The sequence below is a fragment of the Dipodomys spectabilis genome, unplaced genomic scaffold (assembly GCF_019054845.1).
Source record: "Dipodomys spectabilis isolate Male_0828 unplaced genomic scaffold, ASM1905484v1 ptg000043l, whole genome shotgun sequence".
Lineage (NCBI taxonomy): Eukaryota > Metazoa > Chordata > Mammalia > Rodentia > Heteromyidae > Dipodomys > Dipodomys spectabilis.
Genome location: NW_024870720.1, coordinates 23,732,983 through 23,877,161, shown reverse-complemented (window position 1 = coordinate 23,877,161; position 144,179 = coordinate 23,732,983).

Sequence of the window (144,179 nt, the reverse complement as noted above, 5' to 3'; positions counted from 1 at the left end):
AAGTTTAGTTGAATTGTCCTTATTGATCATTGGAAGGAAGTGCTATTGATATGACAAACTGTGGTTAAGCTGCTTTCATTTCTTAGGCCATTGAATTTTGATCCTTTCTAGATTGAACCAGCAGAGTTGTGGCTTAACTAGACCTCCCAAGGACCAGCTGACTGCAAAGAAATACAGTTTTGATCAACTCACAAATTGCAAGCTATTCCTTTAAGCTCAGTTCTTTCTAATCTTGTTTATGCCTCCTAATAAATGTCCTTTCTGCTTTACCTTTGAGATATCTGGTTGTCAAAGTATTCTCCCTATGGCAATACTTCTTTTCCTCTACTGCAATAATATCTTTAAAACTTATAATAATCTCTTTAAATAAATGCTTTTCTTACCCAAATCTGGGTTTATTATTATTTGATATGTCCAATAAGTGTAGCACAAACCACATAAAAATTTGTTTCTAAAAATTGTAAGAAAAAATTTAGATGGAAACTGAAATTAATTTAATATTCTATTTTATCACACTATATTAAATATTATCACTTTATTATGTCCTTAATATAAATTTTATTAATGGATTATTTTATGTCTTTTACATAGAAACTCACTGTGCAGTTCTATATTTACCAAGCAACTCAGTTTGAACTGGCTACGTTTCAAGAGCTCACAAATTGGTTCCTGGACTGGACCACACAGTAATATTAGTATAGGTTTCTTTTGTCTAGCTCTCAGCAGAGTCTCTTGACATATATTGGACTCATCTTAGCTCCTGTTTCTAATCATTTTTCCTCTTTCTATTTTATTCTCACTTTTTTACCTATAAGTTCACACTTCTACTTTCCAGATTTCACTCCATGAGACACATTTTCCCTACCTCTGACTTACATAAATATCAGCATTCTCTGTCTATAGAAAAGGAAGAGTGAAACTCAACATATATAATTATTTCTAACTTTAGATTCTTTCATTTCAGCTGAATGAAAAGACGTTCTTTGCTTACCTAAAGTCTTCAGCTACTTAGAGCATATGCACAGAAATTATGAGTCTAAGAACTCTAAAATATCTCATAAATGAACTCACTATTTGGATTGAGTTGATTGGATATTCAGAATTGAATCTGGGGTGGCCAGCTCTGAGGAGCTGGAGTTGTATTTGCTCAAAAAGTGTTGCTGTCTGTCTTCTCTGAAGTTTTAATGTCCTGGTTTTCTTTTTATGGAAAATAAATTAAAAATCATAAAACCAACACTTTATGCTTCAATATTCACATTTAAATTGCAGATTGTATGTACAAGTGGAACAATAGCTTGAAGTTCCTCCTGCTGTCTGAGCACTTCTCTGGAGATTACTTTCAAATATCACTTCATACTCAACAGTTGAGAAAGTGAAATTTACTTAAGATGAATTGATGCTTCAGTGATTCATTGTACTCAACGACTTACCTCCATCCCCATCCCCTGCCATCACTAATGTGGTCTGGTTCACCAGCTAAACACATGGGAAAGAGCTCTTGGCTTGGATCACCAACAATAGAGAACAGAGCGGGATCCAGACATATTCTCTAAAATTTTCTTTGGGAATCGCATCCTTGTATGGCTTCTCTTTCATTTCCTTCACTGTTTCTCTTCTGTTTCAGCTTTCATAATTTGGGAAATAACTTCCCAGTACTTAAACAAATATTTATCTAATTTCACCAAAACTTGTTTAGAAACTAGTGTGTAACAGATATTATGGTTTGTACTGGATATGAACAACTGATTGAAAAACTTGAGAATCTGATATTATAAAAGAGATATAGAAGAATAAATAAAAATGTAATCAGTGCCGGGCGCTGGTGGCTCACGCCTGTAATCTTAGCTACTCAGGAGGCTGAGATCTGAGGATCGCGGTTCAAAGCCAGCCCGGGCAGGAGACACCGTGAGACTCCTATCTCCAATAAACAGCCAGAAAACCGGAAGTGGCGCTGTAGCTCAAGTGGTAGAGCGCTCGCCTTGAGCTGAGGAGCTGAGGGACAGCACCCAGGCCCAGAGTTCAAGCCCCACGACTGACAAAAAAAAAAAATGTAATCAGTGCTACAATATAGTTGTTTAAATAACATGGATATAGCAATTAGTTTCATTAGGTTATGAGAGGGTAGGGAAAAGCCATATCATAGTAGGTACAATTGATGTAATATTTGAAGGAAATCATGCAGACCAGAAAGGAATGGGCTTCCGAAACCTAAGAAGAGGAACTTACATTAGCAAGGGGCATGATGTTAGTGAAGGTAATTAACCATTAGAGTGGAATATAGGAAAGAAGAGTAGATGAAGTTGCAGTGTGAATAAGTTGTGAATCTGCTAAAAAATAAAACAAAAACGTGTAACGAAAAGTATAAAAATAAAACAAAAACGTGTAACGAAAAGTATATTTTTTTGTGTTTGCTAGTCCTGGGGCTTTAACTTAGGGGCTGGGTGTGGTTTTTGAGATTTTTTTGTTCAAGGCTTAGTGCTCTAACAGTTGAGCCACAGCTCCACTTCTGGTTTTTTGGTGGTAATTGAAAATAAGTCTCATGAACTTTCCCTCCCAGCTGTTTTTGAAAAGCAATGCTCAGATCTGAACCTCCTGAGCAGTTAGGATTACAAGTGTGAGCACAAGCACTCTATTAGTTCACTTTTAAAAAATATTCAATTGTGTACAAGAAGAGATTGTGTTTCAATATGATTATGATATGATATAGGATACGATATGCTATGATGTGATCTGATTTGTATGGTTTTGGATAGTACTATGTTTTTAAAGGGAATCTGACATAATAGGGAAGAGATAGTTTTATAAATGTGCCTTTTGATTCCACTTTTTCTGATACATAAGCTGTTTTAATTTTGCAGGTTTTTTCTCAAGTGCTTTTGTACTTATTAATGGGTAGAAGAGTTTGGTTCAGTTGTATCCAACTGTTCATAGTGGTAGGAATCTATAGGAAAAGTGTGGTGCTATTGTTATTGGTGGTGTTTTTTTTTTTTGTGTGCTATTATTGTTGGTGGTGTTTTTTGTTTGTTTGTTGTTGGTTTTGGTCTGAATACTCTGAGGGATGTTTTACCTTAGGTAGCCAACCAACATTATTGAAAGAAAAAAAAAGAACCAAAGCGACAATGTATACATTTTACTACGTAAGTTTCTAATGTAGAGCTTAACTGTGTACGTGTGTATGCATTTTTAGATATATAATCACATCAAAAATCAAAACTAAAGAGCATAGCTGGTATTTAGCTAATAGGAATACAGTGAGAAACCACAAATACAAATATAAATTAAGACATACACATTCAAGATATCTAGATATCTAGGAAAAGAGAGAGAGAAAGATGATCAGATTCTTACACACAGAAATACAAAGAACCTAGTCCAGTATATATTTAAAAATGGAAAAAGAATAATGTTTTGATACATGAAACAGCCTAGACTTACCTGAAAAATGATAATGCTAAGTGAAAGAAAGCTGGTATAAAATACCATTTACTGTTTGATTCTGTGTGTATAAAATGTCCAGAAAAAAGAAAATCCACAGACACATAAGGATTAGTGATCCCAGGGGTTAGAAAGAGAGAAATAAGAAGCGACTGCTTAAATAGAGTGATAAAAATGTTCTGGACTTGCTAGTGATACACTGTACAACACTGTGAACTTGCTAAAAGCCACTGAGTCACACACTTTAATATGGTTAATGTGGTGAAGTTTATGGTACATGAATTTTATGTCAATCATAAAAAGGAGACAAAATGAATTGTATACTCACATATACCAAAGAAAAGCATACAGCAGATACATAGAATACACAGAAGAAAATACACACACACACACACACACATATACAGAGAGAGAGAGAGAGAGAGAGAGCAAGCGAGAGAGAGAGAGAGAGAGAGTCACAAAGAATGAGAGCCAAACCCATACATAGAAACACAGAGGGAATAAAGAGATGGAGAATGCAGGTGCACCAGAGATGAGGTGGGGGTTCAAAAGACTGCATTGAAAGATAATGCCATCAGTGTTACTAAGAGTCCCCTGTTTAAAAAAATGCTAATTAGGTTATCATATCCAAAAAACAGATTCAGGCTAAAATGATGAATTAAAAAATTGATTATTAGATTGTAGCACTGAACACAATATGAAATATGGTATTTTTATTTCTTAATTCAATTAATTACAGAATAAGAATTCAAGTGAATAGGAACGATCTTTAATGTCTATGTCATTGACTTACAAGTAAATAATCAGTATGAGCTGTAAAAGAATGACATATTTCAGGAATAAATTTAACTCGTTTCCTGACTAGGATATTTGATTTTTCTTTTTTTCTACATTAGACAATAGTTTCATTATTTCAGTTGATAACATTTTTCTCTATAAAGGGATGTTACAATATTGTTATGCCTTGTAGGGCTGCTATTAATTTTAATGAGAATTTAATAACTGTGAAACCTTTTGGGGATCTGCCAATGAAAGTTACCAGATGTTTTGTGTAAGGATGATGCAGTTGAGGTATAATTGAAGGCTGTCACACTATTCTCACCTTTTGCAAAGGAGCTGAGTATCCTGTGAACAGAAACCCAGTTCACGACCCTCATTCCTATATGGTTTTTCTCATTTTCAATTCAGATTGGAGGCCTTTTTTCAAATGATTGAAACCCTGCATTGGTCAAGAACACATGTGGTCACATCACCATTGAGTATTGTTAAGAAAGAAACTTTAAGTCTTATGCACTGGGGTTGGAAGAAAATAGCTGTTCTCTATAGCAGTTTGACTTCACCTTATCTTACCAAGGTTATGCACTTTAGTGCATTCTTGAAAGAAGGCTTCCAGCAAAGTGTCTCCTTATTATGAATGAGGTCCTCTTATTGTTCACAGGAGTGCTGGAAGCCACCTTTTTTCAGCTTCACTTCTTTTATTATCCTCTTTTATCTTGCTCACTTTCATCTCATGCTTTCTCTCTGGCGTAGAAAATGAGTAAGCTGCAAGGAAGGAGGGGTAAAGGCCATGACTCAGACAGTGGCCAATGGAAGCTTCTATAAAGTCTAAATCTTTTTGATAAAGGTTGCAAAGTAAAAACATGAAGATGTTGCCATTTCTATGAAAGAGATGAAAGAATGTTTGAAGGATAATAATGATATGTCCAATTAAAAATATTAAAATTAATACTTGAGAATTTAAAATGTTGGATGAGTTGCCAGATGAATAAATGGATAAAGGAAAATAGGCTTAGACCCAGTGGATCCTGTATATTTAGGACCAAGGACTTTCAATGATAAAGAAAAATGGCTTTGTTGGGAAGAACATCTATTTTAATTCGAGAGGCAATCTTACCTATGAAATTACAGGGTCATGGGAATGTATATTGAATAAATGGAAATAAAATTGGCATCTAATGAAGATCAATTCCTACTAAATGGTGGAATGTGTAAAGTAGTTGCATGACAGCTATCAGATTATCAGCTGTCAGATGCTATCTTTCAACCTCTTTGTTTTTCCTTAGGGATGACAGCGTGAATGAATCACTTTTCCGTTCTTCAGAACGTCACTCTTCTAAGTATCCTCCTAACTTTCTAACTATGTTTTCTGGTTTCTTTAGGCTACTCCTCCTCTATTTGATTTTTTTGGATTTTTTTTGAGTAATTGTACGAAGGACTGGCCATTTAACAAAGCAGTTTATGAATACAGTGACTCTTAGTCAAGGTTACCCTTTTCAACGTTCTCACCCATCGCTCCCAAACTTTCTCTTTCTTGATTTTAGGTTACATATTGAAATTTTTTTTAATTTAACAAAGAAATTTATGTGCAGATATGTACATGTTAACATCCTTGCCCCCTCCCCATTTGACCTATTCCTTCCGTTATATTTCTCAATTCCTTGGTTTATCCTAGACTCTGTGGAATTTGGACCTTGTCTTACAACTATTTTTGTGTTTCCTATATTTCTAAGGCAATATGATCTTCATGCATCTATTAAACTTAGTGTCTTCATTTTCACTAAACCACTAACATGTGGTGGTTTTTTTTTTTTTTTTGTTGTTGTTGTTGTTGCTAGTCCAGGGTTTTATACTAAAAGCGTGAACAATGTCCTTGAGCTTTTTTGCTCAAGTCTAGAGCTTTACCACTTGAACCACAGTTCTGCTTCCAGCTTTGGGGAGGTTAATTGGAGATGAAAGTCTTATACACTTTCATGCCTGGGCTGGTTTTGAACCCAAATCATCAGACCTGTAATCCTAGCCTCCTGAGTCGCTAAAATTACAATTGTGAGCCACTTGTACCCAGATTACATGTGTTTTTAGTAAGCATGCACATACTGATGATATCCAAATTTACATTTAACAACACAGATTTCTTCTCAGTGGTCTCATACGTCACTGAATATTCCATGGATGATCCACAACTTTCTTAAAATTTTTGAAATCTTAAGGATTTGGTACTTGCATTACATATAGTATGTTCAGAATGGAAAAGCACATTCTTGTTTTAGTTTTATTGTTAAGATGTTGTACAGAAAGGTTCAGTTACATGAATAAGGCAATGAGTACATTACTTGTCCCTCATTGTTACCCCTTCCCTTCCTTGTTGTCCCACTATCCCTTCCCTTCTCCACCTCCCACACTCCTACTTCCCCCACCCCTTGTTGCCTAAAATTGTCAAATTTGTTTCCAATATACTGTCCTGTGGGTATCCTTGTTGCAATGGGTCATCCTGTGTCCTTCAGTGATTTTAAATTCCTCCTTCCCTCTCCAGATTAGACATATGTATATACAAGATTCAGGGTATCAAAATAGCATACAGTAACAACAGGAGATATGGAAAGAACATACAAAGGCAACAACAGCAACAAAACAAAATCAAATGTTACATTTAAAACAATAACAATAAAGACAGATGTTTTCTGTCCATATCTTAGGGTTCATTTCACTTAGCATCACCTTATATGGTCATTTGTACATGGTTTTTGAGCTTTTCAGCACATCTGATAAGATTATCCTATATATATAATATATACTCTATACTGTATATATACTATATATATTATATAATATATACTATATAGTATATATTATAGTATATAGTATATACATATACATATAGTATAAACATATACATATAGTATATAAATATACATATATAGTATATAGATATATATACTATATAGTATACATATATATTATACTATATATAGTATATATAGTATGTATATATTATACTACATATAGTATATATAGTGTATATAATATATAATATGTTACAGCTATTACATATATTATATATAATATATTATCTATAATGTATATAATATATGTAATAATATAATAATATATATAGTATATAGTATACATACTATGTACTATAGTATACATACTATATACTATATATATGCTATATATAGTGTATATATTATATACACTATATATACACTATATGTATATATACTATATAGTATATATATATTAATTATTGCAGATAAAGGAAATCATGGGACCTAAATTTCTCTGGGACTGGGTAACTTCACTGGGTAATTTCTTTCCATTTCCTAACAAATGGGGAGTTGTAGTTCTTTCTGATGGAAGCATAGAATTCCATTGTATATATGTACCAGATTTTCTTTTTTGGTACATTATTATTGTAAAAATATTGTACAGAGGAGTTACAGTTACATGAGCAAGGTCATGTGTACATTTTCTATCAAACATTGTTGCCTTCCCCAACAATGTACCACATTTTCTTGATCTACTCATCTACTGAGAGGCATCTGGGTTGGTTCCATATCTTAGCTATGGTGAACAATGCTGCGGTAAACATAGATGTGCTGGAAGCTTTAGTATGACCTTGTTTGTGATCGTTTGGGTAAATGTCTAAAAGTGGGATTGCTGGATCATAGGGGAGCTCTATGTGTAGTCTTTTGAGGAACCTCCATATTGCCTTCCTGAGTGGCTGAACAAGTTTACACTCCTACAAAGAGTGCAGTAAGGTTCCCTTTTGCCCACATCCCCTCCAGCATCTCTTGTTATTAGAGTTCTTGAGTGTAGACATTCTAACTGGAGTGAGGTGGAATTGCATTTCTTTTATGGCCAGAGAAGTTGAGCATTTCTTCATGTGTCTACTGGCCATTCCTGTTTCCTCTTCAGAGAAGTCTCTCTTTAAGTTTTTAGCCCACTTATTAATGGGGCGGTAGCACACTCATTTTTGTCTCTAGTTCTGATCAATGAATACAACTAATCAGGAATCAAAAACTAATAAGAAATTTACCTATATTTTACATGTACAGTTATTTATTTTCTGTTCCTCATTCCCTAAACAATATAATATGAGACATATCTAACAAAGCACTGTGAAACACATAAAATACTGTTCTAGAGAGAAGAGATGTATTGTAATGTAATAGAGAACTTATTCAAAGTATACACTATGTAATGTGTGGAATTATCATAATGAAACTTCATTGTGCTATTAATGTAGGCTAATATGAAAATATTAAACCACAAAAGTAAAATAAGTAAGGGAGGAGTGGATCAAAAGGGAGTAAGAGTGTTGAAGGCAGTGACTCTGATCAAGATGCATTGTACTCACAAACTGTTTTGTAGTATGGCACTTCCTTTGTAGTACTACTTAAAGATAATAAGAAAATAAAAATAAAAATTAAAAATAAATAAGAAAGCCTCTATGTGTCCATTATTTACACCGTATTAGACAATATATGTAATTTGTAGATGGTTTCATGAAAGTGGGAAGGTATGAATGGGATACGTGTATATACTCAGCTATTTTATATAAGAGTTTGGCATCTGTGAGGGTTCTAGAGCCAGTCCTCTGAGAATACCAGAGTTACCACTTACATCATGATTTTCAAGTTATTATTCTGCTGTATTTCAATTTTGTTAACCCAGAAATCTGTGGAATCAGCATAAGTCACTTATTTTCCCTTTATTTCTTACCTCCATACTGCTTGTTTTCATGGACAAGTTCTCAAAAATAAATTCATGGAAATACAATTTTCTTAATTTGCTGACTATTCCTTCATAATCCACCTATCCAGCATAATATTTTTGTGTATGTGTGCTGGTTTCTGAGCTTTTACATAGTGCCTGAGCACTCTTCCTGAGCTTATTTTGCTCACGGTTGGCATTCTACTCAGCCACATGTCTACATCTACTTCTGGCTTTTGGGTGATTAATTGGACGTAAAAGTCTCATGGACTTTCCTTCACAGACTGGCTTCAAACCACTATACTCAGACCACAGTGAGCCGCTGGCACTCAGGTTCCAGAATAATTTGGAAAAATTGCTAAATTGACTGTAGTATTCTCAAGTTTAAAATATTCCAATGGTTTTATATAACTTGAAGATTAAAATGGAACTCCTCTGCGTAGCACAAAAAATCACAATTTTATGATATCTATTTATTTATTTATTCCATGTTTTCTTTATTTTTTTACCTTTAATCTGGAGGCCAGCTTAATAAATGTTTCACTGTTTCTGTTTTTTCTCGTATGCTTATTCTGATGCACCTGATATTTCTCTTTTGATATTCTTCAGGGGCTTCTATTAATTCACTTTTTGAAACCTAGGTTAAGCGATATCCTTTTATAAGATCTTTCCTGCCTCTTCTTCCTTCATAAACCATCTTTTTCTTTCTTTTACTACTACAGTGATTTTTTTTCTGGCATTAGGAATTTTTTGACTCAAGGCCTTTTGCTTACTCAGCTTGCTTGCTTGGAAAGCTTGCTTGCTGGCACTCTACAACATTTGAGCACACTTTTATCCTGGTTGTTTTTATACTGGTTGTTTTGGAAATGCAGTCTCCTGGGCTTTTCTGCCTGGGTTGGCTTCATGTCTTAATCCTATGGATTTTAACCTCTTGAGTAGCTAGGATTATAGGAATTAACCACTGGTGCCCAGCAAGAGTGATTTTTAATTTATTTAATTTTACTTTTCAGATATAGTATCAGCTTTTTGCTCAGAGCTGGCCTTGGACTGAATCCTTATGCCTGCCATATGCAGAGCTGAAATCACAGTCAGGAGACACTGCTCTTGGTTTGTTAAGATTGAGATGGGGCCTGTTTACTTTTTATCTTGTCTTTCTTCAATCTATAATTCTGATTTTTCCCTTCCAAGTAGCTGTGAGTATAGACCTGAGCTTCTGTATCTAGCTTGACCACATTTTTAAATAAAATCTCACCATCCATCCATTATCTATAGATCCATTTATTCTAAGGTTGTACCTACAAAACAGTATGTGAACTCTGAATACAGAATGGGGAAAAAAGTAAAAAGCAAGAAATAAATGAGAGAACTGCTAACTAACCTAAGAACACATGAATATTTATGAATGCTCCTGAATCATCAGAGACATTTGAAGCAAAAGATGACATGAGTGGAAGTCATAAGAACCCCTTAATCTGTTGGGAGAGTTAACTGGCATGTTTTTAGAAGTTTGTTCAGAAAAATCAAGAAGGCTTAGTATTTCATATCTTAGGATGTAGCTCTTCTCTGAAGCTTTATTGGGAGTTACTTTAAAACAATTGGTGAATGAAAGAAGCTGGAAGAAGTTTGTTTGACATGATTACAAATGGTAGAGTGGATTTGAGTAACATCTGATATTCATTGGCGCTATGAGAACATGCATGCATAATGACATTTTTCAAAAGGTTAATGCATGTATTATGTAAGCATGGCTTGCTTTAAAGCTGTGCACATTTTCTTCAAGAAACATAAAAGAAAGCTTCCATTCTATCAACACTGTGTCTAAAAATTCTAATATAAAACAGTTGAAGTAGAAATAAAATGTATTCAACTATTTTTAAATATGAAGGATAAAGTTCTACTTAAACATGATCAGTTACTGAGTTTATTCTTCTCAATTTAAAATAATTATAAATAAGCAATATGTTCAAATGATTATAAATTCAACTATACAAGGTATGGGGGGGATGTCTATTTCATTCACCTCCACATGGTCTGCTTTTCTTCCCAGCAGGCAACCAACATTATTAGTTATGATAATGTGTTGTAACTGGGCATCACTGTTTTATATTTCTAATTCTAGCTATTTGGTAAACTAAGACCTGAGTGAGGATTATAGTTCAAAGTCAGCCCTGGCAGGAAAGTCTATGAAACTCTTATCTCCGGTTAACCACCAAAAGTCCAGAAGTATAACTATGACTCAGGTGGTAGAGCTGTAGCCTTGAGTACAAAATCTCAGGAACAGTGCTCAGCCTCTGAGATCAAGCCACAGAACTGGCACAAATAATGGGTTGTAGATTACTGCTAGAAGTTATTTACTCTGTGGCTTCCATGTACGAAGTGTTGTGTTAGATATTGTGGCATCAGCCTTTAAAGAATGTGAAAACAATTTAAATATGTTTAAAAAAATGACTGAATTCTATTTTGGCATTGCCCAGAAAGAGAGAGCTGTATCATTTAAACACTGGAGGGGTTCTGAAGTTAGTAATAAAAGGCAATCTCCCCACTGAGAAGACTTGTGACCTCCAAATTAGAAATAACCAGAAGTAGGGCTGTCTATCATTTCCTAGTAAGTGATTATTGATTAGATCACACAGGTCAGGAACATAGCAAAAACATAATTAGAATATTGGTGGCAAAGTGCTAAGTGGCAAAAAATATGTTGATAGATCTGAGTAGACACAGAGGGATATGCTGATTATGTCTCCTGTGCATGTTTATTTCAGCAGGCGAGGAACTTAGTATTAATAGGGGCAGGATGGTCAATTTGAATTCTAGCCATTCTTGTCCTTGTCAAATGGGTTCACTAATTGTCCAAGGTAGTATAGGCACTGTAAATAAACTTCTAATCATAGGGAATAAATATCCATGGCCACTGATAAAGGCCCATCATATTGATCCTAATAGTCAGCACTAAACATGGCACTGACCAACAGCAACTGTGGCTGATTAGAAATGATCAAATCATTTCCCTCTTGGAAAAGGTCAGGAATCTCATGGGAATAGAAATTACTGTCCATATTAATTTCCTTGCCCTTTCTCAATTGCTATTTCAAAATCAACATATTCCTTCAAAAGGTTCCTCAAAACACCGAACATCCAACATAGTGTCTCGTGAGTTTCACTGTTGAATTAGTTTACCCTTTTTCCTTATATTTTGTTTCCCTGTTTTCCCTTTTTCTTCCCCTCCCCAAATCAGATAAACTTATATACAAGACAAAGCGTTCAAAAGAAAAAAAAAAAAAACAGAACAGGGACAAAAGGGAATAAACCAAAGAAAAAGAAAGAAAAGAAATAAAGAACCACAAATAGTATAATAAAAAACCCTCTTGTTTCCATTTCTTGGAGGTCATTTTGATAACATCATTTTATAAGATCATATACACATAGCTATTGAATTATATACACACATAGCTATTCTTAGGAGAATATCCTAAGAATATTCTCATTTGTTCTCACTGTGTGAATGTTTAGATTGCTATTGAATTAATCATGTCTAAGTGTAATTATTTGTCCTTTACTATCTAATGGCTTTATTTGTAGATTTATAGGCACATTTTAATTATTACAAATGAGGGAAACCATGCAGCCTATGTTTCTTTGGGTCTGGATTATTTTACTTAGTATAACTTTTTCCAGGTCTTTCCATTTCTTTATGGGGAATGTAATTCTTCTTATGGAAACAGAGAATTTCATTGTGTTTATATGCCACATTTTCTTGATCTATTCATCCACTGAAGGGCAACTGGGTTAATTCTATGTCTTAACTATGGTAAACAATGGTGTAATGAACATGGTTGTACTGGTGGCTTTAATTTGGCCTGGTTTGTGGTAATTTGGATAATTGCCCAGGAGTGAGTTTGCTGGGTCATAGGGAAGCTCTATCTTTAGATACTGTGTTGAACTATAAAACTTGGTTGAGGGGAGGGAAGTTGTGAGGGGAAATAGTGGGAGAGAATGAGTGAAGGAGTTACACTGTTCAAAAAGAAATGTACTCATTACTTGACTTATGTAACTGCAACCTCTCTGTACTCACCTTTACAATAAAACTTTTAAAAAATTAGAAAGAAACATTACAATTATAGAAATCCTATTCAATGTGTTCAACTAATAGGGTTATAAAATGAAAGAAAACTGAATGGAAGTTCTCAATTGAAAAAAATACTAAAAGCAGATTTTCCCTATAAACCAACCATCTTGAACATCTACTCAGAACATTACAAGTCAAGATACAGTAAAGACTCCTGCATATCTATGTTAATTGATGTACTATTCACAATGGCAAAGTTATAGAAACAGCCAGATGCCCTTCTATAGATTAGTGGATCAATAAAATATGGTACATATACACAATGGAATTTTACTCATTCATTAGAAAGATAATATGTCATCTGCAGGGAAATGGATGGACTTACAACAAAATATGTGAAGTGAGGTAAGCCAGGCTCAGAGAGACACATGGCATATGTTTTCTCTCACATATTGAATCTAGATCTAAAATACAACTTGCAGTGATAACTTATACAGGCTCTAGGCATTTACACATAAACAATCAGATGAAGGGAGGATGCTCTTTAGGGGAGGAACCCAAAGATATACCTCATCTGAACATCTCAAAATATATAAAAATGAATTCCAGGGAATGAAAACATGTTTTTCTTGTTGTTGTCATTGCTGGTTTTATTGTTTGTTTGTTTTGTATTTTTAAAGGGCAGAAAAGGGGGCACAGAAATGGAGAGAGAAAGGGTGAACAAATAATCATGGTATTCAATATACACTATGTAAAAATGAACTATGAAATTTGTGGGCAGAGATAAAATGGGGAAACTGGGAGAAAGCAAAGGAAATAATGACATTGTCAAAGAATTGTACTCATTGCCTGATTTTTGGAATTGTAAACCCTCTGTAAAACACCTTAATAGCGATAAACTTTATTTTTAAAGTCAACACACTTGAACCTAGAGATGAAAGTCTCTAATGGCATTCACCACAGCATTTCTTCTCAGAGATAGCTTCATTTCATAGCAAGTGTCTTGTTTGATATTCTGTGGCATTTGGATAACTCAGTTTTGGTGATCATTTGGTAAACATACTGCAAGTTGGAGTAATGACCATATGGATGTGGTATATATTCAGACCAGCCATTGCTATTGGATGATGTTTTTCCTAAAGTCAGCATTCACAGATCTGGGAATCAGAGTGACTTGTGTCATTGTTGTTACTATTATAACCTCTTAATACAGTAAATTGATTACAACAAAGTCAACAACAAAAAGACTTCTTATTTCCATATCTTGGAGTTCATTTCTATTAGCAACACTTTATATGGTCATATGTATATAGCTATTGAGCTATTGTGATGCTATACATACACTATTACAAATGAGGGAAATCATGGAGCCTACATTACTTTGGGTCTGGCTTACTTCACTTAATATTATATTTTCCAAGTCTTTCATTTTCCTTATAAATGGGACGATGCCATTTTTTTCTGATGGAAGCATAAAATTCCATTATGTATATATACTACATTTCCTTGATCCATTCATCTATTAAAGGACATCTGGGTTGGTTCCATATCTTAGCTATGGTAAATAATGCTGCAATAAACACAGCTGTGCTTTGCTTGCGATCATTTGGGTGGGAGAATTTCTGGATCATAGGGGAGCTCTGTGTTTAGTCTTTGGAGGAAACCTCCATACTGCTTTCCAGAGTGGTTGAACCAGCTTACATTCACATGGGAAATGCTATTACAGAACTTTCATCTCTAGGTTCAGGTGTGTTGATTTTTTAAAAAATGTAAGTTTATCATTATTAAGGTGTTATATAGAGGGTTTACAATTCCAAAAAACAGGTAATTGTACAATTCTTCTTGGATACTGTCACTCCTTTCTTTGTTTTCTCCCATTTTCTCAATTCTATCTCTGGGAATGTAAGGCTACTAAGTGTAATAACCTTTGGCCACATCACCACCAGCATCTGTTGTTGTTGTTATTATTATTATTATTTATAATAGCCATTCTAACTGGGGTGAGGTGAAATCTTAATGTGGTTTTGATTTGCATTTCTTTTACTGTCAGTGATGTTGCACATTTTTTCATGTGTCTATTGACCATTCTTATTTCCTCTTCAAGCAAAGTTTGATTTTCTATCTGTACTCTTAGATTGTGTTGGTCTAGAGGTCTTAGTTTCCAGGAGATAAATGCTTCCATTTGACTGGAATTTTAAGTTTTCCCCCCACCCTCTCCCACAAGAGTCCATAAACCTACTGATCAACAGTCAAATAAGTCTACTTTATTGGCTATGTGTCTGTTACCACAGGAAAAATGGTTTTCAATGTCATAATAGGTATAGAGGAGTCTGGACATGTAGGAGATCCTCTGAGATACTCGTTAGTATTTTCAAAGTTTGTTATTAGAGTCAATGGAAAAATGCCTCAGTTTCATACAGTCAGAATGACTTACGTTCCAACCCTTCAGGATGACAATTCAGTCACCCAACCCACCAATGTCCCTTCTGAAGGCAAACTATATTTGAAGGTGAGAGTAAAAATAAACAGCTGTTATAGTGTACCAATTTTCATAAGATCTACAGCAATTATGGCTTTATTCATGATTTTGATATAGATTTGTTTATGTTTTAATCATGTTTCTTTTTTCCTTTTGGTCTCATGTGAATGATGTCCAAGTTATTCAGAGGTATTTTTGATGGTTTTGTTTTGTATGAATTTAGCTGATCTAAAGATACGTTTCCAAAATTACCTTTTCTGTGTTATCTGGGTCAGGGTTGACCACAAGAGAAATTTCCTTTAGATAAGGAATGTGAAAGAGGAGCAACAGCCATAGTTACACTCACTCGGGACATGGGTGTCATACTGGATACAGTTGTTGCCACATATTCATAGTTGTAAATCTACAGGATCACCACCAAGTTTTGCTGGATCTACTCTTTTAGCTTCTTTAAATCCCAAGAAATAGTCACAGCAGCATATCTGAAGGCAAATTACATCACTGAAGAGAGAGCTACAAGTTTGGGGAAGATGTGAGACCAAGGCTATTTCTGTTGAAAGACAGGTTCAAGGTGATTTATCTTTGCTGACTCAATTTCATCTCAAGAATTCCATTTTGTCCTAGCTCTCCCTCTATTCAGATATATCTTCTCTACTTGACCGCTAGTCTAGTTTGTTTTAGAGCCAACTCTATGAACAGAGATAATAGATGATCTTGAAGTAAATCAATTTTGAAATAAACCCACATATTACCACCTAAACTTTACTACTCTGATAGAACATAACTGATATGTACTCTTGTTAGAAATTCACATATGCAATATAAAGTATTGTACATATTATATAATTTATTATAAAGTATATTGGTAAAATTTACTTTAAGAAAATATATACACAGATATAACATATTCTTTTATTCTACCATATTGTGAGAGGAGGGAGGGAAACAGAAGGGAGAGAGAGATACAGAGAGCGGCAGATAGAGAGACAGAGATAAAAAGTTTAAGGAAACCTTCATGTCGTTTAACATAATCTAATCTTATATGGTCATATGTACAAAGCTTTTGACCTTTCCTGCTTGTTTTACACATGTACTAGTTATTGCAAATAAGGGAAACCATGTACCATGTGATTTTTTTGTTTCTTTGTATGTTACTCCCCTATGTATAACCCCTGTTTTCACTGTATTTGATGTGGGGCTCTGCATCTTGTATATACACTTCTCTAATTTGGGGAGGGGAAAGGAAAAAACGAAATGCTTAAATAGGGATAAAGGTTAACCCATTGTAACAATGAGATGCACAAGATACTATGTTCAAAACAAACTTTACAACTTTGGTGGGGGTGGGAGGGCTGGGGGTGAAGAGGTGGGGGGTAGTTGTGGAAGTGGGAGGGAAGGGATGATAGGGGAAAAACAAAGGAGGAGGCAAACAATGCTCAATAAGAAATGCACTCATTACCTTGTTCATGTAACTGTAACCCCTCTGTACAGTATTTTTACAATAAAAAACGTACCAAAAAAAGAGAAAAAACTTCATGAAGAATAGTGGAATTTCATTCTGTGGATCTTGAAGAATTAGTAGAATGTCTGTAATGATAAAGAAATATAAAGTAGAGATGAAGAAGTTAGTGTCCATTAACTAGTCAATGATTGCCACTGCTAGGTATTAGTACAATGAGAAACTTACTTCTCATGAGAGACTTTCTTTTCTCATTGTAATAATTCCTTAATTCACAATTCTGTTCTGGAATTCTGTGTCTCACAGGGTTGATTGATATTACTAATATAATGCATTCTATGTAGCAAAGGAGTTGAAGTGTGTGCAGCATATGTTCCGCTGAACACAAGTAAATGACCCTTGGATGACTAGCCTAAATCTCGAATACTTTTGTATTTTACAATATGGATATCTTTTACAAGATATTGTTAATAGGATATAAGGGGAGGTCTATGGGCTCTTTGTTCCCATTCTCACTCCCTCTACCAGCTGCTCTCTGCCATCTGTCTTCACTCTTCTACTGAAACAGCTGTGGTATAGGCCACCAGTGCTCTAATTGCCAAATCTTATAGATACATATCAGTCCCTATGCTATTTGACATCACTTTGCCATTTTATGTTGTGGTCATTTCCTTTGTCAGTTTCCCCCAGCCTCTGATATTACTCTCTCCTGGCTTTAATTTATTTCCCTGCTGTTTCTTAATCTGTTTTATATGCAATAGTTGGTTAATACCACCTGAAAGTACATAAAATGACAAAGTAAATTAATTATCCATTTTACCTGTCATTGTACAAACGATAGGTGATTGGGTCCTCTGCTAATAAGTATTTGATTCCTCTGTGATTTGTCCTTTCTTACTTGTTTGACTGTCCCTATCTATATTAACCCTATATATCTTATTATTTGGGCATTTTGAGGCTCTTCTTTGTTATCTACCCCCTCCATTTTTATCTTCCTTTAATCTATCTATGGCCATCAGATACATAGTTCTACAATGCAAATGTAATTATGCTCTCCTTACTCTTCAGAGATCTGATGATAAGGACAAAATTTCTCAAGATTAAAAAAATGCCCAGCATTATTTGGCAGCTGATTGCCTCTCAAGATTTAAGTTCTAATTATTATTTTTTTGTTTTGACTGTGTCTTGAACTCAGGGCCTCTCTTTCTTGGCTTTTCTGCTTAATGATGGCACTCTATTGACTTAAGACATACATATACTTCTAGCTTAGCTGCTGATACTGGAGATAAGAGTGTCTCAGACTGTTCTGAAGGGGTTGCTTCAAACCTCAGCCCTTAGATCTCAGTCTCCTAAGTAGCTAGGATTATAGATATATACCATCAGAGACAGGAAAGATTTAAATTCTAATGCCTCTCTAGACATGACAAATAATCAAATAATCCATTTCTGTCTCTTCATCTATTCACACTGTGATCTTTCTCCTTCTCTAACTAGTTTCTCTCTCTCTTTCTCTCTCTCTCTGTTTTGGCTTGGTTTCCATTTCCATTGTTTCTAATGATATATTGATATGTAATTCAGTACACTGGAATTTGGTTTGAGTTCTCTTCTCTGTAATTAACAACATGTGCATTTATGTTCAACTCCAATTAACTGACAATTTTCTTATTTGACTCATATTGTAAGCTTCTTGGCAGTACAAATGTTATCTTTGTATTTTGAATGTGTGATCACATTCACTTACATAATTCCTATTACTTTGTCGTTAATATATTTTTTGGATGGAGATGATTTCAAATCAGAAGACTTGAGGAATGAATTGATCTTCCTAAGTCACATCCACAAAACCAAAATAAAAGAAATAAAAAAATCATTAAAATAACTATTTCATAAGCTTTTGTGAGAATTTTGATAAGGTAATCTAGGAAAATATTTTATAAATGTCAAAATGTTATTGTTTGTTCACTTTAATAGTAAGGAGTAGAATTGTCCAGGTAACTTTAAATAATGACTTTATGCAGTAGGCACGACTGCATTTCTGCTCTGGGGCTAAGTGTTTTTCATCAGTCTGTCTCTTCATAGCCTTTCTCTGTTTCATCTTAGTTTTCCTAGTGCTGCCACTGCCAATCACCTTTCAGGCTTTGTTTGTGGACTTTGTTGATGTTACCAAGGAAACTCTAGTTTGTCTATCTGGTGGACCAGTGAGTAAGGAGGAGAATTATGACAGAGTCCAAGCAGTATGATTACCTCAAATTCTCCTGTTTTACACCTTTGCTCTTTTACTGTGTATCTCCAGTATATTTTGCAAGCTTGTTTTATTTTTATGATATATACAATTTGATTGTTGTATGGGTAAGCTTTGGGTATATTTTTCATCCTTGTATCATCTGCTAGTTCGTTATTGCTTCTTAAATAGATTTACTTTTTGCATGAACTTTTTAAGACCCTGAGTTCAATCCTATTACAGCAATTCCATCTTCCAGTTTATTATTTTTTGAAGAGGTAGTACTGAAATTTGAACCTCAATTCTGTGGGTTTTTGTTTTATAAAGAGGGTCTCAATTCTTACCCAGTCATGTGATCTGCCTTTGTTAGTCTTCTTGTATAACCAGAATGACAGGATTGTACTACTGTGTCTAGCTGTTTGTTGAGGAGTACTTAAAACTTTCCCAGCTGGGCTGGCCATGAGATCTTCCTCTTCATAGTTTCCAAGTAGCTAGAATTACAAGGGTGAAACATTTCCATTAATAAGTAATAAATAACATCTGAGCTCTTTTTCTCTCTGAGAAATGAATATAAAATGTAATGTATGTTTGCATTATGGACTAGAATAAAAATGATCTCTATTATTTGCTCTTCTTTCTTTTTCTCCAAAAATATAATTTTTATTTTGTTCTAAAGGTGCTGTACAAAGGGGTTACAGTGAATAAGTAAGGTAATGAGTACATTTGTTGTTGAACATTGTTACCTACTCCTTTGTTTTTCTCCCACTATCCCTCCCCTGCTACTCCTTTCTACTGCCCAACCTCCTGAACTTGTAAAGTTCATTTCCAACATATTATCTTGTGAGAATCATTGTTGCATTGGGTCAACCTTTGTCCTTGTGTCACCATTTTGTTATTCCCCCTCCTTTCTCCAAATCAGATAAAAGTACATATAAGATGCAGGGTACCAGAATAAAAAAACAGTGACTACTTGGGATAAACTGAAGGGAAAAATAAAAATACAATAAAATAAAGTAAAAGGAAATAACTTGATATAGTACATTGTTGACAAAGGCAACAACAACAAAAAAGACCTCTTATTTCCATATCTTGGAGCTCATTTTAATTAGCATCATTTTCTATGGTCATATGCACATAGCTATTGAGCTATTTTGATCCTCTGCTATGACTGTCCTAGACATATAGTAATTATTACAAATGAGGGAAACCATGGAGCCTGTGTTTCTTTGGGTCTGGCCTACTTCATTTAGTATGATTTTTCCCCCACATATTTCCATTTCCTTGCGAATGGGACGATGTCAATCTTTCTGGCTGAAGCATAAAATTCCATTGTGTATATATATATATATATCACATTTTCATGATCCATTCATCTATTGAGGGGCATCTGGGTTGGTTGAATATTTTAGCCACAGTTCTTAAAGTTACCTTTGCTATTTTACCTCAAAATATGCAGGGTATTTTATTTGTATTTCCTCTGATTTTTCTGATTAAGCCTATCATTCAGGAACCAAAAAGAGAAGAAATGAGGTGCCTTATATTGAGTTATTACCGTATGTCCAGTAAATCTTATATCTTTAAATATATTATCATAGCTTCCTATTTTACAGAGTAGGGACCAATACAAGTAGTTAGAATATTTGTCCAAGATCACACAATTAATTATGCAGCAGGGATTTGACCACAGTTCATTACAATTCCAGAGCATATTTCCTTAACCACTTACCTACAATGGCTCTCTGACTAACCTTACTTGATTAAGATAGCTTTCCCTATTTTTCCTTTCACTAAAACTAAATATTAATCTGACCCTTACATAAATTACTTAGTTATATTCTAATTGCCTTTCATAATTTGGGCTTGTGTTCTTAACCAGATGGGATATTCAAGGCAAAAGCCATATTTTATTCTCTTTTCATATTTTTCTTTAATCTAACTGAGCTAGGACAACAGTGATATTTGCCATTTCTAATGATTATCTTTAAGGAAACTATAAGAAACAATAAAAATTTAAGACATGGATATATCCCTAATTTTTGCATTATCTAGGCCTGATATTGCTAGAGTTCCTTTGAACTGTAAGTATAACATCCTGAGGGGCTTAAGTATATTCCTGTGATTTCATATTCATTAAAAGCCCCAAATGTTCAATTCTTTATATTATATAGCAACATGAAATCAGTACTGCTTATCTTACTTGGTAAGATATTCCTTCATCAAATCCCAGTCAGTTTCTACTTTCTATTTTTTTCTTTCAGATACTCTGCGTAAGTCCAAATGAAGCACTGACTAGTTCCTGAGTGCTCTGAGTCCCTTTCTTCATGCTTTTGCTTATACTGGCTTCTCAGTCTGAACCAGTCTTGAAAATGACCTCTAAGTAGAAATCCTATGTATCTTTGGATCCTTTTATCTAGCACTTTGAATTATAATGTTAACTTCTAGTAATATTTTTCTTTTCTGAATTCTGGTACCACTCATCTGCTTTATACCAGTGTATATATTTGTGAATTATATGTAAGATGAATATTGTATATTTACACTGCATAAACCTTATATAAGGGGCTGGGAAGGTGGCTCAGTGGTAGAGCGCTTGCTTGCATGCATGAGGCCCTGGGTTGGATTCCTCAGCACCACATAAGCAGAAAGAAAAATGCTGGAAGTGGCTCTGTGGCTCAAGTGGTAGAGCACTAGCCTTGAGCTGAAGAGCTGAGCAACAGCGCACAGGCCCAGAGTTCAGGCCCATGACCGGACCCCCTACCCCCCCCCCCCCAAAAAAAAAAACCCTTATGTAGCACATCTTCAGATTTTTTCACATTTCATGACTAAAACTACGCAGTCATTGAACAAAATTATCAATTCTCCCTCCATTCAGTCCCTGGCAACCTTCCCTCTATTTTCTGCTCTTATGTGTTTGACTAGTTTAGATATCTTATTTAAATGGAATCATAAAATAGTTGTCCTTTTTTAAATCAAATACTTCAGACAGCTTTTTAAAAATTATTTCAATGCAAGGCCTTTCCCTATAAAATAAAATGTCTTTTTAATTTACTTAAAAATATTATTTTTCAAAACTTCAATTATAGCTTTTAGAAGGTATTAGGGATTCAAATCTAATTTTCACTATTTTTTTTCATTCTACAGATCCTCTTTTTTATGCTTGTTTTATTGTCAAGGTGATGTATAGAGGGGTTACAGTTACATAAGTAATGAGTATATTTCTTCTCAAACTTGTTACCCCTTCCCTCATTTTTCTCCTACTTTCCATCCTCCCTGAAGTTGTACAGATTATTTCCAGCATATTGTCTTATGTATGAAAGGGAACAACAGAATGGTATTTGTCCTTCTGTCTGGATTTTTCCATGATCTTAATGTCTTCAAGGTTTACCTTTGTAGTCCCTGACAGGATTCCATTCATTTTTAAGCTTGAACATATTCCACTGGGGTTATGTGCTTTAATTTTTAATCCACTCTTTTACTGTTGCATCATGCTGCACTGAATATGGGAGTTTGAGTGTCTCTTCCCAATTCCTGATCTCTTTGTTCAAATAAGCTGGATCCATGGGTGTCCTATTTTTAGTTTATTCATGTATAAATTAAATGGATTTTCCTGTCTCCATTATTGTGAACATTTGTCTTTCTCATTGCCCTCCTTCTCCTTTTCCTACGTATCTTCCTTTTTTCTTATTCGTCTTCTTTATTTTCCTGTATTTTCCTCTGCTTCTGTCTCCTCCTTGACCCTCTACCTCCTTTGTTCCTCTTTCTCCTTGTTATTAGTTTGTTTTGGTTAATGGGCTTTCTAACAGATGCAAACTAAGAAACTATTTGATTTTGTTTTATTTTCCCTGATGGTTAGTATGGTTGAGCATATTTTCATAGGTCTTCTGGCCATGTGTATGTCTACTTTGGAGAAATGTTTTTTTTTTTTAAGTTTTGGACTCAGATTTAGACTATTTTTTAAAATTTGTACTAGGATGTAAAAATTCGACATATTTAGGATATTAACTCCTTATTAACTTCTTTTTTTGTTGTAACTATTTTTTTTATTGTGAAAATACTGTACAGAGGGGTTACAATTACATGGGCAAGGTAATGAGTACATTTCTTATCAAGCATTGTAGCCTCCTCCTTTGTTTCCCCTTCCCATCCCTTCCCATTCCCCCCCCCCCCCCCTCGCCAAGGGTCTCATATCCTTATTAACTTCTCATTGGAGGTACACTGTGAACTTTTTTTTTTAACCATTCTGTACTTTGCCTTTTTACTCTATTTTTGAAAATACATTTTTTATTGTAAAACTAGAGTACAAAGGGGTTGCAGTTACATGAGTAAAGTAATGAGTACATTTCCTATCGAGCATTGTTACCTCCTCCTTTGTTTTTCCCCTTCACTCTATTTTTGAAATGAATTTTTAGACTGACAAAGTTCCACTTGTCTTCGTTTGTTTGTATGGTCTTTTGTTTTAGGAATTATGTCCAATTAATTATTTCAATGTAAATTTTATTGAAGTTTTCTCCTATGTTTTCATTTAGTAATTTTGTTGTTTAAGGTCTCATAATTAAGTCTTCAATCCATCTTAAGTTGGTCATTATTATATACTATTTGAGACATTCATTCAATTTATTTATTTCATGCATAGATATCCATTTTTTTAATTTTAGTAGCTGTCCAATTTTAATGAAACATTTATTGAAGATAACCTCAATTCCTCTTTGAAGAATTATTTGATTTTGGATTTCTATTTTGTTCAATTGGTCTAAATACCTGCCCTTAAAATCTTATGTTACAATTATTATATAAAAGAGTTAGAGAAGGGAAGGGAAATAACAAAATGCTGAAATAAGGATACAGGATAACCCATTATAACAATGAGATGTACAAGACACTATGTTGAAAACGAACTTTACAACTTTGTGGTGGGGGGGGGGGGGAGGAGTTGAAGAGGTGGGGAGGAAAGGGATGGTAGGGAAAAAACGAAGGAGGGGGTAACAATGCTCAATAAGAAATGGACTTATTACCTTGCTCATGTCACTGTAACCCTTCTATATAGTATCTTTACAATAAAAAATAATGTTTTTTTAAAAAAGAGTTAGAAATCCCTATTATTTTCCCCAAGAGCTATAAGTTTTTCATATGGCTCTGCTGGTACTTCTTATAACCTTAAGTGATCAACAGATTCTTAAGTAAACAAATTTTATATTTGTTCAGTTTTATTAAATTTGATGTTTCTTTAATATTATAAAATTACATATTTTTAAAAAGATACAAAATGGTATTGTTCTGTTTCCCTAGTAGCCTTTTCCTCAATAGATAGATTCATGGTCATACTCTGGGTTATTTTGTTTCTTGCTTTGCTTAATAAAAGTACTTTTAATAATAATTTCTTATTCATCTAAGTGTCACAATAATCAACAATTTAAAAAGTATGTAGGAAATATTGTCCAGTAATTATTGTCCAAATTATGTGCTTTTGTTATGAGAAAATGACTGCAAAAGAAAACTCAGAAACTGGACATTAAACCAAAAAGTAAAAGTGCTACATTTATTACTATTGGAACTCAATTAGAGGTCCTAGATTTGCCTCTGTTTAGACAGAGAAGTATCTTAGATTCAGCTTTGGAAAATAAATGTTAGTTTTTATTAAAACTATGAACAAAATTTACAACTGGTGTGGGAGGGGAGTTAGGGTAAAGTGGGAGAAATGAGGGAGGGGTAACACTCTTTCAAAAGAAATGCACTTATGGGGCTGGGAAGGTAGCTCAGTGGTAGATCGCTTGCCTTGCATGCCTGAGGCCCTGGGTTCGATTCCTCAGCACCACATAAGCAAAAAGAAAAAAGCCGGAAGTGGCGCTGTGGCTCAAGTGGTAGAGCGCTAGCCTTGAGTTGAAGAGCTGAGGGACAGTGCCCAGGCCCAGAGTTCAGGCCCTGCAACCAGACCCCAAAAAAAAAGGAATGCACTTGTTACCTCTCTTATGTAACTGTAACCCCTCTGTATTTCACCTTTACAATAAAATTTAAATTTAAGAAAACTGAATTTTACTTTACTTTTTTCTTTTTGTTTCTCTTCTTAGTGTTTAAAATATATTAGTTTTGCTGCTTGAACGACCCTTTCATTTCAGTTGGTTTCAAGGATTAAAAACCTCTAGAAAAGAGTTAAATTTTTGTCTCATGAGATTCTTGGAAAACTGGACAGGATTATAAGGGAGTCTTAGAAAAAAAGAGGAAAAGCCAGCTGCCCGTGGCTCACGCCTGTAATCCTACCTATTCAGGAAGCTGAGATCTGAGGATCACGGTTCAAAGCCAGCCGGAAGTCCGTGAACCTCTTAACTCCAAAACACCACTAGAAAACCGGAAGTGGCGCTGTGGCTCAAGCAGTAGGGCGCTCGAACCCTACCACCAACATAAAAAAAAAGAAAAAAGAGGAAGAGCAAGGGGATTTTGGGGACAAGCCTTCCTGGAAAATCACACTTGCCCTGCATTTATTTGTCTGGCCCAGCTGCTAGTATCACTTCCTTAAGTCAGATACTCTCTCATCCAGGCTTTTGTGGACAAGAAGGCTAATTCCCACCAATTAAACTGGAGAAACATGAAGAGTGGCCTCCAATAATTATCTGCATTTTTTCTGTATACTTAAGTCCTAACATGGTGCTTCTCTGATCTCTTATGCATCTCTTTACCATTGATAACTTACTTGGGTTTCTACAATTTCAGCACTAATTTGTGCCACAATATTTTCTTTTTTTTGTCGGTCATGAGGCTTGAACTCAGGGCCTTGGCTCTATTCCTCAGCTTTTTTGCTCAAGGCTAATGGTCTACCACTTTGAGCCACAGCTCTTGCCACAACATTTTGAATAACTGCTTTATTTTCTGATTATGTCGAATTTTTTTCATAGTAAAAGCGTATTTTATCAATCTTGTCTTTCCTAGTTTCTGTCAAAGTGATTGGTACATAGTATTTGAAAAGAGAAATATATAGAAAAATGAGTAAATACTTATACCCAGTAATCTAGACTTAAACTACATGCATATTCTATTAGAGCTGTGAATAGTATATGTGACTGTTAATTTGGGGTTGTTAACTTGACTGGATTGAGAGACATGTAGAATAGTGGAAAAGTTCAATTCTGGGTATATTCATAATATTATTTCCATAGACAATTGCTTGTGGTCATCAAACTAAGACCAAAAAAAAAAAAAACCCCACCTTGAATGCACATGGATCCATCAAACAGGTTGGGGGTGGGGAGTCTGGATGGAAAATTCAAAAGGGGAAGCTTACATGCTCATGCATGCTGGGCTCTTTTTCAATAGGTTCATTCTTCTACTCCTGCATCAACCTATGCACACCAGACCTCTCAGGATTGTTTTAATATGTTAAGTTACAAATGTATTATCTTCAAGGAGTTGTACAATTCATTTCAACATATCAATTTAGGAGTAGAAAGCATTTTATTTTTGGTGGTTGTTTGTGGGGCTTGAAATCTGAGCCTGGGCATTGTCCCTAAGCTCTTTAGCTCAAGGCAAATGCTCTACCACTTGAACCACAATGCCACTTCCAGTTTTCTGATGGTCATTGGAAATGAGTATCATGGACTTTTCTTCCAGGGCTGGCTTTGAACCACAATCCTTAGATTTCAGTCTCCTGAGTAGCTAGGACTATCAGCCACCAGTGTCCAGCCATAGCATCCTGATTAATGTCTCCACTTCCATCTGTCCCAACTCCACCAACCCCTCAACTTACCTGGCTCCATTTTCTCATATGTACATTGAATGTTATTAAGTTTATCTACTCACACTTGCTCTTTCCAGCATTTGTCTTTCCCTGCCTTCTAACCTACTCTCCCAATAACATACATTTTTTTAGCTTTCTGGTATTCATTGTGTTTAACTATGAGTTAGTTGCTCAAAGTAGTTCCAGCATTCCAAACTTCCACTGCATTTACTATGCTTTGATAATATGTCTGTGTATATGCACAGATGACCTTGTATATGTTCACATATATGTTTTTAATTTAGATCTAATTTCTACATAGGTGAGAAAACCACACTTCATCTCTCTGAGCCTTTAAGTGAAGTAAGTCAGGATCAGAGGGACTTCTCAGACTTTGAGAACTTGCTTCAACTATTCTATGGGGAGCTTTCAGACCTTCTACTGAAAACCAATATTAAGCCATTGTTCTTCTTGTTCTGAGGATTCCAGTTTCTTAAACTGAGAGCAGCTATTGATTTTGTATCTCTCCAGCTTGTAGATGGCCATTATGGAACTATTTAGCTTCTGGTCATGCCAGAAAAATCTAAGAAATTCCAACTGATTATTATGTTCACAATGCATTGACTCTGTTCCTCTGGAGAATTATGACAAACACATTATACATAGATACAAATTTGTAAAAGGAAAACTGAGGGCACTTGAGGCAAACTAATTTTACAGCTACCTCTATAACCATGTCCCACACAGCCCATGTTGATGTTAATCCTTGGCCTCCTGGCAGGTAATTACTCTTTTATTTCTGGCACAGAATTTAAGAAGGACCCTATCTTCACTATCAGATCTAATTTTTACTCAGAACAAGATTACTTTTCTTCTCCTTACCAAGAATTGATTTAATTTTCTTTGCTTTTTTGTAGCCAGCAACTTTCAAACCAAAGAAATACAGTTTATATCTAGGTTAAGGCATAGATATCTCAATCCTAATGGAAACATTAAAGAATCAACATTATACTATCCAACAGATACCATTAAGGAAAGCCATATTTTTGACTAAAGTTAATAGTAGGCTTGGTAGCAAGCTACATATGTATCTGTATGTAAGATAAAAATATAAAATATATCTATATATTTGTAATATATATTGAAGGTTTATACATGTGTATTTATATCCTAAAAAGAGAAATTCAAAGCTAATTATTATTTAAGAGTAGATTTTCTTAGATCTGAGTGTCTATATATTTGATATATTGCTACAAACTACTTAATGATAAATGCACATTCTAAGAAATGAACTTCATGTGAATATCTAAGTGAGCTACAACATCAGGAGGTGATGTGTTTTTAAACATACACACACATATCATGGTTTATCAAAATACTGCTATAAGCACATAACTGTGCAGTAGCATATTTTGTATTTTCAGAACAAGTTACAAGTTCAGGACAATTTCTTGTAAAGACTTTGCAAACTAATTTGAAATCTAAAATATCTGACTGATACTCATTAAACTTTTGAACATTTATTGAAATGGAATGAATCAAGTGGTGTAATGTTAAAATGACCAGTTATGGAAGGAACGTCAACATAGTAGATGTGGTGATGATATTGGTTTCTGATTAATTTGAATGATGATAGAAAGAGGAAGTAATACTAGGTTTACACTTAAGCAGATATTATTAATATGCAAAGCTGTGGCAGCTTTTTTTTCAATTTTTTTATTGTGATTATGGTTACATAATTTCCCAAATTTCACAGTATTATGGGGTAGTGATGCTCAGTTAAAGTCACAAATACATTCTAACTTTGTTGGATGTGGCAGCTTTTAAAAACAAAAATTTGGATGGAAGGGAGAAGTGTGGAAAAATGCAGACATTGTATTCAATGTATATTATGTAGAAATTGTACTACGTAACTTGAGTGTAGGGATGGGAGAAGGAAAAGTAAAAGGGATGATGGAAAGGGGTGACATTGATCAAGAAGCATTGTATTCATATTTGCAATCTCTTTGTAAAACTAATTAATAATTGAAAAATAAAAAATAAAAATAAAAATGAAAGAAAAAAACCAAGAATTTGATTTTAGAGACTGTAGGTAGTGAGAATTTTAAAAATCAGCAAATGATTTTGTTCATATAAAGAACTGGTAATACCTGAAATTCTATCACTGTGAGAGTTCATTATTCACTCAAAAGCATCTTTGACTTTCATGCTTATCCAATATTGAAGCACACTGTTGGATGTGATCTAGTTTTTTGGTAGCTTCTCTTGGTGCCTGTGTGTAAGGATACACCTATGTAGTCTTACAGAGTGATAACTACTGTTCCATCACACATTAACCCTTCATTCCTACAGCACGATTTTGATCATTCTCATTTTACAAGTGAGGGATCTGAAGTATCTGGGATAAGTTCAATGAATGAGCTGATGATCAGTTAGAAAACAGCAGAGTAAGGATTTGAAAGTGTGGTATGGCTCACAAGACTTGAACTCTTAATCCCTTGCCCTGTTGCACCTAGGACATAGTATTGCAGTATGTCCCATAGACCCTTTCTCAGAACATTGTATAATGAGAATATTATATTGTATAATGATCTGTATCCAAATTAGTTTTGCAAATATTTTATATTACATCGTACTAGTTGCTAACAGATCTTCATAAATTACTGTATTAAACAACACATGTTTATTTTAATTCTTAAGTTTCCATCACAATTGATGTGAACAAGGATATTATCTTCCTGCTACAGGGGAGAATTTATCTCCTCTCCTCTCCTCTCCTCTCCTTTCCCCTCTCCTTCCTTCCCCTCTCCCTCCCTCCCTTCCTCTCCTCTCCTTTCTTCTCTTGTCTCCTCTCTTCTCTCCCTCATTCTATTTCTTCTCATCTTTATTTCTGTCACCTTTATCAGCTTCTAGACACCTCCTTCATGACTCCTAGTCGTAGCCACTATTCTCAAAGCAAGTAATTCAATAGCTGGGGTTATTCTGATAGTATAGAATAAACTTTAAATTTTGAATTGCCTAATTTAATCATCTCTTTGGAGTTATTTTGGCCATATACAGGAACAAAAGCATAAATTACAGATTGAAACATGACCATGATTGTGGGCCATTGCTCTGTCAAATATGTTTCTGTGCAATCATAATGTATTGAAAGATATGGGAATTCCTTTAGTAATGGAGTTATTCCTTCTTTTAAATTTATAGAAAGAGGATGGTAAGTAAATAAGTTAGAATAGTCAATATACACGCATGAAATAAAACTCAGCAAGTTGAGATGAATGAGTATGGGATAGATAAGAGTTGAAGTAAGACTGATGAAAGGAGTAAATCTATTCAAGACAGTCTGCACATGAAATGGACATGTTAAACTGAAACCTACTTGAAGATGCCTATAAAAAGTAAGGAAAGGAAAGAAACAACAGATTCTGCTCAGTCTGTACTTTCTATGAAGATAAAAATACTTCCTCTTGATGCTGTTTTCCATTTACACTGAGCTTTGGAAAGAACATATATAATATAGTGTCCTCTTCACCAACTTCAAACCTGCCTGAGGAAGCAGTATTGACTAAGTTGAGCAAATATAGCATCCTAAATATAACATCATCTGCCATATTTTCAAATAAAAATACATGGAATTGGGAATTTTCTAATAAGAAGCATTTGCACTTTTCTAAAATTAGGATATCTATGATATATTTTAAGAAAGCTAAATATTAGAATCAATGAGTTAATGCATAAGAATGTGAATGACTATGACAATTCAAATTTCCTTTAACAAAATAAGAGCTAATAAATAGCTCATTACAAGAGTTAATAGTTTCTAAACATTTGGTCCAAAAATTAATTGTTGTTTGATTGTCATGATTAATCTTATATAGGCCCTATAGTGTGTTTAATCAAAGTTAGGCATACTATACAGTCTTTATTACCAACAATCATTGTTCTAGTGCCACTGCTTTCCCATTGTAGAGATTCATATAAATGCTACATTTTATTCAGTAGCAGTGACAATGTTTTTGACATTGATGGTAATGGTTAACATTTATAAATACTCTGTGCATTTACCAGTCTTTATTTCAGATCTGTATAAGAATTATTTCATTTGGAAACCGTAGGTCTCCTTGGCACAGGCCAAAATTTTCTTAATAGAGATCCAGAAACACAACAAATCAAAGAAAGGTTGGACAAATGGGATTGCATGAAATTTCAGAGCTTCTGTATGGCAAAGGACATAGCTAGCAAGATCAATAGAAAGCCCACGGATTGGGAGAAGATCTTCACTAGCCATACAATGGACAAGGGTCTCATAATGAAAATACTCCTGGAACTCAAAAAATTAAATCCTCCAACAAAGAAACAACTGCCCAATAAATAAGTGGGCTAAAGACTTAAAGAGAAACTTCTCAGAAGAGGAAAGAAGGATGGCCAATAGACACATGAAGAAATGCTCAACCTCCCTAAGCCATAAAAGAAATGCAAATAAAAACAACATTGAGATACCACCTCACCCCAGTTAGAATGGTTAGAATCAAGAACTCTAATAACAACAGATGCTGGAGGGGATGTGGACAGAAGGGAACCCTACTGCATTGTTGGTGGGAGTGTAAACTTGTTCAACCACTTTGGAAAGCAGTATGGAGGTTCCTCAAAAGACTCCACATAGAGCTCCCCTAGGACCCAGCAATCCCACTTTTGGGCATTTACCCAAATGTTTACAAACAAGACCACACTAAAGCTACGAGCACAACTATGTTTATTGCAGCATTATTTACCATAGTTAAGATATGGAACCAACCCAAATGCCCCTCAGTAGATGAATGGATCAAGAAAATGTGGTATGTATACACAATGTAATTCTATGCCTCCATCAGAAAGAATGACATTGCCCCATTTGTTAGGAAATGGAAAAACTTGGAAAAAATTTATATTAAGTGAAGTAAGCCAGGCCCAAAGAAACATAGGTCCCATGCTTTCCCTTATTTGCAATTACTAGTATATGTCTAAGACAAGCAGAAATGGTCAGATAAGTTGATGTTAGGCAAAATGAACCCCAAGATAAGGACTTAAACGTTTTTTTTCTTTCTTGCTATTGTTTCTAACATATTTATAAGATATTTCTTTGTTGCTTTGTATGTCCCTACCCCAGGGTATAAGCCCTGCTTTCACTGTATTTGATGCTGGTATAATTTATGGAGGGGATGGCATGGGGTGGGGGTGGGAGGGAGTGGGAGGAAGGAGGGGTGGAAGATGGGAAGGGATGGGAAGGGGAAACAAAGGAGGAGGCAACAATTCTTGATAAGAAATGTACTCATTACCTTGCTCATGTAATTGTAACCCCTCTGTAGGGTATTTTCACAATAAAAAATAACAGAAAACTAAACAAAAAAAGAATTATTTCATTTAACTATCCTTAAATCTGATAAAAAAAAACCCCCACAAAATTAATATTCAGTTTTTCAGGAAAAGGAAAGAGAGGCACAGACCAAGTAGGTGTAACTCTTCAGTCAGAACTCAAAATGAAGTGATTCTGTTCCAGAGTTTGAACCCCTTACCCACACAGCTTGCTATATTACTGAAGAGTGGATTTTGAACATCCTAAGAATTCAAATGTCATAATTCAGAACTCAAATTGCATCTCTTTGCCTTACTTGCTATGTAAACTCTGGGCAGATGACATAATCATTCTAAACACAATAATTGTCTTCCTTCTGTAAAATGGATATGAATAAATGTACTTAACTTCTATTAAGCTTATTTTTTTTTCTCCTATGAGTCTGAAATTTCATCTCACAAGCAGCTGGTGATGATAAGAGATTTCAAACTCTGTCTTCCAGTAAACGTGGCACTTGTAATTCAATTGTTTAGATAGCCTCATTTCGTGCTTTTGTCTCTGTAACACTGATTGAATAATCTTCAATACATAGTGTCTTATTGGCAGGTTTCCCGTGTGTACTTGTAAGTGGAAGGTTATGGGCTAAGAGATGTTTATTGCATAACAAGAGCAAAGAGATTCTTTTTTTTTTTTTTTTTTTTGGTCGGCCGTGGGGCTTGAACTCTGGGCCTGGGCGCTGTCCTTCAGCTCTTCAGCTCAAGGCAAGCGCTCTACCACTTGAGCTACAGCGCCACTTCCGGTTTTCTGGTGGTTTATTGGAGATAGGAGTCTCACAGTCTCTCCTGCCCGGGCTGGCTTTGAACCGCGATCCTCAGATCTCAGCCTCCTGAGTAGCTAGGATTACAGGCGTGAGCCACCAGCGCCCGGCTAGCAAAGAGATTCTTATTTCTTAGGGCAGAGCTTGTTACTCAAGCTTATTGACTCCTATTCATATTCAGAGGTTTCACATCTCACCTGATCTTGCAAAGGCTCAGCCAAATATATGCAGTCTTTCCTTTGTACCATACAATGAATTTATTTCCTACATTTAGCCAGTATCTTTCACCTCCCAATATTCCTCTGAGTCTTATCACCTCACAATATTCCTCTGGGTCTTGTCTTATGATTGAATGGACCCTTGCCATCCACAGATTTAGTATTCATTGGACTAATGGTTTACAGAAAATCTGTAACATTCATAACTTGCAGTACTTGGGCACTGAGTCTTGTGTCTCCACTGTGTCCTTGAAGCCAGTGTGAAGGGGTTGGAAACACCTGGACTATAAGTGAAACTGACTCATGTTGACTCTGTCTGTCAACATCACTGTAGCTCTGTTTTTCTCACCTTGTCATCAGGTATGCAGAAAACTTCATGAGATATCTAAAGTGGTTATTTAAATGCATCATTGCATTCAACAGATTTATGTGAGAAATTATATGCTATGATGACATCTATGTGTGTAGGAATTTGAAAAGCTCTTTGACATCTTGCTTGTAACTGGTACAAGTCTAGAGCATATATGAGATTCAAAAGGCTTCAGGTTGGCCTGTATTAGAGGTTATCTCAAAAGGCATTAGTTTTATATTAAGCAACTGGGAAACCAATAGCTTGGCAAATGTAGTTATGATTATTTTGGTCCCTAGTCACTAAAATGGCATAGTTCTACTGTATCCAGATGTTTCTCCTTGAAAGGAATTGTTTAATTGAAATGTTGGAATGTAAGGCATTAAAATGGAATAATGCTACCAATTTGAATGACATTTCCAAAGGGAGCAGATAAAAAGTGAAGAAGAAAACTTTCAGGAACACCCACTTTCTGCTAGATATCATCTTTCATGGCCATCACATGACAGCTTTTTGAATTCCTCTTTTTCTCAGAAATAATTATTTAGCTTACTGTAGCAAGAACACAGTAGGACATCTATCTCTCAGCACATTTTTAAAAAAAAACTACAGAACATAATATTGTCAACTCCAAGCACCACGTTGTACAGAAAGCTTTAGATTTTATTTGCATAGCAAAAACTTTATACCCTCTGACCAGCAAAGGGTATAAGGATAGATTTCTTAAGGTCATCTTAAGGAAAGATCAGGCACATAGAAACTTGAGAGACAATTCACACTTGTTTGGAGATCTCAAATGTTAATATAGAATTTTAATGAATAAAACTGTAATAAATGGAGATGTTATTTCTAAGTTTTAGAAACAATTTACTGTTATTTTATTGGTTATATTGCTTATTTATACTTTAATGTCTAAACTGGAATCATAATTCTTAACCTTTGCAAGGGCTACAAATCTTGTATCTAAAATGTTAGATTAAATCTTTTTTTTTTTTTGTCAGTCATGGGGCTTGAAATCTGGGTCTGGGCGCAGTCCCTTAGCTCTTTAGCTCAAAGCTAGTGCTCTACCACTTGAACTACAGTACCATTTCAGGTTTTCTGGTGGTTGATAGGAGATAAGAGTCTCCTGGGCTTTCCTGCCCCAGCTGGCTTTGAACTGCAATCCTCAGATCTCAGCCTCCTGAGTAGCAAGGATTACAGGCATGAGCCACCAGCACCCGGCCAGGTTAAATCAATTTTAAAATTTATTTATTTATTCTCCCAGGGCTGTGAACAGTGTAATTCCCTACCTCTGGGTATTGATGTAGCTAAATAATGCATTTGGATATAATGAAATTCCCTGAATGAAATTAGACTTATTTTCTTAATCCCCTTTGCACTGATAACTAAACAGGCATACCATGCCTGGTCACAGGAGGAAGATTACACAGAGAAGACTGAATTCATCACAATCCAGTCAAAAACAGCCTCTAAGATAGACCCAATGATGGGTGATAACTTATACCCAGAAATTAGCAGGACTTTTAGACCCAACATGTGCTACCAGCAGCCTATCCCCCCATTTGTGAGAATGAAGGTCTGTTGTTTCAAGGAACTGTGTTCAAACAGTACAGAAACTTTGTGCCAGTAGCTAATGGATATATATATATATATATATATATATATGCCATTAAGAAGCAAAAAAATGTATCATCTTCTACTTTAAATCCTTTGCTATGCACTTTTCCATATCCTGTGATGAATTTGTAGGTCAACTATATATCTTTAATGTAAGTTTATTTGGAAATAGGGATTTTTAAGTAAGTTACTAAGGTTAAATTACATCATAAGCATGGAAAGTTTTTTAATAGAATTTATAAGAGACACCAGAGATTTCTCTCTCCATGTATATTTCAAGAATAACTCTTAGGAGGTCAAAAAGAGTAGACATTGGTTTTCTATAAAGTAGAGAGAGTCTTTAGGAGAAAAAAATATTCAGGTGGACCCATTGCAACAATGAGATGTACAAGTCATTACTTCAAAAAACGAACTTTACAACTTTGGTGGGGGTGGGGTGTGGGGGGGAGATGGGAAGGGATAGGAAGGGGAAACAAAGGAGGAGGCAACAATGCTTGATAAGAAATGTACTCATTTTCTTACCTATAAAATTGTAACCCCTCTGTATGGTATTTTCACAATAAAAAAAAGAAATCTATTCATTATCTTGCCAATGTAATTGTAACTCCTCTGTACGGTATTTTCATAATAAAAAATATCTTCTGATAGTACATTGATTTTGGACTTATAGATAGCAGTTCTGAGAAAAAAAAATTTTCTGTTGTTTAATCTAGCCAGTGATATTTTATTATTTCATTTGAACAAACTAATACATACTTAAAATTTGTACTTCTAAAAAAATAGTCTGAGCAATGTAATTTAATTTTTTAAATTTAATTTAATTTTGTTGTAAAGATGATGTCCAGAGGGTTTACACTTACATAAATAAGGTAATGGGTACATTTATTGTTGAACATTGTTATCTTCTCCCTAGTTTTTCTCCCATTTTCTCACCCCCGCCTCCGATACCTTCCCCCAAATTGTAAAGTTCTTTTCCAACATAGTGTCTTGTGAGTATCAGTGTTGTATTGGTTCACTCTTTTTTTTTTTTTAGTTAAAGCTTATTAGACTTTTATTTCCTGTTTGCTGAATTTGTTATATATATTTCTCTGGTTACACATACCTGGTAAAACTTTTCTTTTTTTTTTTTAATTTAATTTAATTTTATTTGTGAACATACTGTACAGAGGAGTTACAGTTCTTTGTCTGATGATTCTCCATTTTATAATTCCCTTTCTTTTCCCCAAATCAGAGAAATGTATATACAAGAGTCAAAAACAGTGGTGACATGATAAACCAAAAGGGGAAGGGGGAGAAAGAAAAATGAAATAACTTCACACAGAACATTAAAAACAACAACAACAATGAGGAAAAGAAGATAAATACTCTTGTTTCCATATTTGGAGTTCATTTCAATTAACATCATTTTACATGGTCATATGTACATAGCTACTGGAAGCATAGAATTCCATTTAGTTGATAACAGTACCTCTTCTTTGGTGAGGAAATAATATACATAGATTTTGGTTTATGCTGAGAAACCATTAAAGAAATGGGTAAATGGAAGGAAGAAAAGATACTTTGCTCTGATTTCTTTTCAGAGAGGCTAGTTTTCTATTTTTAGGTTCAGAGATCAAGATACAAGATCAATAAGAGTCCAAAGACCTTGAACATTATACTACAAAAAAGGTACAATATTTATTTACAACCCTTCTTGATATCAAGCATAAGATACTGTATAAAACATAGGTTAAAGGACAAATGTGGCAAAAGAACAAATAGAATAGAAACATCAATGAATACTATATATACATATGTATAAATACACACACACACACACACACACACACACACACACACACACACACATATATATATATATATATAAACACACAGTTTTATTTAGTATACTGTGTGTGTGTGTGTGTGTGTGTGTGTGTGTGTGTGTGTGTATGTATATGTGTGTGTGTGTGTGTGTGTGTGTGTGTGTGTGTGTATACAAGTCCTGAAGCTGGAACTCAAGGCCTGGGCACTGTCCCTTAGCTTTTGTATGCAAGGCTAGTGTTCTACCACTTGAAAAACAGCTTTTCCCCCCCACATTTGTGGGAATTAATTGGAATTAATAAGATTCTCAAGGACTTTCAGGCCCAGATTAGCTTTCATACTTGATCCTCAGATCTCAGCTTCCTGAGTTGCTAGGATTACAGGTGTAAGCCACCAGTGCCCAGAAAGTGTACTCTTCCTAAATACAGAATAAATTTAACCTTCAAGTCTCTGTAGTTACTCTACTTTTGCCATGTGGAAAATCTGACATCAGGAAGGCATCTTTAATGATCATTCAATCCTGCCAGCACTGATCTTCCATTTTTGAGTTTCTAGGTCTGTAAGATATTCATTATGCAAAATAGCCAATCAATGACCTGCTCTTATGTAAGTCCTACAAACTAAGACAAATATCTTTTTCTTTCATGAATTTCTGTCCTATCACTGTAATACCATACTGACTTGTTTATATTTTCACCTAAATGGAAGACTGTGTTCATTTTCCTTAGGACTTAAGCTTTGTTTTCCTTCAATACCCTAGCTACTGGAAAGCTGACTGATACTCTTTTAGTGTTTATTGTTTTTAATGTTTTCTTTTTGGTTTACATTTCTAATATATATATGTCGACATATATATATATATACACATAACTATGAAATTCCCCCATATACAGACACACTACACATATATTCACACACACACAATTAGCTATACACATTAACATTGTAAAGGCTCCTAAAATTCTGGAGTTTAAAATAAATGTATCCACAGAGAAAGATTCCTTGCTGCAGAGCTGAGAGAAGTTCACTGCAGGCCACAGTTCCACAAGAAATGTCACCCACAGAGTTGCTGGGTGGTGCTGGCTGGAGACAGTTCTGTGACCCTTGATGATGACCTGAGTACTGGATAGGTGGAGAACAAAGTTCTCAAAGTTAGCTCAAGTAGACCCTTCTTTTGCCCCCTGATGCTGGCCCTCTGCTTGATAGACATTCGCATGACCACCTTATGCAGAGCAGCCTTCACTGCCCAAGGAAGAGGAGCAGCACACTTTAAACCAGGCCTGGTGAGCTGCACAGGGCCTCGGAAGGACTTCTGTAACACTCAAGAATGACTTCTTTAAGGTGTTGGGGTTGCTGTTTAAAGCAGAGTTTGAGCCTGTAGAATCTGGAGCTTGTTTAATTCTAAGGCTCAGCTTCAAAAGAATGACAGGTTATGAATGTGCCTTGTTCTTGCTCCCTAATTCCACTTCCAAATAAAGTACAGGTGACCTACACTCCTGTAATACCAACTAGGGACACTTGAGGTTCATTATTGTTAAAATTAAAAAGGAAGTGACATTCTTTCCACCCACACACTTTATTTCATTGTACATTGTAATTGAATAAAAAGAAGATACAAAAGTAAATAAAATAAATGAAAGAAATTCAAATAAAAAGTTTCTGAAGTTTAAGTGAGTGAGTCCTAAGCTTCTTTGCTCCGTCACTGAGTCTTTTTGGAAGACACATATACAACAATAATTCTCTGTAGCCATCAATTTAGGAAACTCTGGATTGCTTTGGATCAGAAAAATCTAAGAACATTTTTTTATATTGTAATCAAACAAGGGAGTTGAATCTTTTCTGTAGTGAAGATTAGTTTGATAAGAAACATGTTTAGATTTCCATAAAAAATTAGTTTGCATTTTGATGCATGCATTTGAGTACAGTGTAGAATTATCAAAACTACATTAAATAGAACACTTTTTCAGATTATGAGAATGATTTCTCTGAGTCAAGGGATGTGCCCTTGGCCTAGCTTCAGGCCACTATATGTATCTTTTTCCCTTGACTCTTTTCTCTTTCTCTTTTCACTAGTCAAATTTCAGGTTACAGTGGGGCTTCAGTCAATTGGCAGATTGTAAAATATTGTTGCCCTAGAGCAAGTCACAGTTTCCTATTGTGGGTTTCTCATTATTGACTGGAAAATTGGAGAATTGTCTAATTTGGGCGTGTGCTGGAAGTTTGAACCATTTATGAAACTCAATGAAAATTATTCTTTTCCTTTTCTTCCTTTAAAGCACTGTACATTGTTAACTAAGAAAAAGGGAAGAATAGAAAGAAAGAAAGGGGAAGTTTATGTCTTAGCGAGCAATCCTGTAGTAGTTTTTGACTGACAATTTCCAGGGTAGAGTTGGAATTTCTAGAATCTGATCTCAATTCTGTTACATAAAGCATCATTTCAGGACCTAGACAACCTAATGAAAAATTTAAAGGATAGCTTATTATTTTCTTATTAACTAGGCATCCTTGGACAAAATGTCCCTGATATTTACTTAGTATCTACAAGGAGAATAAGCATGCAATATTTTAGAATAAGCATGCAATGGCTCACACATCTGTAATCCTAGCTATTCTGAAGGAGGTGATTGGAAGGATCATGGTTTCAAATCAGACTGGGCAAAAAGTTTACAGCATCCTATTTCAACCAATAAAAACTTGAATGAGGTGGTGCACTCCTGTCATGACAGCTATACAGGAGGTATAATAGGAACATTGTGGTCTAGGCCAGCTTGCACATGAATGTGAGACTATATTAAAAAAATAAGGTAAGAAAATAGGGCTAAAATGGTAGAGCACCTGTCAAGTTCAACATTCTGATTTTAAATCTTACACAAATAAAAATATTTTTACTACATCTTTGTTTATAGATTAATATTTTCATTCAATCTTTTGGTGATGAAGATATTGATTACAATTCCAGTCTACTGAGCATTTACTTTAAGCAGGTGTTTTCAAAGGTATCATCTCATTGTATTTATATAACCTACACTTAAGACACATTTTTTTCATGGCTTCACAAGGTGATAGATTCCAACTCAATTAGCTTGAATCGCTTTGTGCTTCACTGTCAAAATCACCAAACACAAGTGTTTCTAAGAGTCTGAACTTTTAATTCTCAACACCAATTGCACATTTGTTTTATCATGATTTCTTAGTACACAAATTCAGGATCTAACCAGCTGGAGATATTGATGTTCATGCTCATGATTTAGCCAATAGATTTAACTAACTTTAGCTGTCTGGAAGGAAATTACTGCTTGTCCAGTTATCTATTTCCTATACATGAAAGATCTCAAGTCAAGTACCCACAGCGATCATTTCCTGGTGTGTTTTTCCAAGGAGACATTTCCCAATAGTTAAAATAAAACATTATATAAGCAGACTTCAGAAAAGCCAGATCACTCTTGAGTCATAGGAAAAAGAGATTCTCTAAGTTTAACCTTAATTAGGAAGGGTTGATCTTATTCTTTAAAGAGAAAAGAAGGCATTTAGCACTCTGATAAGTCAGTATTTTAAAAAACTGTTACATGCCTGCTCTTTAAAATATATGTTATATTTGGACAAGTTATGTGGTGTTTGAACTGGAGGGAGACACAGGAAATAAGTGGAGATCTGAGTCAAACCCCATGCTTTATCTTCCTGAAGTCTCTCCACTATGCCTTTGCTTCATCAACATTTATGTTAATTCTCTTCATTTGAAAAGTGATGAGATTAATAAAGTAGGGAATTAAACAGTACTAATAATTTACATGAGTAAAATACAAGTTACAATTTCTTGAGCTCTAGTTATTTTCTAGGCAACCTTTTTAGTGTTCTTGGTATCTTCTCATTTTCTTCTTTCACTTTTTTTCTTTCATACATACAACTTTAAAAAATTCTTTGTTTTCCAATCTTTAATGAGAAGCTTGACTATCGTGTTTCCATATCTCTTTTTTCCTCTTTAGGTTTTTAAAATGGGAAACTGTTCTTTTTACAGAAAGCAATAGCATTTTCTGTTTGAAACTGCAAAGAATTGATCACATAGATAAATTTTGAAGTTGACTCCATCTCTGCTGTGCCTCTTTGCATAAATTAATTTTTTTCTGTTTTGTTTTTTTAGTCTTTGGTTGGTGGCTTTCTCCAAATGTTTGCTAATCTTGATTACCTATTTATTGTAAGCCCCAAGCACTGAAAACTGGAGATGGGTGTTTAGGCATTTTGTTAACTGTTGGTCTTCTTTGAGTACAGCCAGAAGACTGCCATGTATACACTAGCTGTGTATCCTTTAGGAGGTAGATTCTCCAGGGATCATCCTCCTTTTATAGGCCTGGTCAGTATAATCTGACAGATGTCAAAGAAATTGTAAATTTTCATGTGTAAGAAGTTTTATATTTCACCATTAAATTACAGCCCTGTTGATGACATCTCCATCCTTTTGCCCAAAGGTTTTTTCTTTTTTTTTTTTTCCAACTGTGTCAAATGTACTGAAGTGGAGTTTTGTGAATGGTTAAAGTTGAGAAGAAAATGAGCAGGTTGGAATCCTCCTTTGAAGAAATATTTAAATACTGTTAATTTTAGTTTGATATGATCCCCACATCCTGAATTATCTGGTACTTCCATTCTCAAAATATGTCTCAGATTCTGTTGCATAGATTGATTGCTTCTGGTTGGCATCTTTCCTACAGGGGTTTCAGATTGCTGTTTTTCTGAGTTTTTTAGATATCTCTTATTTTAATTACCAGTTATATCATATTTTCCTGGTATTCATCGTCCAAAAGATGTTGATATTTCTGTATATCTGTTGATATTTCTGTATATCTGTCCCTTAGACCTCCTGGTTCTTTCAGGATCTTCCTTCTCTCACCTTTCAATCCTTTCCTTGCTCTCTTTTTAAATTGCTATTTTAATATGCTCAATGGAAGAGCAGATTGATGCATACACTTAAGATATAATATGTGCCACACTTTGCCTTCAATTTTTGTGCAGGAAACTTCCCGTGTTTATTCCAATAGAATATGTGCATTAGTGAGAGTTACTGTGGTCTTGTTCTTACTTTTTGACTGTGTAAATCAGAAAAGAAAAAATAATATCAATCTATTTTATTATTAATGTAAGCCAATATTTTACTAAAAAAATGGCAAAATTTAATTTGCCTATAAGATACAAGGCAGGGTACGTATATTAAGTTACTTATCTTTTGGAGGAGATTTGAACTGTACTGAAAATGTGAGTAGGCTGGATGAAATATTTTTAAATTGATTTTTATTGTGAAGATGATGTACAGAGGGGTTACCGTTGCATAAGTACACAGAGTATGTTTCTTTTTGAACAATGTCTTCTCTTCTTTCATTTTTCTTATCCCTCAGGATGAAAGTTCTGTACTGACATTTCTGAGTTGCTCAGACTTTTAGACACAAAATATAAAAAGAGCCTCAGTGGGGGTGTGAGCCTAACAAATTTGAGCCAAATAGTTTGTTTGCACAAAAGGCTGTGGATTAAAAATAAATTTGGCTAGCTCTCATGCCAACTAAATTAAGTTGTCTTTGTCTTGGATCCTAAACTGTGAAGCAAACTATATTAAGAAATTCCAAATTGCCACTTGAACTTCCTTAGTAATCTTTAATGGTGTTCACTGACAGCTGTTGTATAATGGAGTAGAGATGATGGGAGCATGGGAGTAAGCAATGGGATCACTCTTACTAAAGCACAGTGTGTATCTGTGAAACAACATGGTGAAACTCTGAACAATGAACATACGTTGAAAAATGAATGACAGGAAGAGAAGAGAGATGCTGTCAGTGGTGTGGTTACTAGTGGGAGAGGGGTGAAGAAGGGAGAATGTGGTCAAAATACTTCATGTACACACATAGAAGCTTGTTAAGATTGTTTTGGGAAGCTGAGGAAGGGCAGGAGAGAAAGTGATGGAGGGATACTTTTCAAGGTGTTTATATGTGGACATGCAAGAATAAAATCCTCTCATACAATGAATTACTGCAAAAAGAAAAGCATTCATCCTTTGTCTCTTTGGGCCTGATTCATTTAACATATATTTGCTCACCCTGTGTCCCACCCTTTCTGTAGTCCCACTTAACCTCCCCCAAACATGTAAACTTACAAACAAGACAAAAGTTAAATAAGCCAAAAGCAGCAACAGGCATTTATACAATAGACCACAAACAAGGCTGCCCTAAAACTATCCATACAACCATGTTCATTGCAGCATTATTTACCATAGCCAAGATACGGAATCAACCCAGATACCCCTCAATGGACGAATGCATCAAGATAATGTGGGCTATGCACACAATGGAATTCTACTCCTCCATCAGAAAGAATGATACTTTACCCTTGGTAAGAAAATGGAAAGAATTGGAAAAATAATATTAAGCGAAGTAAGCCAGACTCAAAGAAAAAAATTATTGCAGTATTTAGAATAGTATACTCTATTTTCCATCACCAAAGTAAAAATTGAATCAATGTTCTTCCTAAGTAAACCAACTTGTTTGTGTATATGCTGTAGGTTTCTATTTCATTCTGTTCTACCAATCTTACCATCTACAATAGAACGAGGATTTAAAATATCAATTATAAAAAGGATACCAGTGTTGTGTCATTTCATCTATAATATTCTTTTGTTTTTTTTTTGTAGAACTTAGATTTGAACTTAGGACCTTGACTGTTAGACTGTTGCTTTACCATTTCAGTCATACCTCTAGATCACCTTTTTTAGCTGATTATTTTTGAGAAAGTGTCTTATGAGCTTTTCTGGTTGATAAAGCTTCAAATTATGATGATCTTCTATATCTCAGCCTCCAGAATAGATGGGATTACAGATATGAGCCACTAGCTGCCTCGTTTATAATAATTTTTCACATGGCATACTAACAAAGGGTATCTTAATGAGATTTCAGTAACATCTTTTGGTGATGTTATAGAATGTTTTTCATCTAAAATACATACAAATATCATTTTAATTTTTCTATTTGCATTAGGCCTTAGATAATACATTGTATTAACAATAAGAATCTACAGATAATAGTATTTAAAGCTAGGGGAAATGAGAGAATTAAATGTTACTACAATTTTAAATATTTCTCCTGCATTAGAGATTATGCATTTTGAATATAAAAATACTTTTATATTTAGTGTGTTCATAGGAAACACATTCCATTTTACTTTACTACTGCTAAAAATCATACCAAATCTCTCTTTAAAAAACCATGAAAGTAGACATATTCCAGGGAGAAGACCCATTTATTCTCATACTAATTGTATATATATTTAAAAATTTTTAGTCTCAGCAAAATTTTCTGAAAGTTGTTTTTAAGAGCTGAACACAGCAAACCTATCAGTCTTTCTTTATTGATCCTATATCAATCCAGTTTATTAAGCTGTTTCTGTAGGTCAGTTTGACTCACCATAACTTTTTATCAGTGCACTGCATTACAGCCTGGGTGCACTGATAACCTCCCCTTTAGGACTGAGTCAGAATATTTAGATAGAATGAGTGGTCAAGGTCCTATGTTATTACTGACATCATTCAATTTGGGAATAAATGTCCTTTATATGGTTCAAGGGAATCTCAGGCCAAAACCCTTTTCGAAAGTGCTATTGTTTATTTTTCTCTGGGGCACAAAATCAATGTGGTTTCTCTCCATTTCAGAACTGCTACATTAAAATGTCATGACATATGTGTTTAAAATGTAAAATCCATAAAAACAAAAAAATCTATTTGATGTTGATGGTATTTTACTCTTACCCTTTCTTCATGGTACAAAAAGTTGTCCTTTTTCTTTTATTCATGAACAAGTTTATATGTCATTTATTTACAGGCATGTATAGAGAATGTTTTTATACTTGGTTGGGGTGGGGGTAGGGCATTCTTTACAGCTAGGTTATTTCAAGGATATGAAAGTTGATTTTTCTTTTCTTCTCTCTTATAACAGACCGCTTGATTTTATGTTTTGATCATTTACTTTTCAGCTACTCAGAAATCGGAGGTCATCCATGAAATAGAATATGTAGCTATTATCTATAGATATCTGTTCTATAGTAGATCTCTCTCTAAATCTATACCTATCTCTCTATATCTTGTCTCTTTCTCTTTCTCCCTTTCTATATATGTACACACATATCTACAACTGTATCTATCTATCTCATATATATATATACATATAGGTGTATATATATATATATGAGAGAGAGAGAGAGAAAGAGAGAGAATTTCTTCCTATACACATATACACATACACTATGCCTTAGAACTATATGTTAGGGTCTTGTGGAAAACAGGCATTTTGTGAATTGAAAGAAAAAAGTTCATTTTAACCTTTGTACTTGAGGCTTTATGTCTATAAGTATAATAATTTTCTATTTTTGAAAGCAACCATTCAGAATAATTAGATAAGATCATCAATTACTAATGACTCCTCCAGCTATTTCCCAAATGATCAGAAGTAGAGGTGCAGACATTGTTAACTGCAAGACAGCTTTGAAATGACAGGAGTTTCAATGAAATATAAGTGGTCTGAACTGAAACCTTGAAACCCATATTTAATATTTTTAAGCTGGTGCTGACCAAATGAAATGACATAACTTGAATTTTTGCCCTTAGTTTTAAGGGTGATAATACTTTAAAGGAAATCCATATCTAAAATATCATTTCTATATTTTTTTCTATTTATTTGGTTTGGGAGGGATTAGTTTAATTGTCTTGATTTTGCTTCCAATTATAAAAACATATGATGGATCATGATATCATTAATTATCTGATGGAAAGGACCTGAGGTCCTAAAGCAAATTTTGTTTATCAAAAGTCCTCATGCTTCCTGTTCAATTTTAGATTTGGTAGAAATTTGTTTGAAAATATATGTATCTGTAGACTTAACTAAAGGTTCTTATACATCAAACTAGGCTAAAGTATTCGTGTTACATCATCTTCCAGGAACCCATGACTATTTTGTGATGATTATCAACATTATGAAGGTTTAGAGAGCAATATTATTTTGCTAAAGCTTTGTTAAAATCGTTTAGCATTTCTGAATCTCTGAAGAAGGGAGATGCAACATAGTTCCAGATTAAGAGAGTTGAGGTTGGCCTTGATGGTCACATCCACAGTCCATAATGGATTTTTGTCCATTAGGTTCATCAGCTGTCTGACAATAGGTATTAATAATGTGACCATCTGGACTTTTGGTTTTCCTAGCTCAAGGATATGGGGCCTGTCTCAATAACTCAGGAGGATTTAGTATGCAATGACACATGATATGACTCACTCTCACTTATTTCTTGGTCAGTATAGAATTGTGTTTACAATGTTCCATTGTGTTTTCTGATCACCAAGTCCTTTCTAATTACTGAAGCTTTGATCAACATCCTTATTGCAATACCTAAGTCTGAAAAAATATTAGATATTGGACAAAGTAGTTACTTTAAATGAAGTCAGTGACAGACAAGAATAAAGGGGAGGAAATGAGTTTTAGGAGGAGCTCAGCATGAGAAATTCAGCAGTTATTACAATACAGGTTGAAATACAAAGAAGATTAAAAGGTATCTTTTGATGAGTGTGGGTTCTCTAAGCACTGATACAAAACAGAATTGCATAGGAAATGGAAAAGAGGGGAGATGGAAAGAAAGAGATAGAAGCTAGCCATCAAGGAATTCAGGCATAGAATAAGAGAGGCGAGAAAGTAAAGTGAATGATGTAGCCAGAAGACTCTAAAGGAAATAAGAAAGGTTTCTATAAATACATCCAAGAGAGAGAACAAAACAGAGAAAAACACTGCAAAGGGAAAACGTTGAGCAGGCAGAATCAAGAAATGACCACAAACTGAGCACATCTTTTATTCTTTTCAGTTGTCAATAAACTCTTTAAAAAGAATGGATAAGAAAGGAAATAGAGGGGTTCTTTTGTAGTTTTGAATGTGTATGGAAACAGAGGAGGCTATTAATGACAATAATTGACGAAGTTATTACTGTGAGAAAAGAGCAACTGTGAAATAAATGTTATGCTGTGCTCCTCCAAGTTAAAACTAAATGCTTCTGACAGTTTTGAAATAATAGCATGAAGTACTGTAATTCCCAAAAGCTTCCAGTAGGAAAGGATAATATTTATGAAGAGAAATGTAACATAATTTCAGGCTTTAGGAATAAGTAGAATGACATCACAGTTTGCCAGTTTAAGTTAAATTTCCATCCCAGAATTTATGATTTAGTTCAAACCACCACTGGAATGTTTCATATCACAATTATAACTTTATTTTGTTTTATTTTATCTCAAGATTTGTAAGGAAGTTTTAGGTTTCAGTTTTTTTTTGCTGGAAGTAGCAAAATGGCAATCTATTTTTTGGCGGGGGGGGGCTGGACTATTAGTTGTAAGTTTAAATAGCATTTTAAAGGAATATATAGCTGACAAATATTACAATTTAAGTATATTCCATTTTATTGTGATTGCTGAATGATAATCCAGTAGCTAGAACAGAGAAGCCACCACTTAAAAGGCCAAATTTGGAGTCTTTATTGGAGTGCTAGGTGATGGTAGAGGGACTCCAGTCACAAAGCCTTACTGCTCTGAATAAAACTACCCTGTGGCTTGTACACCCAAATCACACAAGGTGCATGAAATTAATCTTAACACAGTAGAAGCACATCAGATGTGAACACAATCAAAGCAAATTAAAAAATAGTGACCACTCAAATCTAACAAAGATATTAAATAGAAGCCAAAGCAAATCAAATGTGGACACAATAAAGGGAAATCAAGAACCCAATGATCTAAGGAGAGTAAGACCTTTCTGGAGCCCACCAACTCAAAACGCATCTGCAAATCAAAGAATATTCTCCACTAACAAGGCCCATTGCCCAGACTCAGTTTCCTTACTTCATGATCTAGCATCAAATGTAAGTTTATTTTCATTTTTACACCATGTTGCTCCTGAATGTGTTCAATTATTTTCAGAGGGCTCATGAGGAAGGATTTGCAACATGTGCAGTTTTTAAAATCCTTTGATTATTTTTTATTTACCCTAATATAAGTCTTCCCCCATTAGCTTGTTAAGTCCTTCCCGTGCCCCCCACTATCTTGATTATATTAGAGTTTGAGATTTCTGTTTAAGGTCAGTTTTCTGTCAGTGTGTTGTCTGTTTTCATCAATATCTCTATCGCAGTCTCTCTTTGGTTATCTCTCTGTCTCTGTCTCTATCTTTTTTTTCTGTTTCTGCTGTGATATAGTTAAATGAGGAGACTGAAGGAATATAGGGCAGGTAATTCTAAAGCCTTAGGAATATCCCTATGTGTGGGATATTCTGTCACTTCTTAGCACCAATGGGGTTAATTGGTAATGGTACATTAATAAAGTGAATCTGCAGGGTTTTCTGCACTCTGGAGATACCTGTTCCATTACCAGAAACAGAGAGACAAGATCAACAGAGATGGGGTTAATAATTATATCAGAAATAAATCTTGTTGCAACACCGGTAGCTTCAAACCAGATAATTTAGAAATAGTTTGGATAATTACTAATTAGGTCGACTGACAGGAAAATTTGAATTATTCATGAAAACCTGAAAGCAGAGAATAATTCATTCCTGAACACCTCTGAAACTAATTGGGACGCTGTTTGTTTATATATATATATATATATATATATATATATATATATATATATATATATATATATATTTCCACTAGATGATGTGCTGGTATTTATTTTATTTTTGATAACTTTATTTTAGAAATATGGTATCTTTAAGTTGTCAATAGAAATGATTAAAAATGATCCCTGTCTCAAAATTAGCTTAAAATATTCAATATATATTATGTAAAATTGAATTCCATAACTTGAGGGTAAGGATGGGAAGAGGAATAATAGGAGAGAATGATGTAAGGGGTGACATTGATCGAGATGCCTTGTACTAGTAACCTAACTTGTGGAATTAAAACCTCTTTGAACAAATACTTAGTAATTAAAAAAGTAGTTAAAGGGTCTGAGAAGGTGGCTCAGTAGTAGAGTGCTTGCCTTGCATGCATGAGGCCCTGGGTTCGATTCCTGAGCACCACATAGCAAAAAAAAAAAAAAAAAAAGCCAGAAGTGGGACTGAGGCTCAAGTAGTAGACCTCTAGCCTTGAGTTGAAGAGCTGAGGGACAGCTCCAAGGCCCAGAGTTCAGGCCCCATGACCGGACCCCCCTCCCCACCAAACAGGAAATTTCCTTTAGAAAATATAATAGTAACTTTCTCTCTATTTTAAAATATTGATTTTTATTGCTAAAATATGATTTATTTTATTTTATATTTATTATCATAGTTTTCCTCTTTGAATTTATGTATTCTATATTGTTTTAGGTTAGTGTTTACTGAATATTGTCTTTCAGAATAGTACCTTATAAGTAATCAGGGTATATTTTATTCCATTATAAACAATAAGTTAAATACTCAGAAATTAGAAGTAAATTTAGTAGTTTTGAATTTTCAGCTGGCAGAACTACTTAACTTTTAGTGGCATAACATTCATCTTCTTTAGGAGTCATAATAGGGTGGTGATTATTGTCCCTTAGGTAAGCACTAGAAATGAGTGTGGTATCTCCTGTTGCTAAATTCATTAGCAAGTAAAAATACGTGGCACAGAAAGCAGCTGTGAATTCTTCTCCTAAATTTGGTGGGAAGTGTCAGTGGGAAGTTGCTGACCAAATTGGGTTTTGTCTCTTAACACCTTTTTATAACATTGTAACAAGACTTGATTTGTTCCTATTGACTATAGAATGTTAGCAAAAGTGATGTTTATTTATTAGACCCTATTTGGGTTTATAAATAAGTGACTTTTTCCCCTTACTTGCTCTCCTTAAATATACACAATGGAAATTCACTCATCCATTAGAAAGAATGATATGTTACTATTTATAAGGAATGAAAGGCTTGGAAAGAATTAAGTGAAGTAAGCCAGAACCAGAGAAACAAAGGTTGTATAGTTTCTCTTATTAGTGGTAGATAGAATGTGCCTATAAGTAAACATGCTTGGTGGTATGTAAGCAGCTCCAAATGAATTAACTGAATTAAAATAGACATTATGGAGAGCCCAAATAATACAATTTGTTTGGAAAGCCTAAGCCAAAGACCAACAAAATAAGCACCAAGAAGTGGGTTCTTGCGATGGAGGGGACATGGGGAAAGTGGTAGACAATGAAGAGGGGTGGAGGAGACTGTAGACATGAATTCATTGTGTATACCACGAAATAGAGAAATGTAAGGAAAAAAAAAATTGGTAACAAAAGGGAGATGAGATTGTTGAAGGAGGTGACACACATCATGTTGCCTTATATTTATATACTGCTTTGTTAAGTAACACCTCCTTTTGCAACTATTTAAAGATAATAAAAATAAAATTTTTAAAAGGGCATGCACTTAATGTCCCTGGATCATCACATATAAGAGTTCTTGGAAACTGTTCTTGGATTGAGAGTAACTCTGTCATGGCCACTGTGAACTATGCTGATATAAAAGGACCCTGTTAACCTAATCTGTTACAAGATATGGTTTACGGGCTGGGAAGGTGGCTCAGTGGTAGAGTGCTTGCCTTGCATACATGATGCCCTGGGTTCGATTTCTCAGCACCACATAAGCAGAAAAAGCCAGAGGTAGCTCTGTGGCTCAAGTCACTGAGTGTTAGCCTTGAGCTGAAGAGCTGAGGGACAGTGCCTAGGCCCAGAGTTCAGGCCCCACAACCGACCCTCTCCCCCCCCCCCCCCCCAAAAAAAAGAAATGGCTTACTACAAAAAAAAATGTCTCCAAGACTAACACTGAATAACTTCTCTTCTCTTGAAAGGCCTACAAACTGCTTGTTTGAGCCACAAAGACAATCAAAGGATACTTAATATATCCGGAGACCAATTAGTCTCTCTCCTGTCCAAAATGCCACTTTAATAAAGTATTTGCTAATGAGAAATTGTCTCAGTATTTTTTGTATATACTGTTTACACTTACTTTCCAACACCTTTGAATTCCAGCCAAAATGAAGGTGGTGACAGATGGGTTCTCTGGCCCAATATTTTGAATAAACAACCTTGTTTACTTTTGTCCCAGGTTAGTTTTGCCTTTGACAGGACTGTTACTAGAGTAAGAAATCAACCCTCATTGTGATAAAATGTGAAACTTGGGAAGAGCTTGTCTTTGAGGCTCACATTACCCAATAGATATAATATGACAGGCAAGTAAATCATACTTTTCATATAGAATTAATTTGAATGCAAAGTTATTTGTGACAAGGAGAGCAGGAAGCTGGAGACATACACTGGGGTGTCTCCTAATGCAATCTTGCACTTGAAAGATGTAGTCAGAAAAAGAAACATGGAGGAGGTGACATTTCAACCAGAGAGTAAAAGACTAGTGAGCGGCCTGCCCAGAGGCTGGGATAGGTGAAACCTTTCTGGAGAGTGGAAGAAGCCTGGGCAAAGATAAAGAGATGGAGAAATTACTGGCTATTCACAAAGCAGCTATGGAGATGAAGCTAAAGAATACACCACAACAGACTATTTATAGTTTACTTTCTTGAATTTTTAATTTCCCTAATAACCAAGATGTCATGCTGATTAGGAATTTGCGCATGACTATCAGGAGCGAGACAAATCAGAAGTCTGTGAAATGAAATCCAGGTTAGAATGAAGGAGGGTCTGAGAGACAGTTATTTCAGCCAAAGTAGACAAAAAGAAAGAACTACAGATGGGAATAATTAGACATTTGGAATCAAAGTGTTCAGCGTTTGAACATCAAACAGGACTAAGGGAGCAGGGGATGTCATGAATTGGAAAATCTTAATTAAAGGCACAAACATACTCATGAGAAGAGAAGAGATGCTCTGTTCAATTTCAGATGTTTCTATAAAAAGGCAATGGTAGGCCACCTGAGACCTTCTTTTAGAGCCCAAGACTTAGAGTGAGTGAGAAGATACATTTTTAAAATTGCCATGGATTAACAGGAAATGAAACGATAGAAAACAAATAAGAATATATGGAAGAAGAGGGACAGAATGAACAAGGAAGGGGACTGAGCACCAGACCTAGCAGGAAGCTACTAAGTCATCTGTGTCTAAGTCAGGATGGATACAGGAGCCAAAGCTGAGGGAAGAGAAGCACTAAAAAATTAGGAAACATGCTGGGCACAGATGGCTCATGCCTGTAATCCTAGCTACTCAGGAGACTGAAATCTGAGAATCGAGGTTCAAAGCCATCCCGGGCAGGAAAGACTTTGAGACTCTTACCTCCAAAAAACCACTCAGAAAACCAGAAGTGGAGCGGTGGTAGAGCACTAGCTTTGTGCTGAAGAGCTGAAGGACCCAGAGTTCCAGCCCCATAACCGACAAATACATAAATAGAAAATTAGGAAATAAAATCTTGAAAGAAACAATTTTCTTTTCCAAAAGGCTGGAGAGGGCTAAGAATTTGTAGCAAAGTAAGTACAAATTGAAAAGTTTCCATTAGATTTGTTAAAAATGGTTTGAAAGTATCTGCTGAGTTTTGGCAGGCCTTCGACATAACCAAAGCCTGGGATTCAGAGAATAAGGTGAAGTCCCAACCAAACTCCCAAATTACTCAAGCTGATTTAAAACGTTGGCAAAGGTATAAAATTAACCTTCAAAACTCAATGGCTTTTCTGTATGCCAACAATGAGAAAATGGCTGAAATCAGGAAAGCAACTCCATTTGTAATAGCCCCACAAAAAAATAAAGTATCTAGGAATTAACTTAACCAAAGAAGTGAAGGACCTCTATGATGAAAACTTTAAAAACTTGAAAAAGGAAATTAAAACAGAACTTAGAAAGTGGAAAAACCTCCCATGCTCCTGGATTGGAAGGCTCAACATCATGAAGATGGGATACTTCCCAAGGCTATCTACAAATTCAATGCGATAGCTATCAAAATTCCAACGTCATTCTTCAAGGAAATAGAAGAGGCAATCCAAAAATTCATATGGAACAATAAAAGACCCCGAATAGCAAAAACGCTCCTCAACGGAAAGAACTCTGCTGGAAGAATATCAATACCAAATTTCAAACTCTGCTATAAAGCCATAGTAATCAAAACAGTTTGGTACTGGCTCAAGAACAGACCTCAGGACCAATGGAATAGAATTGAAAACCCAGAAATGAACCTACAGACCTATAGCCATCTAATCTTCGATAAGGGAGCTAAAAAATAGAATGGAAGAAAGACAGCCTCTTCAGTAAATGATGCTGGCAAATGGGTTAATTACTAGTAGAAAACTAAAGCTAGATCCTTATATATCACCCTGCACCAGAATCAACTCCAAATGGATCAAAGACCTCAAAGTCAAAGCAGACACCCTGAAAACATTACAAGATAGAATAGGAGAAACCCTAGGTCTCCTTGGCACAGGCTGAAATTTTCTGAATAGAGACCCAGAAACGCAACAAATCAAAGAAAGGTTGGACAAATGGGATTGCATGAAATTGCAAAGCTTCTGCATGGCAAAGGACATAGCTAGCAAGATCAATAGAAAGCCCATGGATTGGTAGAAGATCTTCACTAGCCATATAATGGATAAAGGTCTCATATCTAAAACATACCTGGAACTAAAAAAATTAAATCCCCCAACAACAAATCCCCAAAGAAACAAAGGCCCAATAAATAAGTGGGCTAACAACTTAAAGAGAAACTTCTCTGAAGAGAAAATAAGAATGGCTAATAGACACATGAAGAAATGCTCAACCTCCCTAGCCATAAAAAAAAATGCAAATCAAAACAACATTGAGATACCACCTCACTCCAGTTAGAATGGCTAGAATCAAGAACTCTAATAACAACAGATGCTGGAGGGGATGTGGACAGAAGGGAACCTCACTGCATTGTTGGTGGGAGTGTAAACTTGTTCAACCACTTTGGAAAGTAGAATGGAGGTTCCTCAAAAGACTCACATAGAGCTCTCCTATGACTCAGCAATCCTACTTTTGGGCATTTACCCAAATGATCACAAACAACCAATAGTATAGTTGTAAGGAGGATAGGTACTTGGAAAAACCACAAAGCAGGATAAGGGAGCAGAAGCAGCTGTGGAAGACCTCTGTGAGGATGTTGTACGACTGCACCTCCTACTTTGACCTCCGGTTGAATCTAAGGGATGAAAAGACTTGAGATGCCAAGGTACTAAAGTTTGGAACCTTTGCCAAGTTGGAAGCAAAGCCTGAGCACAGTAAATTAAGGATTAATGGGAAGTGAATGAGGCTTTCTGGAGACACTTGCTTTGGAACTGGGCAACATGAAGAGAGAGTCTTAGAGATTTACCTTTGTGTGTTTTGTTTTAAACATAACATTAGAGTGGTGAATACTTTAAAAGGCTTGGGGGAAATGTTCAGAGGATATAGGGTATATTAGAAGTAAATGCTGATGATTTTGTTGGAGATAGGTAGGAAACTCAAGCTCTGTCTTATTTTTTCTTCCTGAAAAAGAAAAAAAAAGTAGACAATGGCTTGAAGAGTTATGTGTGTTAGAAAAAAAGCATCACTTATTTGCTTTGTAGGGTTAATATCAACATTTCTCTTTAGTTACATTGATTTCTTTTTTTAAGTTGCTCAGAACTTTCTACCGTGATTTTACTAATCTTGGTCTTAACAGGCAAATGTCGCCTGTCATTTCTATAAGCATTTAGCAGAACAGGATGTATTGCTGTCATTTGAAAGTGTCAATATTTACAACATTTTAGAAAACAGTGGTCTGATAAAAAATGTAAAAGATAAACTAAATCAGAAGCCATAAATACTTTTTGAGCTTAGCAGGTAGTGAAGTTGTAGAATTCAGTATGCTTTTACTTTATGGCCCCATAAAAATAATTTTGTACTAACTTATACATGATGTTTTGGAACTTTACCACCTTGAAGCCTTTGCTTATTTTTCCTTCCTTGGTCTTGGTCCTTGACCTCAAGGACCATAATAAATAGCTCGTTGCCATAATAAAGAGCTCATTCCATTTAAAGTAGTCTTGTCCCTTCAGATTCTCCATGTCAGTCAACAGTCATCAGCCATGCTTTCCCCGTGGCCTTTAACTAGGGAGTCCTTTCCATATTTTTATTCCATCTCTTTCACCCAAATCTTCAAAAGACATTTTAGGTTTTCTTTGTATGTTTCACTAACATGTTGGGCTGGCATTATTTCTTTCCTTCTTGAAATAATATAACTTTTATGTGCAGCAGGTGTTTTGTAATTTAATTGGAGTCTGTTTGTTTTATGTGTAACTCTAGCTTGGCTCTCAAGAACCCTAAAGATACCTTTTCCTTACATTCTGGCAGCATCATCTACTGCTTCCTTTGCAAATTGTTTCCCCTCCATCTCTTGGCATTTCAATTACAGGGCACTGTCATTTGCCTAGCAAGTCCAATTATATTTCTTATCCATGAGTAATGAAAAAAAGGCCTGGAAAAGAAAGGTTCTTTCTAAATCACTCATATAAGTGTCTAACTGTTCAGATCATTTTAGCTGTAATATGCATTTTCCACTGTGAGAGTGAAGGCAACTGTCTATTTGTTGTAACTTGTATTGCAGGTGATCACCTGTGTAATAAAAGCAATGGAGACTTTCTTTTTAGTATTACTATTCTGTAGGCCAGAAGTATGACATGAGTCGTTTTGAGCTAAAAAATTAAGGATCCAGAAACTTTGTGTTCCTTTCTGGAGACACTATGGGGCAATTTGCCTTTTTGGTTTCTCCTCTGATTCTAAAGGATGTCTACATATTGTCTTCATAAACCTCATCCTTGATTTTAGAACTAAGAATCGTTGACCTCATATATCTCTATCCATTCATGTTATCATAATTTTTATCTCTGACTATAATTGAGAAGGGCTCTAATCAGTGTGATTAGATTTGGCCCCTTGGATAATTTGAGATAGTCTCCCAATTCCAAAGCTTTAACTTCAAGTGTATTTGTTAACTTAAAGTGATATATTAATAGCTATATACTGATAGGTTCTGAGGATTGGAGCATAGATATTATTTGGAGTGATTATACTGCCTGCCATACCATACCCTCAGAAAGTTTACCTAAGAGGCAAAGACTAACTACTCATTTAGTAAACAAGTGTATTTTAAGCTGTGATTATGCAGTAAGCAGTTGTGATAAGAACTTGGGAGACATCATTGACTATCACTGAAATATCTGCAGTTTTATGGAATATTTATTCTTTTGTTACATGTTTATTCTCTAGTCATCTATACCTCTTTGTCTCCCAGATTTTATTTTTTGTTACAACATTTTGGTTTTGTTAAAATGGACTTAGCTCTAAAATAATTCTTCTTAATTTAGGCAGTAATAAATTGAAAAAATTGCATTATTTTATTCCTTCCCATTAATTGTATAGCCAAAAATCTAAGACTATGCATACATTTTAAAATTCAGGGGCATGCTTAATTATTACTAATTTTTATAAAAATATTTATTAAATAACCAATAGGTGTCACAATGAAAATGAAAAATTTTTCAAAGTTGACTAATTCCTTTCCTCCACAGAAGTTATGGTGTATTGAACGAAGGTTATTAAACTAATGAATGCACAACAAAATATCACATCACAATATTGAAACACAGATTAAGTTAAATGTCATGAACAAAAAGAAAAATATGTCACAGAATGCCATTAGAGAGATTAATGTAGGCAGATCTGATTGAGTGCACGCCTATCTGAGCACTACTTAACCCTGCTCTGGTGACCTGACAGATGATTTTCATTTGCAAATGCAATCTGAATTTCCATAATGTTGCATTGGCGAGGTGTGCAATTGAGAATCCTTACATTAGCATCAACAGTAACGTCACATTTAATAGGTCTCATTCTATGAGATTCATCACTCGATACGTAAAAACAATATAACAATGACTTTGGTACCGGATAAAATGTGTCACAAAAAATTATTTCTTATTTTTATTTTTTTGCTAGTTCTGGGGCTTGAACTAAGGTACTGGACACAGTCTCTGAGCCTTTTTAGGCTCAAGGTTAGGGCTCTAATATTTAAGCCACAGCACAACTTCCAGTGTTTTCTGAGTAGTATATTGGACATGAGTCTTATGGATTTTCCTGCTCTGGTTGGCATCGATGTATGATCTTCAGATCTCAGCCTCTTGCTAGGATTACAGGCATGAGCCACTGACACCCAGCAAGTAGTTTTATTTTTAAGCTTTATTTCTACATACTTTCAGACTTGCATAATCAAGGGTTTCAGTGTCAAAAATAGACCTATAACTTGTAAAACGGTCTTAACTAAATAATTAAAGATGATCAAAACACAAATAACCATATGCAGCATTTTCAAAGGCTGATAGAATTAGAGCAAGTTTAGAATTAATCAAAGTGGTGTGGCAGAATGAACACCTGAAAACCTGTAGACAATATTCTATGAAAGAGGGCAAAACTGAAATAACTTCCTTTAAACTCAAGTATAAGACAAGGGTGCCCATTATTTCCACTCTTACTTATTATGAGAAGCTTGAATTTCTAGTTAAAGCAGTAAGGACGAAGGAAACAATAAAAGAGATCCAGACAGTGATGGAGGAAGTAAAATAATTCCTATTTACAGATTGAATATTCTTATAAATAAAAGTCTAAAAATTCCACCTCTTAGCTCTCGTGTATTTTCAGCAAAATAACAAGTATAGAATCAATATACAAAGGTCACATCAACAATGGAGAGACTGGGAAACAATTAGGAAAACAATCCCATTCACAATTTCCTCAAATAGATAAATAGATTGAGTGGGATAAATTTAAGCTAGAAAGACACCAACAATGAAATGTTTAAACCTCTGAAGAAAGAAAAGGAACAAAACAAGAGATTGAAAGACTTTCTATGCTCATGAATTGGAAGAACCAGTATTATGAAAATTGTTGTAGTAAAAAAGCAATCTATACATTCAATATAATGCCTATCAAAAATAGAGATTCCCTAGATAGGTATAAAAACAATCCTAATATTTATATGGAAATACAAAAAAACCTTAAGTAGCCAAAGCAATCCTGGTAGAAAAGGGAAAGCTAGAAGTAGCACAGTATCTGACTTCTAGTTCTAGCATAGAGCTATAGTAAACAAAACAAAACATAAACCAACAAAATGGTACTCGCATAAAAACAGACCTAGAGACCAAGAAAGTAACTGTAACCTCTCTGTATAGTATCTTTACAATAAAAAATAAAGATAAAATAGCTGAAATTGAAAATGTCAATAACACATTAATAGGGATTTGCAATGAAACAATGGTCATTATTTATGAAAACAATAAAAGACCTGGAATAACCACATACAGTTATGACTAGCTGATTTTTGATATCGATACCAAAGATATAATTTGGAGAATGAATAGTCTCTTTATCAAGTGAACTGGAGGTCCACATGAGAAAGACTGAAACTAGATCCCTGTCTTTCACCATATATTCCTATCAACTCAAATTGAATCAAGACCTTAATGTACAACTTGAAACTGTGAAACTGTTACAGAATCACACAAGGAAAACACTGGCAGTATTAGGCATAAGCAATAACTTTTTGAAATAAACTCAGAAAATGAAAAGGATTAACAAATGTGACTTCATGAAAATAAAATGCTTTTTATAGTAAAGGAAGCAATCTCTAGATTGAAGCTATAACCTACAGAATTGGAGAAAATCTTTACCAGTTATATAACAACATATGAAGAGCTCAAACACTAAACTTCCAACAACCCAATTAATTAATAGGCAAATGAACCAAATAATTTTTGAAAGATGTAATGATCACCAATAAATACATGAAGAAGTGTTCAATATGCTTGGCCATGAAATGAACACATATCAAAATAACATAGGGATTTTATCATACTCTAGAAGGAATGGCAATCATCACACAGAAAACAAAAACTGGCAAACATATGAGGGGAAAAGAACCATTATATTCTGTTAGGAATGTAATTTAATGAAGCCCTTATTGAAAGCAGCATAGAAGCTCCTCAATAAACTAAAAACAGAACTGCTATATAATCTAATGATACCACTTTTCAGCATATATCAAAAGATGTTAGGATACAGTAAACACACTTGCACCCAATGTATACTACAACACTATTCACAAAAATCAAACTATCAAAGCAAACTACATGCCCTTCAACTGATGAATGGTTAAAGAAAATGTGATTTATATAACACTAAAATCACATTTAGCAAAGAAGAATGACATTACGTCATACATAGAAAATGGATGAAATAGGAGCTTATTAGATTAAGTGAAGTAAGTCAGGTTGAAAGTGACAAAGGTAATATGTTTTCTCTTGCATATGTAATCGAGTCTTAAAAGGCATATATATTTATGATGTAACTGTAATTGTGTGACTTTTGAAGGGATGATGGTGCAGAGGTAAAGAGAAAGAATGATAGAGGGAGAAGATCAAAATACATTTTGCTTATATATGAAGACTGCATAAAAAGATTCACTGTTGAATAATAGAAGATTAAGAAGGTGTGGTAAGAGAGAGAGAGAACACAATAGGTGCAGGATTTTAAAAAAATATTGCGTATGCATGTGTGAAATGTCAGAGTGTAACCCCTTATAATTAACTACAGTTAAAAAAACACCACAAATTGCTCCTAAATGACAGAAATATAAAACTGATTCTGTTGGGGATTGACATCCATAGTGAAGGAAGGTAAAGAGAGAGAGTGAATAAAAGTGAATACAGGGAAGTATTTTATACACATAAATGAAAACAGAATATTGAAACTTGCTGAAATTGTTCTAAAAAGAGGGGAAATGAGAGGAGGAAAAATGATAGCAGAAGTCAATTTGATAAGGATACCTTCATATGCATATATGGAAATATATACATACAATGGAACTCCCCTTGTTAACTAATATAATCTAGTAAAATTATGTATATATATTATATGTGTATATTGTATATATGCATATATGTGAGAAATTAAGAAATAAGTTTTTAAAATTTGTCTCTACGGAATTTTACAAAGAAGTTTTGATTCAGCCTGTCAATTTATGGGTACAATGTACCTTGAGCAATACTATTTCTTCAATTGGTCTCTCCCCTATGTCCCAACTCAAGCCATAACCTCCAATTACCTGGATCCACTTTCATTGAATATTGTACATTGAATATTATGATTATTCTTTCGCACGCTTTCTGTCTTCAGGTGTCTGTCCTACTGTTCCTTGAACCCCTTCTCCCCATCTCTAGCAACACATGTTCTATCTTCCTGTTATTTCATTTCTTTCAAATGTGAGTTGCTTGTTCAAAAGAATCTTCCCTTGTGTATACCACACTATCTGCTTATGAACCTGTGTATGTTTTCATATATGTTTATAATTTAGATCCAATTTCCACATCTGAGATGTGTGCCCTTTGTCTCTCTGAGACTGACTTACTTCACTTAACAAAATTTTGGGAAATAAGTTTCTAATGCCCTCTATGGCTATGATTCATTTGATTTCTCTGAACTTCAGCACCTTACAATAAATGTACACTTGTGTTTCCTAAATTCTTTTATGGCTAAGGTCCTCTTGATATGACTTAATTCACAAAGCAAAACAATACATAGAGACTTAATTCTCTTTATGTTGTGTGTGTGTGTTTTGTTCTGACAAAGGATAATGGTAACCTTGAGTATAGCTGAGTCAAATTGGTTTAGGTTAGGTTTACTGGATGCTACCTTTGCTTATCAGGTAGTTTCATCCAGAGAGATTTCTGGAGCTCATAGTACCATGAAATTTCCATCCGAGGACTTTTCAAACAAAGAAACCACTCATCTCCAGTGCCTTGAACTTGGCTACAGTCCATCGTTTATAAGGAAACTAAAAAATTCTGAAACCAAGCTAAAATGCTGAAATACATATAGGTATTTAGTTTCTGTCATTCAGATGACATGTCCTTTGGATCTTTACCTTTGTTGCTTGATACCAATTTCTGTTTGAGTCCATGAATATCTGCATCTTAGATATATTAATGTCTTTTGACAAACTACAGAAAAATACCCTGTATGTTGTAGGCATTTGCTGAATAATTGTTGAATGTATATGGGTCTTAAATTGTTTGGGAAAAATATAAAAAGTGCTAGATTGTAGAAGCTATTTTTAGTTAAAATATTTGAAACACCTTGGAAATCTCACTATTAGACAGTGGCAGAACAAAGTCTTTTAAATCATCAGTGTCAGTTGAGGTCTTAGGAGACTCAAACTCTATGGGAAGAGATTTATTTGTTTTTTTCGGTCTTGGCGCTTGAACTCTGGGCCTGGGCACTGTCCCTCAGCTCTTCAGCTCAAGGCTAATGCTCTGCCACTTGAGCCACAGCACGACTCTTGGTTTTCTGAGTGGTTTATTTGGAGTCTCACGGACTTTCTTCCCTGGGCTGGCTTTGAATTGCGATCCTCAGATCTCAGCTTCCTAAGTAGGTAGGATTACAGGCATGAGCCACCAGTGCCTGGCTGATTTAAATTGTTAAGTGCAAAATTATCTTAGTATGTTATGTGGTTTTCTTTTCATGCAAAGTGACAAAATAACACTGAGGGCATAATAATGACATAGGGAAGCATCTTCTGAGATATTCTTTTTTATTCCTGTTACAAATACTTTGCATAATATTTTTTCAGATGCTGAAATGGATCTTTGCCTTCCCTTCCCTTGACTCTTTCATGGAGTTCATTGTTAGCAAGGCTACTGGATTCTTTATTTTTGAGATTACATTTTTTGTTTTCATCTCATCAGGGTGTCTCATAACAACCAGGAAAACAGGCTGTATTTCTGTAATTGCTAGAGTGTGACCTTTAGCGCTGGGCACAAATGAGAAGACTCTCTGGCCTCATTATAATTATTTATTTAGACAAAGCAAACATACATTCCCTAGCAAAGTGTCTATAAAATCCTGTGCATGTTTGGTAAGCATTATCCAGGACTCCTGAATGTGGCTGCATTTCTTTTTCAAAGTGACAGTAATATCTGAGGGCAGGGATGCCTCTCAGATACTGCTACCTGAGCTGTAATAAATTCTGCCCCTTACTTCTCAGATGGCATCATTCAGGCATGGGGATCACTTAGCGTCTCTGCTGTTGGAGTCCAATACCTTCTGCATTGGGATTTTCACTGGTTACAACTCAAAGTTAATATACTGATAACTTCTCTTTAATGGATATGCACACCTTTCCAGAGAAGGTTGAGTGCTTATTCTCTCTGTACATATAAAGTATGCAGGCAGGCATTCATAAATAGCTACAAAACAGTGAGTGCCTTCTGCTTTCTTTATTGGGCAAGGTCGGACACTGCTCATGTTGTGTACATTGCCTTTGGTGAGTGACTGTTCATGATGTAGGTCTGACCTGTTATTTCTCCCTCCCTCCCTCCCTCCCTCCCTCCCTCCCTCCCTTCCTTCCTCCCTTTCTCCCTTCCTCCCTTCCTTCCTTTCTTCTTTTCTCCCTGGTCCTGGGTCTTAACTCAGGGCCTGGGTTCTGTTCCTGAACTGTTTTTCTCAAGGCTAGCACTCTACCATTCTGAGCCATAGCTCCACTTCCAGTTTTCTGGTGGTCAACTGGTGATATGAGTCTCAACTGACTTTGAACCATGATCCTCAGATCTCAGTCTCCTGAATAGCTAGGATTAGAGGTATGAGCCAACAGTGCCTGCTAACCTGTTATTTCTTTTCTCATAATCAAGATTTTCTAATTTGCCAGATCCAGTTGTATGACTGACTGGTAAAATTGGTAGGTTAGGATATAAGCCCTCAGATTAGCTCAGAAGCATCGATGGATTTAAAGTTTGCCATTTACTAATAATCATATGAAGTGAGTTGCTTAATATCTCAATAATTTTATTAAAAATTTATGGGCTGGGAAGTTGGCTCAGTGGTAGAGCACTTGCCTTGCATGCTTGAGGCCCTGGGTTTGATTCCTCAGCACCACATAAGGAAAACGCAAAAAGCTGGAAGTGGCGCTATGGCTCAGTGGTAGAGTGCTAGCCTTGAGCTGAAGAGCTGAGGGACAGCGCCCAGGCCCAGAGTTCAGGCCCCACGACCGGACCCAAAAATAAATACATAAATAAAAATAAAAAAATAAAAACAAAAATTTAGTTCATACTAATTGTACAAAGGGTTTCATTTTGATATTTCCATACATGCATGTAAACATTTGCATTATATTCATCGCTTTTATTATTCTTTCATGTCTTCTTCCTCTATTTTTGGTTTTACAAATTTGATGGAACCCTTAATTCTGCTTTTATATGTGTATATAACGTAGTTTAATCATATGTACCTCCCCCACAACCTTCTTGTGACTGGTTTCTTTCCCACCCAAAACAGTCTGTTTTAGGTTTGGATTCTGCTTATGAGAAAAACAATGTAATATTTGTCTTTCTGAGTCTGAATTTTTCCACTTAATATGATGATTTGCATCTCAATTCCTTTTCCTCCAAACAATGTAATTTCATTCTTCTTGATAGTTGAATATTCTGTTGTGTGTATATCACATTTTCTTTATCCATTCAATGGTTGATTGGCATCTAGGCTGATTTCATAGCTTACTTACTGTGAACAGTGCCACTCTAACATGCAGCCACTATTATATTCTTCTGAGTATAAGTCCAGGTGGATGGCTGGATCATATCTGGATCATATGGCATTTTTAGTTTTCTCTGTGTATGTATCTGTGTGTGTATTTGTGTGTACATGTGTGTGTGTGTGTGTGTGTGTGTGTTTGTGTTGATTTCTAGGGCTTGCTATAAGGGCCTGTGCCCTGTTACTAAGCTTTTTTTTCCTTTAATTTTATTGTAAATGTAATATACAAAGGGGTCACAATTAAATAAGTCAGGTAATGTGTACATTTCTCTTTGAACAGTGTTACCCCTCCCTCATTTTATATTAAACCAGACACAAGTCAGACACAAAGAAACCTAGGCTGCATGTTTTCCCTTATTTGTAATAACTAGAATATATCAAGGATACTCTTAGGAGAGGTTCACAAAAGCTTGATAGTCACGTGCATATGACTATATAAAATGATGCTTATTAAAATGAACTGAAGAAATGAAAATAAGAGGTTTTATTTTTATTGCACGGTTTGCAGTTATATCATCTTTCTTTCTTTCTTACTTTTTATTTCTTTGGTTTATTCCCTAAGTTTTTTTCCCCCCAAAGCTAGCACTCTATCACTTGAGTTTTGCTCCACTTCTAGCTCTTTGGTGGATAATTGGAGATAAGAGTCACAACCTTTTCTGCCTTAGCTGACTTTGAATCATGACCCTCAGATCTCTTCCTCCTGAGTAGCTGGGATTACAGACATGAGTGACCACCTCACCAACATTTGTTATTTGTGTTGATGATAGGTTGGTGTGGGATGAAATCTTTCAAGGGAAGTGCTCTACCACTTGAGCCACAGTGCCACTTCCAGTTTTCTAGTGGTTTATTGGACATAAGAATCTCAAGGACTTTCCTGCCCAGGCTGGCTTTGAACCCTGATCCTCAGATCTCAGCCTTCTGAGTAGCTAAGATACAGGCGTGAACCACCAGCAGCTGGCTGAAATCTTAATTTTATTTGTGTTTCTTTTATTACTAAACATAGTGCAATACATCAAGATATATGATACATTTTTGACTTGAGTTTTTACATGATGAGAATTATTCGCCTATTGACTACATGTACAAAGGTAGTTTTTCCAATACCATATTTTGAAGAGATTTTATTTTAACTAATGTATACTTTTAATTCTTTTTCTTTTTTTATAATTTTTATTTTTTCTATTGTGAAAATACTGTACAGAGGGGTTACAATTACATGGGCAAGATAGTGAGTATACTTCTTATCAAGCATCGTAGCCTCCTCCTTTGTTTAGAAACCAGTAGGCTGTAGCTGTAAGGGCTTATTTCTATATCTTCTATGATAGTTGACTGGTATATATGTCTGCTTTTCTGCTAGTACCATGCTGGTTTTCATTAGTGTGGCTATGTGGTATACCTTGAAGTCTGGTATGATGCCACCACCATTGAAATTTTTACTCAGAAGTGTTTTGACCAATTGAGGTTTTAGTTACCTCATTTTTAAACTAAGAATGCACTCAGAGAGGTATCATGAGCATTATGTGAAAAACAAAACCAGTGCAAAATGGTTGACTTAATGTCTGGACTCCATACAGTAATTAGTAAATGGTGTTTATGATTGTCATTTTATGGGGTTTGAATATGATGGCCCAAATCTGGAACATTCATGATGGGGAAAACAGAAGAGAAGCAGAGCCAGTCTAACCTTCTCATATTTTTCTGCCTTAAAGCATGATCACAAAGATTTTCCTGACCTTCCTTACCTGAATATAGGTCATAAGATTCTAGTCTCCATTGCTTTTTATCCCAGAGGTCAATATTTAGAAAAAATCCACTAAATTTCTTTCATAATTACCTATAGGTTATACCTGCGCCTTGTCCAGTCATTCCTCTGATTCCATACTCCACCAAACTTATGAATAAAGGTGCACAGTATTTACTGGGTCTTTAGTGTTTCATTTCTGAAAACTCCTATGTCATGAACTTCAGCTCATGGTATTATTGCTTTCCTTTTCTTAATCTGCCTTTGTTATGGGATGTCTGCATTGACTTTTACAATAGATGAGGAAAAGACAGCAGCCTCTCTGTCTGTGTTCATATGCAGGGCATAAAAACCTAATAGCAAGCTTTTTGTTATTAGGTTGCAAATATTTTTCAGATCAGTACTTAGACTTTCTCATTTTCCTTTTAAAATTCTGAATAATTTCATCAAAATTTAGAACATTTTACCAACATATTTAAAACTGTTCTCATTTAACTTCTGTACTTTAGAACCACTTATATTTCTCTAAATTTTACACATTGTTTCACATTGCTCTTCAAGGGTAGTAGATGAATAGGCATTATTAAACAATTTCCAAAAGAATAGGCACATATAGGCTAAAATCACTCATTTTAGATTCTTTAGTGTGACATAAACGGACAGAATACTTGCAAAATGTAAAAAAAAATTCTCATAATCAATTAGTGCTTCTTTGCATAAGCTCTGCTCATTTTACTCCCTTGTTTCTATCTTCCTTGAACACATTTAATACCAGATGGTTTTAGGATGTTTTTAGGCCATTGAACAGAATGGACCACATTCTGTTCCCAAGGGCTGTTACTCTCGTGTAGGTCATTCATGAGGCAGAAGGATGCAGTAATACATTGTGGTAAAACAATTTTATATTCAAGGCAAAAAACATGTCTTAATTTATTTGCATTCATTAAATTAACATTGTTCTAAGCAGACACATTTCAGCTGAATGACTGGGTTATAGATCTTGCAAATGTGTTTCTGCCTCTGCATATCCAGGTTTCTCTGGAGATGCCTCCATTTTAAGGAAATAAGAGAAGAAAGAATTAACAGTGCCTGAATCCATCACGAACATTTCATATACACTATGGCATATCATTTTACTTAGAAAGAAAGTCTAAGCATATTATATACATCAAACAGACTGCTTTCACCAGGTTTAGAGAAAAATGCAATTATTTAAAAGTCACAGTATCATGTAAAATATTGTTTCAAGAACTTTGTTGGCTTTGAAGTGATGTCTAAACTTTTGCATCTTTATGAGGTCATATTTTTCTAGAGTGAGTTTTAAAATACATCAGATATATGTATGTACACATGTCAAGGCAGAGGGACATTTTGTATATGAATTTAATTAAGCAATAGGCCACTTTGGGACTTATTTTATGGAGTCATTTGTTTCATCTGAGTTCGACTGCCCAAGCTACCATGCAATAATGGCTCCATAAAATTATTCTCTGGAGGGTCTTATTTCCACTATAATGTGCTTTTACTTAAAAATTGGTCTAATAGCAATATTTTTCCTTGTATATCAACTGTATACAAGTAATAGCTATCACAAAATCTAATGGTTAAAGAGGACTTGGATTTTGTTATTTACTACTGGGAATTGCTTATTTAAAGAATTGAAAAGAAGAAGGAAAAGGAAAAATTGCATGGCACATAAATAGTTATTCCAGGATTTTTTCTACTTATGTCCGATTATCTTTTGAAATATTCTTATCTAAATCACATGGAATTAGTTTTTCCCTGAATATGTGTACCTCTGATTCCTCCCTGCTTCAGCAATAGTTTACAGCAATAGATACAGTGGTATGTGCAAGTGCATAGCTTCTCATGAGAACAAAATAATGTGATAGAGATATATTCTTCAAGCTATGGATTTTGACATCTTTCTTTATTTTTCTAAAACTAAACTTAATTGCTGCCTTGAGGAAGATTCTTCTCATTCAGACAATAGTGATCTTCGCCCAAACGGCACTCCCAACAGCCTTGAAAACCTTAAATACATGTTTGCAATGATTTTAAAGAATGAAACATTTTTGTTTCAGATTGAATTTAGCGCTCAACATTTGAACCTCTGTAATCCTAAATCTCTTCCCTCTAATAGCATACCTTCCCCGAGTAATATTTTCTTCACCTCTTGTAGAAGGCAGCTGAATATAAATTCTGTGAACATTGTGGGTGTTGATCCTGTAACACTGGAAAAGTAGACAATGCTTTTGCACAAAGGAAAGACCAGCATATATGAAAGAAAAGTCTTTGAAAGAAAAGCAGCTCTCCTTGATCTGATGTGCGGGACAAGGTATTGAATGGAAAAGACCAAACTCATTTTCAGATCAGCTACTGTACTGTGTCTGTACTATGAAGTTGTGAGGGAGGCAGAGGCCACATTATGACTTAATGAAAGGAAATAAAAAGAATAAGCTGTCCTCAAACAACTAAGAATGAATATATGACGTCCAAAGAAAATATCATCATCAATTCACTTAATTGTCCCATCTCACATGGTTACATCTTCAGGCTGCTTGAGAAAGAAAATAAAAAATGCTCAAATTTATTTAGGTAGTACTACTTCAGGATGTTTAAGTAGAACATACAAAAAAAGGAAGACTGAGGATGATACTAAGAAGGCCTTTATACAGATACCAATAGATTCAGGAGAGGGAAGGAAAAAGAAGGTTGTAAAGATGTTTTCTTATATTATTATTATTATTATCTTTGAGTAGCTATACAAAGGACCTGCCAGGTGACACAGAAGTTTATGAATACAATATATCTTGATCAATGCCATCCCTTTCAACATTCTGACCCATCCCTCACCTATCTACCCCTTTTCTCAATCTTCTTAGCCTTACCAGATATGCATTGGATTCTGATCTGCATTTTCCCCCTCTCCTTTTCATTTGTGTACTCCATTCCCCTTGATCCCACCCTACTGCATTTCCAGTACCTGCTTCTTTATGTTTTATTTTGTTGAACTTTGATCTTTGGCTTCGTAAGGAATTACACTGAGTTCTCCCTTGATTCTACTGTATTTCAGTCAATAAACTGAGACAGAGTTAAAAAAGAAGTCATTTTTTATTTTAATATATTATTTATTGTGAAAATACCATACAGAGTGGTTACAATTACATGGGCAAGGTAATAAGTACATTTCTCATCAAGCATTGTTGCCTCCTCCTTTGTTTCCCCTTCCCATTCCTTCCCATCTCCCCCCCTCCTCCCTCCTTTCCTCCTACTCACCCCCCTCACAAAAAAAGAAGAGTCAAGAGGAACTCAAAGAATATTTAGGTCAAAGAGCTTGTGTACTAGGAGTGACAGAAGAATCTATTTGTTAGGCCAGGATCACTGAGTTATGGTTTTAGAGTTCTATGGCTTTAAAGTTAGAAAAGCATTTATATATGAGGTATATTCACCATGTTGCTCTAGTAATACTCACAGCATTAATTCCAGCATTCTTTAGGGAAAAAAACTGAAGATGATAGGTATTATAGAGGAATTCTCTTCCAAAATTCAATAGAATAAACATAGTTCTTCGTTAATCACACACACACATTTATTACAAAACAGAAGCCTTTACAGGTAATCTCAACATATTTTTACTATGATGCATAAGTGAAACACATTTAGTAGAAACCATCCTTGATATCTGATCTTTTCCAAGGCAAGTGATTTGTGCTACCATGTTGTCCATGTTGAACAATGTCAGGAAGCAGCATTTCTGGATCCATGTCATGATTAGGAGGAAAACATCCCATTCTGTAAGCCATGTTGGTCAGTAGCATATGTGCAGAAGATGCATATCTGGTCTTTTTGTCTTTTTGGTTAGTATAAATTAATTGCATAAAGTGAGCTTTATGAAATTTTCATACATATATGTCATGTATTTGGAGTATATTCACCTACTTATATATAAGCATGGACTTATCAGGATATTACCTCATTGCAAGTTGAGGAACATCTCTAGAGGACAATGCCAATGCTGCATGCTTATAGGCTTCTTATGACAGCAAATCGACACTCATAACTAAGTTAATAGAGGTCTTAAATTGACTCATGGAAGTATCTTTCTTTCCTTGTCTTCAATCACTTTTCCAAAAGATTTGTAAGATGATTCTACCTGCAATGTTACAACTCTTGCTTTTGGAAAAACAGAACAAAACATCTTGTCATAAAGGGAAGACCTGAAAGCTGAACTTGAAATTACAGGATCTTACTATTTCACTAAGAAAATTCTCTGTGCTTATTTTCCAATACCAACAAAATGTGTTATATTTGAGGGGCAAAATTAAGCTTAACAGAGGAAAAAGGAGATAAGAAATCTCTCTTGCTTGCTCTGTCTGGATAGATAGATACACATATCTATCTATATATGTAAAGATACACATATATATACATATAAACATACATATACATCTAAACATATATCTGTATACACACATATATGGATGTCTCTATATATTATACATAGTGATATATACATGAATAAAGTTACATTATATATGTATATAATTGTATCTATATATGTATATTCATATGTCAGAAAACTTTGACATTTTCAAGGAGTTGAAATTGATGGTCTTGAAAACACTAGGGTTAAGTGTGGTAAGTAAAGTTCACAGAGTCAAAGGGTGTGTGTTTTCTCTCATATGTGGAAGTTAAATGTAAGGGTAGTTTTACATCAAAATTTAAGCTTCATCTAAAGGGAACGTTAGAGACCTCTCCCGCTTTGTGAGGAGAGGTATTAACTTAAAGTTAAGCACTTGTGATATGAAGGGAAGAATCTTAGAAAAGAAAATCTTCATAATAACGTCTGTGACATATTATATTCACACATAATACATGTAGTCTTTTTGTTCCTTTTCCAAAATAATTCAAGTAATAAAGCTGCATTCAGTGCAAATAAAAAAAGAAAAACCAATGAAGCATTTGTTTTTATGTTTTGTTTTGTTTCTTATAAAGCAGTCTGGTATGGACTTATTAAAATCTTGATCTTACTATATCTTTCTCAGAAAGATTCTTGGATGAAACTGATTTGGTATTTAAGATAAAAACCAGAGAATGTATAAAATGTATAAAGATACATGAAACACATACAGGAGTATATATATACATATACATATACATATATATATATGCACAAATTGAGCTGACTAAGGTATAGGATTGCAGATGTGGAGTTCCATGGTATAACTCCTTTGAAAAATCAACTGGTAGTTTAACAAAAGAAATAGCAAGAAGCTAAAACATGCTTTGTATGAAAGAGGTGAGATCAAGGTGAGGGGAACAAGATGAATGGAGAGAGGAATGGTGGGTGAAGACAGTCATAATATTCAATGTACATATGTGAAAATGGAACCAGGTAGCTTGAGGCGTTGGATAGGGTTGGGACATATGTGGAGGTGAGAGGTTGAAGGAGTGACATTAATCACATTGTGACTTTGTACACATAAATGGATATATTGGACTGAAATATAAAACAATTATTTGGTGCAAGCAAATAAGATAATAAGTAATGTACATTTGCATAATGTGAATGAATGGTTTTATTTTTTAGTTATTATTTGATGTATAAAGCAGTCTGTTCATATACATATATACTACATATATGTAAAGTAGCTTTCCAGATCTCTTTAGGAGGTTTTGATAGGCTTTTGTGCATGGCATAAAAGATATGCAAATTGAATACTTTCCTTTTTTTTATCCCTCCTTTTCCTAAATTGTCAAGCTTATCCTGTGTAGCTCCCTTTTATGTTAGTATGCATTTATTGTTGAAAATACTAAATGGGATTTCCTTCCATACTGCATGTCATGTGCTCTTTTTTGGAATGCTAAGCAAATGTGCTGGTGCAATCTATGTTTCTGATGTTGATTTCTGCTATAAAAACTGAGCCATTAGATTTCGCACAGTTATACAGAAATCTTTTTTTATTCAGAATAGCTAATTTCTTAGAATACATTTGATGGGGGGAAAAAATCTCCCATGCTCTGTAGATGTGGCCTGTCGTGGTAGCTATTAGGATTGCTTCCTTTATTCTAACAAAAATATCATTGTGAAAAAGAAAATGCTTCAGACAGGAATGAGTTTCAGGGTTGTCCTCCTATAGTAACCCTTCTCCACCATTTTTCATGTTACCTTCAGGTTGGAGCAATTTTACCCTGAGCAATGAGAAAAAAGTAAAAATCTCATTTCCTCCACTATGCCTTTGGCAGAAGACTATGAGCACTCTTCTTTTCTGCTTTTGTATTTTGGATTCCTGTCTATCAGAGATTTGTGAGTTTGGATTTGAAAGTCTGTTTTCTGTGCTTCTGTTCTTAGCTGTGAAACTAGTCCCTTAAAAACACAACGAAAATATCCTTGTTTAATAAGTAGATATGTATATATGTATATATATTATTGTATTATATGTATATACACATAGATATACCTATATATAATATGCACATGAATATTTCTAAACTAAGACAGAAATGAATGTCTTCTTTTATTAATAAAATTTCCCTCCAAAGTCAGAAGAAGGAATTCAATCTTTGATGAGTGAATATGAAGAGTCTTCTTTCTATGGCCTTGTATTTTATTTTCCTTCATGTCTTGTATTTTCCTTAGTCTGAATGGTTCAAATACATTATGTTTTTAATGGTTACTCTTTTCAAGAATACAAGAAAGGACTCAAAGCCTATACCTCAAAAACTTTGACACAGTTCAGATTTAGCCCTTATGATCTTGTAATCTCCTAATATCTTCACTTCTTATATACTTGAAATACTTAGAAAAGTAGTTAACAAATACTCACACTTATTATCAAGGTCATTGTGAGATTTTCTTCTGAGCTTATCTTTTATTGTTTGTTTGTTTGGTCGGTTGTGGGGCCTGAACTCTGGGCCTGGACACTGTCCCTCAGCTATTCAGGTGAATGCTAGCTTTCTACCACTTGAACCTCAGCCCCACTTCCGGCTTTTTCTGCTTCTGTGGTGCCGAGGAATGGAACCAGGGCTGCATGCATGCAAGACAAGCACTCTACCACTGAGCCACCTTCCCAGCCCCCAGATTCTTCTTTGATGTCCATAGTTCTAACATATACCTCAGAACTCTTTATTTCAACAATGTTTGATTTCTTAGTTTTATATATATATATATATATATATATATATATATATATATATATGTCTGAGTTCTTCAGAGAATCTCAGCCAATAGAATTTTAGGTGTAACAACAAAGGAACTAGCTAAAGAATCTTGCTTGTAACTCCCCTGTACAGAATTCTCACAATAAAAAATATTAAAATTTTAAAAAAAGAATCTTGAAGTGGAGGTTATAGAATCTTATAGAATCTTATATTTCTTCAGTGAACAAACTGGAAACCCAGGACACCCAGTATATTTTCAAGCCAAGTCCTAAGGCCCTCAAATTATATATATATATATACACACACACACACACACACACACACACACATATATATAATGTATGTGTATTTACACACATATATACACATATACTATATATATATATAAGTCCATATATATGTGTGTATACACACACACACACACATATGGGAAGAGAGAAAATGACAGATGCATTTCCTTTCTTCATGTTTTTTTCTATTCACTATCTCATCTTGAGAAGACTGATTATAATGCTTGTCTTCAATTCTGGAGGGAAATCCACTTTATGCTTCCACCACTAAAAATGATAATTTTATCCAGAAACACCCCTGCAGACACACACACACAACTTACATTTAACCAAATATCTGCATGTGCTATGGCTTAGTTAACACACACAATTACTAATCACTCCTTCATATTTTACCAAATCAAGAAAGCATTCCCAATCTGTCATTATCAATATGGTTCTCTTTCCCTTCCTTACTTTCTCTCCCTCCCTCCCTCCCTCCTTCCCTCCCTTCCTCTCTCCCTTCCTTCCTTCTTTCCTTCCTTCCTTCCTTCCTTCCTTCCTTCCTTCCTTCCTTCCTTCCTTCCTTCCTTCCTTCCTTCCTTCCTTCCTTCCTTCCTTCCTTCTTTTCTTCCTTCCTTCTTTCCTTTCCCTTTCCTTCCTTCCTTCCTCCATGTAAATATGCCAACTTAATAATAAAATTTAGGGTTAGCAAAATTATTTTGAGATAGTTTCAATTTTCATTATTCTTCCTTAGAAAACATCACCCCTCCAGAACAATAGTTTTTCAAAAATTTACTTCGAAGATTAAATGGTGCGTTTTCTTCTTTCCTTGTGCACATATGGTATTGTTCCCGTGTAGCCTCCAAATACATGCTTGAATTAAATAAATGAGAAACTATTTCTTACTAAAGCAAGAAAAGTAGCTAAATAGCTACCTCTTGGTACCATTATATAGAGTATTCTTTGCTTTTATGTGAATGTTTTTTTATAAATAAAAAATGTACTATGAGAAAGTTAATAGCCATCCTAATCATTGTTTCTATTGAAGTAATTAGAATGAGGATAGCTGATGTATTAATCTAAAGAAAAAATTTGATGGGGGTGGTAAGGAAGAAAGCAGTGGAGAGTCATTGTATGTACCACAAAATTAAGGAAAGGGGTGCTCGAAGGAAAAGGGTGCTGATCAAGATGCATTTCATTCATAAACTGTTTTGTTATATGGAACTTCCTCTGTGCAACTACCTAAAGATAGTTTAAACATGTTAAAATGAAAAATATAGATACCTGAAACAAGTAAACAAATCACTTCATATCAAATAAACAACATAGCAATATGCATATAATTGGAATGGAAAATTTGGAGTTATTCAGCTTGCTCAGAATAATAGCAGACATCTGAAAGGTAATGATATATAAATCCTGTGTAATATGCAATGTGGTTATTCTATTATGCCACCTTACTGGGCTCATATTTGTCCAATCCTTTTTTTTTGACCTCCATGCTCTGCTTTAAAGGCATTCAGCAACAGCTCCTATGTGACGGAAAAAATACCTGATTTGGCAAGTATGTACTTTATGAAATGTGATGTGGCATCAATCATCATTAACCCAAATATCCCCATCACATGCAAGGCCTGACCCCATCACATCTGGCTTCCTGTTAGAAAATCCTTCACTTTGTGGAGGTTTTGCTGATAACAGTGCTCAGGATGATCTCTAGGCAATGGAAACTGACAGAAGATGAATTATCTGTCACTCAGGAGGATGCTCTGACGATGAAAACAATCAAGTACAACTGTCTATTATTATTATTTTTTTCCCTGGACTTTGTTTCGTGGATTAGTTTCTAGCAACGCATTTGCTTTAAGAACTTATTGAAACAATCTCAAGAGAAAACATGAAGTAGAAAATTCTCAGAGGAATGATTCTTAGTTGATGGAACATACATTTTTATCTCTTTGTTTTCCAAGCAATACTTTGGGTGATATCTTAATTTTTCACAAAGAACAGCTAAAATACACATGAATGTTATGTGGTTATTGTAAACACAAACATTTTTGTTAGCTAGTGAGTTACTACACATTATAAATGACTAGACATTATAAATTTGTGGTTAGGAATTACTAATTTTGTTCTCTGGAAAGTCTTGGGTAATTACCAATGTGGCATCAGTAATGAAGATGGCTATTGGTTCAATAATAACTGTATATTTTATTTTGGTCATTCAGAAAAGATGAACAGAGTTATTTTGCTTAAATCGAACCCATTCTAGGATGTTCCCTGAAGAAGCTGTGATAGCTAATATTACATTCTCATCATGAACAGGCAAAACTCCACCACAGCAAGTACATAACAGGAAATTATCTTTCTCTTTTTAACAATTCAAGATGTTCTAGATATATTTGAAAGGAATTAAAAATTGAAAAAGAGTCAGGCAAAGTGTAAAGGATGAAATCAGTAGTTAACAGTTTTATCTGTGTGTGAGCAAAGAGGCCCCTTTGAAAATTAAATAACTAGAGTTAAGTGATTACAGGAAGGTCAAGAATTTTTGAGGTGTCAGGAAGAATATGGGGAAAGTGCCTTTTAAAGTCAGAGTTATGTCTAGATTAGGATGGCAAACGCAGTTGCTAGGAAGGTAATATGTTAAGGCAGACATAGATAAGCTTTGGTTGTGCCCTACAAATTCTTCAGTGACACTATATGAATAAATACCACAAGCAAGATATAAAACAGATGAGGTCAGATATACCAGAATGTATTTGTGATTCTTCTTTCTTTTCTTTTTCTTTTTTCTTTTTGTTGGTCATGGGGCTTGAACTCTGGGCTTGGGTGCTGTCTTTGCGCTCTTCAGCTCAAGGTGAGCTCTACCACTTAAGCTAATGCTCCACTTCCAGTTTTCTAGTGGTATTTATTGGAGATAAGAGTCTCATGGACTTTCCTGCCAGGGCTGGCTTTGAACCGCTATCCTCAGAACTCAGCCTCCTGAGTAGCTATGATTACAGGCGTGAGCCACCGGCGCCCAGTGAGTGATTCTATTTGAATAACATTCAGTAGAATGGAACCAAAGCCAAGAGGATCTCTTGTGAGAAGATAGAATAGGAGGAGGCATTTGGGTGCTAGTAATATTTTGTTCTTTAATCTTGATCCTGTTTATAAAAATGAGTTTAACCTAAGAATTTCTATTACTTTTGACTTTAGTTCTTTTCTAGAAATAATGTTATACATCAGTGAAACATTTAAAACATGCGTCTCAACAGCTTTCAAGTCTACCAAGCTGCTTCCCACTTATTTTTCTTTGAAATATATATGCAAAAGGTCTATTCCTTTTATTTCAGTTTTTGATGGAGGCTTTAGAGTAGGGAAGAATTTCTTTGCTAAAAGAGAAAGACTGGGTATTTATGATAAAAGACTGAATACTTACGGTGAAAGATGATTGGTGCTGGGCCTTGGTATCAGAAGAAATAATAAGTAGCACTGGAAATAGTGAGAATGGAGTGGTAAATCTCTACAGAGGGCATCTGCCTGTACACCTCAGTAGGCTGATGTCACATGTGCCAAAATCTACTCAATTTTTCAAAGTCTAGAATCTTGACCTTGTTTTGAAAATTCCAACTCATTTATTTAGGAAATGATCTTTTGAAGTATATCTGCTGTCGTATTTGACCTCCAGTTGAATCTTTTAGGTAAGAAAGGGTGGGTTGATTCCTGAGACCTTCTGGACAATCTTTGGATAAGTGTCAAACTAATTTAAAAAAGGAGAAAAAGGAACACAGAAATAATAGAGGTAGGAAACAATGCATTCATGCTTTTCATTCAATTGAATGTTTGGTTTTTGTGATTTGTGGTAGTTTTAATGTTCATTTTAACTGTTGGGTATTTTGAAAACATGTTCTGGCATCTTAACTGTGAGAAATGGTGAAGTCTCTATCTCCATTTTCTAAGTTGCATTAATATATTTTCTCCTTGATTCTACTCAAATGTTTATTTATTGATTGTAGTATTTTACCATGCAATTATGGTTCAGGGTCTTGTTTCGTACATAGATCTCATGATTGCAACAGTTTGTAGGTGAGGAAATCAAATTAATAATGTCAGCAATAATTAGCATCCAGAACAGGTTTGTTTCTGAATCTGAACTTTTAAATACCTATTAATCATTAAATACCTATTAATTAATGATTAATAGATATTCTCTGTATGTATATGTATCGAGAATTTAAAAAACTATTTATAGACAAGGAAACTGAGGCACCAATAATAATCATCTTAACATTATGCACATAACTATTTGGTAAGAGGGAATTAAAACATGTTTCTTTGTCATATACTTTCCTGTTCCTTGAAGGTTATACAGCTGAATTAATTTCATATTAGCAGAATTCTCTTGCAGTATTCTTTCCTGTCACATAGCCCTTAATTATCCTTTATTTGGATGTAATCTAAATAAAATCAACATAATCTTAGGTGATAAGATAAATGTATCCCAAACAAGAGCACCAATATCTGATATGCATGATAAATTAAAGTTCTTGATGCCTAGGATAACAATTAATGGTTCATCTCTTCCCAGCTAATGAATTAGAAAGCCAGGCATTCACCCAAATGTACAGATGTTTAGCTTTTGTTTAGTCAAAACCTGTGATGACTGACAGAGTTTTCACTTCGAATTTCAGTCCATGATGTCATACACTGGCTTAGTATCAAGGAAATAAATGTAAGAAGAATTTAAAAATTTAAAACTTTAAAAAGAATGTCTTCAGTTTTGGCTAATTACAGCCACTCTTGAGTAGAAATATAACCCCATTCAATTGTTTCAATTATTGATCATGTATTTACATAATTTTTTTTGGGTCCAGTTGTGGGCCTGAACTCTGGACTTGGGTACTGTCTCTCGGCTCTTCAGCTCAAGGCTTGAGCCACACTGCCACTTCTGGTTTTTTTTTTTTTGCTTATGTGGTGCTGAGGAATCGAACCCAGGGCCTCATGCATGCAAGGCAAGCGCTCTACCACTGAGCCACCTTCCCAGCTCCATATTTTTAAATAGCTCTTTTTATTAATTTTTAAAGACAAAGAATTACTATGTAGGTAACCTCAAATATTCAGTCTTTAGCCTCCCAATGCTAGACAGTGTGGAAGATGAGGCCTCATTCTCCATTAGTCCTTTAGCCTAGTTTGACCTACTCAGTAGCGATTACAGCTCAGTATTTTGTTTTCTGGATGTAATTAAGTTATCTTCACATGCACACAAAACTTTTTCGTTCTGTCTTTTCTTCTTATCCTTCTTCAATCTGGTTGGACAGTCATAAAATATTTAAACATTTGAGATCAGAGAGCACTAGAATTGTCTGGGGGAAAACAAAGGAGGAGACAACAATACTTGATAAGAAATGTACTCATTACCTTGCTCATGTATCTGTAACCCCTCTGTACAGTATTTTCACAATAAAAAATTTATTTAAAAAAAAGATATAGTCAGAATATATCAAGCATTTTATTTCTTCCTAAATGTTTACAGTAAAAATAGAAAGGAAGCTTTATTGTATTTTGACTAAATTTATTAGGCCTTTATTCAATCTGTTAATTGTCCCCTCCTATTGTGTAGTGTTAATGAAAAGAATCCATTTTTATCCAGAACCCTCCATTGTTGATCCTGATGTTTCCATGGAAATGAAATGACTTTGTCTGAAATTGTCTGGTGTACATATTTACATATTTACAGATGCACATTAGGAAACACCTGGGCATTAAAATTTTGCTATACAATAGCTTTTTTTTTTTACTTTTAAAGACTACCAGCATTATCAATTTCTATTCATATTAGTTTTTACCATTATGGTGGATAGATATGAAAGCATGAAGGCAATAATTACCAATACTGGTCTTAGATTTGCATTTTAAGTTTCATATATATATACATGTATAAACTATAATATATGATACATTACTTTATTACATATATCATAATTATAAACATATTTTTATATTTATATATATTGTGTATATATAACAAGCAGAATAGTACTATAATCCTCACAACAGAAACATTATTAACCAATAATAAACCAGATATTATTAACTAATAATTTTGAGACTGTCTGACTCTGAGAGTTCTCCCTTCATAACATCAAAATTTCTTTATATCTTAATCATAGTTTACTTATTTCATTCTTCAGCAAATATAGAAATAAATTCCTATCTCAAGCTAATATTCTCTAGTAATAGTCTTAACTCTGTTATCTCTAATTGCTTTTGTTCCAGAACTCCATTTACATATGGTAAGATGACATTTCCTGTTGTCACACTAGCAATTGTAAGAGCATTTCATAGTCACAAAAATGTCCTGTGCTTCTGGTAATCTTATTTCCACATTATTCATACTAAGGCAAGATGTGAATGTGTGTGTGTGTGTGTGTGTGTGTGTGTGTGTGTGTGTGTGTGTGTGCTGGTCCTGAGGCTTGAACTCAAGGCATGGGCAATGTCACTAAGATTCTTTTTCTCAAAGCTAATGCTCTACCACTTGAACCATCGTGCCACTTCTGGCCTTTTTTGAGTAGTTTATTGGAGATAAGAGTCTTGAGAACTTACTGCCCAGGCTGGCTTTGAGCAGTGATCCTCAGATCTCAGCCTCCTAAGTAACTAGGCTTACTGGTGTGAGCCACCAATGCCCAGTCCAAAGCAAGATTTTAGGATGCCCCAGAATTCCACGTGCTTTGGTAAAACTGTTCTCTTCCATACTTAATTCCTAAATCCCTACTTCTCTTCCTAACACTATAGCATTAAGAGACCAAATCCAAAAAGGATTTTATAAATCAAGCTTTTACCCACATTTCCAATCAAAATTAATGTCATCGTGATTTCTCTTGATCACAAATTCATCTGTCATTATTTTAGCTCCTAATGGGTCTGTAAATTTTCTAATCTGAATTGGTTTCTCTTTCCTGTCAATTTGTCAACACCTTTTCATTCTTTCTTTACAACATTTCTCATGTCTTTTTCTTTTATTATTTTATCACCATTTTCTCAAAGGAAAATGTTCACTGAGACACAGCTCATTGAGTTGTGACAGCTTTTCTTCCATATTTTTGTAACATGAGAACCAGAGGAAAGATGGGTGACCTCTTAAGGTTTTATCATTCATTCAGACCACTGTCTTTGCTCCCATCCCTTTTGTTTGTGAAGAGCCTCAAACATTGTTTAAATGGGGATACAGGTGGACCCACTGCAACAATGAGATGTACAAAACGTTATGTCGGAAAATGAACTTTACAACTTTGGCAGGGGGGTGGGTGTTATGGGAAGGGATGGGAAGGGGAAACAAAGGAGGAGTCAACAATGCTTGATAAGAAATGCACTCATTACCTTGCTCATGTAATTGTAACCCCTCTGTACGGCATTTTCACAATAATAAAAAAAAACAAACACGATCATAGCTCTTTCTAAGTACTCTTTTGGAGTCTCATGCTGCAAACTCTCAGTCATATCTTCTAATTCTCATGAGAGTTTAGCAATTGATTTCACTTTTCTTAGTGTCTAAAGTATCTATGTAGACACTCTCTTTACTAACTACATTATATGTCATCTCAAATGATCCACAGCTATACATCTTTAGCTCACACTCTCACATGGCATTACCAGGAAGGACAATATACACAAAATGATGGTAGCAGAAATTCTACTCTCAGATTAGTCTGGCTCACTTATTTTGGGATGCCTCCTGCAATTCTTTTACCTCTCAAGTATTTCCGATCATGCCACTTTTAAAATTTAGAAGTATAACCTCACAAATTTTCATTTTTTAAAAATTCAGATGGGTTGCCATGCTTTGCTTCACTGACAGTCCTCTGAAATCACTTTAACCCTTTTACACCCTCCCCCAAATCTTTCCCTCTATTTCTTGGTAAAACACCAATGCTAAGAAAACATTCTTTTCCAACATATTGCACCTTGGCAGCCAAAATCAGCTGGAGGAAAAATACATGAGCGCTCACTGGCCCAGTTTAAAACCATCATGAAAACCCTCACGTATTTCCTCAGGACTCCTTGCTAACCAACTCCATCTCCCTCTCCCTTTTCCTCAATCACTTTCTTACTCCTTCAGAATGTTATTTCACATCTTCTCTAACCTCAGGGCTTCCACATCCTTCCCATTCTGAGCTGATGATTTCCATCACACAGTACTGAGAAAATAGGAGAAACAAACCACCAACTCCATGCCTCTAAACATATTTATTGCCTATTTACCTTCTATGGTTGAATTTTACATTCATGCACTGGATTCTAGTCTTTCTGATTTCCTCAAGAAAATTACACTGTGAATGTCCCCTTCTTTGCTATAAGCTTAGTTGTTGCATAGTAAATTACCTCCCATTGTAGTACATTAAACAAGCATTTTCACGACCTCTTGTGGACCCTGTGTCTCAAGAGTTGAGGAAGCGATCTGCTAGGAGATTCTTACCCAGAATTCCTCAAGTGCTTACAGTCAGGTCATGATGGGAACTCAAATAGAACTGTTTCTCTCTCCTCATAGACTCCAGCACTCCCTTTTGTGGGAGTACATCTGCATGGCTAGTTTGGGCTTCTTCAGAGCACAGTAGTTTTAAAGGAGTCAGCGTGCTTGTATTACAGTTTAGTGCTATGGAGCAGGAGCATCCAAGCAATAGGAGTAAGCTTCATTTCCTTCCTGCCCTCATCTACAGTTTAGTGCTATGGAGCAGGAGCATCCAAGCAATAGGAGTAAGCTTCATTTCCTTCCTGCCCTCATCTCAGAGCTCTAGAAACTTTACACAGCATTCATTCTGATGATCATTTTGATTACCGGCTAGTCACAAGCCACACAGATTCAAGAGGCGGGGACATAAACCTTATGGCTTCATGAAAGGTGTATCAAGATCCCATTGTAGAACACTATGTGGTGTTGAGAAATACTGTAGTCACTTGAGAGGAAATAAAATGTGTCTCCTAGGCTGATGCATAATTTTCTGGCTATTGTTTTGGAAGTATATCTGTCTGGACACAAATATATTACATAGTACCCATTTTATTTTTGCAAAAAGAAACTCCTTATGATCCTATTCTTCCTGCCTGAACTATGTACTTTCTTTTTCTACATTAAAAAAATATTAATTCCTCAGTATTTGTTCTATCATAATTATTCTCCACTAAAATGTTCTTGACAAAGTCCTCTACTTAGTAAATCTCATACTTACTTCTCATTTTTATTTTAGTTCATGAATTCACAACAGAATACTGTACTGGTATAATTTCACAAGTTATCACAGTCTGGCAATTTTTATTCTCTATTTACTTCTGATCTATTTCTGTTGGAGTGTATTAGGTTCATTCCTCCAGTATCTTCTAGTCTGCATGTACCCCCTTCTAAATTACTTTTGTGATTATCTCTGTTTTCAGCTTAAGCCTCAAATTCTCCATGTACTCTAGTCTTATACATCTCATTTCCTACTCAATAACTTTATTGGGATGTCTAATAAGCATATCACATGTGTGTGTGTGTGTGTGTGTGTGTGTGTGTGTGTGTGTGTGTGTTTGCTTGTCCAGAAGCTTGAACTGAGGGCCTCAGCACAGTACCTGAGCTGCTTTTCTCAAGGCTTGTTCTCTACCTCTTGAGCCATACCTATACTTCCAGCTTTTTGGTAGTTTACTGAGGAAATGAGCATCACATACATTCTTGCCCAGGCTAGCTTCAAACTTTGATCTTCAGATCTCAGCCTCTTAATTATCTAGGATGATAGGCATGAGCCACGGACACTTGCCTCTACATCACATTTAATATAAATTCCAAATAGAATTCTGTCTTTGCTTTTTTTCACCATCACCATCCTCAACCTTAAAAATATTCATTTCCTCATTTCAGAAAAAATGACAGCACCATTTACTCAAGTGCTCTGCTGAAAGTCTAGGAATTTTCCTTGAATGTTCCTCACAATTCTTATCTCAGATATCTAAAGTTCTTTCAATTATATTTCCAATGTGTATTCAGACTGACTAATTCTATTTTCACTGCCATCATCCTACTAAATCAGTATAAAATTATCATTCATTTTTTAGAACTGATAACAAAGGTTATTTATATCTCTTCTTTCACCTTAATAACAAAAGTGGGAGAAGATGAAGGAGGGGTAACACTGCTCAAAAAGAAATGTACTCATTACCTTAACTGCTACCCCTCTGTACATCATCTTTACAATAAAATGTAAAAGAACAAAAAGATATCAGAAAAAAATTTTGACTGTACTCCTTCTAAGGCTTGTCAATACATTTAGAATATAGTGTCTTTGTTACAACCCCTTTGTTTATCCCTACATGAGCTGGACCTTGTCAGCCTTCCTTCTCTCATTTTGTTCTTCCTTCCCTCTTGCTCACTTCCCTCTTGCTCATTGTTGTTGTTGTTTGATTCTGGAAAACTCCTTGTTTCTTCTAGATATTTGTCTTAACTTTTTCCCAAGAAATACCACACAATCTTCTGAATCTTTGAACTCAATGTTTTGAGCACATGTATGAAATTATAGTGTTTTGTAGCTCATCAGCATGCTAGATTTTGGGACTAGCATTTAGGCCATTAGTGAGATTCTGGCATCCCCTTTTTATTATATCACATATCTTGCTACTTCTTCTAGACTTTCTAATCCAAATCTGCTCTTTTTTTTTTTAATTTAATTTAATTTTATTTGTGAACATACTGTACAGAGGAGTTACAGTTACATGGGCAGGATAATGCGTACATTTCTTACCAAGCATTGCAGCCTCCTCCTTTGTTTACCCTTCACATCCCTTCCCAGCCTCCCCCCTCCCCACAATCCCAATCCTTCTCCTTCCCCCCCTTCCCCCTCCTCCCCCCCCCCCCCCGCACCAACGTTGTAAAGCTCCTTTTGGACATGACAACTTGTACTTCTTATTGTTGCAACAGGTCCACCTGTATGCTTAAACAACTGGTTTTTCCCCATCTCCTCCACAAGTTATACTGACATCAAATATAGTGAAAGCAGGGGTTATACTGTGGGGGAGGGACATACAAAGCAACAAAGAGATAATCTTATAAATGTGTTAGAAACACATGCATGAAAGAAAAAAAACATTAAAATACACACCTAAGGGTTCATTTTCCTGACATCACATTATCTGACCTTTTCCGCTTGACTCATACATATACTAGATATTACAAATAAGGGAAACCATGGGACCTACGTTTCTTTGGGCCTGGCTTACTTCACTTAATATAATTTTTTCCAAGTTTTTCCATTTCCTAACAAATGGGGCAATGTCATTCTTTCTGATGGAGGCATAGAATTCCATTGTGTATATATACCACATTTTCTTGATCCATTCATCTACTGAGGGGCATCTGGGTTGGTTCCATATCTTAGCTATGGTAAATAATGCTTCAATATACATAGTTGTGCTGGTAGCTTTAGTGTGGTCTTGTTTGTAAACATTAGGGTAAATGCCCAAAAGTGGGATTACTGGGTCATAGGGGAGCTCTATGTGAAGTCTTTGAGGAACCTCCATACTGCTTTCTAAAGTGGTTGAACAAGTTTATATTCCCACCAACAATGAAGTAAGGTTCCCTTCTGTCCACATCCCCTCCAGCATCTGTTGTTGTTAGAGTTCTTGATTTTTGCCGTTCTAACTGGAGTGAGGTGATATCTCAATGTTGTTTTGATTTGCATTTCTTTTATGGCTAGGGATGCTGAACATTTCTTCATGTGTCTATTGGCCATCCTTCTTTCTTCTTCAGAGAAGTTTCTCTTTAAGTCGTTCGCCCACTTATTTATTGGACAGTTGTTTCTTTGAGGATTTGTTGTTGGGGGGTTTAATTTTTTGAGTTCCAAGTATATTTTAGATATGAGACCCTTGTCCGTTGTATGGCTAGTAAAGATCTTCTCCCAATCCGTGGGCTTTCTATTGATCTTGCTAGCTATGTCATTTGCCCTGCAGAAGCTCTGCAACTTTATGCAATCCCATTTGTCCAACCTTTCTTTGATTTGTTGTGTTTCCGGGTCTCTATTCAGAAAATTTCGGCCTGAGCCAAGGAGACCTAGGGTTTCTCCTATTCCATCCTGTAATGTTTTCAGAGTGTCTGCTTTGACTTCAAGGTCTTTGATCCATTTGGAGTTGATTCTGGTGCAGGGTGATATATAAAGATCTAGCTTAAGTTTTCTACATGTAGTTAACCAATTTTGCCAGCACCATTTACTGAAGAGGTTGTCTTTCTTCCATTCTATTGTTTTAGCTCCCTTATCGAAGATTAGATGGCTATAGGTCTGTAGGTTCATTTCTGGGTTTTCAATTCTATTCCATTGGTCCTGAGGTCTGTTCTTATGCCAATACCAAGCTGTTTTGATTACTATGGCTTTATAGTAGAGTTTGAAATTTGGTATTGATATTCCTCCAGCAGTGTTCTTTCCATTCAGGAGCGTTTTTGCTATTCGGGGTCTTTTATTGTTCCATATGAATTTTTGGATTGCCTCTTCTATTTCCTTGAAGAATGAGGTTGGAATTTGGATACGTATTGCGTTGAATTTGTAGATAGCCTTGGGAAGTATTGCCATTTTCACGATGTTAATCTTTCCAATCCAGGAGCATGGGAGGTTTTGCCATTTTTTAAGTTCTGTGTTGATTTCCTTTTTCAAGATTTTAAAGTTTTCATCATAGAGGTCCTTCACTTCTTTAGTTAAGTTAATTCCTAGGTATTTTATTTTTTGTGGGGCTATTACAAATGGAGTTGCTTTCCTAATTTCAGCCACACTTTTCTCACGGTTGGCATACAGAAAAGCCATTGATTTTTGGGGGTTAATTTTATAACCTGCTACTTTGCCAAAGTTTTGAATCAGCTTGAGTAATTTGGGAGTGGAGTCTATGGGATTCTTTAAATACAAGATCATGTCATCTGCAAAGAGGGAGAGTTTTATTTCTTCTTTCCCTATTTGGATCCCCTTTATGTCTGCATCTTGTCTTATTGCTGTAGCTAGGCATTCTAATACTAGATTGAAGAGGAGTGGAGAGAGTGGGCATCCTTGTCTTGTTCCTGAGTTAAGAGGAAATGGCTTTAGTTTTTCACCATTGAGTATAATGCTGGCTGTAGGTTTGTCATATACAGCCTTTATTGTATTGAGGAATGTTCCATGGATTCCTAATTTTTCCAAAACCTTCATCATAAAGGGGTGTTGGATCTTGTCGAATGCTTTTTCTGCATCTATTGAGATAACCATGTGGTTCTTATTCTTGCTCCTGTTGATGTGATGAATAATATTAATTGATTTGCGTAAATTGAACCAGCTTTGCATCCCTGAAATGAATCCTGTTTGATTGTGGTGTATGATTTTTTGGATGAATTGTTGAAGTTGATTGGCCAAAATTTTGTTGAGAAGTTTTGCCTCAATGTTCATCAAAGAAATGGGTCTATAGTTCTCTTTCTTTGATGAGTCCCTGCCTGGTTTTGGGATGAGGGTTATGATGGCTTCATAGAATGTGTTCGGTAGTGAGCTTTCTCTTTCAATTTCATTGAAGAGTTGGAGGAGTATTGGTGTGAGCTCTGCTTTGAAGGCCTTGTAAAATTCCGCTGTAAAACCATCTGGTCCTGGACTTTTCTTAGCTGGGAGGTCTCTTATTGCTGTTTCTATTTCAATGCTTGATATGGGCCTGTTAAGATAGTTTAACTCATCTTGGTTTAGTTTTGGCATGTCAATATTTGCTAGGAAAAGGTCCATTTCTGTCAAGTTCTCAAACTTATTAGCATAAAGTTTTGAGAAGTATTCCCTTATAATGTTCTGAATCTTGGTTATTTCCGTGGTGATGTTTCCATTCTCATCTCTGAGTTTAGTAATTTGGGTGTGTTCTCTTCTTTTTCTGATAAGATTTGCTAAGGGTCTGTCAATTTTGTTAAGTTTTTCGAAGAACCAACTCTTTGTTTTGTTGATTCTTTCTATAGTTTTTTTGGATTCTAATTCATTTAATTCTGACTTAATTTTGATAATTTCTTTCTGTCTACTGGATTGGGGTTTATCTTGCTGCTCTTTTTCAAGGAGGTTTAGATGTGTCATTAAATTGCTAGTTTCAGATCTCTCCAATTTGTTGATGTAGGAGCTCAGAGCTATAAACTTGTCTCTGAGTACTGCATTTGCTGTGTCCCAGAGGAGCTGGTAATTTGTGTGTTCATTTTTGTTGAATAGCATGAACATTTGAATTTCCTTTCTAATCTCTTCCATGACCCACTCTTGATTCAGCAGTGTGTTGTTCAGCCTCCATGTGATACCGGACTTTCTTTGGTGGCTTTTGGTGTTGAGTTCTAATTTTATTCCCTGTGGTCAGAGAGAATGCAAGGTATAACTTCAATGTTTCTGAATTTAGACAAGTTTGCTTTGTGGCCTAAAATGTGGTCTATTTTAGAAAACGTTCCATGTGCTGGTGAGAAAAACGTGTATTCTGATGCTGCTGGGTGAAACGTTCGGTAGATGTCTGTTAAGTCTAGTTGATCTATGCAGCTGTTTAGATCTGCGGTTTCTCTGTTGAGTTTTTGCCGAGTTGATCTATCTAGTGGGGAGAGCGGTGTGTTAAAATCCCCAACAATTAATGTCTTTGGATCTATATGGGATTTGAGGGAAAGTAGTGTTTCTTTGATAAATTTGGGTGCTCCATTGTTTGGCGAATAGATATTTAGAATTGTAATATCCTCCTGAAGGAGAGATCCTTTAATTAGTATGTAGCGACCTTCTTTATCTCTTCTGGCGAATTTTAATTTGAAGTCTATTTTATCTGATATTAGGATTGCAACTCCCGCCTGTTTATGCGGTCCGTTTGCTTGGTAGATTTTGTTCGAGCCTTTAACATTGAAAATGTGTTTGTTTTTACGGGCAAGATGTGACTCCTGCAGGCAGTAGATAGAAGGGTCTTGTTTTTTAATCCAACTAGACAGTCTATGTCGCTTAATTGGAGAGTTCAGTCCGTTAAGGTTAAGAGATAGGACTGAGAGGTATTTGGGAGTTCCTGCCATGTTATCCACCTTCTTGGGGACTGCAAAAACTGGGTTCTTCCTATGGTTCTTGGATTCTCAGTTTGGGTGCAGTTTCTTGGCCTTTGTTGCGGTCTTGTTGGTTTTCTATGTGTAGGACATCTTTAAGAATCTTTTGTAGGGCTGGTTTGGTGGAGATGTATTGTTTCAATTTTTCTTTGCTATGGAAGGTTTTTATTTGGCCTTCAGTTATGAAGGAGAGTTTAGCTGGGTACAGTATTCTTGGTTGATAGTTGTTTGTTTTTAGGGCATGGCATACATCATTCCAGGCTCTTCTTGCTTTGATTGTCTCTGCTGAGAAATCTGAGGTGATTCTAATTGGTTTCCCTTTATAGGTGATTAACCTTTTCTCCTTGACAGCTTTAAGGATCTTTTCCTTGGTCTGAGTTGATCCTGTGTGGATTATAATGTGATGGTGGGATGTCCTATTCTGGTCTGGTCTATTTGGGGTTCTAAAAGCTTCTTGTATCTGAATAGGCCTATCTTTTTGTATGTTTGGGAATTCTCTGCTCGGATCCTGTTAAACAAATTTCCTAGACCATTAACTTCTGTTTCTAGGTGCTCCTCTACACCCATTATCCTTAGGTTAGGCCTTCTGATGGTGTCTTCCAGGTGTTGGATAGATCTATCATACTTCTTGGACTTGTCTTGGATGGTTGTATGTTCTTTCTCTATAATATCTAGGCTGTCTTCAATCCCTGAGATTCGATCTTCTGCATGGTCTAACCTGCTCTCAAGACTCTCTACTTTGTTTTTTATCTCTTTTCCTTCTAATTGGTCAGCTTTGATGGCTTCAAGTTCTTTGTTGAAGCTCTGTTTTAGGTCTTGTATGAATTTCTTTACTTCCTTAATTTGGTGTTCAGTGTTTGTTCTCAAATCACTTAGTTGATTGGTTATGGTTTCTTTGGACTCCCATTCCTTCTGTTGGGTTCCATTCAGCATTCCCTTTGTGGTCTCCCTGACTTCCTTCAGCTCTTTGTTAATGGATTCCATGAATGCCTTTAGTGATCTTTGTGTGTTCTCTACCTGGTCTCTCAATTCCTGAATTACTCTTTGATTAGCTTCCTCCCGTTTGTGGGTTCCTGCAGTTCTCTTTCCTCCCGTTTCTGGGATTCCTGCAGTTCTCTTTGAGTGTTCTCAGCCTGCTCACGTCATTCCTCCCTTTCTCTTTGAGTATTCTCAAGTTGTTCACGCAAATCCTGTATCAGTTTTTGAGTAGCTTCCTCACGCTTATGATATTCCTGTATAAACTTTTGGGATGCCTCCTCTCTCTCCCTATCACGCTCATACAGAGTCCTTTGTAGGTTGTCAAACTTCTCATTTATCATGTTTGCCACCAGTGTTTGTAGAGCTATTTGGGAACTCTCCTCTGGATTGTTCATTATCTGATCTGACCCCTGATTATCAAGATTGGGAATTGAGATACCCGGATTTGCCATTTTTCTTGTGTTTTTTCGGCTTACTCTGCCCATTTGAGATTAAAATAGCACCAGTTTTGTGCTAGAACACTATCTTAAGGCAACCATCAACCAACGTTTGCATTTATACAGTCAATAGTCTACAGATACAATCTAGTTCAACAGATACATCTATTCAACATCAAACAACTATATGTTAATGGGCTTCGAACCGCAGAGAAGAATTTGGAAAACCAGAAATTTTTAGGGTTAGGGAGAGATGTGGGTAAAAATTAGGAATAGATTGGTGTGGGGAGGCACAGGGAGAGTTAACTATGTCCTAATCTCAATGCAGGAAATAGGTTGGGTAGGATGCAAGTAGAGAGGGAGAGAAAAAGAAGAAAGGGAAAGGGAAATGAAAAGAGACCAGAAAAAAATATTAGAAACGTATAAATTAATATAGTTATGGAGATTGAAAGACCATCTATTTAGAGAGGAATGTGAATATAATGAGAAAATAGGAGGGAGATAGAGGAGATGTGAAAAACTTAAAAAATGTTTAAAATATTATATAGGTATAAAGAGGTAGTACTGCTATTAAGGAATTTAAGTCTCAGAGGTTTTGGATTGAGTAATAAATTTGTGGATTAGGTGTGTACACAATGGGGGATAGGGTCTACTAGTTAACTATGGGTTTATCTGAGGATGTGCAGGACAAGAGTTAAGTCACATACAGAAGAACAAAAGAAAGGAAAAGGTGAAAAGGATAAGAAAGGGAGAAAAAAAAAGATCAGAAGTTCAGTAGAGCTAGACAAAAAACAAAAAGATAATTAAGAAAGAAAGAAAAAGAGAGAGAAGACAAGAAAAGAAAGGAAAACGTACCTTCACGTATTCCTAAAATAAAAATTATAAGAGGGAAAAAAAAGTTACTGGAAAACAATTATTTTTTCAAAAAAGGCAAAAATTAAAGATTAATAAAAGTTTTAGAAAAGGAAAAAATTTTTTTTATATATATAAGGTACCAAAAAAAAAAAAAAAAAAAAAAAAAGGAAAAAGAAAAGAAGAAAAAAAAAGTTCTTTGATTTTTTTTTTTTATTTTTTTGGGAGGGGTGATAAGAATCCTGTATCTCCCTTTTGTCTGTAACCAGCCTCTTGTTGGAGTCTCTGGTCAGCTTGAGGTCCCGTGGCTTGATTGGTTTCTTAAGTCAGTTTGTTCGAACAGGCAGAAAAATGCTGCTTTACCTAAGATTTTGAGATCCCCTTCCCAGGTTAGTTTAATGGGAGGGTGATCTGCTTTGAGAATCACAAAAGAGGGGTGATGAGGCTAGGTTCTGGTAGAGTTGAGGCCTTTCAACAAACAGTAGCTTTTCCCTGGGGCTATTTTGTGAAAAATTCACAGAGCCCAGCCTGGAGCCATTCTCAGGGTTTCTGTTTTTCAATTGATTGTGGTGGCTGCTAGAGGGAGGGGCAGCCTCTGGCTCTGGTTATCCAGTGAGGAAAGCCACTCCAATGGCTGGCGCCTGAGCTGGGTGACTTTTCCCTGGATGGAGCTGAGTCTGGCAGGTCACTTCGCCGTTAAGTTCTTGTGACCTGTTAAATGACTCGTTTTATTCCAAGGCCTGAGTTGGAGCTAGCAGCTCCTCCGAGCTTTGTCGGTATCCAAGATGGAGATCACCGGTGCTGGGGGGGGAGGGGTGGCCTTCCCTCCTCTGCTCCCTGAGAAGGATTGAGGACGTCGGGCTTCTACTCACGCCGAGTCTTGGATCCTGGGTCGTCTCTGGTCTGCAAACTGCAGGATGAAGATTTCTGCTCCTTGTCGGTTCTTGCTGGTGTTGAGTAGAATCCTCTCGCCTGCTGCGTCTGGCTCCTTCGTCCCGGACTCTCTGTGTGAGCGCTCAGGTATGGCCATGGCTGCGGTCGCCGCTGCGACCCTGCCGCCGCCGCGGCGGCTGCTGGCAGGTGCTCAGATGTGTCTCCTTGTCTTGGCTTCCCCTCTCTTGTCTAACTCTCTGTCCTGTGATGGCACACTTGGTGTGATTCTCTGGCTTAGGACTGTTCACTGGAACTCTAAAACTACTTTCTAAGCGAGAGCTTGTTCAGATTCCAGCTTCTCCTCCACCATCTTCCCGGAACTCCAAATCTGTTCTTGAAGACAGGAAAGAGCCATCAATATAGGAAATAAGTCTAAATTATTTTTTGACGTTCATTAACAATAAAGCATTCACCTAGTTTAGCAGACAGCATTTTCTTCTTTGCAGTAGCATAATGCAAAATACTTAGTTTGTCATCATTTAAAAACACTTTTATCATCATTGTGAAAGCCTCAAATTTTGCAAAATGTTTTTGCATATAATTAATCTTTCATATTTACATACTTACATATTTTAAATATCACTCTAAATATCTGCTTTGATATATTGCTGCATGTTTCATATATACATATAGATGTATATGTATCTGCATGTTTCTTATGTTAGTTACATATGTAAAGTGATGAGTACAGTTCTTGTCCAACATTGTTACCTCCTCCCTTGTTTTTCTCTCACTTTCCCTCCCCACAACTCCCCCCTTCCAAGTTGTAAAGTTCATTTCTAACATAATGTCTTGTGAGTTTCAATGTTGCATTGGTTCACCCTTTGTCCTTTGTCTCACCATTTTGTTATTATCCTTCCCTTCCCCAAATCAGATAAACATATACACAAGGCACAAGGTAGTAAAATCAAACACAGTGACAACAAGGGGAAATTAAAGTGGGGGAAAATGAAACAAAGAAGAAATAACTTCACATATTAAAAACAATAGCAACAAAGAAAAACCTCTCGCTGCCAGACGCTGGTGGCTCAGGCCTGTAATCCTATCTACTCAGGTGGCTAAGAACTGAGGATTGAGGTTCAAAGCCAGCCCAGGCAGGAAAGACCGTGAGACTCTTATCTCCACTAAACCACCAGAAAACTGAAAGTGGCGCTGTGGCTCAAGTGGTAGAGCACTAGCTTTGAGCTGAGGAGCTGAGGGACAGCGCCCAGGCCCAGAGTTCAAGCCCCACAACCGAAGAAAAGAAGAAAGAAAAACCTCTTAGTTCAATATCTTGGAGTTCATTTCAATTAGCATCATCTTATATAGTCATATGTATATAGCTATTGAGCTATTGTAATCCTCTGCTAGGACTATCTCAGATATTCACTAATATACGACAAATGAGAGAAAACACGGAGCCAATGTTTCTTTGGCTCTTGCTTATTTTACTTAATATGATTTTTTCCCCCAAGTCTCCCATTTCCTTATGAATGGGGTGATGCTATTCTTTCTGATGGAATCATCGAATTCCATTCAATGATGAAAATTTAAAATATTCCATATTATGGCCTAGGATCTGTTTGTTTCAATTAATAAATTGGTGAAAACAGAATAGAGAAAGAGTATTGTGCTCATGTTTATATGGTATTTTCTAGCATTTTTATTCCTTTTTAAGGAACTCTTAAAACTACTCCTCTTTGGGTAACTATTAGGAAAAAAATAGATGAAATTTGTGTAATTTTTAAGACCTGACAAAGGCAGGTTTCTAAATCAGGTAACTTACATAACTATATGAAATCAAGGAAATATAACAAATATAATATGAACATGTGACATTCAAAGTATTATATAACTGCTCACTAATATTCGCAATCTATCATAGTTTAAGAAATAGTCTTGGTAATGTCTAGCTAACATAACATGTGGCTGCCATGTTTTCTGACCGATATGGTACTCTTCTTCTCATTTCCTTTTTGGTTTTCCTCTTTTCTATTTTTAATATTTTATTTTTAATATATTTTTTAATTGTAAAGATACTGTACACAGGGGTTACAGTTACATGAGTAAGGTAATGAGTAATTTCCTATGGAGCATTGTTACCCCCTCTTCTGTTTTTCCTCTACTACCCCTTCCATTGTTACCCCCTCTTCTGTTTTTCCTCTACTACCCCTTCCCTCTCCACCTACCCAACTCCTCCTTCTCCCTCTCCTTCTCCCCCTCCCAGTTGTAAAGTTCATTTTCAACATAGTGTCTTGTAATCTCATTGTTACAATGGGTCAACCTGTATCCTTATTTCAGCTTTTTTTTTTTTTTTTTTTTTTAGTCAGTACTGGGACATGAGCTCTGGGCCTGGGCAGTGTCCCTTAGCTCTTCAGCTCAAGGCTAGCGCTTCACTGCTTGAGCCATAACACGTGCTGAGGAATTGAACCCAGGGCCTCATGCATGCAAGGCAAGTACTCTACCACTGAGCCACCTCCCAAGCCCCCTTATTTCAACTTTTTGTTGTTTCTCTTCCCTCCCCAAATTAGAAAAATGTAGGGCTGGGAAGGTGGCTCAGTGGTAGAGTGCTTGCTTTTCATGCATGAATCCCTTGGTTCAATTCCTCAGCACCACATAAGCAGAAAAAGTTGAAAATGGCTCTGTGGCTCAAGTGGTAGAACACTAGCCTTGAGCTAAAGAGCTGAGGGACAGCGCCCAGGTCCAGAGTTCAGGACCCACGACCCACAACAAAAAAAAAAAAAAAAAAGAAAAATGTATATACAAGATGCAGGACACTGGAATCAATTTTTTTTTGTGTGTGATATTGAGGATTGAATTCAGGGACTTTCTGGATACGTTTTATATTGTTTGAGCCATGCCCCTGATCCTTTTACTTTTGAGACAAGATATCTCACTAACTTTGCTTCTTATGGTTTATTTATTTATTGTCAAGGTGATGTACAGTGGGGTTACAGTTTGTATTTCTTACCTTTACCCCCAAAGTAGTTGGGGACTCAGTTGTGCACCACCATGTCCATTCCTTTTCTACCTCTATCTCTATTCAATATAGTAATGAATTTATGATCCACCCATTTTCTATCCAGTGAATTATGAATGGCTGTCAGCTGATATAGTTTCCTGTTGTTTTCTAAACTATTAATCTAAAGCCACATTTACCTTAGCATGACCATTTACTTATAGAACTTTGGATTGTTCCTTCCACATAGGCAGATGTAATATTTAAAGTTAAGCAGTCATTTTGTGGTTATGAAGGCCTTAACCAGTGGCTGAGATTGGAAGAGCACACTGTTAATCTTCAGATTCTGGTAATAAACTAACCACAAGTCTCTATCGGTTTAAGCAACCATTAGTTGAAATTTCTCTTACTTTGAGAACATACTCCCAACAGATTCTTCCCTGGAGTGGATGGTGTAATGTGAGGAGTGGGGTGAGAAGAATCTGTTGAAAGTTATTCTAATCCTCTAGGTACTTCAGCTATGATTTGCAAATTAAACCAAGGTAATGACTGATTGTCCAAACTAAGGTTTTAAGAATGAAAGTCATTTCTAGGGCTTCATTTTGCTTCCTAAAACATAGCGCAGTGTGCTCTTGTGTTTTCATCCTATCATTGCTCTTTTCTTTATTTTTCAAGCTACCCATAATAGGTGTCATGATAGGGAGATGATGATAGAGATAGTCCGGCTCTGAGGGAACTTTACAGTTTGAAAGAAGAATCAAAGAATGAACATATAAACGATATGATATGACATATATGAGATATATATCATACATAAATATATATGCATATACAAATATATGTGCACATATATTTGTATTTATATGTATATATATAAATGTATATATATAAATATATAATACATACATATATACTTAAACAAAGAAATACTAGTAAAAGAATGAGCCATGTATTACTAAACCTAGGCTAGGAGAGAAGGCTTATAATGAATGTAATATGTAATATTAAATTATATATAATTGTATAATAATGGAAATAATCTTGTGAACAACCAATTCTTTTTTGTACAAAACTTAAACTGAGTTCATGCCCTTTCCAGTTAAACTATATTTTTCTCAGTGCTGAGGTTTGACTCAGGGCTTTGTTCCTTCTAGGCAGATATTTCCCCATCTAAGCCACACCTCAAGCTACTTTTTTTTCTTTCCCTTCTGCTTATTTTTGAGATAGCCTCTTGTTTTTTTTCCCCCAGGTATAGCTTGGACTATGGTTGTTCTATTTTGTTCTTTCTTCTGCATCTAAGATGACATCAAGCACTACTACATCAAGCACTTTTTTTCTGTTAAGATGGGGTTTGGCTTGAACTATAATCCTCCCAATCCCTGCTCTTTGAGTAGGTAGTATTATAGATATGAGACACCAGTGCACAGTCTGTTCTGTTTTTTATTCCTGACTCGCACTATAATCCTGGTTGAAAGTCGTCATCTATAGCCATGCCGTACTCTGAATGCTGGATTAGGTCCCACTTTCCTCTGCCGTGTTATTTGTTCTATTATATTTAAATTCACTCTCATAGAAAGTCCCAGGGTATGAACAAAGTGCCCACAAACTCTAGTATGGCTTCTAGTATAATTTGAATAGCATACTCATTCCCACAAGAAGCCTCTTAAATCAAGTTCTACTGTCTACATTTCTGTCAGCCTTTTAGTCTTCTGAACTCCCTCCAGAATTTCACGTTAAACTTGACTTACAGCCTTATATGGTTTCTCACATGTACTCCAAACTTCTCCAAATTCTTCCTATGACCAATTTCGAAGGATGAAGTGCCACATAGTCAGGTCTAGTCACAGCAATGACACATTGTTTTGGTACTGGTTTTGTGTATGAATTACACTTTTACTTTTGCCTTGATAAAATACTTGGGAAGTCAATTTAAAGGAGTATTTAGCATCACAACCTCAGGAATTCAGTCCATGGTCAGTGGCTTCCATATACCTGAGTCAGAACATTGTGGAGGCAGAGAATGATAACACGTTTGTGGAATATAGCCATTTTTTACCTGGTTATTTGGATTTTCTTTGTAATAAAAGTATTGAGTAAATTTCTACTTGTGTAAGTTGGGAAGTTTTTGGTCCTTGACTTTCATTTATTTTATACTTTCAGTTGTCATGGATTTTCAATTTAATCTGGTCCAAACAATTAAACTTTATGCATTTTATCATTTTAAAATAAGCATTTAAAAGTTATTTTTTCTGTCTTGCGGTTGATTTCACTTAACATCATCTTATATGGTCATATGTACATAGCTTTTGACCTTTTCTGCTTGTCTTACACATGTACTAGTTATTGCAAATAAGGGAAACCATGGGACCTATGTTTCTTTGGGCCTGGCTTACTTCACTTAATATAATTTTTTCCAAGTCTTTCCATTTCCTAACAAGTGGGGTAATGCCATTCTTTCTGATTGAGGCATAAAAATTCCATTATATATAATACATATATAATATATTATATATATATATATCACATTTTCTTGATCCATTAATCTACTGAGGGGCATCTGGGTTGGTTCCATATCTTAGCTATGGTGACTAATGCTGCAATAAACATAGTTGTACTGGTAGCTTTGGTATGACCTTGTTTGTGATCATTTGGGGAAATGCCCAAAAGTGGGATTGCTAAATCATAGGGGATCTCTATGTGGAGTCTTTTGAGGAACCTCCATACTACTTTCCAAAGTGGCTGAACAAGTTTACATTCCCACCAACAATGCAGTAGGGTTCCCTTCTGTCCACATCCCCTCCAGCATCTGTTGTTACTAGCTTTCTTTATTATAGCCATTCTAACTGGGGTGAGGTGGTATCTCAATGTTGTTTTGATTTGCATTTCTTTTATGGCTAGAGAGGTTGAGCATTCTTCATGTGTTTATTGGCCATTTATTTCCTCTTCAGAGAAGTCTCTCTTTAAGTCTTTAGCCCACTTATTACTTTCTTGCTATTGCTTTTAATGTACTTATGATGCACTATGTGATTCTTTTGTTTCTTTTGTATGTTCTTCCTCCTGTTTTCATTGTATTTGATTCCAATGTCTTGCATCTTGTATATACATTTTTATAATTTGTGGTAGGGAAGGGATATAACAAAATACTTAAATAAGGATATAGGTTGACCCATTGTAACAATGAGATGTACAAGACACTGTTTAAAACCAATTTTGCAATTTCGGTGGGGGGAGGGAGAGTTGGGGAGTGGTGAGGGAAGGGATAGGGAAAAACAAAGGAGGAGGTTACAATGCTCAATAGGAAATGTACTCATTACCTTACTCATGTAACTGTAACCCCTCTGTACAGTATTTTTACAATAAAAATATATATGAGAAAAAGAAAGATGATGCTAAGCAAAATGAACTTCAAGACATGGATATAAGAGGTTTTTCTTTGTTGTTGTTTTTAATGTACTATGTGATTTTTTTTGTTTCTTTTTTTAAAAATAAATTTTTTATTGTGAAAATACTGTTCAGAGGGGTTACAATTACATGAGCAAGGTAATGAGTACATTTCTTATCCAGCATTGTTGCCTCCTCCTTTGAGTTTCCCCTACCATCCCTTCCTTCCTATCTCCACAGCTACCCACAGCCCCACCTCCGCCTAAACTGCAAAGTTCGTTTTTGGACATAGCATCTTGTACATCTTATTGTTGCAATGGGTCCATCTGTATCCCTATTTAAGCAATTTGTTTTATTCCCTTCCCCTCCCCAAATTATACCAACATCAAATACAGTGAAAACAGGGGTTATACCGTGGGGGAGGGACATACAAAGCAACAAAAAAATCATGTAGTACCTTATAATTACGTTAGAAACAAGAGCAAGGAAGAAAAATCCAGTTGTTCCTTATCTTTTTGTTTCTTTTGTATCCTCTTCCCCTTTTGGTATATCCCCTGTTGTCACTGTGTTTGATACTGGTACCCTGGTATTGTATATACCTTTATGTGAATTAGGAAAGGGGAACAACAGAGTGGTGAGAAAAGGAACAAGGGGGGAACCAATGCAACAGCGATATGCACAAGACAATATGTTGGGAATTATCTGTACCACTTTGGGGTGGGGCTGGGTGGAGGGACAGTAGGAGAAAAATGAGGGAAGGGGTAACAAGTTTAACAAGAAATATGCTGATTATCTTACTTACGTAACTGTAACCCCTGTGTGCCTTAACAATAGTTTTTCTAAATATACTTTGAAAAACATGAATGTGTTTGTACACAAAAAAGTTATTTTTTCATTCAGACACATTAATGGTTTCTTTCCAATATTTAAATATTAACCAATTTCCTATTTATTTTTGAATAAAATATGAAATGAAATACAATCATATTTTCAATGTTCTCAAAAACATTAATTTTTAAAATCATCATTCCAAATTGATTGACAGAATTAGTTAATATATTTGTTTTATTTGTTTAAATTTTAATCTATCACATAAGATTTTTTACATTAAAATTTTATTCACTACTCTCAATCATATATATTTCAAGATAAGTGGCATAATACCTTTCCAATTTTCTCATCCAAAAAAACTAACCTTTTCTCCATCATGCTGTCAGTTTGCCTGTTTCTCTGTCTCTGTCTCTGTGTGTCTCTATCTCTTTCTCTTCCCCTCTCTCTTTGTGTCCTATTAATGAATGGTAGGTCTATTTTGGTGATAATTAACTCTTAGGACGTATTTCTTCATTCATTACTTTTTAGTAATTAACATACAATTTCTTCCTTTGCTTTTCATAGGATTAGTTCATTTTTCTTTTTCGTAGGAACAGTAGTAGGGTTTGAATTCCAACCTCATCATCTAAGCAGGCACTCTGCCACCTATGCCAATCCTTAGCAGCTTCCTCCTCCTCTTCCTCCTTCTCCCCACTCCCCCTTCCCTTTTTGCTATCTTTCAAATAATTTCCTATGCTTTTGACCAAGCCATCCTGGACTACAATCATCCCATTTACCTTCTCAAGTTGGGAATTCGTTTCCAAGGCTGGCCTCAATCCACAGTCATCTTGATCTCAACCTTCTGAGTTGCTGGGATTTCAGGCATGATTCAGACTATCCAGCTATTTCATTATTCTTTAGCAACAGCTTTGTTAACATGTACTTGATTTACAAAAATGTGCTTGCTTTATGTATAATTTGATGATTTGGGACATATGTATAAACTTGTAATACAATCATCACAACCAAGTTGTATAACATATTCATCAATTCCGAGTTTATTTGTGACCTTGTGTATGTGTCTTTATGTTCTTGTGTGCATACTTTGTCATGATGGAAATACTTAACATGAAATATACTCTGTTTAGTTTACCAGGTGTCATCTTCTATCACTACAGGAATGAGTAGGAGACATGTATGGCTTACAGTACTTAGACAAAAATCTTTTCTCATAGAGGGTACATAAATATTCCAACATAAATCACATCTTTTTATTGCACCTTTTGAACTCTAATTCTTTTAGGGGTAAAACGCAAAACTATTGTAATTCAATTATACATTGGCATAATTTCTTTCCTATGTAGTAGCTGATAATATCCAGGAAACACACCATGGCCTCTGTAGCATGTGCACTTGGTACAATGCACCATCAATATGTGGTTCAAAAATCATCCATCTCCCTTTGCTTCTTAAATCTCATGTTTTACTGCATTCAGTACTCCATACTTTTCCTTTATGCTCCACTCATGAGAAAGAAAAGTGTTAGTAATCAAAAGGGAGAAAGATTGAGAAGGCCTTTGGAGTGGGAAGAATTTCTGATATGAAAAATACATTGACAGGAGAAATGGGTGAGAAATTGAAGGATGAGATGAGACACCATGCTGAAAGCTCCTCTAAATTATTCTTCAATGTTGGTTTTTATGACATTCAGTTAATTGTATCTGACATCCAAACTGATGGAAATTGCATGGACTACATGGTTGATATGAATACACTTCATTGTAGATACCAGTTATTATAAACAATGAATAGTCAATAACTATAGAATAATTGGATTAGTATAAAATGTGCATAGTAATATAAACGAGTAAAGCATATAACCATACTTATTTGGATTTATGTCAGGCATCTATCAATTTGTTTTATCTCATTAGATAAATTATGGAATAATATTGATCCAATGTTATGTGTGTGCTATGTGTGTGCTATAACATTGCTGATGACTTGAATACTAACAGAACCATAAACAAGTTAGATGCCATTAATTAGAGAAAGTTAAAGATCATGCTTATATTTTAAGAAATTTGGGCTTAAAAGATTTCTCCAATTTGCCATACCTTTTTCCCTACCATACATACGAATGCAGACTGACCTATATTTGAAGTTGTGTCCTGCCATTGGAGGGCAGCTGATACTTTTGTAAAAGCAGCCATTTCATTTTAAGCTGGCCACTAGTTTGAGCCATCTGCTGTGCAGGTTTCCCAGTGGTCTACAGCTATGACAGAGTGTTTGAAGTTATGCTTCAGAGTATCTCTAAAAACATTTTGTTTCTAATCTTTCTGTTTGTAGGTGTCCTACTTCACTCATCATCCATAAACTGCTTGATATCCTGTGCACATCTGTGCTCCCCGCAGATCCACTCCATAGATCAACAAATCAGCCCATGTTTATTGACTTCCAATTATGTGCAAGAAGTGGAGAGGTGGCTGGATTTTGTCAAGTTGCATTGCAGGTTGACTGACTTTATTCCACTATCTCCTGGTTTCTAATTCTACTTTGCTGAAATGCTGAGCAGAGAGATGAGATGTTAATAAACCCTTTGAGATAGAATGCTCCATCTAATATATATATATGAAAAAGAAAGAAGAAGAAAATGTAAAATTACTTATTCTGGAACAAAACATAAATTTATTGACCAAGTGATCAAAATTACTATGGTAAAAAAGAAAACCATAGTTTTTTTTTAAATATAAAAACATCCAAGAAACTTCAGGATACTTTCTCTGAGTTTACAACTGGGCATAAGTTCAGCACTGATATTTTGTGATAGGAACTATAATAAAACATCTTAGTCTACTTTCATAGAATGTTTCTCCAGATTATGTAAACTAGAAAGTTATAATCTAATTCATGATAAGAAGCAAAGGCACATCATGATTGTGATTTGTAAAACTAAGATAAATAACAAATGTAGTCAATAGCCTTTTTTTTTTCTTTTTTCTTTTGGTCCTGAGACTTGAATGCAAGGCCTGGTCTCAGTCCTTAAGCTGTGTTTTTGACTGGTAGATCCACTTCTGGTTTTCTAGTGGATATTTGAAAATAATATCTTATGGATTTTTGTGCCCGGACTGTGCCACGACCCTCACATCTCAGCCTCTTACATGGCTAGGATTACAGGTATGAGCCAACAGAGCTTGGTAAAATATGTTTACTTAAAGTCTTAAGTGGAGCCGGGCACTGGTGACTCACGCCTGTAATCCTAGCTTCTCAGGAGGCTGAGATCTGAGGATCACGGTTCAAAGACAGCCCTGGCAGGAAAGTCCGCAAGACTCTTATCTCCAATAAAGCACTAGAAAACCGAAAGTGATGTTGTGGCTCAAGTGGTAGAGTGCTTGCCTTGAGCTGAAGAGCTGAGGGACAGTGCCCAGGCCCAGAGTTCAAGCCCCACGACCGACCAAAAAGTGGGATAACTATCTAAGGCCTTAGAGATGGACAGGTGCTTAATGATATTTTATTTTGTGAGTAAACCTATTAAATGGGGATATTCCATTACATTATTCAGTTACTTTGAAGGATAATCTTAATAGGTTTTTCAAACTTAAAAGTTAGATATGATCTCTATTTTCATTATTTTTAGTTTTTTTGAGTTATCATAGAAATGAAAGATTCATAAATAAAGCATTTCATATAACCAAAGAGATTTTAAGAGACTATATAATTGGGGTTGGAAATGTGCCTCAGTAGTAGAGTGCTTGCCCTACATTCATGAATCCCTGGGTTTGATTCTTCATTACCATATAAAAAGAAAAAGCCGGAAATGGCACTGTGGCTCAAGTGGTGGAATTCTATCCTTGAGCAAAAGAAGATCAGGGACAATATCCAGGTGCTGAGTTCAAGCCCATGAGCTGTCAAAAAATAAAAATTAAAAACAGAATATACAAAATATTTATTATGAAGTAACTGAATTTTAAAATGAGCATTAGATAATGCTTAAAGTTGTTGGAGACAATAGGATGAATGAAAGAGAAGCCAGGAACACCATGTGAATTTGGGAAGATTATTGACCCAGATTGCCTCAGTATCTTAAGAGTATAATCATAGCCTCTGTCTTGTGGAACTATATGAGTATTCAGGTAGTTAAACCATGGAAACCAGTCATGGGTAACACTGTTGAGCACATGGGCAAGAGTCCAAGTATGTTAGCTATTATCAATATCATTGCCATTACCAGTATCAATGTCACTAGGCAGGACCTTGTAGAATAAGCATCTTCTTTTTGGATTAATTTAAGCAATGGGAAAAATGACAGAGGAATTTGAAATGGCATTTAAAATTCTATATTCTGAGTTTATTAAAGGATAGCTTTTTAAAAAAAGCCCAAAATGTCAGCATCAATACTAATAAAGCTGGGTTAGATGTCATTGATTAAATCGGAAACCAAAAATCAAGATTTCTCATCTTTCCATACCTGACTAAATTTTCTTACCTCAAGCTACACGTGTCTATCTTTCCCTGAGGATCTCTCATAGGAACACTGGAAAATATTGATGGTCAAAAGCATGTACTCAGGAGAGGTGTTTCTTTTCTTTATTTCTTCTGTATGAGTCTCCGCTGAAAGGTTCCTTTCTTCCTTCTTAGAGAAAGAGTGCAAGAGAGAACATGGGGGAAGGGGCTGGTTAATACTGGACTCTCCTGGGCAAGAGAAGGGGTTCAATACCCTCCAGTAAGAATGTGAGGTATGAGGGAACAAAGCCTATTTTTTATCTTCTGCATCATTAAGTAGAAGTTAAATTTCTTGCACTTACAAGTTTACTATCTGGAAAATGGAGCTTTGATGGAGCACACTTCAGCGATCATTTGGAGACTAAAGAGATGACTGTGTTGGACATGTGCCAAGGGCCTTACATAAAAGGGGCCATTATGTTCAGGTATCATGGACTAGATTATGGGCCTTGTAGAGTGTTAAAAATTTTAATAGTCAGTATGTTTTTCTTCGGCAACATTTCTTTCATTTTCCATTTTAATCCAAGAGAAGTCCCTTCCAAATTCTCTTTGTTTATTAGAAGCTTGTTTTCTCTAAAAAAAATCTGAGATGACATCTATGATTTGGAAAATATAGTCTTTAAGACTTTCTTGACGTTCATACCAAAATAGCAACACAGAAAAAAAAAAAAAAAACCTAAGGAGGGATGTTTAGAAAGCTAGGATGGTGATTGCAAAAAAAGGGAGGAAGTGAAATGTTTTCACTGCTTTTGTTAAAAAGTTTGTGCTTGTCGTTCCGTCCTATGCTACATCTTATTTTTGAAATGCATTCAAAGTTGTTGCCAGTGTGATCTCTCAGATGGTGTGGCTGCCAATTCTCTCCCCAGCACTCTGCCACTTGGCTTATATCCAATGGTGGCATGTGTAGCTTTCTCTTCCCTCCTTTCTTTTCTAAATTGAGAGGAAAACTGTCCCATCCGGCATTAGCATGCAAGCTATATAATTGGAATTAAAATTCAAGACATAAATGTCTTTAATTCAGAGGGCTAGCTGCAGGCACCGTTCCTCATGTTTCCACTTTAAAGAAAGTGATTTTATATTTAAAAATGCTCGTCTCAAAGTTTATCAAAGGATATAGTCAGCACCTGAGATGAGTAATTTTTTAAAAACTCAATTTTGGGCTTATTATTTTATTTTCTAATAGGTGTCTTAAAACTGAGACACAGTTGCCACTCTTTCTGATTTCTAGTTTGTCCAGTTCATTTCCTTTTTAAAATCTATTATCTGCTTACAACATGCATATTATTTACCTGGAGGCTTTTAGAACAGTTGTTAAATTCCAGGTTACAAAAATTAAGGAAGGACCTGTAAATTTGTGTACCATGGATTACATCAATTTAAATCTTTCCTCCGTAAGAAGAATCTCCATTACTTATATTAGGAGGTAACTGTGTTTTTCTTTTCTCCTAATCTTGTCATTTATTCTTTTATATGAGTTGGTGATCCATCAATAGATATTTATTATACATCATTGATCCTTGATGAATCTTGGAGAGAGTTGGCAGATGTCCTGGTGTTACAGATGTCTTTTCAGGTGGCTTCACTATGCTCACTACCTAGAAAACTTGCAATGACACAATAGCTTACTACAAGAAAGGTGGTAGGATGTATAAACCTCAGGGGGTGGGCAAGCCCTGTATCACAATAGGAATGCATTTCCTCTGGTTTTACAATCCCTTAATGATATTCCTACTTTCTTCATGCTCAGTAACCATTCACATTCACCATTGCTCTTTATAGGAATAAGTTCTTTTCATTCAAGGCCTTTACAAGATGAGGAAAAGGTAGATGAAGTGACTACTAGTCATTTTTTTCTTATTTCTTATATGCCTCTTTTTTTGTTGTTGTTGGTCATGAGGCATAAATTCAAGGCCTGGGCGCTCTCCCTGAATTCTTTTTTCTCAAGGCTAGAGCTCTGCCACTTTGAATCACAGCACCACTTCTGGTTTTCTGGTGGCTAATTGGAGTAAGAGCCTCATGGCCTTTCCTGCTGGGGCTGGCTTTTAACTGCCACCAGTGGCATGAGCTACCAGTGCCCGATTTATGCGTCCTTTTTTATTTACCTCATTTGCACAGTGGTTGAGAAAAACATTCAGTCTTGAGTACTGTAGAATAGAGGATGGAAAATAAAATGTTGGAAATTTAGATTTGCAAGAAATAAAAAAAAAACTATCCTCTCCTACTTTCTCCAAATTAAGCTCAGTACAAATCCATGTATTATTGTACTTGTCTTCTGTGCAGTGAGTCAGAGTTTATAGCACATATCCTTGAACATAAAGATGCAAGAATTCTGTCCACAGTAGCTGATCTAACAGGCAGAGGATCAAATACCATGTTATCCTAGCAGACATCCTAGACAGGTCCTAGATAGATTGGATGCTCCTACTGTCACTTGCTGAATAAGTTTATGGATGCTTCAAGTCCAAATATTTTTAAATGAATATCCCTGGATGCCCGAATAGCTATTCTCCTTCGAACTGCTGCAGGTAGGAGACTGGCTGTCTGTAGATGTAAGTGAATTTGAGAAGCAGTGAAGTGGAAGGGACTCGAAGACTATAGCAGCTTGCTGGTTTGGAAATATTCCAACACAATGTCAAAACAGTAGGGACTCTCTGAGCACCTGCCTAAGCTACACTTAAGATTAATGATTATTTGTGAGAACAGGCAAGGAAGAAAATCTACTTCACTCACAAGTTAGTGGTGTAGATTAGCTTCATTGGTATCTAATGGCTAACTGCCACTGAGCTGATCTTTTTTTGTACTTTCTGGCTCCTTCCTTAGATGCCAGAAGCTCTTTGTTTAGCTAACACTTTATCTAATTCTGGCACAATCAATTCCACCTCATTCTCTCTAGGCATAATTGGCAGGAATATATTGTTTATGGGAGAAGGTATTTGCCCTCGAATTTAATGCTTAAAATCTTTCTATATCCCTTCCATTTAAAACTCCTTCTTTGTCCCTTTCTTGTTTTCTTCCTATTCTCTCATCTTTTAAGCTTTATATAAATTATTACATAACCGGATTGCTAATTTCTGCTGTCTTTTACATTCAGGGTCTGTGTTCTTATTTAAAAGATAAAATTTGAAAATAAACCCATCATCTCAGTGTATTTCTCTTGTTTTAAAATTCACAAGTGGAGCACTGCTTTTTTGTAAGCAGATTTATGCATACAGTTTATTCATTGTTTAGCAATAAATGTCTACATTATATAATGCAGCTGATGCATAAAACGTTTTAATGGTACAAATTAAAGGCCCATAATAAGCACAGAGTTACCTATTATAATGTCTCATAAATGTATTTTATTACAAGTCCAACAGAAATCCTTATTGTTGTGTTTGCTTTTAGCACATACCTGTGTAGCAGAGAAAATGAGATAAATATCTCTCTTAGTATGCTTTAGAACAATGGTCAATAACAAAGCCTAGGTTTGAGGTCTACTGCAATTAAAGATTTCAAATATATATGACATAAACATATCTTAATTTAGGAAGCATATACCTATCTATAGGAAAAGGTGTAATATAGCATAATAAGATGCAACACATTAAAAATACATATTGTCAGATACTTGAAAGTCTACAACAAAATGAACGAAAACCACAGTTGTTATTTTTTCTTCCCTTCCAAAAGTTTATATTCTACATCCCCCAGAGGTGCTTATTCTGGAGATGGGTGATTCCTATATCATTAGGAAGGCCTGAGGGAACTCTGAAAAACAAATTCTGCTGTCACCTTCTTCATGCAATTAGAATCAATAATTGAGTTTAGAGAATATTGGTATCTATATTTTCTTAGTACTTTGCAGAGTTTCTAATAATATACTATGTGGGAATTACACAGAGGAGGCTGCATTTCAGAGCATTTCTATACAATTCTTCCTTGATGCAGCAAATAGCATTTTTGGATTTCCAGAACTTTCTGACACTAACAAGGTATTATGGGTTGAGTAATATCTAGAAAGATATGGAAGCACACATTCTCAGTACATGTGACCAATGTTAGTTGGAAATATAGTCCTATGTAGATGACCAAGATAAAATGAGATATTAAGTGGTGTATAGTGATATACACCTATAATCTCAGCTACTGTAGAAGCAGAGATTGGAGGGTTGCAGAAAAAGTGTTAGTGAGACTTCATCTCAACACTGGATCTGGTGGTATACACATGCTTCAAGTAGTAGATAGATAACCTAGCCAGGATAAACCCAAAACATTGGATTCCAATCAAGTATGACTGATTTCCATGCAAAAAATGATATGTGTAGACACAGATCTAGAGGAATAATTCCTTGTAAACATTAGGATTATGCTTCCACAGACTCAGAAAAAAGAGCCAGGACAAGTCTAAAATAGATCTTCCCCTGAACCTTCAAAAGGGCCATGGCCTGCTGATGTCTTCAACTCAGATTCCTTGCTTCCAGAACAGAGACAATGTACTTCTGTTGCTTGAGCCATCCAGTTGAGATGCTTTGTTATGGCAGCACTATGTAACAATGAGCAGAAAAAGAAATATTTTGCAGTGAATCAGACCAATCCAAACTAAACCAAGACAAAGTGCCAGACCAATTTGTCTTGTACAGTTTTTCTTGCATTTTTATTTTCTTTCTAATATTTCCTACTTCCTGAATAGAAAATTCCAATTTATGGTATCTTAACTGCATTTTTAAGAGAATGAATGCCAATATGTTTCAACATAAAAGTAAATGTTTCTGTTTTCAAACTTAATGATACAGAAGATCGAAAAGTGAAAAAGAAGAATACAGTCATGCCAGTACCACTGCTGCAGATATTTTAATGTGTTCTGCTGTACTGTTTTTTTTTAAATTATTCACTTATTTATTTTTTATTTAATTTAGCATACATTAATAATAAAGGAGTGTTTTATTGTGATTTTTGTCCAGCTGATTTCAATTCCCAAATCATTAACAGCTTTAGAAATAAAATGTACTTGCAGTAAAAACTGCACTAGCTTCCTAAGTTAAGAGATTGGGCTGTGTTGCTATCTATCTATCATGTTCAAGATTATAGCCATTACCCTTATGATAGTTGTTTAAAATTAAAATTTGTATTAACATCCAGAAAATGAATCTACATTATACAAGTTCAAGTATTTTCTTTGTACTCTGTAGAAATAAATTGATACTCCATCAATGCTGAATTACAAATGTTTTAGCATAAAATGTTAAAAATTGTGAAGAACCTTAGGATGCCTAGCAATGTGTATCACTACACTGAATAACTATCAAGCCATAAATTATGCCAACATTGTTAATTCTCTAACTACTTGTTCCTTGAAGTTTACAGCATGTGATTTTAAAATAATACAATACAAAATAAATGAGTTTTTTTTTTAACACTTTCCTTGTTATCTCAATGGCTTTTAAATAACAGAGTTGTCCAAACCTTTTAAAAGTTTTCACTGTAGAGTTATCTGAGTTACACTTATGAGCCAAAATGGTAAAAGTTGATGGAGTACATATGGTTCTATTGTGGATTGTAAGCGTTATGGGCTATATACATGACTAAAATGGCTAAAGATGTTTCAAATAACATAAAAAAATCAGCCTAGTAAAATTATCTGTTATAAAAAGTAAGAGTCTATCATTTCTCAGAAAATACTGATTCCTTTTCTCCTTTATGGAATACCAATAATCCAGTTTATTAATCAATTAATTCTTCATGATCCAGCTTCCTACTGCATTGTTGACAAAGTACAGAAAAGTTTTTTTTTTTAATTAATTTTATTTTATTTTATTTGAGAACATACTGTACAGAGGGGTTACAATTACATGGGCAGGATAATGCATACATATCTTACCAAGCATTGCAGCCTCCTCCTTTGTTTACCCTTCACCTCCCTTCCCAGCCTCCCCCCTCCCCCCCACGCAATCCTTCCCTCCTACCCCCCCCCCCCACACTGACATTGTAAAGCTCGTTTTTGACATGACATTTTGTACTTCTCATTGTTGCAACAGGTCCACCTGAACAGAAAAGTTTTTAATAGGAAACTATTCCTAAGAAAAATTTTACTGATGGTTGATATATTTTTTAATTTTAAAACTCTGTGGTTAATATGATTTTTCCTGTTCTCAATCAGATATCTTTAGATAAAATATGTATGCTATTTTAATTTCATCACACTTGCAGCCTATCAGTGTAAACATACTGATGTAGAACTATTTAATTGAAGGAGGTAAATTAAATTCATTGTTTTTTTTTCTGTAAAAAAGCATACTAAAGGACATATTCCTGATTATTACAGGGTTTTAAGATATTTAATTGGGTTACTTAAAAGATATAGATTGTATTTAAGAAGATTAGATGGATGTTTGATTAGAAATAAGATTTACATTTGAGTGTGCTTTGTGCATAATTTATAATTTCAATCAGCTAAGTTTGTTTTAGTAAGAAAAAAATGGATAAAGAAAGCAATTGAAATTTCCTCAAAGCCAATTGCCATGAACTTTTTACCAGGTATATCATTCTTCCTTCCTACTGAGAGAATAAAAGGTAAGAGATAGCTATTTAGTGTCAGCACTGAGAAGATTATTCTGAAGTAAACAATAAAGCGATTGTTTAATGTAAAAGAACATAGATGACAGATGAATGCTACACACATTTTAAACAAAGGGGGAAAATCAGTTTCTAACTATTAAAATTCATTTGCAACTATTCAACTATAACTTTTTATGATTAATGATTCTATGACCACAAAGATTGTTGAAAGTACGTGCTTTGCTGTTTTTCAAAAAGATTACATTCCACTGTGGGAAACAGACAACAGTATAAGGAAATAAGAACTTAAATGAATTGCAAATTATAAGCAAGTGCTACTAAGAAAAGATTGTTAGAATAGCAAACAATGGAGAGCAGTTAAATTTTTTTTATTTTTAAGTAATTTTACAAAGAATTTGCCGTTCAACAAAGCAGTTTATGAATACAATACACCTTGATCACCACCCATCCTTCCTCAACCTGTTCATTCCCTCTCTTATTTCCTTAATTTTGTAGGATATATATTGAAGAAGGATTATACACACACACACATAGATATGTATATATACACATATATACATATATATACACACATAGATATGTATATATACACATATATATACATATATATACATATATATACACATATATACATATCTATGTGTGTATATCTATATGTGTGTATATATATACCTATCTATATGTATGTATGTATGTGTGTATATATATATATATATAATATATATATGACAGTTCTGGGACTTGAACTCAGGGCCTGGGTGCTGTCCCTGAGCATCCCTTTGCTCATGGCTAGTGCTCTACCACTTGAGCCACAATGTCACTTCTTGTTTTTTCCATATAACCCTTACTGTGATACAAATAGGCAAGTCTGAACTTTGACAGGGACATTTAATAAAAATTAATGCCAGAAATGAAAGTAGCTTAACAAAGAGGAGATAGTGTTCCTGATAGTGGGTACACTCAAAAAGAACTTGATATTTTTCTTAAATTTTATTTTATTGTAAAGGTGCTGTACAGAGCGGTTACAGTTACATGAGTAAGGTAATAAGTACATTTCTTCTCGAACATTGTTATCCCTCCTTTGTTTTTCTCCTACTTGATTTTTTTTGCAAACTGAAAAAAAAATTGAACTTTGGAGGAAAAAATAATGTGACCTGCTAAGAAAGTGTATTAGAATACATTCTAGAGGCCATGCAGGAAGCTTCAAGAATTTATCTAAATGTGATACGAAACTATCAGAGAGATATATTGTTATTCATTTTGTGTTATTAAAGCATTTTACTTTTAAAATTAGGACCTTAAATAGGAAGAGATTAAAGGCAAGAAGGGCGATTTAAGCTTTGTCAAATCAAATTCTAAAGTTGGGAGAACACAAAAGGATAGGTTTTAAGAAAGGAATAATTTAAAATAATTCTTTTTCAGATTTGAGTTACATGAGACACTTGAAGAGCAAGTTTAAGGAAGAGCTTGAATATATAAATGTGGAAGTCATTATGTGAATTTGTTTTGAAATCTTAGAAATGAATATTCACCAGAAGAGAAGAAAGTCCAAAATGAGGAACTTTACATCCCCCTTACAGGCTATGAAGAGAAACAAGAATTAGCAAATGAGACTGAGCAACAAAAGTAAGTGAACAAAAAGGAATGGCTATCAGAATGGTGTCATTTAAGCCAGAAAAGGAATTATTTCAGAAAAGGAGTATTCATCATCTCTGAGGAAGCTATAGATTAAGCACAAGAGATGAAGAGAGTTTGGTCACTTGAAAGTGACTTTGACAAGATCTATTTTGGTGACATGTGTTTTCAATATTGAACCAAGCAAGCTGTAGGCATCTCTTTACTAATAATCCTAGCAAATACTACCTCGGGCATATATATATGGGATTTCTCTAGAGACTTACAGTTTCATGTGAAAGAGGAGAAGAGTATTTTTTTGAACAGCTCTGATTCCAATCCATCCACTTCTGTGCTTGGATATAGGCTTTCCCAGTTCCAAAGTTTGATGTCAAAGGTTAGATGGAAAGTCCGAGATTGTACTCAATTTTGATACCCTGCATCTTGTGTATACATATATCTAATCTGGGGAGGGGAAGGAGAATAATAAAACCCTGAAACAAGGACCCAGGATGACCCATTGTAACAAAGATACCCACAGGACCGTATATTGGAAAGAACTTTACAACTTCGGGCGGCAAGGGGGATGGGGGAGTAGGAGTGTGGGAAGTAGGGGGAGGAAGGGGTAGTGGGGCAACAACAAGAATGGAAGGGGTAACAATGATCGACAAGTAATGTACTCATCACCTTACTCATGTAACTGTAACCCCTCTGTACAGCATCTTAACAATAAAATAAAAAAATTGAAAAGAGTGAATGAGTGGATTCTTTGAAGGAAATCACATAAATAGTGAGGTACAAAGAGATTGATAGTAATGGAAATTCTTATCACCTTTGGGTGAATGGAATAACTAGAAAAATTAATGTAACTGGAACCTGGAATGTTGAGACTGTGGAGGAGGATGGCTGATGAGTCTTGGGACAGTGGACTATGGCTACAGACATTGCAATGAGGGAGACATAGAGGAAGAAAAGAAATGGCTTCTCTTCTCTCTCAATTATCTTCAAGAGTTTAGGAACTACAAAAGGAAGAACACACATAATGGAAATACCAGAAGAAAAGGGAAAGAGAAGAAATAGTTGAAAAAGAATTTTCAGTTGGCAAATTGAGAACACATTGAACACTGAATTATTTTACTCCTACTTCCTGATAGGATCAAAGTCCTGGCTCTTTGACATCAGTAAAATTAGGTGGAGAATCAGCTAAGGTTGAACACCTGCTTGCTTTGCTCCATATTAAAGAATTGGATAGAAATAGAAAGCTGGATAGAATCAACACAATGTTCAGAGACTATGCAATGACATACCTTACCTTTTTGTACATCTCCTCAAATCTTTAATAAAAAAAATCTGAAGAATGGCATTAGAGCATTACTTCTGTAAGCCTATTACTATATTTAGGCTTGAGTATAATTAGTATATGGAAGGTAGCACTTGTTGAAGCAGAAGTTGAAAGAAATAGAACAATTAGAATTCTATGTATCACCCAAAACATGATTCGAGTTTTCAGACTTTATAGGTCCACAAATCAGAACTGCATTGACTTAAATCAATCCAGGATACTTAAGCATTATTCCCCTTTCTGGTTATTGAATTCCTCTGTAAATTGAGTGAATATTTACAAACCACATGTGCTTAGTTTTAAATAAATGGTAAGAATCCTCTGGAAATTATAAAATCAAATTGGGTCTTAGGGCTATATTCTCAATAGGAAACAATTTAGCCCAAATTGAAACAATCAGCAGTCAAGTTGAAGTTAATATTATAGAGATTTTGTGTACTTCCATTAATGGAGTCTAACACTATTATGAATGTTTTAGATTAGAAGAAATGCTTTGTTCTTTTTCTCCCCCTAATTACTTTGCTTTTTATCTTTGGCTTAGTGGGTTGGTGTGAAATAGGAGCAATGTTTTTCTGTTGAATTCTCTAAATCTAGTATTTCTATTTTATTTCATGCATCCCAAATATGTGTATTATCATAATATATCCTGAAATGGAATATTATTTTTGTTCTTGGTAATTATTCTCAGAAATCAATTTATAAGATCACCTTTCCACATTTAATATCTAACTATGTCATTGAATTACTCTAACTACAATGTTAGAATTTTGTAGTCATGCACTTAAATAGTTCTTTCAAAATATACATTGAGTGACTATTATGTATTTTTTACCTATTTAAGAAACTTTGTGATTGTTCAGTTAGAGCATGTTGCTAATGTAATCAAGGATCAAGGTTATAAATTCATTGTGATGCTACAAGTACTAAATACAAATAACTTTACAATGTTACAGGCTAAATTTCAAGACAAGAGTCCACAGAATGAATATACATATATGGGAAGTGGTGCTGTGGCTAGAGTGGTAAAGCACTAGCCTTGGGCACAACAAGGTTCAGGGAGAGTGTCCAGGCCCTGAGTTCAAGCTCTACAACTGATATGTGTATACATACACGTGTGCAAATGTATACATGTACACATATAGTACTGTTATGTCTTTATATAATATATGTAGTCATATATGTCATAATATGATATATACATATATGATATATATCTATTACATCTTATCAGAGACTATTTATGTTTATATTGTAGAACACAATTAAAGTGAGGACTGAAGTAATAGTTGCAAACTGAAAGATAAAAAGAAGAAATGGAATTAATGAAATGATTCCTAAAGGTATTTTCCCAGCTGTGTTTGGGATTGTTAATTCATTTTTTATTTACAGTGAGGTTATTGATGACTTGCATTTGTCAAACTAAATTATGTTTTTTAATATTAATGAGTATATTTTCCTGATATACATAAACTAATGTGTTCATTATAGGGAGATACAAAATATTAAAACATGGCATAAATCAAGTGCAGCAGTTTACATGTTTGCCTTTTGTAGATTTAACGTTTAGCCAAATGGAATTTTAATAATACATTATTAATACATTGAATGTAAGAGTTAAATTGTTACATGATAGTTTGTTATGAACAGTTTTCTTTCCTATTATCTCTGTGATAGTAGAAGTGATGCTGGTTCATCATTTATTGGTATTTATCTGTGCTGTTAGGTTTCTGCTCTTGTCCGAGAAGCTTGAATTTCTAAAGATAGCTTTGGATTATCTTAAATTTTCAGACAATAGTTTAAGATGGAGACAACCTATACTTTCTATTTCCTTTAGGGTTTTTACTGCTCAGGTTTGGCATGATAATCCCTGGTAATAATGTTCAATTCACATCCTGTTGGAAAATTTATATATTAATTATACCAGGGCTTTGGGCTCCTGATTTTCATTAACTCACATAAAGTGATAGGGACATAGACAACAGAGGAGATAAGGTAGGCTCCCACTTGATACTTGGAAAGACAACAGAATAATGTCAGTTCTTCCTTGTTACTTGTTCATTATATCCTGCTTAAATATACACACATATCTTGCTATCCAATCATTCTTTCTGCTACAAGTTGGTTTTTTCTTTTCTTCTTTAAAAAATCTATAAATTCCCTTAATACTAAACATTTAAGAGTTATTTAATATCTATTCTCTTAAAATGCTAAAAAATAAGCAAGAGGTAAATTCTTCTTTAAAATAATTCAAATATACTGAGAATTACTACCTGTATTGTTAGCACCTCTTAAAATTCCATACCTTAGAATTTAATAGTCTTAGATCGAAATGGTTTATTTTTCTAATGCTTTCTTCTGCTTTTATAGCTAAAATCTAAAACTTAGAATATTGGCATAAATTAATAGTTTATGTTTTACATGAATAAAAATGACAGAAGTAAATATCAATTTATGATTCCAAATCATGCTTCGGGTAGGTTTGAAATTTCTGGATGTCTGATGGAAAAAAAATCAAAGCATTTTATAATTTTCTGTCATTTTCTCTCCTCTGTTTATTTCAAATAAATTTCTTCAATGTTTATGCCACACAATGTTAGACTGTGGGTTTCTTGGAATCCAAAACTGTGGTTTATTCTTCATGTACCCTGACATATAGCTTAGGCAGGCCTAGAGTACAATATGGGGTTACAAAATACACCTAAACTAAACTTTTGGTTTTGAAGTAGATGAGAAATCTCCTACAGTAAGGGAGACTATATTCATATCCTAATTGATTAATTAATGCATTTACCTGAAGGAAAAGGTTATGGGAACATACCTGAGGCACAGAAGGCAATCTGTCAGAGAATTCAGGTAAAGGATGATATAGAGAATCCTGTGAATTACATAGCATTCAATGTGATTGCAGTGCCAAGTGGATGGATGAACCTTAAAATATTCATTGAGGAAAGATGGCAGGCAGTTTATATGCTGCTCATGACTTGAATTTTATCTTGAAAGCAATGTAAAATTGTTTTAATTCTAAGAACGTTGGTAATTTTAGAGTAGCTTTCTTCCTCTTGCTATCTCTTCCTGTGTCCAATACTCCCTCCTACCCAGAATACTGATTGTTAGTATTCTAATCAGAATTCTCCAGGAAACAGAACTAATAGGGCATAATTAATATAGATATTAGTATAAGAAAATGTTTTAAGGGGCTTTCTAATTTACAGCCAACAAGATGGAGAGCCAAGAAAGCCAATGGTTTAAGTTACAGTCTAAAGTAGGCAGTTTGAAATCCAAGAAGAACAGATATGTCAATTCAAGCCTGAATGTAGGAAAATACCAATATCACAAGTTTCATTTGCGTGGTAGAAGGGTTATCATTTTTCTTTTGGTCAGGCCTTAAAACTTATTACATGAGGGTTATTAACTTTAGCAGGACACGCTACAACTTCAATATTAATTTTATCAAAAAACATCTATACAGTAACTCCTGGAAAAATATTTTACTAAACCTAAACCTAGTGGCCCAGTTAACTCATAAAATGAGCTTACTGATTATACATTATCAGTTTTATAAGATGGAAAGAGAAAGGCTTCAGCACAGGCCAATTATTGCAACAGTAACACATGATTTAGATCTAAATTAACATAGGGATCATGATGAAAATGAGCAAACTTGGAGCATTTTTAAAGGCTAAATAAAGCTCTTTTAGTGGCAGCAGAATGTACAGAATAATGTAAATAATACTTTAAATAATGCTTGAGTAACTGTTTTTCTTATGTGAATGGTGTCACTGTATGTTAGTATCAGGAATGTCAAAGACAGATATTGGAAGAATGTGAATTTTATTTCACAATTTGAAATTTTAATTGGCATATTCTAATTGCACAAGGGGATTTGTCGCCCGTGTCAATAATATTTCATTTTCTTTCTCACTGAGACTCTATGAAAGGCTCAGTAGGATACGCTTCCGGGTGGTTCCTCCTGAAAAATAAGGCTGTTGAGATATTTTATGCATGCATTTTTTTCTCTGCCATATGTTACAGCTTTTTCGTCTGTTCTAGCTTAGCCTACTTGTGGCCTTCTCTACATGCAGGGCTCCAGCATGCCCGTGCTACCCAAAAGGGCAAGTAGATAGAGTTGAAGATAAAACAATGGAAAGGGCATGCCTGATAGGAAGTAGCTCTTTCTGGAGAGATGGCTAAGAGAGTCATCTGCTTTTAAAGGCTCATGTAGCCTAATGCTGAATGTTTAGGATGGAAACCTATATATCACTAAAATTTAGGAGAGAGAATTGGGAAAGAGAAACTTGTGGATATCTTGTCTACTGATTGTATGTAGCTAATGTATCCAAGAGGCACAACTTGTGTATGCTTAAAAATAAACAAGACTAAGCAGAGAGAGTCACTGTTTATGTTTCTATTTGGCACATGAAAATTTATTAAACTTCACAGTAACCATGTCTCATTACCAACTTGGCTGATACTTAATATAAGATATGTGCCAAGCACTTCTTTGTTTAAGCAGCTTGTTGGGTTATTACCAAATAATTATATCACAAGATATAATTTATTTTCTGTTAATTGATATCAATAAATATAAATATCATTAAAAACATTAGCAACAAATTAATTTCTAATACAATATTTTCCCCACACTTCTATTTTCCCTTGCTCTTTCAAGTGACAGAAAGTCATAAGCAGACACAGGGATTCACTTTTCTGTTCTTCCAAATATTTCTTTCATGGGTTTCAGGATTTATTGTGTTGAGAGTCCAAAACCAAGGGCTAAAAGTGAAAGCATATGCTCACCCTATAATGTACATTGATATGTATTTGATAGTATTTGGTTTGTCTTTTTTTTTCTAGCTAACATATGTAAGTCAAAAAACTGTGGAGAATGTATCCAAACTTATTTTTGGCACAATTGACTGTGCCTTCTTTGCCAAACGATATCTTTTTGTAGAGGTAGTTTGGAAAGTTTTTGCATTAGTAAGTGGATTTTTTTTTTTTTTTTTTTTGGGTCCGGTCGTGGGGCCTGAACTCTGGCCTGGGCGCTGTCCCTCAGCTCTGCAGCTCAAGGCTAGAGCTCTACCACTTGAGCCACAGCGCCACTTCCGGCTTTTTTCTTTTTGCTTATGTGGTGCTGAGGAATCGAACCCAGGGCCTCGAGCATGCAAGGCAAGCGCTCTACCACTGAGCCACCTTCCCAGCCCCAGTAAGTGGATTTTTTGTGTGTTTGTTTGTTTCTGCACTTTAGCCCAAATTATGGCTATTATTTGTGTGCAAGGTCTTTTGTGACTTTTTAGTATAAATTGGTGAGAAGTTACTGTGCAATAGTATTACTGTTTTGAAAATAACATACGAAATAAAAATATATGCCAATAACTACCCAGGAGGATGAGATCTGAGGATTATGGTACAAAGCCAGCCCAGAAAACCAGAAAACCAGAAGTGGGGCTGTGTGCTCTTTCACAAAGCACTAACTTTGAGTGAAAAGAAATCCTGGTCCCAAATCCCAAACATGTCTCCTATGGATTTCTTTTCCAAACAACAACAACAAAACAAACAAACAAAAACAACAACAAAAGCAAAACTCTCCAGCAGTTGTGGTTAAATTAGCACCAGGCTCCTCTGTGAGTAAATTAGCTATGAAATATGAGGAAATATATCATTAACTGAAACTTTATTTGTTTAATCTTGTCTTTTAAAAAGAGATTATGATTTGATTTTTATTGAGATCCAAACCCAGTAGCAACAAAAGGTGAGTGTTGAAATTTTGTGATAATGTCAGAAACAATGACCATTTTGGGTTTCCCATTTCCCCTGGTTCTGTTTCATACGAGTGTTCTTTTTTTCTAAGTGCACTTTCTTTATTTGCTCCCCATAAGGAGAAGTGAATCGTTGTCTAATATACCTGCCTGACAATCAAAAACTCAAATAACTTAAGGGCTTTTTAAAGCACAGCCGGCTGATTACCCATATCAGAGCTGTTGACTCCGTGTTTATCAGGGCTGAAGAGTTGTCTCTGTAAGAGGTGGTCCTGTCCTGTGTTTGTCTAAGAACAACATGGTAAAAAAACAAAAACAACAACACTGAGCAGAATGATAACTTCAAAACTAGTGAAGTAAAATTTTGTCACCAGCAATACTCTTCCCTGACTCGTCATGTGATTAGTTTCTATTTTGAATATTAGTTCTCATATACTTTCTTTAAAATATTCATCTACTTCTAAATAACTGAGTACTTCCATTTATTTTGACACAAGTATGATCATTGCTATTCAAAAATCATGAAATATTTTGATGACATACAGAATCCAGACCCAGTGAATAGAAAGAAATGAGGCCTCATCTTGGTAGAACGTATTTCAGAAAAAGCAACAAATGATAGAATTTGTTCTGTTTTAAATTGATAGAGCAATGTGAAGACTGCCTGACACATGAAAAAAATCTGTTTTCTATATTGTTTTACTCTGACTATAGTATAAGAAGGCTTACTCACCAAAAAGCTTTGTTATTACACTTGTCTGTACTTTAGATCTATTATTCAAATTAAATGATACTTCCACTCTTAAATTATATACCAGACTTACTTAGCTTGTTCAGTTACCTCTCATGTGACTGGTAATGAGGACTTAGATAATGTCATGAAAAAACAGGAAGGAAAGTCTTTGGAAAGATCATGTTTAATCAGACATATCTTGATGAGTCACAAGTTAACAAAAGCTCTCTTATTACTCAGCCAATAACACTTCCAGGTGTCCATAGTCTAATAGTAGTGTATGACACATCTGTAGTGCAGCTGCAAATAAGATAACGTCCCAACCAAAGCACACATATCTAAAATGTTAGTTATTGACTTAACTCTTGGTTATCTTTTGGATCATTTTGATGTGTTGTTAATGCAATCCATGGGCATATATATAAATATATATTAGAATACTATTAACAGATACAAAATTATGCATACAAAGCTCTTACCAAGTGTTTATACTCTGATAAATGTTAGGGCCAGATCTATATTAGATCCTTATAAATTTATTCAAATGAGATCTCATCCCATTTCTTTTTTTTTTTGTTACTGCTTTTTTTTTTTTTAATGATGAAGTCATGTAACATATTACAACCTATGCCTTTTACATTCTCCCCCAGAAACTTAGTTTAACTTTTGTGTGTGTTTATGCCTGTCTTGGGGCTTGAACTCAGGACCTGGGTCCTGTCCTTGAGCTTTTTATCTTACATACCATAAAATAATCCCTGGTTATAAAAACTGATGCTTTTTCAAAATTAAAAGCATATGCTCTTTTTTTTTTGTCAGTTGTGGGGCTTGAACTCTGGGCTGTCCTTCAGCTCTTCAGTTCAAGGCTAGCGCTCTACCACTTGAACCACAGCACCACTTCTGGTTTTCTGAGTGGTTTAATGGAGATAAGAGTTTTACAGACTTTCCTGCCAGGGCTGGCTTTGAACCGTGATTCTCAGATCTCCGCCTTCTGAGTAGCTAGGATTACAGATATGTGCAACAGGTGCCCAGCTCACTTAATAGTGTTTTGGAAAGAGCTCGTGGCTGGGCACTGATGACTCATGCCTGTAATCCTAGCTATTTAGGAGGCTCAGATTGGAGGATCACAGTTCAAATCCAGCCAGGAGAAGAAAAGTCAGTGAGACTCTTATCTCCAATTAACCATCAAAAAAAAAAAACCCACAAAACCTAGCTCAATAGCTATGAACATATGACCATATAAAATGGTGCTAAGCAAAAAGAACTCCAAGACATGGAGACAAGAGGCTATTTTTTATTGTTGTTTTTAATGTAAAATGTGATTTCTTTTTGTGTGTGTGTGTTTTCCCCCCTATAGTTTATCCCCTGTTGTCACTATATTTTATTTTGGCACCCTGGATATTGTATATACATTCATCTGAGTTAGGGAAAGGAAGGGGAACAACAAAATGGTGAGACAAAGAACAAAGGGTGAACCAATGCAACAGTGATACTCACAAGAGAATATGTTGGAAATGGTCAGTACAACTTGATGGGAGGTTGCAGGGGGAGGGAAAGAGGGAGAAAAATGAAGAAGGGGGTAACAAGTTTAACAAGAAATGTACTCACTATCTTATTTATGTAACTATAACCCCTCTGTATATCACCTTGACAATAACTTTTCTTTTTAAAGCAGGAAGTGGAGCTGTGGCTGAAGTGGTTGAGCACTAGCCTTGAGGAAACAAACAAACACAGAACCAAAGATAGCACCCAGATCCTGAATTCAAACACCAGGACCTCCCCCTATCCCTCCCCCACACTAAGTGAATGCAATATCAAACCATAGGCTCAGAGGGAATTTTTGAAAACCATGTCATCTGATAAAAGACTTGTACATAAATATAAAAAAAACTCCAAAACATAATGAAAAGGTAGCAAGCAACCAATAAAAACATGGTCAAAATTTCCAGTTGCTGAATCGTTATTTCACCAGAACAGTACAGATGGTAAATAGGCACATAGAAAGGTGCTTACCCTCATTGTTTAACAGAGAAATGCAAATTAAAATCCTGATGAGATATCATCACAAAGCCATCGAATGTTGGCAAGTGTGTGGAGGAGTAGGAATTTCCATATACCATACACCATTGGTGGTAGTGTGAAATGATAAACAGTTTGGCACTTTGTGTAATAAAGATGCATCATCTATATGACTCCAGCATTCCATTTCTCAATAAATATTCAAAATATATGGAGCATTTGTCCAAGGTGACGTACATAATTGTTTATAATAATTATACCTTCTCAAATCTGGAAAACAGCATAAAATCCAACCAATAGGTGAATGTCTAAATAAGAAAGAGTATTTTTGATATCTTCAACTATATGAATAAATCTCGAATAATTATGTAAAAGAAGAAAGGTAAGCAAAAAGAGTAGATGCTATATTTTTTCATTTATACAAAATTCTATACAATGCAAATTAATTATTATAGCATAGAGCATTGATTGAGTGGCAATAAGAAAGGGACCATGACTGGCAGAAAGAAGGACAGAGTGGTATGGAATTGATGGGTGATGGACACACTCATTACTTTGATTAAGGGTTATACTTATAAACCCTTAATGTATGTATACATAGCAGAAGCTGATCAAACAATGTACATTATATACGTACAGTTTACTGCATGGCAAGTATGTGTATTGAATACTAGTAAGCAAAGAAATAGTTGAATTTGAATTTAAACCATTTCTTTTTCTTTCTTGGTCAAATATAAAATATGAAAAATTGTTTGGACTCATCCACATTACAGCCTATAATATTAAACTTTATGTTTGTATTAGTTTAGTTTTGAGAAGCTCATTTTCTTATTAAAATCCAAAATACATAAGGAAAACTATCAAAATGCTATGCTGAAAAATGAACTTGGGGGGGGGGGAAGTGTAGTCGTGGGAGGGAAGGGATGGTAGGTGAAAAACAAAGGAGGAGGCAACAATGCTTGATAAGAAATGTACTCATTACCTTGCTCATGTAATTGTAACCCCTCTGTATGGTATTTTCACAATAAAACAACTTATTGAAAAAAGTTTCCCTTTAATTTTCTCTACAATAAGATCAAATTTGAATGCAAAGTCTTTGTAGCAGTAAAGGAAGCATGTTGGCAATATACCCACAAAGCATGAATATGTCTAAACAGCTCCATTTAAGGATGCCAGTTTCCAGTTCAACATCATGGTGACTAATCAGACCAATAAACTGAGTGACCTAAAGAGTTATTTAATTCTCTGTTTCTCAGAGCCCTATAGGTTTAATAGTGATGGAAGAGTTCCATATTACTGTGAAAACAAATGAGATAAAAGACCAGCCTTTGACTATCCCTTTACATAAAGTAAGCGTACAAAGGAGCTAATTGGAGGATGGCTAATTCCCACTGTGCTGATGTGAAGCCCATGTAGCCACAAGTTTCACCAATGTAAGTATTCCAGAAGAGACTGACTAGGTGCAGAAAACCCTCTCTCCTTGAGATAAAATGCACATTTTCATATTTGCATGTATTTAATTGTCCTGTGTTATACTTTATGATTATACTATTGCAGAAGTAATAGATCTAAGAGATTTCTCATGCCATCAAAGGAATATTATATTATAAACAATATAAATTATCTTCATACTAATTAATATTAAGAAAAGGAAGTAAATTCACCCAAGAAGACAGAAAACTCAATATTGCCTTCAAATTATTTTATTATTTATTTTGTAATTAAAAACAATAAAACATTGCCAATTAACATTAAAAACATCTTCATTTATGGAAATTATGCCTTTGAAGAGGCACCATAGTTTTCATTAAATATTGGATCTAATATTTTATTTACAACAATTATGGGCTTATTATGATTTGGATCTAAAGTATTCCCCAAGGGCTTTTACGTTTAAGAGTGGTTCTCCAGCTGGTGAAACTATTGAGAAGTTATTAGCTTATGAGGAAGATCACTTTTCAGTGAATTAATCCATTGTTGAGTTCATAGTTGAATGGGTGATTAAGAGGCTGAATCTCATTGGACCTAGTGGCTGCTAGGGGCATTATTTTGAAGTGTGTATCTTATCTCCACACTTCCTCCTTCCCCAGCCCCTCCTTTTCTAGCCACTATTAGGTAAACATCTTTGCTGTTTATCTTCACTGCCACAACGTTCTTTCTCACTTTGGGCCCCAAAGCAATGGAACTAGTGGACCACAGGACAAATCTTTTGAAACTATAGAGACAGTCAATCTTTACATCCTGACTTTGTTTAGTTCAGTTTTTTTTTTTTTTTTTTTTTATCACAGTGATGTGAAGTGGGCAGCACACTGACAATGTATTTAAATATCCATATCAGAGATGCCTACATTCCCCTGCTTATTGCAGCTAAGATACAAGATCATTTGAGGTATTCGTCAGGGAATGCATGAAGGATGATGTGATATATATATACACAAGAATAAATTATTATTTAGCCATAACAATGAATAAAATTTTGTCACTTGTTACAATCTGGATGAAATTGAAGAGCAATATGTTAAATGACATAAGCCAGTTATACAAAGAGAACTTCCTCATATTTTTGCTTATATAGAGAAGATAAAGAAAATTGTCTTTGTAGAAGTAGACTGTAGAGTAGTGCGTGGTAGAAGTTAATAAAAATGGAAAGGGGTGGAATGTAATGGACAGAGATTTGGATAAAGTGTACCTAAACAGTTACATAAGCACTAATGTTCTACAGCACAGTACAGTGGCTATAGGTCACAATTTATGATATGTTTTATGAGAAGCTAGAATGAAGTAGTTTGACATTTTCTAACATAAAGCAATAATAAATGTTTAACGAGATGGTATTGCTAATAATTGACATTGAATAGTTAATGTATTTTACATAATATATGACACTTCTATGTGATATCAATTTCTCTTATGCCCAATTATCATACTGTATCTCATGAGTGCAGTTTTAAAACATAAAATTAATTTTAAAATTGAGCATCAACAACAATAGAAATCAGTGGATTGCATGAGCCAATTGTAATAATGCCCAACAGTAATTCTGTTCATAGAAAATTAAGCAGTATAAATAAAAAAGATACCATTCAATTTTGTTTCAATGTTCTATAAATAATTTTATTAAAACTGATTATAGATAAACCAAGACATTTCATATTGGCCATGACAAGTTGCTGAAAATTTCTTAGTACAATACACTTTTAGTTTGAATTTCTTCTGTATTAAAAATATTTTTATGAGTAGTCCTCATTTGTTAATCATCATTGACTTTACAGATTAGCTATAAATAGATTGGAAAACATTTTGATGAAAGTCTATGCTATCAGTTGACATCTTAATAGGTGCTAATTAAAAATACCTCTGTATGTTTATAGCTAATTAATATGGAATTGATTGTGCATTAGAATAGTTACTTGGCTTGATAAATAAGAGAACTCTAGTAGATTGAACCCATTCATAATAATCAATTTTTAAATTATTTTTTTCAGTTGTAGTCTGTTAAGGAAAGAACACAAATCTAACCAGCTTGATACCTGGTGAGTACAGTCTTCAGTGGGATGGAGTTGTAATCTGAGTTGTGGAATTGAGGTGTATGTGTGTGTGTGTGTGTGTGTGTGTGTGTGTGTGTGTGTGTGCATGTGTGTGAAGTTGCTGTATTACCATTTGTAGGTTAAATCTCTTGGTTTGAAAATGATGTAAAACAGAAGTGCAAAACCTCTTTCTCTTTTTCTTCCTCTTTCCATTCTTTTTCTCTTGTTTCTCTTTGTCTCCCTCCCCTCTCTCTCCCTCCCTCCCTCCCTCTCTCCTCCCTCCCTCCCTTCCTTCCTTCCTTCCCTCCCTCCCTCCCTCCCTCCCTCCTTCCTTCCTCCCTCCCTCCCTCCCTCCCTCCCCCCCCACTTCCTTCCTTCTTTCCTTCCTTCCTTCCTTCCCTCCTTCCTTCCTTCCTTCCTTCCTTCCTTCCTTCCTTCCTTCCTTCCTTCCTTCCTTCCTTCCTTCCTTCCGTCCGTCTTTCGTTTCTGCTTGTTTGTGCCAGTCATAGGACTTGAAGTCAGGGTCTGGGTGCTGTCCCTGAACATTTTTGCTCATGGCTAGTGCTCTACCACTTGAACCACATCTCCACTTTGGGCTTTTTGGTGGTTAATTAGAGATAAAATTCTCCCAGACTCTCCTGCCTGGGTTGGCTTTGAACCCTTATCCTCAGATCTCAGCCTACTGAGAAGCTAGGCTTACAGGTGTAAGCCACTGGCATAGGGCAAAACTTTTTTAGTTAATAAAAGATATTTATCATGCCAAGAGGGTTTTCAAATTAAAAAAAATGAGATGTTGGAACAGGGCTAGTCCTTATGCCTATGAAAATTGTGCAAATTGAAAGAAGTCCCCTCTGTGCCTTCATTTCGAGGATAATTTCCATGCCAGTTGTCATTGCCTGTCCTGCCTGAGTGACTCAGTGTGCACCCAAGGACCATTTTAATGTGTAGCATCTGGGTGTACACCTGGAGGCTGTGAAGCTTTGAACTAAGGAGCCATTAATGCTGGAAAAAAATTAACATTAATGTTGATGAGCCTCTTTAACTTGTTTCACCCACAACTGCTCAATCATCCTGCAACCAGCTAGTGCCAGTTCCATATGCTTCTCTGTCACTTCTGCTCCACTAATTAAAATGTTCTGTGACGGGTGCCACATAAATTCAAAAACTCCAACAGGACTTTATGGCCCATTGAAAAGATTTTTTTAATGTTTTTAGGAGAATTAGTGTATAAATTTCTTTTAAACTGCCAAATGGAAAACATATGACCTACAAAATGTTATCTTCTGTTGCATTTTGATTCAGAGAAACAAATCTATGCATATCAGCTGTGTCCCAAGTATTGTCAAACTCGAAATCCTCTTTATATTCTTGATAGATTTTCTTTAATATTTACCTTTAAATTGACCAATTGCTAATAATATCGGAGTACTTTAGGCAAGAAGTCTATATGAAGAAGACACAGTCATGTGTCTTTGGACTCAATGTGCTCGTTTTTAAGACAGTGTCCGCTTCCTGCTCTGCCTTCAGCACAGGGAATGTGGAATCCAGGATCCAAAAGCACTTTAAGGTTAGGTCTGAGCAGGGGTTGGTTCATGGCCTGTCTCACATATTTAAGGCACCCTTTTGATTGAATTCATAGATGGCAACTTCATGCAACAGTGGCCTTGTACACAGGGACTTCAGGGCAGAAAATATCCTGGCGCATCAAGCGCATGCAATATACACCTGGACCTGGTATACAATATACGCCTGGGGAGGCGCTGGAGAGGGAGTGAGGGACTCCAGTCCACTGGGACATTTGGAGCCTTGGTGTGTTACTGTACTACATGGTAATGGGCAGTGAGCCCTTTAAAGGGAAGAGTAGGTGTGTTCTGAAAAGCAATTCCTGAGCGGCAGGCTCAGGATTCACAAAGGCTTCTCCCTAGAGCTAGGAGGCCTTTTTGCTTAAGTAATGCTGGCTGATCCTGAGTGGAGACTGTCGCTGCGACAAGCGATGTGGTACCCCTGGCTCAGGCAAATTGAGCCAGCTTCACAAACCCCAGTGAGACTGTCCTGATACAGCCAGACCCCGCTATGCTGGACATAATATGCTACCAGAGATTTGACTCAGGGGAATTGCACACAGCCAGGGCTGGACTTTCTTTTTCTTTTTGGTAGGTTGTAGGGCTTGAACTTGAGGCCTGGGCGCTGTCCCTGAGCCTTTTTGTGCTCAAGGCTCTACCGCTTAGAACCACTTCTGGTTTTTGTGTGGTTAATTGGAGAGAAGTCTCACGGGGGACTTAACTGTCTGGGCTGGCTTCGAAGCGCAATCCTGAGATCTTAGCCTCTTGAGTAGCTAGGATCATAGGCTTGAGCCTATAGGCAGCTGGGTCAAGCTGGATTTTTAATGCCACCATTGGAATTCCTTAAGGAGGAGGACCAAGGGGGAGAGCTCATCAGCCACGTGAGGCACCCACTTTCTGGACCTCTGCCTTGCCCTTGCCTGCTCCCTCTCCACCTCCAGTGTTCCCTTAAAGATAGCCAGTGCTCCTGCTTGTCCACCTGTCACCTGTCTGCCCGTTGAGCAGCAGAAGGAGGAGGCTGGCAGGAAATGCACCAGTCTATGTGTCTCCCCTGCATCCCCAGGCACAGAGTGGGTGACTGAGGGCAACAAGTTTCTCTCTGGTCCAACAGCAGCAGCAACAACAACAGCAGTAGCACTTTCCCTTTCTTTGGGCCAACCCAGTGATTTGACCTGCTTGCCCACTGAGCAGGAGAGGCAAGAGGACAGCATGGCTGATTCTCTCCCATGCATCCTCTATAACACCTGGAGATGGGGCACAGAGTGGAACATGGAGAGCAATCACCTGCCCCAGGTCCAGAGGATTCAGAGCCCAACTAGTGGGGCAGAGATGGAGGAGGAGGAGGAGAGCAGCCAGCAGCCACCAGGTCCAGCACCTGCAGAAACTTCTGTCCTATCTCCACAGGTGTGGCGACAGCCCCAACAAATGGCCAAGTCAGGGACTGGAAGTAGCTGAAGAAGAGGATTGGCAAGTATTTGAGAAGAGTCTGCTGCTGTTGCTGTTGCTGCTGCATGTCTCCAAAAGGGAAGAACCCCAGAGAAAGTGGTTCCTCCTATGTGAGCTAAAGCAAACATGGGTTAAAGGTCTAAATCAAGAGGTAAAGTGACTGTCTTGTAGTGCAAAGCTCTGATTTCGAAGTTTAGTGCCATAAAGCAATTATAGAGAGAAAACATGGCGAACACGGAGGGTGCTATTTAGATTTTCATGTTTCAAAGATGTTTTCTGATTCAAAATTCTAAACTTGAGATTGAGTCTATATGCTATTATTTCATAATGTCTTCTCTTTCAACTGAGAACTTTTGCTGTCAGAATGAAGTCTATGAAGTTTTATCAAGGCTCATCCAATTACATGCATCTGGAAAGGTACATTTTCAGTCCTTTCTGGATGCCAGCAGGGTAGGAACAAACAGACCCCAAATAAAAAAAACTTTCCTCCATCTTGAGTTTTTAAACAGGGGTATTTCTGTAAGCAATGGACTGGAAAATGAAACAATAAATTAAATCCATTCATATGACCATTTTTAAGAGATTATATAATATTGTCATTTTCTGTTATTGAACAAAGCCACATATATCAAATTGGAATTTTTATTTTTGTCTACTTGGAGTCAGAGAGGAAACAATGTCCCCCCACCCCAATTTTCTGATCATCCCTCATAAACTAAAACAACAAAGATCATTACTGATGAATTTGAGTACGTAAACAATGGCAACAAGTTACACCCTCCAAACACAGAATGGTAATATTTTCCACTTCCAGTTATCATTCCAATGTTTCTATTAGTAACTGTTGCCCACCAACAGACTTGAACAGTTTGGCCTTTCTTTTGTCAGGCCATAAAAATAGTTGTCATTTTGGCATATTTTAAGTGCCCAGAGGAAATTAAAAGTGTCCTTTATTCCTTTTGAGTGGTTGGAAATATATTCTTGTCAATTATAGTTATGGAAGTGAGCAAACTATTTTTCATTAATATGAGGGAAGAAAACCTGAGTGATCGAATCTAGGACAATAAAGTTAAAAATCTTCTGGCTCTATCATGACACTCTATGATGACTAGGTGCTTTCAGACTCACTGATAAATAAAAACATTTTTGGAAACCATTCTTGAAAACTACTAGTATTTCCAGAACTATATAATAACTTTCACCAAATTTTACAAATAGTACAATTTTCAAGTTTTTTCTTTAATTTACTTAAAAATTCTTCTGGTATTTCAATTCTGCAACATTCGACATTAGTTTTTTTCCTATGTAGTAGTAATACAACTCACTATTTTTATGAGAACATGGGAGTATTTAAATATCAAGGAAATATAGAATGTACCTGAAGATAGTTGTCCCTGAACTAAATGCTCCTAAACTTGGCAGGTAGATAGTTTTTTAGGGTTATCAAACGCATCATGTTAGCTAAATTGGAAACTTTGTCTAGATAAGAAGATAACTTCATTTCCCTAACATCACCTTATCTGACCTTTTCTGCTTGACTCAGACATATACTAGATATTGCAAATAAGGGAAACCATGGGACCTATGTTTCTTTGGGCCTGGCTTACTTCACTTAATATAATTTTTTGAACCCTAAGATATTTATTCAAATGTTTTTTTTCTTTCATGCGATTGTTTCTAACGCATTTATAAGATAATTTCTTTGTTGCTTTGTATGTCCCTCCCCCACAGTACAACCCGTGCTTTCACTGTATTTGATGTTGGTATAATTTGTGGAGGGGAAGGGGAAAAACAAGTCCTTTAAATAGGGATATAGGTGGACCCATTGCAACAATGAGAAGTACAAGTCGTTATGTTGAAAACGAACTTTACAACTTTGGTGGGGGGGGCGGGGAGGAGGATGGAAAGGGATGGGAAGGGGAAACAAAGGAGGAGGCTACAATGCTTGATAAGAAATGTACTCATTATCTTGCCCATGTAATTGTAACCCCTCTGTACTGTATTTTCACAATAAAAAAAATAAAAATAAAAAAAAAGAAGATAACTTCAGGGCTTTATATACCTACAATACTTGCAAATTTTTACATACCTACAAAGCATAGATGCAAAGGCCTATAATAAACTTTTAGCTTATTTAGATATTGATCAAAGACTAAGAATTTTTTAAAAAGAGTAACATGTTTTCTATGTTGAACAATCATTTCTCTACTAATTATTTCCCTACACTTCCAAAATTGAGGAAAAGGTTAATATATTGAGAGCATTAAAATTATCTTTGTGTAGACAGTATCAGTCCAGAATACAAATATCTGCTACTGCATATCAAATTCTTGAAGGACACATAGGTACCATCACTTAGTACATTAGTTCAGGACCATAAAATATGATCATGCAAGGTGAAGCAAAGAAAAGTGATTCCAGTAATCAGTTGGGAAAATATGATTGTTCCAAATCATTTTGAGTTTTTTTTCCCTGAAAAATATTAAAAATTCTTATGTTTGGTTATATACTAATATTCATTCAATGTAAGCTCATCAATATATATAATTAAAATGTTCTTTCTATTTTATTAACTTTAATTGTATTAACTAATATTTAATTGTATTAACTACAATTATTAAGAATATATAGGCTTGTCAAGTTAACTTAGTGAATTAGGTAATAGATTTAGAGACCAAGTCTCCAGTTTCAAAAAGGAAAGTTTTTCTTTGGTTCTTTAATGAGAAACTTTTAACATGTAGGTGGAGGATTAATTTGTGCAATGTAGAATTCCCTGATTGTCAGTGTACAGTTCAATGAGTTTTACAAAGACACAACACTTAATATATTTGCATGTCATTCTTGAGCAGGACTGTACTAATCATCATTGAGTTGTTCACTTTTCAATATTTGCTGTCAGGTAGTCCTGGAGTTATAGTATTTTTAATTTTTAAATTAAAACACTTTTTTTCTTCTGGCTATTGTTCCTAACTCATGAATAATGTACCATGTGATTATTTTTGTTTCTTTGTATGTTTCTCCCCCACTGTATAACCCCTGTTTTCACTGTATTTGGTGTCAGGGCCCTGCATCTTGTATATACACTTCTCTAGCTTGTGGAGGGGAAGGGAAAAAATGAAATGCTTAAATAGGGATACAGGTTGACTCATTGTATCAATGAGATGTACAAGACACTATGTTGAAAAGTGAGCTTTACAATTTAGACAGGATGGGAGGAGAGGGTGGAGTGTAGTTGTGGAGTGTGAGGGAAGGGAGGGTGGGGGAAAACAAAGAAGGAGGTAACAATGCTTGATAGGAAATGTACTCATTATCTTGCTCATGTAACTCTAACCCCTCTGTACAGTATTTTTAAAATTAAAAAAGTATTTAAAAAAACAAATTAATTCATTTTTATTGATATTGTAAAGTGATATACAGAGGGATTAGAGTTTTAATATATGACAGGCTAAATACATCTAGTATTGCTCAAGAAAGAAGACATTTTAGTGTTTTTTTCAAGACAGTTATTATGTATATATGTGTATGTACATTCAATATTTGTTTTGGAAATATTTAAGATAATGTACAGATAGATAAATACTCAGATACAACTGAAGTTTTCTGAATCTCCATATTGGTTTTAAGGTGCAATTGTCCTTCCTGTTTTATAAATAGAGGCATTTCAACTTGACATAGAAACTTGACAGAGGGAGTATATCTGATACATTTTAGAATTTAGTTATAATCTTGAATCTTCTGACTTACGGCACACTGGAATAGAAAGTTTTCTCCTGAAAGGTGCTATTAACTATAAACAATGAGTTCCATTTTTTGAGGTCTCTTCTAAGCAGAGCACTTACACAAATATTTCATTTAGTACTTGTAATAATGTTATGGTAAATGCAATTATTTTCAGCAGTGCCTAAAGGAAGAATTGAGGTACAGGAGGCTAATAATCCTGACCAAAGTCATAAAAGAAGAAATGACACTGTTGGGACCCAGGATCCAGATTCCACTACTATATGTAGTTACAACATTCTCTGACTACTAAATATATGTACATTCTCTCTTAATGTCCACTTGAGATCCTCAGAAGAACTTTCCTTTTGTAGAAGAAAGGGTAATAGAAAGAATAGGAAGGATTTTTCCCCATAACTTTCTGGACAGATTATAGTGTGCATCTGGTATTTGAAACTGGAATAATCTATCTTTTCTATACATAGACATTTTGTGCAAGTTCTTAACATTTATGCTTTTTGAATTTGAAATATTTTGGTATGCAGTCTCTTTATATTATTAATTTTTAGAAAATTTACAGGATGTTAAAAAAAACATCTATGCCCCCAACATAGTGCTTTTGGATAGTTTTATGTGAAAGTAAACTCTGCCTGAGTTTACTGTGACATGTCTTGCTTACTCACATAATTCAGTCTCTTTCCAAGTATTTTTTTCTAGACCCTCATAGTTGATAACCCACTTTCCAATTTTGATTCCTAATTCTGTTTTATTTCTCTCTTTTGAATTGATGACCACATAACCCGAGTTCAGCTTGACACAATCTACACAAATCAATACTATAAGGCTTTTCTTTGACCTCTTCTTTATTGCATATGTAGCTGCTTCATTTCTCACAGAGAATACTAGATCTCAAGGACATGGAGAATAATAGAAAATCTCATCACTGCTCATTTGTTCAACTACTCTGCATCTATCAGTCTCAAGGTAGCAATAGCAATTCTAGCACCTACATGGTTATAGAAGCCATTAGCATTGTAGTGTTTTTTGTGCTTCCAATTCATTTCATTTAGTGACTACGTGCCAGTTTTCCCTTATGGGCAGTCAAGTCATAGAGCTCGGTGTAGAAATATATTTATAAACATAGAGCCCTTACGTCAATGTCTCTCGAGTCCTTTCATTTTTCTAAAGCTTGTTCTCTACTAGATTTCTCCATAAAGGCTCCTGGGAAAAACATTTCTGTAGTTCTTGTATCTTGATAAAAGTTTGTTTATGTCTTTTGAAGTTAAAATCTGTTTTGTGGGATTAAAAAATGCTTGGCACACACTTTTTTTTCTTTTAGTATCTTAATAGGTTATTTCATTGTCTTCTAGCATCAAGTACTGCTGCTGAAAATTCTGAATTTTAGATCATTTTATTTCCTTTATATATTAGGTGCTCCTTATTTCCTAGGTATTCAAACAATTTCTTTGCTTTCTTTTTTGTTAAACCATGCAATTTTCCTAGAATGTCTAATGGTTTTGCTGATATTACTGGATATAGTATTTGTTCTCTAACATGATATTACTATCTGCTATTGCCCAGGTACTCAAACTTTTATTTGGTATTCTTCAATATTTTGCATTTTCCTTTTAATTCTTTTTTCTTCATTTCTTGTTGATGTTAAAATTATTTACTTTTCATTGTTTATTTCATCTGTTATATTGCTTACTTACTGTGTTGTTTTTAGTTGAACCTTCATTGCTGAAATGCTTTCCCCCTTTATTTCTGATTATTTCCAGAATACAATATTGTTTCTGAGCTTTTCTAGTTCTAATTTATGTGGTTTGTTTTTACATCTTATCCCATTATGTTAATGTTTTTATCTAGGCATTATATAATAAGTTAGAATTATATTCAGATTTCTGAACTTATTTTGACATTCTTTTTTTGTGCACATAAACATTATAACTTCCTCTCATTTTTATTATAACTCCCGAAGAAATATGAACTTGATGTTGTATGATTTGTATGAAATGGATTTTCCTAAAACAAGGTTAAGAAAGATTAAGGGCCCCTAAACTTCTTTTGTTTTTATGCTATGTTTGAATACAGTTGTGGACTTGAGGAAGATGGCGGAGGAGAAGTTGGAGATTAAACAAGCTCTCGCATAGAAAACAGTTTTACTGTTCCACTGAACAGTCCTAGGCTAGAGAATCACACCAAGGTGCCATCACAGTACAGAAAGTTTAGCCAGAGAGGGAAAATCCAGGCAGCTTGGTCAAGGAAACAGATCGGAGCACTTGCCAGTAGCTGTGGCTGTGGCAGCTATGGTGGCAGCTGCGGCTGCTATACCAATGGGACAAAGGCACCAGATGTGACAGGTGAACAAATTCTACTCACTACCAGCAAGAACTGATAAGGAGAAGACCTCTTCATCCTGCTGATCGCAGACCAGGGACGGTCCAGGAACCAAGAGTCTGGAGTGAGTAGAACCCCCCTCACTCCTCACAGAACAGTGGTGGAAAGGCAGCCCCTTCCCCACCACCAGAAAATATCTCCAACTTTGATACTGATAAAGGCCAGGCTGAGCAGCTAGCTCCAACCCAGGCCTTGAAAGAAAACAATTGGAGCCATTAGAAGGTCACAGGAACCTGACCTGACCTGCCAGGCTTAGCTCCACTCAGGGGAAAGTCACCCCACCCAGGCAGAGTTATCTATGCCCCTGAAGGAGTGACTTTCTTCACTGGGCAAATAGAGTCAGAGGTTGCCCCTCCCACTGCAGCTTAGACAAACAATTGAAACTCAGTAAACATAAACCCTGAGAATGGCTCCAGGCTGGGTTCTGTGAGTGTCTCAGGAACTAGCCCCTCAAGGAAAAGCTATTGGTTGCTGATAGGCTTCAACCCTACCCAGAACCTAGCCTCATCACAGAAACTCTAAACTAGAGGAAAAAGGCATCTCCCTCTTTTGTGAAACATTGAAGTTCTGCCCTGCATTCTCTCAGACCACAAGAGAATAAAATTAGAACTCAACACCAAAAGCCACCAAAGAAAGTTCTGTAACACTTGTAGACTGAACAACACACTGTTGAATCACCAGTGGGTCATGAAGAGATTAGAAAGGAAAACAAATGTTCATGGTATTCAACAAACATGAACACACAAATTACCAGCTCCTCTGGGACACAGCAAAGGCAGTACTCAGAGCCAAGTTTATAGCTCTGAGTTCCTACATCCACAAATTGGAGAGACCTGAAACCAACAATTTAATGAGACATCTGAACGTCCTTACAAAAGAGCAGCAAACTAAACCTCAATCCAGTAAATGGAAAGAAATAATTAAAATTAAATCAGAATTAAATGAATTAGAATCCAAAAAAATTATAGAAAGAATCAACAAAACAAAGCATTGGTTCTTTAGAAAAATTAACAAAATTGACAGACCCTTAGGAAATCTTATCAGAAAAAGAAGAGAACACTTTCAAATAAACAAATGCAGAGATGCGAATGGAAACATCAACACAGAAACAACCAAGATTCAGAACATTATAAGGGAATACTTCTCAAACCTATATGCTAAGAAGTTTGAGAACCTGGAAGAAATGGACGATTTCCTAGCAAATATCGACATGCCAAAACTAAACCAAAATGAGTTAAGCCAACTTAACAGGCCCATATCAAGCATTGAAATAGGAACAGCAATAAGAGACCTCCCATCTAAGAAAAGCCCAGGACCATATGGATTTACAGCGGAATTCTACAAGGCCTTCAAAGCAGAACTCACACCAATACTCCTTCAACTCTTCAATGAAATTGAAAGAGAAAGTTCACTACGGAATTCTTCCTATGAAGCCATCATAAGCCTCATCCCCAAACCAGGCAGGGACTCATCAAAGAAAGAGAACTAGAGACCCATTTCTTTGATGAATATCCTTGCAAACTTCTCAACAAAATTTTGGCCAATCGACTTCAACAATTCATCCAAAAAATCATACACTACAATCAAACAGGATTCAATTCAGGGATGCAAAACTGGTTCAATATATGCAAATCAATTAATATAATTTATCACATCAATAAGAGTATGGCTAAGAACCACATGGCTATCTCAATAGATACAGAAAAAGCATTTGACAAGATCCAACATCCCTTTTTGCTGAAGGCTCTGGAAAATTAGGAACCCATGGAACATTCCTCAATACAACAAAGGCTGTATATGACAAACCGACAGCCAACATTATACTTAATGGTGAAAAACTAAAGCCATTTCCTCTAAACTCAGAAACGAGACAAGGATATCCACTTCCTCTACTTCTCTTCAATTTAGTATTAGATTGCCTAGCTACAGCAATAAGAAAAGATGCAAACATAAAGGGGACCAAATAGGGAAAGATGAAGTAAAATTCTCCCTCTTTGCAGATGACATGATCTTGTATTAAAGAATCCCAAGGAATCCACTCCCAAATTAATCGAGCTGATTCGAAACTTTGGCAAAGTAGAAGAGTATAAAATTAACCCTCAAAAATCAATGGCTTTTCTACATGACAACGATGAGAAGAGCACCGTTGAAATCAGGAAAGCAACTTCATTCATAATAGCCCCACAAAAAATAAAATACCTAAGAATTAACCAAAGAAGTGAAGGACCTCTATTATGAAAACGTTAAAAATCTGAAAAAGGAAATCAAAACAGAACTTAGAAAGTGGAGAAACCTCCCATGCTCTTGGATTGGAAGGATCAGCATGGTGAAAATGGCAATTCTTCCCAAGGCTATCTACAAATTCAATGCGATACCTATCAATATTTCAATCGCATTCTTCAAGGAAACAGAAGAGGCAATCTAAAAATTCGTATGGAACAATAAAAGACCCCAAGTAGCAAAAACGATCTTCAACATAAAAAACAGTGCCAGAGGAATATCAATACCAAATTTCAAACTGTACTGTTTGGTACTGGCGAAGAAGAGACCTCAGAACCAATGGAATAGAATTGAAAACCCACAAATGAACAAACAGACCGGTAGCCATCTAATCTTTGATAAGAGAGCTAAAAAAATAGAATGAAAGAAAGACAGCCTCTTCAGTAAATGATGCTGGCAAAATTGGATACTCATTTGTAGAAAATTAAAGCTAGATCCTTATATATCACCCTGTACCAGAATTAACGCCAAATGGATCAAAGACCTCGGAGTCAAAGCCGATACCGTGAAAACATTACAGGAAGGAATAGGAGAAACCATAGGGTTCCTTGGCACAGGCTGAAGTTTCTTAATAGACACTCAGAAACACAACAAATCAAAGAAAGGTTGGACAAATGGGATTGCATGAAGCTGCAGAGTTTCCGCATGGCAAAGGACATAGCTAGCACGATCAATAGAAAGCCCACAGATTGGGAGAATTTCTTCACTAGTCATACAATGGATAAAGGTCTCATATATAAAATATACCTGGAACTCAAAAATTAAATCCCCCAACAACAAATCCTCAAAGAAACAACTGCCCAAAAACTAAGTGGGCTAAAGACTTAAAGAGAAACTTCTCTGAAGAGGAAAGAAGGATGGCCAATAGACACATGAAGAAATGCTCAACTTTCCTAGCCATAAAAGAAATGCAAATCACCAACATTGAGATACCACCTCACCCCAGTTACAATGGCTATAATCTAATAACAACAGATGCTGGAGAGGATATGGACAGAAGGGAACCTTACTGAATTTTTGGTGGTAATGTAACCTTGTTCAACTACTTTGGAAGTAATATGGTGGTTCCTCAAAAGACTCCACATAGAGCTCCCCTATGACCCAGCAATCCCACTTTTGGGCACTTGCCTGAATGTTCACAAACAAGACCATGCTAAAGCTACCAGCACCATTATGTTTATTGCAGTATTATTTACCATAGCTGAAATATGGAAACTACCCAGATGCTCCCCAGTAGATGAATGGACTAAGAAAATGTGCTCCGTTTGTTAGGAAATGGAAAGGCTTGAAAAAAATTATATTAAGTGAAATAAGCTAGGCCCAAAGAAATGGTTTACTTATAATGTACTATGTGATTATTTTGTTGCTTTGTGTGTTCCTCCCCTATGGCATAACCCTGTTTTCACTGTATTTCATATTGGTATAATTTGTAGAAGGGAAATGAAAAAACAAATTGTTTAAATAGATACAGTGTGACCCATTGAAACAATGATATGTACAAAACACTATGTTGAAAATGAACTTTACAACTTACAACTTCTGCAGGGGGGAAGGTTGGGGGGATTGGAGGGTAGGGGAGAGTGTAGTTGTGGAGTTGGGAGGGAAGGGATAGCAGGGGAAAAACAAAGGAGGAGGCAACAATGCTTGCTAAGAAATGTACTCATTACCTTGCTCATGTAACTTTAACCCCTCTGTACAGCATTTTCACAATAAAAAATTAAAAAAAAAGAAATGCAGTTGTATGTTTTCTGGATTTTAGGCTGGTCTTTCATTTTCTTCCTTTAACTCTGTTGTCTCTCTTATTCAATTGTGACTTCTTTCCAGAAAATTTTTATCTGATGTGCACTCTAGTAGGGAAGTTCTGAGAGTTACCAAAAGATTTTGTCTCAGGTCATTCCATTCTTGTTGAGTAATAGGAGCTGCATTCACAAACCCCTTGTAGTGCTATGGTAAATTAACTACTGTAGAAATTAGTCCCTTCTTTATAAAGAACATTGCTGATGACTGTAAATTCCCTTGCTTTCAGGCAACCACGGTCCTGCCTGCTGTTTCTTCTTCTCAATCCTGCAGATGCACAGATATCATGCAGTTTTAACTCTGTGCATGCATATCCCCTGTCATGTAATTAGTGGGTTTTGTTCCTAAGTACTTACTTAATTTTATTTTAAAATGCTAACTCCTTTTATTCTAGCTGTTGTTATAGTTTCCTTGATTCTAATTTATCTCAATATTTTGTATTTATTTGTGAAATTGGAAAGACTGAAAATCTATACAGTGCCACTATCACTTTCATTTTCTTTTTTTATGTTCCTATTTCTTTTTAAAGTAAGTTTTTTTATTGTGAAAATACTGTATAGAGGGGTTGTAGCTACATGAGCAAGGTAATGAGTACATTTCTTAGCAAGCATTGTTGCCTCCTGCTTTGTTTTTCCCCTACCATCCCTTCCCTCCCACCTCCACAACTACACTCCCCTCCACCCCAAGCCTAAATTGTAAAGTTCGTTTTTCAACTTAGTGTCTTGTACATCTCGTTGTTACAATGGGTCAACCTGTATCCCTATTTAAACATTTTGTGTTTTCCCTTTTTGTACGTTTTTTATTGTAAAAATGCTGTAAGAGGGGTTACAGTTACATGAGCAAGGTAATGAGTACATTTCCAATTGAGTATTGTTGCCTCCTCCTTTGTTTTCCTCCTATCCCCAACCATCCCTTCCCTCTCACCTCCACAACTCCTCTCCCTCACCCCCCCCACTTCTCATCGGAGTTGTAAGTTGTAAAGTTCATTTTCAACATAGTGTTTTGTACATCTCATTGTTACAATGAGTCAACCTTTATCAAACATTTTTTTCCCTTCCCCTCCCTGAATTAGAGATGTGTATATACAAGATGCTGGGCACTGACATCAAATACAGTGAAAACAGGGGTTATACCATCGAGGAGAAACATACAAAGCAACAACAAAATCACATGGTACATTATAAATACGTTAGAAACAATAGCAAGAAAGAAAAATATATTTGTGTACCTATCTTGGGGCTCAATTCGCTTATCATCTTATATATGTACATAGCTTTTGACCTTCTCTACTAATCTTACACATGTATTAGTTATTGCAAGTAAGGGAAACCATGAGACCTATGTTTCTTTGGGCATGGCTTTCTTCACTTAATATAATTTTTTTCAAGTATTTCCATTTCCTAACAAATGAGGCAATGCCATCCTTTCTGATGGAAGCATAGAATTCCATTGTGTGTGTGTGTGTGTGTGTGTGTGTGTGTGTGTATGTGTGTGTATCACATTTTCTTGATCCATTCATCTACTGAGGGGCATCTGGGTTGATTCCATATCTCAGCTATGGTAAATAATGCTGCAATAAACATAATTGTGCTGCTAGCCTTAGTATGACCTTGTTTGTGATCATTTGCTTAAATGTTCAAAAGTGGGATTGCTGGGTCATAGGGGAGCTCTATGTGGAGTCTTTTGAGGAACCTCCATACTACTTTCCAAAGTGGCTGAACAAGTTTACATTACCACCAACAATGCAGTAGGGCTCCCTTCTGTCCACATCCCCTCCAGCATCTGTTGTTATTAGAGTTCTTGAGTATAGCCAGTCTAACTGGAGTGAGGTGGTATCTCAATGTTGTTTTGATTTGCATTTCTTTTATGGCTAGAGAGGTTGAGCATTTCTTCATGTGTCTATTGGCCTTTCTTCTTTCCTCTTCAGAGAAGTTTCTCTTTAAGTCTTTAGCCCACTTATTTTTTGGGCAGTTGTTTCCTTGAGGATTTGTTGTTGGGGAATTTAAGTTTTTTAGTTCCTTATTCTTCAATGAAATAGAAGAGGTAATCCAAAAATTCATATGGAACAATAAAAGACCCCGAAAAGCAAAAATGATCGTTAACAGAAAGAACAGTGCTGAAGGAATATCAATACCAAATCTCAAACTCTACTACAAAGCTATAGTAATCAAAACAGCTTGGTAGTGGCACAAGAACAGACCTGAGGAGTGATGAAATAGAACTGAAAACCCAGAAATGAACCCACAGATCTATAGCCACCTAATCATCAATAAGGGAGCTAAAAAAATAGAATGGAAGAAAGACAGCCTCTTCAGTAAATGGTGCTGGCAAAATTGGTTAATCACCTGTAGAAAACTGAAGCTAGATCCTTATATATCACCCTGCACCACAATCAACTCCAAATGGATCAAACACCTCGGAATCAAAGCAGATACCAAGAAAACATTACAGTAAGGAATAGGAGAAACTCTAGGTCTCCTTGGCACGGGCCAAAATTTTCTTAAGAGGCCCAGAAACACAACAAATCAAAGAAAGTTTGGACAACTGGGGTTACATGAAGCTGCAGAGCTTCTGCATGGCAAAGGACATAGCTAGCAAGATCAATAGAAAACCCACAAATTGGGAGAAGATCTTCACTAGCCATACAATGGACAAGTGTCTCATATGTAAAGTATGCGGGTCCTTTTCTTGGAACCTGACCTGCGTCATGTTTTTGTGTCACTAATACCGATGCTCTTTACTATCCAATGTATTCTATGACTCAACATATATATTGTATATAAATATATATGACTTATCATTAGCATAGTAAAGCAAAATTTATCAGGGGTTCCTGAGCCTGTCTTAAAATAATCTGATGTGAGTTTTATATCAGGGTAAGCAGGAAATTCTTTAATTTTTCTAGTGATAGTGTGATTGAGATTTCAGAGTCATGCTTTTTGCCCACTAGAAAATAATTTTTTTACAAAGGTTTCACCCAGATAGATTGAAGTCTCATATTTCCCTTTAAACAAATACAAACTATTAGAAAGGCCAGCTTTATTCTAATAATGTATATATAAAATGAATAAAAATGAAAGCAATAATCTTAGAAGTAATTCTTTTTTAGAGCAGGCTATTTAAGAGACTCAGGCTAGTTGTGACATTAGTGGCAATCACTTGTAGACAAATGAGGGTTTACACAGGTAATAATTGAAAGTTTTATGCTATGATTGAAATTGGAAATCTCAGGAATGAATATACGCTGGGTGTGCTGGGCCACACGGAAATGATGGTTGATCTTTGTCAGGTAGAGAGAATAAGTAAATATGGGTTCTGGTCAGAGAACCACACTCTACATGCTGCATCTTTAGACATTTAAATTTCTGTGTGCGAATTTGCTTTCATATTCTATTTAGCATCTGAGCTTTTATTCTTGCGAAGGTCTATATGTATTTGTATCAGTCAATGCTGTTGCAAGTAGCACTTTTCCCACCAAATCTGATGAACTAAACATGTACAAGCTAAGGATTTCTCCTGGAGTCTGTACTTCCTTAAAGAACTGCGAGCATGTCAAAGTAGTTTTTGTCTTGATACTTGGTGTTGTATGTTTAGTTCTACATGTGTAGAACTCTGGAGGTGGAGATCAGAGGATTGTGGTTTGAGACCAATCTGGCAAGAAAATTAGCAACACCCAACTCAACAGATCAGTTGGGCATAGTAACACATGGTTGTGATCCCACCTAGAGAGGAGGCTACAGCTAGGTGCTGTCCAAAGGCAAAAATAGGAGACCTCTTCTGAAAAGTAGCTAAAGTAAAAGAAAAGTAGCTAAAAGCTAAAAGTAAAAGCTCACATGATAGAAAACCTCCCTAGTAAGTTCAAATCCTATTACTGCCTCCCCAAAAGAAAAAGAAATGAAAATATATGCTTGCTTTATAGAATATTTATGCCATTAAAATTTTTGTAGTAAGGATGAAATGATTCTTTGTGTTAATCAGATTAGATTCTTGATAGGAAGTGTTGGGAGTAAATAAAAAGCAAGGGCAACATAGTAAGTAGTAAGCCAAAGTAGAAACTAAAAAATTACAAAGGAGATTTTTCCTGAAAACCTTCATCACATTCATTTTCCTAAGTTAGTGCAGAGATATAAGTTGGAGCTGGTAAGTTTGTAAGTCCTGTCTCACCACACAAAGACATTGTTTTCATCATATATATTGCCCATGAATACTGTGACTATTACTGTGGGTAGTCAGATAATTTCAATCTTTTGGGTTGCTAAGGAGATATATGATCTATAGCATAGATATTGGTTTGCTGATAAATAGGGAACTGAAGAATATATGTGTTCTATTGATCTGTATATTTTTCATGATTCAGTCATAGTTTTTATGATGCAGCCATAGTTTTCATTTTGACAGAAGTATATAACAGCAGAGAAGAATAGAGTTATTGTTGTGTAGCCAACATATACTGTATGGTTAACTAAAGTCCTGTAACTAATTGTAGAAGTAGGCAAATTTCTAGTAACTAGTTAAAATTTCATTGAGCTTTGATGGAGCAGATAAGTAAATTAAAAAATGGATCACTGATTTTGAATGAACAATGAGATTCCTGAATAATGGATATTAATATTCTTATTAGTAAAATACATTTATGCTTTTTATATTGCTAATCATGGAATACTTCATATGTTAATCATATTACTTGGTATATTTTCAGTGCTTTCCTTAAGGCTTAGTTTTTTCCCCAAATCTTCAACTGCTTATGATGATTCAGAGTAGGCAGACTGTCATCATTTAAAACAAAATTTGGACAATTTCTGAGACAAGGTCTAGCTTGGGAAAGAAAATCTGTGAGACACATCTCCAAAAAGCCAGAAGTGAAGATGTGGCTCAAGTGATAGAATTCTAGATTTAAGCGAAAAGCTCAGTGATGCCACCCACGTCCAACCCTCAGGAACGTGTGCATATATGTGTGCACATGTGCACACACACATACACACACAGAGTGATTGTCATATGATGTACTAAATTTCTCTCTCCTCATTCTCACAGGAATACAGGACCATAACTGAAAACAGGGAATGTGTTTTGTGAAGTTCTTATGTGAAAAGATAGAAAAAAACAAAAAGACCTCCAAAAGTTTATGAAATTTGAATGTCTCCTCTCTCAGACCTCTGATAATCTATTTTTAATGTGTTAAAAAATAAGGAAGTATAAGTGAAATCATATCCATGAAGTGAATGTCTCCTCACTTCTATGGCGAGGTTTTCATATGCTGTGTATAAATTTTTAATACAAACCTTACCTTATCTTTACAGCATGTGCAAATGCTACTATAATGGCAATAACAATAATACATTACATTTTAAAGAATACATTAATTTTTTCCTTATTTATAAGCACAACCATTATAATGAAAAGGGAAATAGTCACATGTGACACCAGGATTGCTAACCTAAATATCCATAGTCCTGATTCATTTGTCCTATACATAAATTTATATGTTTGAAGAAACAAAGAAACAGACTTTCTATCTTTTAAATTTTATTGCTTTCAATGTAATTTGTTTATTCCTTTTTTAAAAAGTATCTGCAATCCTGGATATAGATGTAAGAAATAAGAAGCTCATTCCTTGATTTTTCTCTCAAATCATTTGCCAATAATTGGAGGTTTTAGAGAGATTTTCATTATGTTGTTGTTGTTAGGTACAAATTATTGAAAGTCCTGTATGTGCACTATGGGATGCAAGTCCTCCTTTTCCTGAAGGAATATTACTAATGAAAGCATGAACATGACCTCATGTAGTGAAAGAGTGAATATGAACTTTCTTGTGCATTTAACTTAATTTGTAGATTGTTAGACAAGACCCCCTTGAATGCATGTTTTTAGAATATCCAAGTTGAAAGTACTTTAAAATTAAGCAGGTTTTGGATAAGACTTATCTATATAACTAACATTTTAGTAAAAGTTAAAACCAAGGTAATACATTTATTTATTCAGCCATTTGAAGAGCAATAATGGATGGAATGGTTTCTTTGATCTTGATGTTTAGGTTTTTGTGTATAAACTAGTTTGTGTAACTGGTCTAAGGCTGTTTCATCATGCAAATTAGAGTGTGGTCCACTATTATACAGTTAATTCCTTATCATCTAATATTGAAATAAGTGACAGATCAGTTCAAATTTTGTATCTAAACTGTTATTCATATAAATATCTTTAGCCACAGCTTGGAAAGCTCACATTTCTCAAACAAATAATGCTGAGCAGTGAAAATTACTATGGAATCAATATCTTTTACACTTTAGGAGAGTTGACAAGGGTAAGTAGTTATTTGTGTGAGAAATAACCCAAATTCTTTGGAAAAGAGCAAAACCTTCACTCAAAAACAGAATGTAGATAACCGTGATGCATAAAAATTGTTAAGCTTTGCTAGCAATCAGAATGGGCTAAACTTTAAAGCTAGGTTCATACATATGCTTTCCCAACAAAATGTGTGCCTTGAATTCCAAGAGCATCCTTCATTTTACTCTACATGCTCTCTTCTCAATTCTCCATCAGAAAAAGTATCCAAAGGCAAAATTTGGGTCCATTGGGTGCTGGTGGCTCATGCCTATAATTCTAGCTCTTCAGGAGCTGAGATCTGAGGATTGTAGTTCAGTCAACCTGGTCAGGAAACTGTGACTCTTACCTTCAATTAACCACTTAGAAGACAGAAGTGGAGCTGTGGCTCAAAGTGGTAGAGCTCTAGGCTTAAATATAAAAGGTCAGGGACAGTTCCTAAGCCCTGAGTTCAACAGTCAGAACCTGTGACCATGAGTGCACA